The sequence below is a fragment of the Mixophyes fleayi genome, chromosome 10, assembly GCF_038048845.1.
Source record: "Mixophyes fleayi isolate aMixFle1 chromosome 10, aMixFle1.hap1, whole genome shotgun sequence".
NCBI classification, from domain to species: Eukaryota; Metazoa; Chordata; class Amphibia; order Anura; family Limnodynastidae; genus Mixophyes; species Mixophyes fleayi.
In genome coordinates this window covers 20630537-20774715 of record NC_134411.1, presented here as the reverse complement: position 1 = coordinate 20774715, position 144179 = coordinate 20630537, and the positions used below count along the sequence as shown (strand labels likewise).

The following is a 144179-nucleotide window of genomic DNA, read 5'->3' as shown; positions in this document are numbered from 1 at the left end:
AGGTGTCATCCTTGACTCAGAACCATGCTTTGTTCCCCACATCCAATCTGGATCCAAATCCTGTAACATTCATTTAAGAGATATCTTTAAAATATGCAGATATCTCACACAAGACACTTCGAAGATAGCAATCCATGCCATGCACATAGGCAAACCGAGGGGGGGTTCCCTAGTGCCTTGAAACCTCCCTCCAAGTCTAGGGCACTGTATAATTGAGGTGGCTGGACCCTGCCCCCGCATCACACAGCTCTGTTTGAAAAGGGAGAGCTGTGTGCACCTGACAGTAGTCCACGCAGCATTGCCCATGTATATTATGGGGATAGGAAGAGTTGGAGAGCAGCCAAGCACTGTCTAAACTTATAGCCACACCCCGTTGCATGCTGGTCACGCCCACTGGTGGTGTGGTGTGGAAACCCCCCTCTACAAATCTTGCATTTGCCCCTGATGCACTCATAATGTCCCATATAGATTACAGAAATGACATTCATTCCCTAACCTGAATTTTTAATCTACAATCCATTTTAAATGATAGATGACATTGAGATACATACAGGGCCGGATTTACCGCTAGGCAACCTAGGCACCTGCCTAGGGCCTAGCGGCTCTGGGGGTCACAGCTGGGGGGGACAGGAGTAATTTTAAAAAAAATGAAAAAAAAAAATTCGGCCCCTCCCCCGACTCACGGCACCCCCCCCCCCGCGACTCGTGCGGGGGGGGTGCCGCGAGACGGGGGAGGGGGGGTGCCATGAATCGGAGGAGGGGGGGTCGGGTGCCGCGAATCGGGTCCCGGCAGCCTCTTCTCCTCTCAGTGATAGAGAGAGGAGGAGAGGCTGCCGGGACCCGACGAGCGATCACGTGACTCTTTCTCTTCTTTTTTTTTTTTTTTTTTACATCTGGACTGACGGAGGAGGAGCAGCGCGCAATAGAAAGGTAAGTAAAACAAGGGACAGAAGTGGTGATGGTGAAGGGGCACAGAAGTGGTGATGGTGAAGGGGCACAGAAGTGGTGATGGTGAAGGGGCACAGAAGTGGTGATGGTGATGGGCACAGAGGTGTGGTGAAGGGGCACAGAAGTGGTGATGGTGAAGGGGCACAGAAGTGGTGATGGTGAAGGGGCACAGAGGTGGTGAAGGGTACAGAGATGGTGAAGGGCACAGAGATGGTGATTGGCACAGAAGTGGTGATGGTGATTGGCACAGAGGTGGTGATGGTGATGGGCACAGAGGTGATGGTGAAAGGGCACATGTGATATTGTAAAGGGGCAAAAGTGACAATGAAGGGGCACAGTGTGATGATAGAGGGACAAAAGTGACAAGAGCACATACTTGGATTTATGCATATTATTTTTGCAAACAACTTAAGTAAATATTTCTGCCCTGACTTCAATATTTATTATGTTGTTTTGACCCAACTACTTAAAAAAACGGGACTGCTTGGTAATTATTTAGGGGTGCCTTTTTCTGCAGCAGGGTGGCCTTGCTCTTTTCACATGTTAGGTACGCCCCCAAAGATGCAAGCCACGCCCTCACCTCCTTTGGCGGCGTGCCGCCGCTGCGCGGCGGCACATGCTTTCATATCTACTTAACTATAGGGGTATATGGTAGGCATGCGGCGGCACATGCTTTCATATCTACTTAACTATAGGGGTATATGGTAGGCATGCGGCGGCACATGCTTTCATATCTACTTAACTATAGGGATATATGGTAGGCATGCGGCGGCACATGCTTTCACTTCTACGTAACTATAGGGGTATATGGTAGGCTGCAAAAATATAGTGCTATGGATTGTTGCAGGGAGGGGCCCCAAAAACAGTATCCTGCCTAGGGCCCTATGAGGTCTAAATCCGGCTCTGGATACATATATAATACAGTTTTGCAAATATTTAGGCAGTGATTTATAATGTTTATGATTCTCTTTAGTGAAATAATTAATAAATGTTGCATATGATTTTAAGTAGTGATATTTGTTTTGATTACATGCATAACTAAATGCTTGTTCTGTGGAATTTTGATTTTTTTTTCCCCGTTATTTTTGTTTTCGTTCAGTATGGTTAGCAGCCTTTGCTGTCAAGTTGCTCCTCATATGAATTGGTTTAGATATGATCACATGATCATAACTTCTTATATGATGCAATAATGTGATTATTTACAATGCAGTGTCCTGGGATTATTTTGCCCTGTACCTGCAACAAACCTTCCTGATGTGATGCATTTGGCTATAGTTCTTTCCTTTACATTGGTACACCTCTGTTTTTTATGTATGCCAAATTACTTTTATGGTGATTTAGTGCCATCATATTATTTAAGTTTAATTTCACTTGTACATACGGCATTTGATCATTTTGTCATCACATTATCAGGGGCGAATGGAGGATTGTCGGGGGGAGAGCTGCTGCGCATGCGCAGCAGCTCAGCAGCTCCGTTTCTTCAGCGCTGTCTACACTACAGCACCGCCGCGGACGCTTCTTTGACAGCGCCGCGGCTGCTGTATAGGACAGTGCAGCTATAGCGGCCACTTAGTTAGCGCAGGGGGGGGGGGGTTTCTGGAGACTCAGAAACCCCCCCTGCGTGCGCCACTGATTATTATCTTGTGGCAAGCTGGTATCAGTCTATGATTATTATATTTTTTTAACAGCTGACAATACAACTATTCTCTGATATGTAATTGTTGTGATTAAAGGATCTTTTGTATCTACACTTGATTTTTGTACATTGAGTTTTGTTGCATGACCACCTATAGCCCTATTCATTAGTTATTGTGGGTTTTGCTTCTATTCTTGGTTAGTACTTGACGTGTAATTTTTGGAACTATCATCTATATAGTAATTGTTACCTTACATGGGTCCTTTTCCATCTAAATTATTCTTTACATTCCTGTCACTCAACTCAGATCATGCAGCATTTTTATTGGTCTGGTTATTGGAGGTCCAGTCATGTGACCTATTGTCCTTGAGATGGAATTTGGTCGCGTGAGCCAATTACAGAATAATTCCAACTTATACTGGAAATGACATATTGGCTGGAATCTCAGAAGCAATAACCCTCTCTCAAAGAGTGCAACAAACATTGTTGTACTTTCTAAACCTAGAAAAAGTCGGTATCATTAAAAAATAATTAATTATGCAATATAATTGAAAACTGTATAAATGACACAATTATCAATAGATCAGACTATACTATATTTGCTTAGAGAACAGCTGATGTTAATTTAACTTTAAAATGTTCCGTATCCTTGATCTACTTACTGAAAATCATTTAGTTTAATTTTGTTAAGGTTTTTTTTTTAATAATGTAACATATTTCAATAAAACAGTTGCGTAAATACAAAAAAAAAGAAAATCATTAAAAAATATACCAATAATAATAGTAACAATTTCTAATGTATAGCTTAATAAAGTGCTGACTTGTTTGCGATTGCCAATTCATATTTTTAACATTATAGTTACATTTTTATTCTATATCCTATTAAACACTAGCGATTCCTGTACTGAACCCCGCAACATATATTTTTCTCAACAATGAAGTGTTCCCTTATTGATGGTCCGCAGGTTAATCTAAGCAGTATATTTCAATAAACCACAAAAAGGGATCTGGAAAAGTGGAGTGGGACAAAATCCAAGCTTATTAAATGGACTTTGTGAGTCTGCATAAAACAGCAGATTTAACAGAACCATTTTGAAAAGGTGTTGAATGCTCAGTCTGTCATCATGCAAAGTATGTGACATATGGCCAATAGATTGTTGGTAAATATTTAATAAAGTGAAACATTGATCTCTGATGCTGAGCTTCTAGTATTACTCAGGAGCAAAGGTACTGGCGACAAAGCAAATACTGCTTGTTAACAATAGTGCAGTGTTACAAGCTCCTTGTGTCTGCTAAAATTAAAATTCAGACTCAAGCTGAGACAGTCACCCTGTGACTTTACCTGGAATATATTTTTTCGAGACGAACGAGACTGTGGGTTCTAAAATTGCCATTTCCTGGAGACCTCTGTAATTTCACCACTTTTACGGGATAAAAACAGGTGTTCTGAAGCTTACATATATTTCCGCTGTTAATGTGGTTATTTGTGGATCCAGTTTAGCCTTCTGATATTTTATGAAAATACAAACACAGGTCATTTATGTTGCTCAAAATAACGGCAACAAAGAATTAGAATTTTAAATATCCAGCAAAAATAATAAGTTGTGATTTGACTTTTATGCTGAAGTTCTGTACGGTCAAACATCTAATTCTGTTTGTGCAGTAGAATGTGGTGGTCTGGTGGCGCTACATTTCTCCTGTCTATTTAGTGGAATGCTGAGGGTCTTGAAGTGAATGAAGATTTGATGTCTGGTCATCACAAGGTACTTACCTTAGGGCCTCCACAAATTTTAATCTGGTCATGTGACAAGCAAATCTGTACTTCGCTTTTTCTTCAGGCATCATTTGGTCACATTGTGGAATCATCTATAGGTGCTGACAAAGAGGCTGAAACTAGAAGGATACCCATTGGAGCCTTAGATGTTCTTGATACTAGTAAAAATGCAACACGCATGCGTATTATATGCGTCTTATATGCATTTTTACTTGTACTTTAAAGATGATTGCATGTTTTCCAAAGCAGTGAAATTCAGCAAATGGAACTAGTAGAATTTGGGAAAAGGCTACCACAACCTAATGCAGTATAGTGGAACACAAATAGAGATGCCAATGGGGACGACAACACTATGAACAGTCATACTAGTGTGAGATTAATTTATTCATTAGAAGCGCAAGTAAAATGCATAATTATAATGACAGTGGGTATGTACCCTAGCACGTCTGGATTCGAGAGTAAACTTCTGTCTTAGCGAGATCAGCAGGCAGCTCTGAGTTTTACCCTCATACCAAACAAAACAATACTTTTAAAAGTATCTCACTTTTCAACTTATAGTACAACCACTTTGAGGCTACAAGCCATGTTCTATCGTGGACTAAGTAAGACAAAGAAATGTATAGCAGTTTCTTCTTGAGGGGTTTGTCCATGTAAAAAATATCATGGCTCTAATACTCTGTCTGTTGCAACCCCGTTGTCTAGTACATTGTTCATATGTTTCCTCCTCCAATGTTTTCCCAGAATAGGCAAAGTTGTTAATCTTAAGTAGCAAATATCAAGACCCACCTATATCGAATCTTGGGTCTATGAAAGGCTACAGTGATCAGGCACAGGACTCAAAATTTAGTAATAGTAAAGGGCGCTACCGTAAGTCCAAGAGATAGAGTTTTTAAGTCATGTAGATCAAGCTTAGACACACTTTGCATGATGTATACAATACAGACAGGTCAATTCAGACAATTCTGAAAGTTTGCTTAGTGTTAGAAATTCACTACCAGAGAATTAATTTGCAAATCATTTTGCGTGTAATATAAATTTAACAGAATAAATAGCACTGGGCCTGAGTCATTAAGGAAAGTAAGGCAAAAAAAGGAGTAAATGTTCTCCAGGACAAACCATGTTACACTGCAAGGGGTGCAAACTAGTTTATTATTTTGCACAAGTTAAATACTGTCTGTTTATTCATGTAGCACACAAATACTTGATAGATTTATTTATACACTGAAATTTAAAGTTGATCTAGTACATGTCCTACCCCAACTATAAATCTGTCCTCACATTTTAAATTTACCTCCCCCTCCAATGCAACATGGTTTTGCCCAGGTGCAAAGTTACTAATTTTTATGCTGTGCTCTCCTTAATGACTCGGGCCCACTGACTGCAGATTCATGTAACACTGTGCCCATATATATAACAGCACTAATCAGTGAAAATCTATTGCGGTAACACTGACATTATTTGCTATGTGGGCTAGCCCCCCCAGTAATAATGGGAAAAGCCTTTTTCCTGATAGATCTTAGTGCCTGGAAAATCAATAAATAAACTATTTTTTATAAAAATAAATGGGCAGCAAGCCCCCCTCCCCAAATTCTCAATCAAACCAAGCGCTAGAGAGCCTGACTGGTTTCTACTATAAAAGGCCACAAGCATGTGGTTATCTAGTGATAATTAGCCCCAAGCTGGTCAGCACTGCATCCATGAAGGGGAACTGAAACACCACGACCTAGGGGATACGACCCCCATGCTGGAATATGGGTGCTGGGGACACCTGAAGTCGAAAAGAAGGAATTTTAATAAAGTGTTAAAGAGTTTCAGGAAGTATTTTATTTAATTAAATTTTATTTCTGTGTGTTTATTTTATTTTTTTCGTACAAAGGGCGTTAATAATGTTTAGGTGTTGCAACTGGGACTATGGGATTTAGCTGCATCATTGACCCCTGTAGACAATAATAGTCACTATTACTAATATACTTATAGACACCTGAACTGCCAGTACTGCAAGTTGACCTATGTATAATATTTGTTTGCTTTGTCCTATTATCAATTCTGTAACTGCTTATTAATAGGCCATTTCATACATGATTTAATAAACTTGTTCACACAAATCCACAAAGAGTTTACGGACAATTATATACTTTTAAACACTGTGCACTTCGTTCAAATGCAGTCACAGCACTGTGCACTCTATTCAAATGCAGCAAAAGCACCGTGCACTCTATTCAAATGCAGCAAATCACTGTGCACTCTATTCAAATGCAGCAAAAGCACTGTGCACTCTATTCAAATGCAGCAAAACACTGTGTATTCTATACAAATGTAGCAAAAGCACTGTGCACTCTATTTAAATGCAGCAAAAGCAGTGTTCACTCCATTGAAATGCAGCAAAAGCACTGTGCACTCCATTGAAATGCAGCAAAAGCAATGTGCACTCTATTCAAATGCAACAAAAGCATTGTGCACTCTATACAAATGCAGCAAAAGCATTGTGCACTCTATACAAATGCAGCAAAAGCAATGTGCACTCTTTTTAAATGCAGCAAAAGCATTGTGCACGCTATACAAATGCAGCAAAAGCACTGTGCACTCTATACAAATGCAGCAAAAGCACTGTGCACTCTATTCAAATGTAGCTCTTGGAAGCTCATGGCTGTTTTCTTGCATGGTAATGTTAGAAAATAACCCAGTTGGGAAGGAGTAATTCTTCAAAGTCTGTAAACTAAACAGTGTTATATTGCCATTGCTACACATATTTACCTCTTAATAGCCGCGAGAAATTGTCAGCTCTATTTCACAAACAAGAAGTCATAAATCTTAGATGCTTTAAATTTGCCCTTGTCATAAGTATTGTAGACGTTTCCCGTGCAGGGCCTATTGGAGGAAATGACTGAAAAAGTAATTCATTACAGAGGTTGTATTATTGAAATTTCTGTTAGTGTCTAATAACATTCATTGACAAGCTCCAAATAGTGTAATCAGTCTCGATGTCACAACTACAGCACTGGGGACTCTCAGTTCCATTTTTTTTGGTGTGTTGTTACATATTTTAACAAAATCATTCAACATGAACCTAATCCTATGAGAAGAGAGAAAGCCAGACAACTTCTGAAATGTGTATCAGTGAATTTAATTTACAGATGGGCCTAGTGGACGTGATTTATCAATGAGAGAAGCATGCCCCAGAAAAGATTATACACCAGTGAGAATATCTCCCGAAGGGATAGATTTATTAAGTAGTGCAAAAATCTCTCTATGATTTTCTTTCTTTCTGTCTTACTAAATCATCAAATTGTCTAGTAAAAAACAGCTGCATCATTGAGAGACCCTTTAGAGTGATCGCTGCCTCATGCACTTGGGGGTATATTAACTAAACTGCAGGTTTGAAAAAAAAATGGAGATGTTGCCTATAGCAACCAATCAGATTCTGGTTATCATTTATTTAGTACATTCTACAAAATGACAGCTAGAATCTGATTGGTTGCTATAAGCAACATCTCCCCTTTGTCAAACCTGCAGTTTAGTAAATTTACCCCTTGGACACATTTACAGAAGCAGATATCAATCTAGTAGCAAAGGGAAATCAGGTAATCAAGGGAAGATGGTGGAACTGCCATTGGTGCTGCAGGTGCCGTGCACCTGGGCACATGGAGGTAATGGGGCCTTCAGCATGGCAGATGCATAGGATCAGGGGCCCTGATTCCCTCCTCCCCGTCTACCTGCACTGGGGCCCACAGCTCGCTGGCTCCGCCTCTGCATCCGACCCAACTATTGTTGTAATCGGAACAAAGTCCTTATACAAATATGGAGTTGGAGATCTGCGTTTCTTTCGGGATAATTGTGAGGTGGCTGCCAACTAAGGGACAGTGGAAAAAGTGTGGGATCCCAACTCTCCTAGTAATATATAAACAATGCTGGTCCCTAGCTGCCTGTTAGTGTGTCCCTAGTAATGATGCACTAAAAACAATGACTTAATGAAAGAATGTACTTGTATTTTCTGAATAAATGACATAAATGTATATTTCAGTGCACTGATAAATTGCAAGACCACAATAAAAACACAGTTGTATTAAAGCAAGCTGTACGTGGCAGCCTAAGATATCACAAGAGCAATAGTTCCAAAATTTGCAGACTTAACAGATACAAGTCCTGACTGAGTGGGACAGTCACATAAAACTGGGACTGCCTCACCAGACTCTGGACAGTGGGCTACCATTGCCCGTGTATTTGAGGGGATGGGAAGAGTTGGAGAGCAGTCTAGCACTGTCTGAAATGATAGCCATGGCCGTTGCATACAATCTGGCTGCATGGAATGGAACCCCCAGCCCCCCTCTACAAATCCTGCTTAAGGGGGTGGGGGGGTGTTTGTTGCCTGGAAAAATGCTTGTTTAATTAGTCCACTGTACTTTGTGTAAAAACATATCTAGCTTATCTATAGTGTTGTATACTTCATATATTGACTTGTGTGATTAGGTCATACAAAAGGTTTCCATCTGACATCTCTTCCATGTAGATCATTTATTTATAAGGATTAATAGAGCACCTTTTCGTGTATAGAGCAACAAACAAAATAGAGGGTGCTTATGTATTATTTACATTTACTGCTTGTACATTCACTTTTATCACCAGCAATTTAATATGTTATTCTGATCACATAGTAATGCATCAGTTTTAGGTGCTAGCGCACAATACCTCATGTTACTGGTATATTTTATGATAAAAGTGATGTAACAGATAACATTTGGAATGTCTGATATTACACAATCACTGGCATCATTAATGAGGATAATGATTATCAATTGGAGTGGAGGTAATTAAGCATTGTGTTGAACCTCAATAATAAAATTTATTGTGCTTTTTATTTCTTGCTTTCTAATGAACTTTAAGGGTGGTTAATGTGCATGTATTCATCATCATCAGCTATTTATATAGCACCACTAATTCCGCAGCACTGTACAGAGAACTCACACACATCAGTCCCTGCCCCATTGGAGCTTACAATCTAAATTCCCTAACATACACAGAGAGAGAGAGACAAGGGTCAATTTGATAGCAGCCAATTAACCTACTAGTACAGGCCTGTCCAACCTGCGACCCTCCACGTGTTGTGAAACTACAAGGCCCAGCATGCTTTGCCAGTAGACAACCTGTTGATAGCTGGAAGGGCATGCTGGGACTTGTAGTTTCACAACATCTGGAGGGCCGCAGGTTGGACAGGCCTGTACTAGTATGTCCTTGGAGTGTGGGAGGAAACCAGAGTACCCAGAGGAAACCCACGCAAACATGGGGAGAAAGTACAAACTCCCCACAGGTAAGGTCATGGTTGGAAATTGAACTCATGACCCCAGTGCTGTGAGGCAGAAGTGCTAACCACTAAGCCACCATGTTGTAAGAAGGGATATATATTTTATCTTTCCATTAAAATAAGGAAAACCAATATGTAGCCTTTTTGTAGAACTTACATATTCTTTTATGCAAAGTCACAAGTTTGGATAACAAAGGTCCTACCATATAGGGAATATACAGTGTAAGAAAACAAAAGTTTATCACAGCTCGAGCAGCCACCCAGTTACTCTAATAGTTTGTCATCATTTCCTGACTGATCATGTCTCGCGTACTCTGACACTCTTAATCAATCCACAATTCTTTAACAGACGGCAGACTGATCATTTTTTCCAGGATACCTCTAACTGCTCCCGTTGACTGACCCACTCATACAGAAGTTCTTTGTGGTAACCTGCTGACTCCCTGCCCTGTACCAAACACTGGACTTCTATAAAGAGACTCCAGAATCCATCTAGTCTAGTCAGTCTAGTATTTGATTTTAGAAACTCCCTTTCTCTTAGAGCTGAGCGTTCAAATGCAATAGCAGAGAATTATTCTTAGAAGGGAGCTGGCAAAGGAAGAGTTGGAGATGCTAAGGCTGAAACTAAAGTGATATAGGTAAACATACACAAAGAGCTGTGAACACAAATAAATGATGCAGGCACCTATACAGGTGTAACACCAGGGGGTAAATGTATTATGGTCCGTTTTTTTCCAATCGCCGGAAATCGGCGAGTTTACAGCTAAAATTTAAAGCGGCACTGGCTTGTAAAGGCAAACTTGCTTTTACAAGTCAGCGCCGCTTTAAATTTTAGCTGTAAACTCGCAGATTTCCGGCGAGTTGAAAAAACCGGACCATGATACATTTACCCCCAGTTGTCACAATCCAAGGATTAGCCACTGGAACCAGGTAGTTATGATATTCACTTATAGCAGCCCACTTTCCCTTAGAGGTGGACATTCTCACTGGTAGTCAGTTGCCCTCAAGCTTATTCACTGAATGTTGCTTAAACTAGAATTGTTATGGAGATGCTAATCAAAACTGTACAGAACAACATTAAAACAAAAAAGTGCAGGTACTGACAAAGGCCAGAATAAAGTCCAGCATCTAAGCAGAAGTATGGCTAGTGGCGAACCAGGAATGGACCAAATCCAAACAAAAGGTCTGGGAAGGCGACTATATAGAGATTGGTCAAGTCCAAACAAAAAGCCAGGGCAAGCAGCAATTTCAGAGAATAGTCAAGTCCTAGTGTAAGGTCAGGGCAGGAGGCAATCAGGCAATGGTCTGAACTGGAATAAGGAATTAAACAATTCCAAGAATCTGTCAACTTCAGACCCACAGTAACGGGAGTGAATAGTATGAAGGACAGCAAAAGAAACAGCTGCCAGCACTAAAAGAGTACAGGCATAGCTCCCTAGGGGCTGAGCCCTCTGCAACTGATTTACTACAGTACGGTCACATGAACAGGCTTCAAACAGCATGCTCGACTGCTGGGAAGCACCTATAGTAACCGAGCAGCGGAGATAAAACTGTACGGAGCGGTGGTGTGCTCCTGAGCTCATCACTCCTGAAAACAGGTGAGGATGGACAAGATTCAAACGTTCAGGCAGAAGCCAAGGAAGGTGGATAGCAATAGAATGGTCAGGGTCCAAGCACAGGACAGGGATGCAGTTAACAATAGAATCCTCAGGGTACAAGCAGAGGTCAGGGCCTGCAGAAGTCATGGTTCAGGCAGAGTTCAAGGCAACCAGAAAGCAAACTGGTCCATGGGAAATGAAAATACTAAGTGCACAAATGCAGTAAACTGCAACCATGATGGGCAGGTACTGTACAGTTGATAATTAATAACACAGAGAGATAATAATGACCTCACCCAGCTCTTACACTGAGCCTTGCCCTGCAAATAAACGTCAAGTTGCCTTTTGCAAGGAGACATTATTTCAATGCATAGGAAATAGACTGGTAAGCTGCCCCTAATGCAGTCTAGAAATAGATAGTATAGGAAAGGGCCCTTTTGCAGAAGTTAGTGGGCTCCTTTTGTCATTGGAGTGTGCCAGGATTTCATCCTTATGCCAACTTCATGATTGCACTTAATTTGCAGAAGTGCCTGCTGCCAGGTGGAATTGAGATGGAGGAATTATTGGGAGACCCCTAAATGATGCACCAATTTTCCCCCTCAAGGTCAAGATCAACCAACACCAACTTAATGTGAGCCGGGGGCATTATTCAATTGACGCATTATTATTCATGGATATTTTAAGGGTGGGTACCCAACTGTATATACTGGCTTGCATTTACAGTAGCATGACCCTGTGACATGTAATTGTTTTTTTCATTTAAGTTGTTCATTTATATAGTACATAGGTCCATAACTTGTGGTAAAGGTAAAGCAATTTTATAATCTTGCTATAACCTTTCCTTTGCTAGAAGGATAAGAGAAGGCTGGCACTCCAGTCCGCTATGGCAGTCCATGGTATGGGTGTCTGACAGCATAGACAATCACTTGGAGAATAGCAGGTGGTGCTGGTCTGTCTTAGGCTATGAAATAAATATTGTACAGTGACAGTTACCCTATTAAAGATGCACTGTAAGATGGGTGCTGCTATCTGATTCTCAAGGATCCAAAACTTCCGCAGATACAAGTTCACCCATATTCATTCTGGGCCTGAGTCATTAAGGAAAGTAAGGCAAAAAAGGAGTAAATGTTGTCTGGGACAAACCATGTTACAATGCAAGGGGTGCACATTAGTTTATTATTTTGCACATAAGTTAAATACTGGCTATTTTTTCATCTAGCACACAAATACTTGATAGCTTTACTTTTACACTGAAATATAAAGTAGATCTAGGACATGTCCTACCCCAACTATAAATATATCCCCACATTTTAAATTTACCTCCCCCTGGAATGCAACTTGCTTTTTCCAAAGTGCAAAGTTAGTCTTTTTTATGATTTACTCTCCTTAATGACTCAGGCCCTCTGTGTTTACAAGAGGACTACACACTGCATTATGGAGATATTTGTTCCTGACACAAAAACACAAAATACGTTGATAAAATAATATATATAAATAAGGAAATTACACTTGGAGGGTTGGAAGTATTTCACAGAATATACTGGAAACTGTTTATTGGACTGAAATGAAAATGTGATGAGATTTCTATCTCCTACTTCATTTGTTTGCATGTTTCAAGTGAAGTGAAAATTTAATCTGCTAACAATAGAACTTCCTCTGAAGTGTGTCTGGATTTCTACCAATTTTACATTGCTGGCAAACAGATCAAAAGACAGTTCATGGCAATGAACGCTCTGAGCACTTTTACATAGGGGAAGCATGTGTCTTGTTTCCAATGCCCACACAAAGAGCCACAGTTTTCTGTTATGGTCCAAAAATGTCTTATATTTCTAATGTGCAGACATAAAAACTGCAGCCATAAAGAAAAAGGAAACAGGATTCTTTAAATAGCTATCTTGATTTTATTTTTTTTACAGATATTTCAGAACTATGATCAAACAGAATTAAAATCAGTGCAGTTTGGAACATGACAAAAGTGTTAAAAGTATGTTTTATTTCTTATTAGTCATTAAACTCTACCATCAACAGTTTACTAAGTAGTGATGTCGTATTTGGTAAAGAGCTGTCACTTTTACATAATTTCCTCATTCGTTAAAAAGAGGCAATTGAAAATCTAAAAATCTCCTCTTCCCTGAGTTTGCCTGGGAAATGATTAAGGGTGTTGGGTGATTAGCATGTTAAACAGGCTACTTTGCATGCAAATCTGACCATCTAGCATGTTAAACATTTGGACATGAGGGCAAATTGCAAACTAGCCTCTACACCGGCATCACCATTGTCAACACAGTAGTTCTAGAATTTTAAGAATCGTGTTTGGTGGCGGGTTTAAACAGTCACATATTGCCGCCATTGACGGCGATTTAGCGGTCCAAACCACCGCATTTACTATAGGGCGGTTTGAGGCTGTGATTTAAAATGGATGGGGATGTGTTGCAGATTGAAAAAGCTAAACCACCGGGGGTTTTCTCCAAACAGATGGTGGTTTGGTTAAAACCGCCACCCAAAAGACAGGACAGAAGAGTTTTGATACCTGCTTCTCACTGGCTTGATAGCTCAAACTGCTGTTTGAACTATTTTGCCATTCAGAACATAAGAGAAAGCCCCACTGACTTTTAAGTTATTTGGGCAATCATTATTTATTGAATAAGGGGCAAAATTAATTTAATATTAACTTATGGGGGAAATGAATTTTTTTCATTATAGTATTATTCGGGCACTATGTAATGCTAAATTGTGCAACATAAATAATTACATCCACCATTAACAATCAGTTAATATTATTATATATTCACATTTCCCCATAATATAATCCTATAATGGAGTCATCTTAGGAAAAAAAAATTCCTCCATAAGTTAATATTCAATTAATTTTGCCCCTTAATCAATAAGTAATGATTGTATAAATAATTTAAATGTCAATGGTGCTTTCTCTTATGTTCTGAATGGCAAAATGTAAATGATAAAAAGATAAAAGATAAATGTAAAAGTAAAAGTAATGAGTAAGACAAATAAAGTCAAGGTGACTATTGGAATTTACAACATCTGATGAAATTATGAATTGTGGACTATGTAGTTTGTATGTTCTCAACTTATTTAGAACTTTTTAAAATATAAGAATTGGGTGGCAATCCTATGACAGTTGTGTGCAAAACAGTCTTTGCTGATTCTGGTGACATAACTACACAAACTGAAAACAAATTAAACAATAATTTCTCTTAAATTGTATGTAAAGTTGTAGCAAGCAGTTATAAAGAGAAAACACAACTAGATGTAGGTGCCATGTAGCAGGCACAAGAAAAGTGCCCAAATAAATTGCCTGCCCACCCAACGGCATCTGAGAAACAAGATTCCTTCCATTCCACCCCACAAAAATAATATTATACTGTGAAGAAAAGTGTAATTCATCAAAGGCTAAGTGAAACCAATAACGCAGCAATAGACACTGCCATGGCCTGCTAGTTCTCCATTATCTACAACTAAACAAACCTGTTGCCACCAGTCATCATAGCTGGAAGTATTATACAGAAGGAAATAGAACAAATAGCCTCTTTTGAATTTCTAAACTACAGGAGTGAGGATGAGAAAGAAAAGGAGAGAGAGAGAGAACAGGAGAGAGAGAGAGAAATGAGAGTGAGTGACAGAGAGACAAACAAAATAGAGAGAGAGAGAGAGAAAATGAATATGAGAGAGGGAAAGACAAAAAAGATGCAGAGAGAAAAGGCGAAACAGAAAAGGAGAGTGAGAAAAATAGACAAAGAATATATGTGTCACGGGTGCTAGGGGAGACAAAGTCACAGGAACCACAAACCCTCTCCCAACACCCCTGGTATCCTGAGGGATAGCTAGGAGGCACATCGTGTTTACCCTGATGGCAATCTAGAGCTCCCACCTTGTGTTGGTTCCCCCTTCTGGTAACTGCCACAACCACCTCGCCATGGATCTCCCATATCCGCTGGCACAGCCGCTCCACGGGCCTCCGTCCGTGAGCTGAACCCCAGCTTTTGAACCTACCTAGTGGGGCTCAGGACTTTGGGTGCCCTTCCACAGGAAAGAGGAGCCTTGTATGCTACATCTCACTAACCTAGAATTAACTAAGATCAGGGAGCAGCAATCCCTCTAGTCCCGGGCTTAGTACCCTTCTATCCTATCAGGAGTCTATCACTCCTCTAGCAACAAAGGGCTAGGTCCTCTCCTAACAACCAGGTCCTAGCAACCTCTTATCTCACTATATAGGGCCTGGTGCCCCCTATCTAACTATAAGGGGCCTGGTGCCCCCTATCTAACTATAAAGGGCCTGGTGCCCCCCTCTCTAACTATAAGGGAACTGGTGCTCTCTCTTTCTGATTATAAGGGACCTGGTGCCCCCTTTCTACTTATTAAGGGCCTGGTGCCCCCCTTCCTAACCATAAAGGGCCAGGTGCCCCTTTGTCTGTCTATAAGGGGCCTAGTGCCCCTATCCTAACTATTAGGAACCTGGTGCCCAACAAACAATAGCCCTACTGTGGCCACACTATCTGCGGCTCAGGTCTAATGCCTGTCTTGCAGCTCTGGCTAGTGCCTGGTGTAGAAGAAAGAAGAGACAGAAGTGTGGACGGGGCCTGGTAGAGGGGGTGCCCACAAGGGCCCTACCTGACTCCCGGCCTCTGTAACCATCCTCTTGACCTGCTGCTGAGATCTTCACGCAGCCGGGCTCTTCTCTGCTTGCCCCTGACGTCTTCTTAGCAGGGTAGCTCTCAGCCCTTACAAGGGCTCCCTGCCGCTGCTCGCCTTTGCCATCTCTTTCCTCTTCTTTCATCTTTGCTTGATTGCGGAGGCTGTCTATTCTGTTCGGCATCTTCTTTCTTCTTCTGGCGGAGCTTCTTTCCTGACGTCTTCTCTCTTTATCTGTCACCGCTGAACTAACATGGCCGGTGCCTTAAATAGAAGCAGATTCACAGGCGCCATGTGACGTCACCGCGACGTTGCGTGACGATGCCATGAGCCCTGATTGGCTTGCCGCGTCCAAAGCCTTAAAATTTCGTAAACGTCAATGCTTTGGTCGCAATCAGAACCAAATTTAAGGTCTGTAGTTTATTTCACCGGAGTAGATAGCTCACTGCTGTGGGTCCGTTTTGGCATAGAAAAATAATTTGACGGCAGATAAGAGTAACTTGGCCCATCTAGTCTGTACATTGTTTAACCTATGGTAACCTAAAACCCTATTTGATCCTTAGTTCTTTGTAGGGATATCCTTATTTCTTTCCAAAGCATGTTTAAATTGTTCTACTGTATTAGTCTCTACCACATCTGATGGGAGGCTATTCCACTTATCCACAACCCTTTCTGTGAAGTCGTTTTTCCTCAAATTTAATCTGAACCTACTTCCCGCCTGTGTCAGTGCATGTCCTCGTGTTCTAGTACTTATCTTCCTTTGAAGAATGTTTCCCTCCTGAACCTTGTTAAAACCCTTGATATATTTGAAAGTTTCTATCATGTCCCCCCTTTCCCTTCTCTGCTCTAAACTATACATTTTAAGATCTTTTAGTCTTTCCGGGTAAGTTTTGTGCTGTAGACCATGCACCACTTTAGTTGCCCTTCTTTGTACAGTCTTTAATGTATTTATATCCTGCTGGAGATATGGCCTCCAGAACTGAACACAGTATTCTATATGAGGCCGTACCAATGACCTATACAGTGGCATTATTACTTCTTTCTTGCTGCTACCGATTCAACCAAGCATCTGACTTGCCTTCCTCGTTGCTTTGTTAAATTGCTAAACTGAAAGTCACCTGAAATAGTGACCCCTAGATCTCTTTCCTCCTCAGTAGTTTCCATAAAAATTTACATAGTCATGACGGCTAAGGCAAAGTCTTCATTCATTAGCCACAATACTGAGACCAGCATTGAATTTGAAGGGAGAAAGTAGCCATCAAAAGACGCCCATGCCTAAGATGTAAGTAGACTAGAATGCACCATGACATCATTATCAAGCAGTGTTATTAGCAGTCAGTTCCTCTTTACCACATTTTAGTGGGAATGGGTATTTTAATTGTGGTAATATTTACAAATGAATAAGAAGTAGTGTTATTTTAAGCACATTTATCCTCTCTGTATTTTATGCAACAGAGATGAGACTTGATATAATAAACTATTTCAGTTTGCATTATCTTATATTACGCATGTGCACCAAAAATGTGTGTGCATATGTCCATATATTTTTTTTCATATCTCAATTAATTCTGTAGAGGTGAAATAGGGGTGGACAGGGGAGGTAAGCGTAGGCACAGAAGGGCATGATCACAAACATTCAGCACAACTAGATATTTATGCCTTTTAGAAGGAAACTTTATTGTGGGTGCTGGAGGGTTGTCGCATTGATGATGATGATGATGATGATGATGATGATGATGATGATGACTAGCAGCACCATCTAGTCGTTTCTGATTGGCTGGCTGCATATTGACTCCTCAAGCTGAATACTTAAATAATTACCAATGCTGCTATATTATATCCAGTAAGGGCCGTCTATTTGCATTTTCGCATTACATAATTGTCATTTCAGTTTGGACTAATGCAAGAACAAATATATCCATGTGGTTTTTAAAGAGGAAAACAGTGGATATTTGAATTTAATTTATCTGAATTCATTTTGTATCAATGTTTGTGTTTAATATAAGTTCATATTTAAAATGCAATGTTTGAATTTATGAATACTGCCCAACAATATTCTCACTTTGGTAGATGATGATTATTACTATTTTTATTATTATTATTGAACAGTATTATGTATATAACGTTATAGTCTCTCACTCGGTATGAGCTACTGCATGCGTCTTCTATCTTCACTAATATATCGGAAGCCCGCACTTCTGGTCTGTGCATTGCAGTAGCATCACGCAGATGGCTGGTCTCTGCCACCCTTCCTGTCTCACTAGACCACTGTGCATCATCATCATCATCATCAACATCACTTATTTATATAGCGCCACTAATTCCGCAGCGCTGTAGAGAACTCATTCACATCAGTCCCTGCCCCATTGGAGCTTACAGTCTAAATTCCCTATTATAGACACACACACACACAGACACAGACAGAGAGGGAGAGAGAGACTAAGGTCAATTCTGATAGCAGCCAATTAACCTATCAGTATGTTTTTGGAGTGTGGGAGGAAACCGGAGCACCCGGAGGAAACCCACGCAATCACAGAGAGAACATACAAACTCAACACCGATAAGGCCATGGTTGGGAATTGAACTCATGACCCCAGTGCTGTGAGGCAGAAGTGCTAACCACTGAGCCAATGTGCTGCCCGTACCCATACTAACAACTACTAACACCGTCAAGCCACATATCTACTTTATTATCATGGAAGTAAATATGCGAATGTGTGAAGTGAATGCTACTGTTTTTGAGTACAGTGAGAACACTACCAGTGTATCTGTAAGATTTATGTTTGTTTACCTACATCATTTATTACTATTAAATACAATTGTAACCATTAGTCCTCTCTCAGAACTTCATTTGAATAAAAAAAATGAAAATATGCAAAACCTAAATAAAAAAAAATGTGATTTATTTGTTAGTAATACCCGGTCATGCGCTCCATGATTCAAATATGTCTGCGCTTATACGTTATTAAACAGCATAAGGTGACTAATTATCTTCCAGTTTGCATACTTTATCCTAGAGGCGCTAGAGGAGCGGCTCTGTGTTCCACTAAAAACATGTGTCACTGCTGTCATCACAAGTATCATCTGCAGTTATCCGTAGCTTACCCGTGTAAAGCCATGTTTTGGCATCTATATTATGTTCCAGTGATCCTGGCAATTTGCCTCGTAATTGGGCTGGGAGCCAGTGAACACATTAACATAATGTAGGCCACATTAAATCCGAGCATATATGAGCATTCAATGTGTTTGCTCTCTATTTTATGCTTGTATCAGGGATGAAGCTGTTGATTGCAGCTTGTGCCGGTGTAACAGCGTATTGCATGTACACATACAGTATGATCCAATGGGAAAATTTCTGTATTGTCAGACATACAGTTAAGGAAACGATTCTGTCTTTAAAGGAGCAAAAAATTAATCCAATTTAACTTGTTATATTCATTTCACCCAATAGGTTAGATTATTTACATATTATTACCCTTTACGCCACCTACTCAACAAATAAATAATAAAGTAATTTCTAACCTACCTACTTGTGATCTAGAGATAGAGATTACTGTTTGCATGAATCAAGCCAGTCTGAATAAAACACTAGTCTAGGCCAGCAATAGACAACCTGATACACAGGCTTCCCTCGAATCTTTGAAAGGACAGCAAAGTTCTGTTAATCTCAGTAACAAGTTAAAACAATACATGTAACCAAAGAAAGAGACACCTATCGGTAATAACATACAGGGCCGCCTTCAGCAATCATGGGGTCCAGTACGGGCCCCCCGTGTCCCTCGGGCACCCCACCCCACGAGCAACAGCAACGCATACTTACCTGGGGCCCCGCTGGTCTCCGCTACTCTGTCTTCAGCCTGGCTGTCACCGTGACAGCCAGGCACCAGGATGCGATCGCAGGGGTGGAGGAATCATTCCCCCTGCGATCATGTGCTCTGTCTGTGACAGCCAGATCACATGAAGACAGAGTAGCGGAGACCAGCGGGGCCCCAGGTAAGTCTGTGCTGCGCTATTGTACAGGGTCCCCTGGTGAGTCCGGGCCTGGTACAACAGTGTCCCCCGTACCACCCTGATGGCGGCCCTGATAACATATCAGCAGGCATTTTAAAGAAGTGCTACAAGCTATAATAAACAAATCTGATAATAAAGCTGGAAGGAACTGGGGACCGCAACTGAAGGCTCAGAGAGCCGCATCTGGCCCTAGAGTTTAAGGTGATTCATTAGTGATCTTATCTGTTGTTTTTTGCTTATCTTAAGCAAATCCACTCTGTTCATGCCCAGAAAAGAGAGATAAGAAGAAAAATCCACTGCGTAAGTGAAGAATTTCTTAAGTTAAGATGAAAATCCATCTTAACTTCACTTTTATCTCCCTGTTTCTTCTTAAAATAAGCATCTTAACTTTTGTACAACATAAGATCACTAATGAATCAGGCCCCAAGTGTTTATGTCTTATATTTAATGTTTTATTGTGTTAAGAAGAGAATCTTTGCTATTTAGTAACAGATCTCTGATTAGTTTAAATATGAATAGTTGAGATATTTTATTTAATTACAAAAACTTTATATGCCATGGCATTACTGTAATAAATCACTTCCATATTTAAATAACGTCCTAAAGAGATGAACAAACTTTTCAAAACCATTCTGGAAAATTCAACTTATTCCATATTTGAACACGGATTCTTCACCTTTCTCTGGCGGGACTTGGCCTCATGGAATTCGCTACTCCTAATCCAACCACACCACTGAGCAGAATTAATTAATATATGGTCATCCCAGTTCTATACATAAACTACAAATGCTGCTAAATGTGTAAAGCAGAATTTACAAATACATCTGCTTAATGATAAAGCAAACAAGTGGCTAAGTGGTTAGCACTTCTGCCTCACAGCCAGGGCCATCTTTTCCATTGGGCACGATGGGCAGGTGCCCGGGGGCCCCACGGGGAAGGGGGCCCCATAGGCACGGCTCTTAATGAGAATAAATAATCCTGCAAAAGAAAAAAAACCTTCAAAGTTTACTGAGCAAGTACATCTATCTATCTCTATCTCTATATATCTATATCTATATCTGTATATATTTATATATCTATATCTATATCTATATCTAGGGGGCCCGGTGCACTGCTTTGTCCGGGGGCCTATAATGTTGTTAAGATGGCCCTGCTCACAGCACTGGGGTCATGAGTTCGATTCCCAACCATGACCTTATCTGTGTGGAGTTTGTATGTTCTCCCCCTGTTTGCGTGGGTTTCCCCCCACACTCCAAAACATACTAATAGGTTGACTGCTATCAAAATTGACCTCTCTCTGTCTGTATATGTTAGGGAATTTAGACTGTAAGCTCCAATGGTGCATGGACTGATGTGAGTGAGTTCTCTGTACAGCGCTGCGGAATTAGTGGCGCTATATAAATAACTGATGTAAAGAGAACTCACTTACATCAGTCCCTGCCCCATAGGAGCTTACAGTCTAAATTCCCTAACATACACACACACACACACACACACACACACACACAGACAGACAGAGACTAGGGTCAATTTGATAGCAGCCAATAAACCTACCAGTATGTTTTTGGAGAGTGGGAGGAAACCGGAGCACCCGGAGGAAACCCACGCAAACACAGGGAGAACATACAAACTCCACACAGATAAGGCCATGGTCGGGAATTGAACTCATGACCCCAGTACTGTAAGGCAGAAGTGCTAACAACAAAATTCTGCATTTTCAAAAAGAATGTCATCATTTTATCCGTGTAATCCTGAGCAACTTGATTTGCCTCAGTCTAGCCAGGTCCGCAAACAACAATTCACCATGTTAATTTGTATATTACCCATAAAAACGGGCAAGGTTTGGCATAAATAGACACACAGAACAGGAAGTAACTGGATTAGCACAGCTACACATTTACCCATTGTAAATATCCTCCTATGTATTTTCACATGCTGAGTTAGTAAAAATAGCCATATATTCATTTAAAGATTCCATGCACATCCTGAAATTATCCTATTCCCCTTTATCTTATGCAGGCAAAGTTTGTTTCTGGGGGGTTTTCTGCCTTTAGATACGGCACAGATCAGCTTTGCTCTGACAATCGTATGTCCAGTGTAGTTTGTGTTATATTCAAAAGCAATTAGAAGAAACAACTCTACCTGTTTGATATAAAAGCCTTCATAAAAACACATTCACACATAAAAATGTACTTGGTAAAAGCTGTAGTAGGGCTTATGTAAAACGATGAATTCAAGTAATCTGTACGTTTTGAGGCAATAAGCGCCCCCCTCTAAATGAGCCATGCTATGTTTCCTGGTATTTCCTGGTATTTTTTCCGTTTTAATCCAATTATATTTCTGTTTTATTCCGTGAGGACTTACTATGTAATTTCATTATACTTTGTACAAGCACTGTGACTATCATTTCAGATTACATATAAATTGTAATCAACTCTTTCTTTGAGCTCTAATTTAGAACCTATGCTAACAAATTAGTATTAATCTGTAGTATTGTGTTGCTGAGACCTATTGGACTTATTTTACTATACATGTGGTTTACATACGCTATATGGACAAAAGTATTTGGCCACATCTGTTCATTATTGAATTGAGGTGTTTCAATCAGACCCATTGCCAGAGGTGTATAAAATCAAGCACCTAGCCATGCAGTCTCCATTGCAAACATTTGTGATACAAAATGAGTCGTTCTGAAGAGCTCAGTGACTTCAAGCATGGTACTGTGATAGGATGACACCTTTGCAATAAGTCGGTTCGTGAAATTTCATCCCTGCTGGATATTCCACGGTCAACTGTAAGTGATATTATTAGAAAGTTGAAGCGTTTAGGAACAAGAGCAACTCAGCCACGAAGCAGAAGACTGCTTAAAATCACAAAGCAGGGTTAATAACTGCTAAGGCGCATGGTGTGTAAAAGTCACAATGCTCTGCTTATTCCATATCTGAAGAGCTCCAAAGTTCCACTGGCATTAATGGAAGCACAAATGAAGATTCATAAAATGGGTTTCCATGGCCGAGCTGCTGCATGCAAGTATCACATCACCAAGAGCAATGGCAAGCGTTGGATGGAGTGGTGTACACACTGACACTGGACTGTGGAGCAGTGGTAACGTGTTCTGTGGAGTGACAAATCACGCTTCTCTGTTTGGCAGTCAGATGGGTGAGTGGGTTTGGTGGATGCCGGGAGAACTTTACCTGTCTGACAGCATTATGCCAACTGTGAAGTTTTGTGGAGGAGGGATAATGGTATGAGGCTATTTTTCAGGATTTGGGCAAGACCCCTTATCTCCAGTGAAGGGCATTCTTAACGCTTCAGCATACCAAGTCATTTTGGACAATGCTATGCTTCCAACTTTGTGGGGAAGACCCTCTTCTATTCCAACATGACAGTGCCCCAGTGCACAATGCAAGGACTACAAGTACAAGGTTTGATGAGTTTGGTGTGGAAGAACTTGACTGGCCCGCCCAGAGCCCTGACCTCAACCCCATTAAACAGTTTTAGGGTGAACTGAAACAGAGATTGCGAGCCAGACCTTCTCATCCAACATCAGTGCCTGACCTCATAAATATTCTACAGAATGAATTGCCACAAATTCCCACAGAAACACTCCAACATCTTGTGGAAATTCTTCCAAGAAGCGTGGAAGCTGTTATCGCTGCAAAAGGGGGAAGAACTCCATAATCAAGTTATGTATTTGAATAGAATGTCATTACAGTCCCTGTTGGTGTAATGGTCAAGCGTCCATATACTTTTGTCCATATAGTGTAAGTAATTCCATTCCAACTACAGGTGACATATGCCTCCTAAGTTTTTATTAGCATGTAGCAAAATGGTGATGGCAGGAAGTTAGAAGTGTGGTGTATTGGTTTAAAGGTTATCTATAGTCACCTGGTGACCTGCGGAAAGCATCTGGCATTAGCCCTGTCACTAAGTCACTGCTGCCATATGGACTAGAATGAATCCCAGAAAAAGGAGACCGAAAGGCAAACTGGAGACATAGTTGGAGAGATAGCCAAAGAGTCTAAATCAAATTGGACACCAGGAAAGTCAGTGTTAGGAGAATTGTCTTACACAGCCAGGAATTAGTAATACAGGTCATACGAGTAGTCAGATCAAAGGTAGTTCCCATTTTTCTGGGAGTTTTTTTTATGAATTTCAGCTATATTGTGATGATAGCAACCAGAATTAGAGGAAGCTATGGGTTGTGGGTGGTAGCCATCATTGTCAGAAAATGGGTTTTGCTTCATTGACTGATGCAGAGCATTATTGTATGCAAATTCCTCTCATGTTAGCCCAGTCATTTTGTTGAAAGTTGACATATGTCCTGAGATATTGCTCCAATCACTGATTTATTCGTCTGCCTATTGAAGCATGATAGGCTGAAGATAGGCATAGGCAGGCATGCTGAGAAGTGCAAAAGGCATTTCAGAAACAGGCTTTAAACTCTCTATATCTGATAAAATGTTCTATGAGCAACCATGAGGTCAATAGATATGTTCTAGGAACAACTGAGCTGAGTGAGGTGTTCAAGGCAACTTTTTTTTAAGGGAACAAAATGTGTCATCCTAGTAAATCGTTCAACCCCAATGAATATGGTATTATACCCCTGAAAAAGTGGCAGCTCTGTGATAAAATCCATACAGAAGTTGAAGATATCGGTAATCGTTGAGGTAGGGCAAGCTGAGACAAACTGGTGGGCCATTTCAGCTACACAGGACCGCCTGTAGTAACAAGAATTCAGATCCATAGTCCTTCTCACACCTGGGTGGCCTACAGTTTTAGCTATGGTGTCATAAGGCCCTTAACTGTAAGGTTCAGGAGGTAACAAACAAGCGAAAATGCCTGGTCAGACTGGTTGAAGTTGAAGTACAGGTAGATGGATGCTGACTCTATGAACAAATTGAGTCTTTTTGGTTGCTTGGGCCTCACTACTTCAGAAGGTACACAGATCAAGAGATACACACAGAACAAGAGAAGTGGTACAGAAGTTCATACATACATATTGCTCTTCGTACTGTAATATACAATGATGTCATGTACTCACCTGTCTCCAGAGTACACTCTGCTGCCTCAGCTCAAGTCCTTTGTGCTTCTGTCAAAATACTCCACTCCAGGCACCAATACTGCCACTCACATCAATGCAAACTGCCCTCTGCAAAGGTATGCACAGTGCTGGCTGCACAGTAGTACAGGCTACCCCTAGTAACACGCATAACTTCCTGTCCTGTAATGCAAATTGTCTCCTCTCCCATAATTCAGTTAGTACCAGACTGAAGATCTTGGATCCGTTGGAGTACATGTAAATAAGAATACATACTATTCTCAGTGCATATCCAAATTTTATATCTTAAGACTTCCCTCTTTTATTCATTATGTGTACAGCCTGTGCCTGCTCTTAAATCACCAACTACTCCAATTGGCTAATGTAAACCTTTACACCACCACATACACCACCATTATGGTTAATGCTTCCTTTTGCGATGGCCGTGACAAGTTGACATACAAAGGCGTACCAAAAACCATACACTGAAAATGGAAAAGGAAAGAAACAATTTCACAAACCCCAGAAATTACATTCAGTAACATACGTTTACACAGTATATATATATATATATATATATATATATATATATATATATATATTATAGCATGTTATGATACTGTATATATTTTATCCTTTGTCTATCTAAACTTTGAAGTTCTTGCAGCTGTGACCTTGTCTTCCTGTCTTTACCAAATCCTACATGTCTTATATAATCTGCTTCTCTGCTTATAACACCTGCAGAGAAAACACAACTTCATCTTTCTTCTCCAGGCACCTGTAGTGCTCTCACAGACTCTAGGTACATCGTTATGGAAGGAGAAATCAGCAGGACCTCAATGGACTAAGGGAGCTTCATTGAATAGTCATGAGTAATTGGCCACAAGAGAGAGGAGTATATATGTTAGTGCTCTGACATGACTACCAATGCCATGAAAAGCCGGGGCAAATGGATGAATTTAATAGCGATGTGCAATTAGTGCACTGGACTCTAGTAGCTAGTCAGAGCTATGCACAACCACTCAGCTCTATTATCCAATTCGAACTCCTAGCACTATCCTAACAACTAAAAAGCACCAAGAGATCTAATTGGATAACAGTGCTGAGCTGGCAGATACATAGTGGACTCTAGTTAGCTGGGAACCATATCACCAGATGCACATCACTATTGACTCTTTAGAATGCTGGGTGATGTTTTCTAGCTCATAGAGACAGTGACACCTGTTGCATTCCTTAGAAATGAGCAATCAAAAGACATTGTACAATAAACAATTAAAACCGGGTTTAGGGGCGCTAAATATGCTTGTGGGCAATCAACAAATGACATTATGGCCCTCCCATAACATTGCTCATGCAGGATGTGTAAAGTAGTGAACAATGCCAGAAGGCTTGTGCAAGGAACACTCTGCATTTTCCCAGGAACAAAGGGAGATATACGTATAGATCTTCTGAGTGTCCTTTCAATGTTACTTTTACTGTCAACATGAATGTGCTGGGTGTGGCCAGCAAGTTGTTAAATACAGCCATGTTAAATAGTTTTCCCAAATTTAGCATGCCAATAATCAAAATATGTTTGTGATGTCAAACCAGAACACCAATCCAAAGTGTTTGCAAATGCAGACCCAATGCTTCTGTCTGGGTTACAAATAGTGTAAATTTGTTATTAAAACCTTGTTACACTTATCCTGTAAATTCAGGTGTCTGATTTCTGTAAAATTGTGACTTGAAATTAAGGAGTTCCAGTAAGTCAAAAAAACTGTGATCGTCCTGGGAAAACCATAACAGATGGCAAGAGCCCTAAGCATTCCTTAAGGTTCTGCTTTAGCGCAATGATACTGTAGTGCACTTGTATCAGGAGATGCCTTAATCTTGAGGGGGCTACATGAGTAGGTTTGTGATGTTCTCAACTGACCCAGGAATGAGCGGACTGAAAGCTCTGAGCTCAACATTCCAATTTCCAGCCTTAGATGTTCCATGCTTTACATGACCTTTGCCTGAACTCTATTTCTGCTAGTCACCAGCCCTGACTGTTGCCTGGACTCTGTTTCTACTAGTCACCAGTCCTGACCGTGGCCTGGACTTTATTTCTGCTAGTCATCAGCCCTGACCTTTGCCTGAACTCTATTTCTGCTAGTCACCAGCCTTGACCGTGGCCTGGACTCTATTTCTGCTAGTCACCAGCCCTGACCGTGGCCTGGACTCTATTTCTGCTAGTCACCAGCCCCGACCGTGGCATGGACTCTATTTCTGCTAGTCACCAGTCCTGACCGTGGCCTGGACTTTATTTCTGCTAGTCACCAGCCCTGACCGTGGGCTGGACCGTTGGACTTTTTAGGTCTTTTAATAGAGCAATGAGGAACCGTCCTTGCTCAGTGTGCACAGCTAATATCTTTCCCTTCCAACACTTGGGTCTGTCACAGAGTATCCTGATATCCTGATATATGTGCACCAGAACCTTCCTACAAATAAGCCTCTAGTACTATGTGAGCTGGCGGCAACTGAGTATTGACAAGTGTATTCAGCTCTTTGGGAATGTGAACCGCAAAAGGAGAAGACGACAATTAGCCTGGTTCTAGTGGTCCATTCTAGGATTGTTTGGTATTACAATTGCCCATGTCTTACAAAGGACCATGGAAGAGACCGAGCCTTGATGACACTTGAGAGTACTGAATGGGCGTATGCTGATTCTGTGTATGAGCACAGTGTAGTTTACAGAAGACTGAGAACAGCAAGTATTACAATATTATTCCCAAAATGAAACACTTGACTTTGACCAAAGAGTGAACAAATACATAAAAAAGGTAATTTTTTTTTTGGCAAACATATATTTATTTTGGCACTGTGTACATGCACCAAAATATGTCTCATCTACTATAGTGAGTATCTTAGCCTTGCAGCCCCTTACACCCAGAAATATGGAACGGAGGCATGCAAGCACTAGTGTTGCAAGGTTGTATGTTGGCAGCAAAAAAATGCATCAAACTTTCAATTAGGTCTTTACATTGGTGCTACTGGAACATAATAGATGCAAACTAAATACACTCTCAAGTAATTAAAGTAACAAAAAAGTGGAGGAAACCCTCCTGTGAATTGATCCAAAATTTAGGAGATTTAATGTTATACATTTTCTAAGAACCTGTGACTGAGGTTGAGGCACATAACCAAAAATGTATAAGCCACTGGTTCCTGGTTCCTTGTTAATTGATTAGTTTCACTGCAACGAATATTAGTTCAACCCACAAAGTTCACAAAATGATGCCTCCACTGTGTATTTCATAGAATGTATATGAAAATCATTCTTAAATAGCTAACTTCTAGTTTTTGCTTTTTGAGTAAAGAACACTGTTTTCAAGAACATATTTACAAAACGTGTTTATTTTTTCTGGCAGATACATTATCCAAAAGATGCCATTCTGCCCCCACACACTGCCCAAACATTTCAAAAATACATTTTCATTATGTTTTCTTGGCTGTCTCTATTAATTTGTTTCAAATAATGACATTAGTAATTCTAGAAAGTGGAATCCAAAACCTCTTAAATGTTCCATTTCCCGGCCTGCAAAAAGGGAACGACAATATTTACTTCATCGTTTTGATCTCTAAAAAGAGCGACAAAGACTTCATCCTAATAGGGTTAATAAACCCCCCGGATTATCAGGTAGGGAAGTTGCGTGCTAGTGGTTTATGCCTCATGAAAACATGGGGACCTGTTGATTAAACTAACCCTCATCCCAGAGATAAAAAATGAAATTTCACCACAATTTAATATCATTTGATCACCATGCCAGCTATGCGATACCTAGCTGTCACAGCTTACTGATCCTCCATTCTCCTCTACTGAGCATGTGCACTCGGGGGAGGGATGGGGGGGCTGCATGCACGGAGCTGGAAGTCTGGTTTGAGCTTCACTGTCATTACTGGGGGGTAAAAAAAAATAACAGTATTTTGTTATTAAAAAAGAAAACACTTTTATATGTAAAAAATAAAGTAATATATGTAATATATAAATTATATCTACAACATCCTCCCCCCTGTTATGCTGACGGTCTGTTCACAAACCTATAGAACTAGTTGGTGGAGGTCTTCACCTTTTTGCAGCCACCTTTCCCATAGAGCTTTATGCGCTCACCGGTGCTCAGATGCCCCCAGGACTTAACCCCAGACTTAGTGCAAGTTTGTAACGCAGAACCGTAGCGGCAGGCCAGAAGACAGAGTAGATGGCAGCGGATGGTCAGACGTAAATCGAGGTCAAAAGGTCACTAGCAAGTAGAATGGTCAAATAACACTCCAAAGGTCAGGGTCACAGGCAACACAGCGGGGTCCAAGGTACAGGCCAAAGGTCAGGGTCACAGGCAAGCAGGCAAGGTCCAAGGTACAGGCAGGGGTCATACACATTAGTCAATCCAGAAGGTTTTCACAAAACACAGCACAGGAGCAGGCTAGCTGACAGGGAACAGAACGCTATAAGGGGCAGGGAGGCTAAGTACTGGTACTGGCCAATCAGAGCTTGCCCTCAAAACACCCCCAGGCAGCCACCAATTAGTCCCCTGGCTGCTTATTGACCATAGGCTCTGATGCACGAACCCGGCTGTTCTATATTGCTGGGGTGCGATAGTAATTAGCTTTGGCATCCAGGTGTTGCCCTGGCAACGGTCGGCCCGAATACCGGAAGTGACATCCCAGTCGTCACTGAGACGGCCGGGACGCCAGAGGGAGCCAGAATACAGTCACGGCGGAGCCTGTGGCCACCGCGGCTCCGGATGGATGTCATTTAAAGTTGCTGCCGATTCAAATTGCTCTGTCTATATAAACACAGACCTGTGCGAGATTATAAAGCTCCTACCTGTACTCCAGCGTTCCAGAACATATTTTGGCTATTCCTGTCATTTCTGACCTGGATCATTCCTGACCTCTCTTCTGCTTATCTTTACCTTATCAACTCTTCACACCTGGCGACAGATCAGAGGGCTGCGACCTGTGAACCCACCAGCAGTGAAGCCCATACCTTCATGCAGGGTCCCTGGTGCAAACCAAGGGTTTGCCTATGTTACTGCCAGCATTAATCCAGGTTGGTGAGAGGTGAATGTCTATTTCCTCATACTTTATTGGGGCTATTTATCATTAGTCTAACACAGGAGATATAAGAAACATCTCTTGTGTTAGACAAACTACAGCAGAATATAGCTTAACTTTTCAGAGCTTGCCCTCAAAGCTAACACCATCTCAATCATTGAGTCATCGCCGGTTCAGCCTCTTATTGAATGTCCTTGAATGACTTTTCATAAATAGGTCTGCAACTTCATCTCTGATTGCTGTGTACAACAGCGATAAGGGATGATAATAAAAGGGGAAATTTTGTGGTGGGTCATAAATACACCCCTAAATCAGTTACAATTGTGACACATCCCTTGCAGGGACAAACTTCTATTAACAATTTGCATCACAAGAAGTAGGAAACACAACCATTTACTCCCTAAAGCTGTCAAGATAGTAAGGTTGTTTGCTAGCATTGTATTCCAGCTTTCACTGTTTAAATTAACTCTATTGGTTTAACAGCTAGTAGATAGATAGGTATGAGATAGATAGATAGATAGATAGATAGATAGATAGATAGATAGATAGATAGATAGATTGATAGATGATAGATAGATAGATAGAGGTGCTGGCTGGGTCTGTCCCATACTGGGCTATCTTGGGCTGGGTATCTGGATTTCCTGCATTTTTTTTCCTTTAAAATGTTTGTAATAGGCTGCTGGGCCAAGTCTTGCTCCGATAGATAGATAGATAGATAGATAGATAGATAGATAGATAGATAGATAGATAGATAGATAGATAGATAGATAGATAAAGACATGAGATAGATAGATAGATAGATAGATAGATAGATAGATAGATAGATAGATAGATAGATAGATAGATAGATAGATAAAGACATCAGATAGATAGATAGATAGATAGATAGATAGATAGATAGATAGATAGATAGATAGATAGATAAAGACATGAGATAGATAGATAGATAGATAGATAGATAGATAGATAGATAGATAGATAGATAAAGACATGAGATAGATAGATAGATAGATAGATAGATAGATAGATAGATAGATAGATAGATAGATAGATAGATAGATAGATAAAGACATGAGATAGATAGATAGATAGATAGATAGATAGATAGATAGATAGATAGATAGATAGATAGATAGATAGATAGATAGATAGATAAAGACATGAGATAGATAGATAGATAGATAGATAGATAGATAGATAGATAGATAGATAGATAGATAGATAGATAAAGAAATGAGATAGATAGATAGATAGATAGATAGATAGATAGATAGATAGATAGATAGATAGATAGATAGATAGATAGATAAAGAAATGAGATAGATAGATAGATAGATAGATACATACATACATAGATAGATAGATAGATAGATACGAGATAAGAGAAATGGAAAGATATGAGATAAGAGAGATAGATACCATAAGATAGGATATATAATAGATATGACATAGATTAGATAGGATAGATAAATATAGATGATAGATTGATAGAGATAGATTGATAGATATTGATAGATAAATAGATAAATATGATATAGGTAGATAGGATAGATAGATATGATATTGATTAGATATGATATTGATTAGATAGATAGATAGTAATTTTTATTCTTGGTATATACTTTTTAACTGTATATTCTCCAATCTCCTTTGCTGAATTCAATATCCAATATCTCCATTAGGGAGAGCAAAGCAGTTGGGGTAGGACATGTCCTACATGAACTACTAAATTTTAGGGTAAAAATAAAGCTATCAAGTATTTGTGTGTTACATGACAAAAGCCAGCATTTTCTTCATGTGCAAAATAATAAACTAATTTGCACCCCTTGCATTGTAACATGGTTTGTCCAGGATTAAATGCACTCCTTTTTTTTGCCTTTCTCTCCATAATGACTCTTAGGGGTATATTTACTAAATTGCGGGTTTGAAAAAGTGGAGATGTTGCCTATAGCAGCCAATCAGATTCTAGCTGTCATTTTGTAGAATGTACTAAATAAATGATAACTAGAATCTGACTGGTTGCTATAGGCAACATCTCCACTTTTTCAAACCCGCAGTTTAGTAAATCTAGCCCTTAGAGAGGATTTTGAAAAGTCAGCAGCCATTCAGACAAATTATTTTATTAATTTTATTTTTCAGTTACAGGTATCAGTGTAGCTTGATTAAACAGTAAAACTGCTACAACTAAAAATGATGTTTGGAAGTACAAAGTTCATAGTTATATTATACAGGGAACTTTTCTTGTACTGACTTAAGGACAAAACGACATAAAACGTAGGGTATGCACATCGCCTGCTTTATATGTTAGCTGCCAAACTGGCACAAATTGTTCTGTACTGTGTGGCAGTCACCGATATGGTATATAGCCAATATACGATTTCTCTTACTGTCCTAATTGCTTCTTTCTGCCAAACCCTTATTTTCTTCATGCATTTACACCTCTGATTAATACACTCTTTTTTTTTTCCATCTTGGATCATGTCTTTTTCGCTACCTCTCAGAATTAATTGATTTGATCTTTAGGCAGTCATACATCAACCCTTCCCAGAAGATACCCAGGTAGGACAGTGTCAGATACTCTCTTTCTAATTAACACGCAAGCAAAAAACCACTTCACTGATTTCACAGTGTGACTCAATGTAAAGAACATCAAACCCATTGATCCTTAACCCCTTCTTGGAGGTACGGCAATCTGTCTGCTGTCTGTTTTCTTCCCTCTCTTTCGGAACACAAGGCATGTTTGTTTGTCAGACTCGGAGAACATTAATATTCATTTTTGACTCAGGAAAAAAAAAAAAACATCTCTCTGGGTTGTGACTTTAAAGAACAGCTTTTTTTTACCCTGCAATGCAGCAAAATTAAATAAACTGAAAGGCTATCAATGCAAAAATGTGCTAGGCTTTGAAACCTGTCTGTGGAAATATTACCTATCCTGCGTGTTTGTTTGGAGTTGTTTTTCGGCTTGTTTAATTAATGGAGAGATGGAACTAAAAATTAATGACATGTTTGTAATTAAAAAAAAATAATGCTTTGATCCAAAACTTCGCAGTAGGGCATCTTTAATTGCACGGTGCAAATACTACCAATGTGCTGTGACTAAGACCCACTTTGATCAGCACACTAATGACATGTTGGATTGAATGGATTGGGTTACGCCACATAGGGATGTTTGCATTGTGACATTAAATAAGCCTTTCTATGTCCCAGAAACAGCCATTCTATGAGAAATAGTAAAGCACCACAGATAAATTTACTTTTCTTTTTTTTTTTTCTTATGCTGCTAAATCTGTCTTGTTCGGTAGCTCCATATGCTAGAATGCAAGTTCATGAAGTGTTAGTAAGCATTACAAGGAAGCAATCAGTCAGCCTGCTACAACACCCATTTGCAGAGAGCAGTGAAAAAACCCTTAAATAATACATACTATCAGACTTCAGTAGAGTACATTGAGACAAATGCCAGGATGCAAAAGGTGTCGCTGGGATTACCAATGACGTGCTAATGGTTGTTCAAGCAATTTCAATGCCTCGTTTTCTCTGACTCACCAGCTCCCATTGGGGGCTTGGCTAACGTCATTGAGGGACTCAGGGCTACCAGCAGATCACTAACTCTAGGCAAACCTTAGCTGCTCTTCATCTGCATCCTTCTGGTCTTCAAAAAGTACTGCGGTCATTGACAAGCAGCCTTTGAGCTTTTTATCAATAGCCTTCCTGAAATAATAAGAAATTGGCTGCCTTTTTTTTTTGTGTGTGTGCAGTTTCTGTGTAAATTAAGACTTTCTATCTTTGCAGTATTGGCTTTCAGGTTCTCCCACTCGCGGCTGTACAGACAGCTGAAGTCTAAAAAAAATAATATGTTTTTCTAGTGCAGATCTGAGATTCCTTAACTTGAAGGAGAAAAGAAATTACAACATTTTATTAAGTGAAAACATGTTTCTATTTTAAACTATTCCAAGTGGGCATATTATCGTGAGGGGGGAAAAAAAGAAATGCTAGATGTAACAATAAAGTATTTAGTAGCTGTTATCGTTACTGTTTACATTTTTGCAAGTTTAATAAGTTTTACACATCAGGAAAAAGTTAAACTGTAAATGTATTTACTTGCTATTTGCAGATGGATTATACATCATTGTAGTATACCTTTCTTATTAGAGTGCTTGTCGCGACAGGTCATGTGACAGCTACTATCCATTTTCTTAAATGGGGAAATATTGCAATTATATATCTATATAGTAATGCTAATTGGTGGACTAGGTGGCAAAATGTTTCTATAAAAATGGCTTGATTTGCATTACCCACTGCTGATTTTTAAATGCGTTTTACATGTGTTATTATTATTATTATTATTATTATTATTATCATTTATTTATGAGGCGCCACAAAGCGTCCGCAGCGCCGTACATAGAGCTTGTGATAACAGTGCAGGGTTACAATACAGGGCATACAATACATGGCATACAAGGCAGTACAGAACAAAGTGCAGTAAAAAGTAACAAAAGAAAGAAAAAGGTAAAAGTAAAAAAAGTAAAAGTGCAAAGAGTAATAAATATAGACAAAGAGCAATATATATAAACAAGTACCAATTTGGCAGAGAGAAGTGCATAGGGCAAACAGGTAAAAGTAAATTTCAATGTACAGAAAGGAAGGGAAGGAGAGAGGTGGGGGAGTGAATTAAGGGATGTGCCTGTACCCTGTGCCCTGTTGAGTCGGAAACAGATAGAGGATCAGGGCAGAGATGGAGAAGAGGAGGCACGGGAGAAGAGGAAAGGTGGGAACAGAAGTCAAGTGACAAAATAGAGAGAAGAGGTGGAGGGTTAAGGATGAAGGAAAACAAGAGGAGGAGGACACAAAAAAAGAGGGCCCTGCTCAAAGAGCTTACAATCTAAAGGTGAAGAGGGAGACTCATAGGAGACATAGAGTGGCAAGAGGGGGTAAGGGACGAGAACACTGAGGGTAGAGAGGGGGCAAGGTATAAAAAGGTTATTTAGAGGGAGAGAGAAGAGGGATGGAGGAGGGTAGGGTTAGGCGTGCAATTAGCTTTTGTGTTCATGTTAATGGGTCTGACACAAGAACCGCTGTCTAGTGTGTAAATATAAACACAAGTCCATTGGTGGTTTTCTTGAGTAGCGCTGTGGTAGCATTTTTAGAACACAAGATTTTCCCTTTCCCTGCGTTTCCGCATTCCAACGTTACAGTAAGCCTACAAACAATTGAAAAAATAGCGTTAATGCATGTAATACTCCAATAGGTATGTAGCCTTACTGTAGCTCTAAAAACAAGTTATATGTATGAGGTGCGGTGCAGTGCAGAATCCAGTCCGACGGCTCTGATTGTGGTTTAAACATAGTCAGAGTGACTGGGCAGCATCCTCTACCTGTCTTTCGGGCGATAGGCAACTGCATATGGTGTGAGGCCACAGGAGCTAAAGAGAGGTGGGAGCCTCCAATAAAAAAATATAGATAAATCCATGATGAGGTAATCCACTAGATTGTAAGCTCTCTCATAAGCGATGCCCTCCCACCCCTGAGTTTTAACGTCTGCGTTTTTGTTGTCTGCCTTGTATCTCCCCGCTTTACAAGTGTCCATTTTTCACACTGTCTGGTGCTGAGGAGCACTGTGTTTCCCATCAGCAACAATAATAATGATAATATCTAAGAGTCTTTTCACATGTGCATAAATGTATGTGTACATATATATTTTTTTAAAATTATACATTGTTAACAATATGCAAATCCTATAACAGGTAAATATTCACACGTTATGGTAAATGTGTATCTGACAATGCAATGTAACAGAAAAAAATAATAGCAGGACTTCATCGCTTGTCAATAATGTGCATATGTTATGAGCTGCCGTGGCTCACACTGCCTCTTCTGTCCCGTCTGTTGCTTAGCAGCCAGAACGCTGCCCTGCCTCTTCTGTCCCGTCTGTTGCTTAGCAGCCAGAACGCTGCCCTGCCTCTTCTGTCCCGTCTGTTGCTTAGCAGCCAGAACGCTGCCCTGCATCTTGTGTCCCGTCTGTTGCTTAGCAGCCAGAACGCTGCCCTGCCTCTTCTGTCCCGTCTGTTGCTTAGCAGCCAGAACGCTGCCCTGCATCTTCTGTCCCGTCTGTTGCTTAGCAGCCAGGACACTGACCTGCCTCTTCTGTCCCGTCTGTTGCTTAGCAGCCAGGACACTGACCTGCCTCTTCTGTCCCGTCTGCTGCTTGTTAGGTAGCCGGGAAGCACTGTTTTGTGATTGCAGTCACGCGACTGCAATCACCGATCACTGCCTCTAATGAGCATCCTGATTGGTCTAGTTTAAATGGCAGGGAGAGCTTGGCCTGCCAGTTATGTTGTCTTTGCCCTGCAATTTCGTGAAGCCGCCTCAATCCCTTGGCTTTGTTATTGGACCTTCCTTGCTCGCTACCCACCCTGATCTTATGGCTTGACCTTGATATTCCTCCTGTTCACTAACTGCCCTCGAACATTTGCTTCAGTATTGGTTATCCTGTGTATACTGCTTGGTGTAGTAGTTCTCCCAGCCTCCATAACCCATCGCTACCTGCTTGTTAATATATATACGCTCTTACTACTTTAAGGGGCATATTCAATTATCCACGTTCTTTAGAACAGCGCGGAGCGTGCATTATTACCGCTAGTACAGTAAGTTTACTGCAGTCATTTTCTCGTGGCTCACAGAGCTGCAAGCAAAAATCATCATTGAAAATACCGTACTAATGGTAATAATGTGCATCTATCACCGTTGTAATGGTAATAGTGCGCATTTCGGGTTGTTCTAAAGAACAACGCGGGGAATTGAATTCCCCCTTAAGTACAAGACCTGGGGACATCGTTGTACCTCAAGGAATATTGCTCTCTACGGGAAAGGCTTGCTATAGGTGAAGACCTCTATTTTCCATAACACAGCTTTAAACATGCACATTAACTCATGCACATATAGTACAAACATACTTATAAACCACGTGTTTGCTGCACCTATGAAAGGGCTCTAAGTGTATTTTATAACACATAGAAAAGAAAGAGTTTAAGTGTCAAACACTTTTCATACGTAAGTCTTAATGCATAAATTACATAATCTTTACTGTTTATATATGACAGATACAGGTACACTAAAAATGAATTTCAACAAATTAAATATAAGAGGATGGAATAAACATTTTAGAAGATGCCACAAGTTCTTTCTATGTTCTGCTATATTTGTTATTAAGTATCTTGAACTTGCAGAGAGGTCCTTAGATAGATATATATAATACTTATGTGAATATTTGGTCTTGTTCTTCAGTGGTTGTTGTTTTCCAGCAATGACTCCTGTGCAAAGGGAGGTTCTGACTTCTTTCCACAGTGGGAGGTCCTAAGCTGGGTTGCAGGGATTTCCCTGGGTGATCCGAGCACTCTGTTTGTTTGATGGTGCCATTACTTGCAAAGTCTGGGATCACTCAGACATCTGTATTTTTTGGTGGTGTTAAAGTGAAAATCGGATAGTTGCAGAGCACTCTACAGTAACGCTGCCTTTCTGCTTTAAGGTCTCAGTGTTGCCGGTGTTCAGTTCAAATGCCCTCAAAGGGGACTTCTTCAGGGATACGTCAAAAAGTGCTTGTATGTCAGCAAAGCAGTCGGAAAGAGGGAGGAAAGGGTTTGTTTTTATACCTGTTGCTCCTTATTGATATTCAAAGAAATGTTTTCTGATAGGTGTGCAGCACGGACCAATCTGGTGACTCCAATAATGTTTGCATATTAAAAATGTTTACAATATTGCCACATGCAGATACAATGTTTAACAGTGGTTATTCATCTGGAACAAGTTAATTTTATCATTGAAGCCATTCATTTTATACGCCATCATAACTATTTCTGGTTAGAGGGGGGAACGCCATAGACAGGTCCGCGGAACTGCTATGGGTACAAAATTTGCACCAACTTACGCAAACCTGTTTATGGCTCAGTGGGAGATGACCCACATCTGGAACAACAATCCCCATTAAAAAAACACATCTACATTTGGAAAAGATACATAGATGATGCCATCTGCATATGGAAAGGCACTAGAGAAGAACTAGAGAACCTCCTCAAGTTACATCAATGAGATTTCAATATAAAATTCACATTCAATATTAGCAATGCAATAGTCGAATTCTTGGACCTGGTCATCTATATAGAGAACAGCAATATAAAAACTAAAACATACATCAAAGAGGTCGATTGTAACAATTTCATCCCGACAACAAGCAACCACTACAGACCCTGGCTATCTAACATCCCTGCAGGTCAATTCAAGAGAATAAAAATAAATTGAACCAGCCTACAAGAATATGTGGAATGAACAAAATCATCAAACAGAGGTTCACAAAAAGAGACTATGCCTCTGAGAAAATAGAATTAGAAAATAGAAAATAGAAAAACCCTACTAGAAAACAAGGTCCAAAAAAAAAGAAAAACAGACCACACCATGAATGCATTCCTTACATTACGATCAAAAAGTCTAGAAACAATCTTGAAAATGTTCTGACTACTTCTAGTGCAAGATAAAAAAGTAAAAGACCGACCCCTTGAAAAACCAAGCATTATATATAAAAAGGCGGAGAATTCGAAAACAAAACTAGCAAAAAGCGCATTCCTATCAAAACAACACTAAGAAAGAAACCTGTTTATTAGAAGGTAAAACCTAAAAACCGGCTTCTTCAATTGCATGAAATGCATAATGTATAAAATCACAAAATAACAAAAGAAATATCCGACATTAAGAGAGAGATCACCTGCAACTCCACAGGAGTTGTTTGCTTATTGGTAAGCCCTTGTGGTATACACAAGGCCTCAAGAAAAGATCTCCAAATGAATTTTTACTCTACCATCTCTCCAATGGACTAAATCTGGATATAGAAATAGGAAGATTCCTTATATTTTAAACTTCCCACCTGCTCTCTACCATCACCACATCAGATATACATTTAGGTACCACATTACCACTGACCTTATATGACACAAATTAAGTATCTGTCATTTTCTTTCCCTTGCCTTTCTATGATTACAGTTTAATACCCACTACAGATGCACAAACCTTCACCCAACTCTTTCTACATACAGTTACACAAACTGTAAGATGAATAACCAATGTTAAACATTATGGGCCTGATTCATTAAGGAACATAAAAGCTGATGCTTGCTGTATTTTGCGTAAAAATTGCACTGTACATGTTCATAAAAATGCTATACGCTGCATGCACATCCGTTCGATTCAAGCTTTGTGCACCTCTCAAGTATGCAATTTGCACTTGCACCAGCTACAGGTCAGATATAAGTGTCGAGCGATAGTGATGACGGATGCGTATGCATGTTAGAACATGTGTTTGCAATTAAGAGCAACTGTAAAATTGCATTTTATTTATATTAGACATTATTAAGATCCTGATAAATGTATCTCAACGAGGAAAAAAACGTGAAAATATGAAAAATTGTTGTTTTTTTTTATTATTAATGTCTATATTATTAACAGGTATCAATATAATATATATATTTTTTAAATCTCTGTGTTCTGATGGGACTTTATATCTACATATGCACTGTGTTGGGCCTGTCTGCATATGGCAAGTGCTTAAGTACCGAGCACACCCGTATAAACTAGAAACGTTTCTTGAGATCCTCATAGTTAAATGTCGACAATGTCAACATTTTAACTGTGGTGACATAATGAACATAAAAGGAGAAAGGGAACAACCCTAAACCTGTATCTAGGGGAATTATTGGGTGCTTTAATGGGTGATATAAATATTAATCATCATAAAAAAGGATATTATAAATGAACCATTACAATTTTTCTATAGGCCAAGGGGTAAATTCCAAAACTTTTATTATATACAATAAGAATAATTAACGCAATGAAATGGCAAAATAGACAGAAAAATAGCTGCCCTCTTTCAGATTAGTGTGTACCAATCCAATAACAGAAAAACAAAACTTTAAAGGAAATGAACGTAATGAACATGTTGACATTCTGAATGTCAACCTTTTAACTGTGTCGAAATTCTGATTGTTTACAGTATGGTGTCACCATTCTGAATGGCAACATTGTCGGCTTTTCATACCCAACCCATTAGATATTATATTTTTCTACATTGCAAGAGGTTAACAATTAAATGATGGGTGGGAACTATTAATTTTACGAGTGGGGGCTATTTAATATAATAGTATATAGGCATCATGGGGGTAGCAGGTGATGGGACTATACATTTATAGTGCTGAAATGATGGCTGAGGACTATTAATTAAATGTGGGGTGAGTTTTTTGAGAAGGAGGGCTTTTTATTAAATGTTGATACTAATTATTGAAATGTTGGGACTGTTTGGGATAGAAATAGGTCAATTTAGTAAATGTGAAACTACTAACTTAATGTTGGGGCTTATTGGAGGGAAATAAGTTTATTATTTAATGGGGATACTATTAATTTAATGTTGATGCTGGTAGGGGGGAAATAGATCTATTTATTAAGTGTGAATTATAAAGTTGGGGCTGGTTGCAGAAAGGGAGGCCTAATTATTAAATTTGGGTGCTATTGATTTGGGGGAGAAAGGACCAGAGGGTTCACTCACTGCTAAAATTTTCATATTTCATGTACCCTCCTTTTTCCAAACAGGGCCACAACATTCCAGGATAAAGACAAGCAGCAACTGAGCTTAAGCCACAAGCAGCCACAGATAGTGAAAGCATCAAGAACAGTTATTAAAGAGCAGGACAGGTGGCAGACAGTTCTGGTGGGGCAGTCATGATTTTGGGTGGCTGTTCTGCTCAGTCAAGACTTGTCACCACTGCAAGGAGAATTGGGAAGTATGTCCTGCTTCACATTGTGGATCTAGGTTGGTTGAAAACTATACCAAATGGATTCTATAAATGTGGTAAGATCGGCTATATTACTTGTAAATTTGTAGATCATAAGAGTGAAGACATTTCCTCTTTTGTCTCTAAGGAGATGTTCTCAATTGAGAAAAGTTTGGACTGTAAACTCAACTTTGTGATACATCTTTTAAATTGTGGCTGTGAGATTCAGAATGTTGGGCGTACAACTAGATCCATATATTTATTTTTTCTTGAACATCCACGTAATATTTTACATAATGTGAAGACTCATAGTTTATTTATTCATGTGAATTCATGCCTGAATGGGGATTTGAAGAGTCTGAAAGTTAAAGCAATAGAACACATAGGTATGACACATAGGGAGGGGAGATTGGTTTAATCTTCTTTGTAAACGTGAAGCACACTGGAGTTTTAGGTTAAAGACCCTTCAACTTTTGGGTCCTATTGATATGAAAGAGTTAAATAATATTTAATATTTATATGTATAAATAAGTTGGATAGGATGTTTGCAACATCTGCGTCTGTATAGCAAGTTGATATAATCTATTAAGATCTGTTATGGAATATTTATTATATATGTTGAATGACTATTGTTGGTCTTCTGGATCAGATTTTACTAGGAACCATTAGACATTTATTTGTATAGTTATGTCTATAGACAGTGATTTTTTTGTAAAAAAAAAAAAAAAGGTGGTGGAACTCACATCTTGTTAATATTTTATGATTTTTTTTTTTATATTCATGTCTTAACATACCTTTAATGTATTATATGTATTGTATGTCCCCCTTCAGTTTTAATCCTGTGCCAGTGCCCCTAATCATTTTTTTGTGCCCCTTGAGTTTTTATGCTGTGCCAGTGCCAGTGCCCCTAATAATTTTTTGGTCCCCCTTGAGTTTTCATCCTTACCAGTGCCCCTAATCATTTTTTGGTCCCTTTGAGTTTTTATGCTGTGCCAGTGCCCCTAATCATTTTTTGGTCCCCCTTGAGTTTTTATGCTGTGCCAGTGCCAGTGTCCCTAATCATTTTTTGGTCCCCCTTGAGTTTTTATGCTGTGCCAGTGCCCCTAATCATTTTTTGGTCCCCCTTGAGTTTTTATGCTGTGCCCCAGGCCCGCCCCTCTCATGCTGGCCTTTTTCTTTTTTTTTGTCACCATTTATTTTTCTGACCACTTTCTTTTAAACGGCGCCCCATTTTTCCTCTAACTTACCTTGCTTTCTGTTGCCTCCTTTTTCCTCGTCACTTCTTTTCAGTTTTCTTTTCTGTCGCGGCGCTCCTCTCCCTCTCCTCTCCGCGCTCCTCTTCTTGTTGATTGCTCCTCACAGCTCCGTGAATGACTGTCGGGCGCGACGTGCGTGATGACGTCACGCCCAACAGCCATTGGAAATAGAGAAGGGATGAGGGCGAGGCCGCGCCGGACAGATGGTATTGTTTACTTTTTTTTTTTCATTGTGTGTGTTAAAGGGCGGCGGAGAAGCCGCCGCAAAGCCAAAAAAAAAAGGTCCCGGAACGCCGTTCCCAGCGTTCAATGGGAAAAAAAGCACTGTCTATAGATATAAATTGTATTGATTTTGTACTAATGTTAGTATTTATTTTAAATGTTTTTCAAAAAGGATATATAATATAAATTACTGTTGCTACAGATCTCGATATTAATTAATGAATTATATGAAGTCTAAATGTATTTTTAGTTTTAACTTATTAATTCACTCATTTATGTATATATTTGTTATAAATGTGTTTTATTATTACATTTGTTATTAATTTAGTATTAATGTTAATGTTATGTTTTTGTCCCACGGCTGTTCATGTTGTATAAAATTAGCAAATGATTGTTAAGATGTCAGCAAACAATTAGATTGAACGTTTCCTATGTGATAACGGGTGAATTAAATTGTTACTTAAGCTTTCCTAGGTTTGATTTGTCGATTTGGGACATGTGACCAACTGTGGAATAAATAAACGGTGCCGCTGTATAAATGATGAAACCGCCTACCAAAAGGGACGGAGAAACGCGTCAGTAACACCAACGTGCTGATGAGTATTGATCTGTCTGTTATGCTTTATTAGATCTTGCATAAAGTTCTCCTAGCTATGGTGCATTATTACTGAAATTATTCGGCCGGATTAGATGCAATTATCGGTAGAGATTGTTGCTTTACTTTTCGTTGTTACACAGAAAAATAACAGGTTGGATGACATTGGAGACAGGAAATTCGCATTACAGCTGTGCTGGGGGTCTGTTCCTTCAGTATTGGAGGCAGTCATTTCGGCTAAGTATTGCCTGGACTGTATAAATTGATTTGGGAAGCTTACATTTACCGAACCAGAAATCGTAAAGGAAAGAATTAACTTTAATGTGGTGCACTTATAAATGCATCACAATAAAGCCAATTCTTCCTTTTCAATTTCTGAGTCAGTTTAATTTGGTAGGTAACACCTCAACAATACATCAAGTTAAAAACATACAATGATAATAGTGAAAACAATAAAAGACTCTATGATTTAATATTGAGTAACAGTCTCAAAAATAACAACAAAATACAAAAACTAGTGAGACAATACTCTTTATTAAGCCTACATTTACCGTCGAGCAGGGTGCATATGCCCCCCCCCGGGCCGGTCCCATAGTGGGCTACCGTGGGCTGGGTCACCTGCATTTTCTTCCCCTTTAAAATAGGCTGCTGAGCCAAACCTTGACCTACAGGTTAAAATTGACCAACCCTCCCCTGCCATCAGGGTACTATCATTGTACCTTGGGATATTACTAACATATGGACTAACTACCCTTTAATTGGGGTTCCTGGACATTATTTCCTTTTGTGCAGATTATATGCAATGATTTCAAATTTATTTGACTCATTTTCAAATATTTGGGGTTTGATTGTGAAATTACAGTTCTTTTCAGCGTTATGAGTTATTGATGCCATAATGTTATATTATATCATGTCTATTTGTTATCTATAGTCAGTGCTCCAGTATATTTATTTATTCACTGATTCACATTGCTCTGCTCTTGAAGGGTGAGCTGCATACCCCTTACAGTGGTGCATGCAGCATTGTCGTGTATTTGATGGGGATAGGAAGGGGCTGTAGAGCTGCCTAGCACTGTATAAAATGATAGAAAATCCACTTGCGTGATGGTCATGCCCAGTTTGGTGGCATGACATTCAAACACCTCTCTACAAATCCTGTGCTTGCTCCTGAATAATAAATAAAGAATTTGTATTCATTTATTTTTTTGATTGTTCTGTTACTCCCCTCTGTGTCCATTGGTTAGTGTTGGTATTTAAGGCAGGGAGGGCCTAGCCTCCCTGCCGGTTATAGTCCAGTCCTTTCTGTGCCTAGCCTGCTACTGTGCTGTTTTTGGTGTGAACCTTGGGTTGATTATTCTGTGTATGACCTTGCCTGTCCCTGGATTGTGAACCATTGCCTGTGACCTTGACCTATTGCCTGTCTCCTGATTGTGAACCATTGCCTGGGATCCTGATCCATTGCTTGTCCCCGGATTCTGTACTGTTGCCTATGAACCTGACCGTGCTTATACCTGACGTCCCCTCTGGTGCTCCGTCCAGTCTGTAGATCGCTGACCTGCCGCTGTTCCGTGTGTCATCTCCTGTACCTGTGCGCTGCCGTGTGAGTATAAATTTATACTACTTTGAGTTTAAGACCTGGGGGCATCTGAGTACCTGTGAGCATAACCAGTCTCTACGGGAAAGGCGGCTGCTAAAGGTGAAGACCTCTTCTACCAGTTCTATAAGTTTATGCCGCACTGGTTGTCGTAACAGGTATATAATATATAAATCACAGCAGATACATCTGCAGCGTGCCTCAGTTGACTTTGTCTGTCTGTCCCTGAACTGCTAGCCTTGCTTCACATTATGGAACAGCACAGGAATGACAATATGACCTTATTGCACAAAAGAGACGATGGGGAGAATGACAGTGACTGTAGACGGGGCATGTTCCCAACAGTTCTATAAAATAATTAGAAGAGTTCGGGGTAAAATGGGTGGAGCAATAATCGGTAAATTAGCACATGGTGCCAAAGTCATCAAATACGTTCTAATATTGTGAAAATGTTACCATAGTCAAAGTGTTCGGATTAATTAAAACAGTGATAAAAAGCCAAATAAGTGTTTTATATTACTTTTTAATTAACAATTCTTAATATCTGCAAGATTTATATGAATGTCTATAATTCATGACATTATTTGATCATAACTACAGTAGTTGCATGTCGTGTTCAGTGCACTTTTTTATTGAAGGATTGCTCACTGTATTGTATTTAGAAGGCAGTTTAATCTAATTACTACAGTCAGGCACTCCAGGTATTCACAGGATTGATGGAGCCTGGAATTTGCTTGTTACGCACTTAGCGCTACTAACCCATGTCGCCCTGCAGCCAGCAATGGATCAGTAACTTAACACAGCAAAACGAAGCCAAACATGCAAGGAGCAGGCAGTTCTTTAATGAGACGTATTCTGCAGATTGCCCCGGAGCATGCTAATACCACTTGCAGTGCATTCTCTTATTCTCTATTTACTTGTTTACAACTTATTTTGTTTCTGTAGTAAAAACAGACAATGAATTATACATTTTCCTGATGTCTTTTTGTACTCTGAATATTTCTACAATTTCGCTCATACCAAGTGAATAATTTACAATGAAAATAGGTTAATTTATAACAAGTCAGATTGTACCACCACTTACAGAAGGGTCCAATTTTGTTTAAACCCCTAAGAGGGGCTAGATTTAGCTTTGATTATCAACTATTACCAATAAAGAAAAGCATACTGTAGTCTTTGATCCAACATTGACTTCAGTTAGGGAGATGAAAGGATTAAAAAGTTGATCTAATGGGATCTTCGCACTTGATGCATTGAAAATTTGCTGTTCAGTGCCAAATTGCACAAGTTTTCCAAATGAGTTCACTTCAAAACACAACTATTTCCATATTAATTTGCTTAGAGAGGACATGATTTGCACTCATGCTGGTTCATATTTTATTACATATTGCAATATGAATATACTTATATACTTACTGTAGTTAATCTTACTCTGTTTCAAGTAATCAAATAATCAGGTTGTCCCTTGTAGACTTGTTATTTATTAGACTTTAAAGATCCTTGATGACAGTGAACTGAGGTAATGCATGTAAACTAACAATGGTATCAGGGAAACTGTTCCCCAAAACCTAATCAGTCCTCAAATGGAAGAGTGAAATATTCAGTTCAATGAGAACTCAATCCTATAGGACTATCATGAAAATTTGCTGCTCTCTGCAACCCTATATAATAGATTTTGCAATCAAGAAAAGGATTTAACACATTAATATCCAGATGGCATAGCTTAGAGTAAACATTTGTGATGAGTAAGTACATTATGTAACATAGAGTGTATGAGATTTTACTACTCCCTTTGTCATAATATACATAGACAGATCACCTACAACATTAAAATCACCTGCCTAATATTGCGTACATGTCCCTTGTACCACAAAAGTAGCGCTGACCCATCAAGGCATGGACTCTACGAGACCTCTGAAGGTGTCCTGTGTCATCTGGCACCAATACGTTGGCAGCAGGTTCTGTAAGTTGCGAGGTGCGGCCTCCATGACTAGGACTTATTTTTCCAGCACATCCCACAGATGCTCGATCGGCTGGAGGAATTTAGAGGCCAGGTCAACACCTTGAACTCTTTGTCATGCTCCTCATACCATTCCTGAACAATTTTTTCAGTGTGGCCGGGCGCATTACCTTGATGGAGAAGGTCACTGTCATCAGGAGATACAGTGACTATAAAGAGGTGTACTTCGTCTGCACAATGTTTAGGTTGGTGATACGTATCAATGTAACATTCACATGAATGACAGGACCCAAGGTTTGCCATCAGAACATTGCCCAGAGCATCACACTGCCTTCGTCAGCTTGCCTTCTTCCCATAGTGCATCCTAGTGCCATATCTTTTCGAGGTAAACGCACCTGGCCGACCACATGATATAATGGAAAACCTGATTTATCAGACCAGACCACCTTCTTTCATCGCTCCATTATCCAGTTCTGGCGCTCACATACCCAGTGTAGGCGTCAGCATGGACCCTCTGACCGGTCTGCGGCTACACAGCCACTTACACAGCAAGCTGTGATGAACTGTGTGTTCTGACACTTTGCTATCTTAGCCAGCATTAACTTTTTCAGCAATATGTGCTACAGTAGCTCTACTGTGGGATTGGACCACACCGGCTAGCCTTCGCTCCTCACGCGCATCAATGAGCCTTGGACTCCCATGACCCTGTCACCTATTCACTGGTTGAAATTCCACTTTTGGTAGGTACTAACCCACTGCACACACACACATGTACATATGTTGCCCTCTTCATGTCTCTCCAATTGCCCCTTCATATCTCCCCCATTGGCCACTCATATAACTATCATCAACCGGCTCATTTCTCTACTTCTCTCAAAGCTATCCTCACAGCATCCCTCCGGGCTGTTCTGCTCTGCTCCAATACACGTTCTGCTCCTACGCTGCCCAGAGAGGAAGTATGAATGCACTGCCTGTCTGAACATCTATGATTGATGTTCTAAAACGGTGGCCCATGCACTCGGAATGCTTGACCATTAATCTAAGTTTAGTGTTGCGATCTGAAGCAGCGTTGTTCTGCTAATCATACTGATACCTGTGGGTAAATGGATCAAGCTGAGAGTTTTCCGGCAGGTTTGAAAAGTGGAGATGTTGCCTATAGCAACCAATCAGATTCTAGCTGTCATTTTGTAGAATGTACTAAATAAATGATAGCTAGAGTTTGGTTTTTCAAACTCGACGGAAAACTCTCAGCTTGATACATTTAGCCCTGGTGTCTTCTTTGAGTGTACTGCAGTCTCAGTAGCCTCCTGCATGTAAAAAAATCATATAATGTTAGTTTTCTTTATAGTAATCTACTTTAAGCAGACAATGCAGCTGGCGATAAGTAAGGGTCGTGTTATAAGGTGAGAGCGATTCATAAGGAAAAGTTCAGAGAGAAGTACATTTCCAGATTAATATTTAGAAAATATTTTTTAGAATTCTTATATATTTCTGGCAAATGGCTGGGCTAGTGGTCTTTTACAAACCCAGTGGGACTTACAACACTTGACCTCATTGATAACACACTATTGTTCTGGCAGTCTATAAATAATGAACGCCACAAGACAATTTGTTCTAAACAGAAGGGTTATCGTTGGCGCCAGAAATCTTGTGGCTTTCAGTATATCCTGAATATTACAACGTGTCCATAAAGCTTAATGTGTTTTTCAATCACCTTAGCTCTATTTATAAATGCTTTATAGCAAGGTATATGGTATAATTACACATGTTTTAGCACAATTATAAACATAAAACACTATCTCTTTTCTCAGTTCTGCTCCTGTGTTTGATGCATTTTACATTACTGTTTTGTTGCTTTTAATGGCATATATGTATGCTCGCCTGCAATCACGACCTCAGTCAATTGAAAGGGGATTCCAAGTACACATTTTAACTTATAAATAAGACATTGTGCTGTATCACGGTTACAATTCACAACAGAGGGCCTGATTCATTACGCAGTGTAAATGCCGATACATGTCGTATTTTGTGTAAAATCGTTTTGCGCATGCGCAAAACCCGACCATGTGGCAGTGAACGCAGAAACTTTCAATTAATCTTTGAATGCAAATGACCCCTTACTATAGCCTACAATTTTACGGGTGGAACGGGGAGGGTACTGGGCGTATGCACATAGTCCATATTTGCCAACTCACCCTGAATGTCAGGGAGACTTCTCCCTCACTCCCTTAGGAGTCTGGCATTCTCCCTGATGCTGAGCTAGTACAAGACGTGGTTGGCTTCGCCATCTGTGGCATGGTGACACATTTCAGAAATTGTGTCCTATGTATTGCTGCCTATGGAGGTGGCCATTTTCATGAAGACCAAGATTTAATCAAAGACTGACAGGTAAGACAACATGACTTCAGTAATGGAGTCAGAAATGTAAAAGATACTTCAGTCTCTAGAGATTCATTAGCTGTTTTTCTTTAACACATGGTTGCCTACTCTCCTGGGATGTCCAGGAGACTCCCGCATTACTGGGAGACCTCCCGGGCTCCCAGGAGAACATGGCAACCTCCCGGTTCTTTGCCCCACAATAGATAAGTGGCGGGGGACGGGGCTTAATATAGCATCATCTTAGCCCCGCTCCCTGCTGTAGTTGGCCAAAATTGTGTCAACCGTTTAGGGGTAGGCCAAAATGATGTGATGCGCCAAGCCCTGCCCCCGCACACTCACCTCCCCCGGGATCTCCCTCAAGCCAACGAGGAAAAGTTGGCAAGTATGACATAGTCAATATACAGGAAGGGCGTGCCAAGTTTAAGCGCACGCAGCAATGTCTGATTCAAGCTTCTGGCATCTTAAAGGTACATGTTTTTCTGTCATATCACTTGCACCAGTTACAGATATGGTATAAATGCTGATTACTAGTGATGACAGCTGTGTATACATGCTAGAACATGTGTTTGCAATCATCAGCAACTGTAAAATGCATTTTTTTATACAGCAGATATTCATAACATCTGATTAAATGTATTTCATAGGGGGGTGAAATAAAAACTTTTTTATTTTTTGTCATTAATGACCATATTTTTAGCAGGTGGCCTTAATTGATTTTTTTCCTGTGTATTCTTTCAGGATTTTATATTGCACATATGTGTTGGACATATCCTGCAGTGTATTGTCTGTTAGAGCAGAGCGCACCTAGACCAACAAATGCGTACTCCCAAATTACTTGTGGTTTTTTAAAAAAAAACACACAATACGCTCATTTGGTATGCATTAAAGAATTAGGCTCAGAATGTCCAATTTGTAAAACATATTTAATACAGGTTTGTTTTCCAATAAAGGACAGATATAGGCTAAATGATTTCCCAGAGTTCAGTATTCCAGACAAAACTTGCAATTGAATACCATGAAGTTCATTCATTAAAGATTTCATAAGTACAATTACTAAAAAATTGTAGTCTAAAATGTAATTTGTGTACAAAAAATTATCGAAAAAGCAACAGCATTTATCTAATTCACATTCTAAAAATGTTTTGCTGCAAAATGCTACTTTTTAAGCATCTTTTTTCGCTTGAATAAAATATTTGTGAAAACAAAAGCAAACTATTTGCACATATTGCGAACAATTTGGCGAACCAAACCTCTGTGATTGATTGGTCTCTAAGGATAGCTAAAGCTGAAAATTAAAATATTCTTATATCAATTATCAATGTTCAATACAGTGTTCTGATATTACACTGAAGCTTTGTTAAAAAAAAATAGTATATAGACACACATATTTCCTCCCCCTTCATTAAAAATTATTAGGACAAAAACCTTAATTCAATAAGCACAGCATGTCAGAATCACTTAGTGTGACATCACTATACAAGCCCCTGTTTATGAATCCACCAACCTGTACAGACTGTCGGGTCTGTGTTTAAAAGGATGAAACGCCCAATTGGTCCGTAATGACGTAACCGTTTTTAAAAGAGGGGAATCTCAGATAATTTGATGAAGAGTAGAGTCGAGCTTATTAACTCTCATGCATACAGAAAAACGAGCCTTTCTCCCAACCAGCATTCCCATTTAATAAACCAACATATTCATCTACCATCAGGCAGGTATTGAAATGCTCTACTGCCCTGTGTCAGCACCACACTCATGTATACCTGGGGTATGCAGCACGGGCAGATAAAGGGCAGCTGTTGAACCCCCGCAAGTTGCGCCCTCGGCAGTCACACCACCCGCGCTGTCCTCGTTACGGCCTTGCGGAACAGATCCAGAAATAAGGGTTGCTCAGGGCAGCCCATGGGGCTCCTTGGTAAATTCTTTGGATGTAACTGTCAACCTTTTAAAAATAATTATAGCAGCTTAGTAGCTCGTCCAGCACACCCATGAGGTGGCTGCCCAGTGACGTTTTTGTGTACATCAACGGGAGGTCAAACCGAGACTCTAACCTCCCTACAACCTGACCGGAATCAAACTGGACCACCTTGCATTGGTTTCATCCCAATCAGTGCAGGGGTGTCCGAATGTATAACCGGACAGACAAACAGAACAATGATTTTTATATATAAGATTCCTAGATCAAAATAATCATGTGACAAATATATCATATGACGTATTCAACATATGACATTTTGAATAAAGCCAAAATAACCATAATATTACACCATTTAGATCAAATATAAAGACTGAGGAGTTTTGAATCAATATCATATGGATGTAAGTGTTTTAATTTTTCAATCACCACTTGACTTTATATACTTCACACTTGCCTTATGCTGAACACCAGTATTTTCAAAATGGCAGCTGACAAACAGGAAGGGGTGTGTTGAAGACTTCCAAGAATCTAATTGGTTCTTTTATGATGTGCCCCAGAGACACTGGAAATTAGCAGAATAGAACTATAGATTAAAAAAATATCTGAAACCAATTAAGTGGAGTGTGGAAAAGAGAAAGAAATAGCAAAAATAATCAAACATAAATTAAATGGAATAAAATAATAGAGGTTAAAGCTACATTCCCCTCTGTAAAAAAAATAAAAAAAATCATTTAGTAAGAAGGCAAATTGAGTTGTTTATTTTGATTAGGGTTTTGATTCAAACTGCTATTATTAAATATACAATTTTCCAAGTGTCGCAGTTGCCATGGCAACCACAGTCACACACATGATATAGACATATGATATAGTAAGCAGAGGCACTTTGGAATGTTCATAGCATAAAACCCCACCTTCCCTTTTTCTTATGCCATTATGTGAGCATTGAGGAGCTTTCTTACTGGCTCAGGAGAGATACTCTTTTTTTTACCTGTGGCAGCCATTTAAACCTCCACAGAATAATTGTACACAGGGAACACAGCGCTATAGATAAACCTCCTGGAAAAATGACCATCCGTTTCATGACAAAAAGGTACAAAACTCAAAATCTAATTGAGATCGCACATTTAAATTGCAAATATTACTGTTTTAAAATGTTACAACTGTAGTCTCTTTAAACATAGTACCATATTTTTTCTTTAATGAATGCAGATTGACAGAGATAGCTAAGCTATTTCCAGTAAAAATACTCAGTGTTAGAGTATCAAGTTAGAAACACGATATGCCTCAGAGTAAATGATTATACATAGTGGTAACTGGAGGAGCTACCACTAATTTTCTTGCATGTGACATGTGGTTAGAAAAGCTCAACAAATTATTATTGTGACTGACAGTTTATTGAAGAAAACAAAACTAAGTCTGTTTGACATACTTAGAAAATATTGTAGTTCCCATATGGAAAATCCCTGCAGCGCTGAGCTTGGCTGTTTTTTGTTTTTGTTTGCTTGTTTCTTTTGGAAGAAATGTGTCCAAGAGAGGGTCTAGAATGTTGTGGGATTTTTGGGTTATGTTGGGGGAAATATGTTTGACTGCAAAAAAAATGACTAAAGAAATGTTCCTTTCAGGATTATTAGAAAACATAAGTCTTTCTAAATTCATCATCTATACTATATGGACAAAATTATTCGGACGCTTGACCATTACACCAAAAGGGACTGTAATGACACTGTATTCAAATACATATACTTTAATATGAAGTTGGTCCCCCTGTTGCAGCGATAACAGCTTTCCCTCTTCTTGGAAGGCTTTCCACAAGATGTTGGAGTGTTTCTGTGGAAATTTGTGCCCATTCATTCTGTAGGGCATTTATGAGGTCAGGCACTGATGTGGGACGAGAAGGCCTGGCTCACAATCTCCGTTCCAGACAGGTGGCAGAATGCAGTCAGGCAGGTAACGTTCTCCCGGCATCCACCAAACCCAGACTCGCCCATCTGACTGCCAAACAGAGAAGTGTGATTCGTCACTCCACAGAACACGTTTCCACTGCTCCACAGTCCATTGTCGGTGTGCTTTACACCACTCCATCCGACGCTTGGCACTGGTCTTGGTGATGTGAAGCTTGCAGGCAGCTGCTCGGCCATGGAAACCCATTCCATTAAGCTTCCGCCACACAGTTTTTGTGCTTAAATTAATGCCAGTGAAAGTTCGGAACTCTTCAGCTATGGAATCAGCAGAGCGTTGGCAAGTTTTACGCGCCACGCGTCTTAGCAGTCGTTGACCCCGCTCTGTGATTTTACGTGGTCTTCCGCTTCGTGGCTGAGCTGCAGTGTTTGCATGGGTTTCCTCCCACACTCCAAAAACATACAGGTAGGTTAATTGGCTGCTATCAAAATTGACACTAGTCTCTCCCTCCCTCTCTGTCTGTCTGTGTGTTAGTGTGTGTCTATATTAGGGAATTTAGACTGTGAGCTCCAATGGGGCAGGACTGATGTGAATGAGTTCTCTGTACAGCGCTGCGGAATTAGTGGCGCTATATAAATAAATTATGATGATGATGATGATGATGCTGTTGTTCCTAAACGCTTCCACTTTCTAATAATATCACTTACTATTGCTATTAATGTCTTATTGTAAAGGTGGCATCCTATCACAGTACCACGCAGGAAGTCACTGAGCTCTTCAGAACGCCCCATGTTGTATCACAAATTATTGCAAATGGAGACTGCATGGCTAGGTGCTTGATTTTATACTCCTCTGGCAATGGGTCTGATTGAAACACCTCAATTCAATAATTAACAGGTGTGGCCAAATACTTTTGTCCTTATAGTGTATATGTTCCACCGACAGATGAACCATCCGTTATTGGAATAATAAATCCATTTAGTATGAAAATTAGCATGCAGAGACCTATTAGTAAGGTGATTTTATTAGACATTTTCAGACAACTCTGTTACGCTTAGAACACTTTAAGAGATAGCCAATCTGATACACTTCAGGGGCTGCAATGATGACCTTATAAACTTCAAAAGGACATTAATCTCATTAATAAGTTAAAACAATATATTTAATTAAACAAAGAGACATCTGTAATAACCTACCAGCAGGCATTTTAAACAAGTGTTACAAGCTATAACAAATAAATCTGACAATTTAGCAGGAAGAAGCAGGGGGCCGCTTTAAAACATGAAGAATAATCTTTGGAACTTTTTCACTCTCAAACTAAACACTGACACAAAAGTTATCCATGAAAATGGACATGAATATAGCTTTGGTGCTGGACTGTGAATATTTCTTTATATTCTTCACCTGTATAGCGATGATCGTAACAGTTATTGTAACAGAACCCTGAACAGAGGAGTAGTCGGTACTTTTAATTCAAACTATATGGGGGGTATTCAATTGTTAGCGAGATGGGTGAAAATCCAGCGCTCGAAAAATATTACCGTTAATACGGTAATTACTCGCTGAATTTCAGCTCGCAGCTCCCTGAGCTGTGAGCTGAAATCCAGCGAGTAAATTACCGTATTAACGGTATTTACGCGCAGATTACCGTATTAACGGTATTTACGCGCAGATTACCGTATTAACTGTAATATTTTTTCGAGCGCAGGATTTTCACCCATCTCGCTAACAACTGAATACCCCCCTTAGACTTAAACATACTTTCTTTTTGTTTATACACTGAGGGAAGCACTGAGCGCCACCAATTCTGAAATATTTAAAGTACAAATTTAACATTTAATTCTTGGAGGCAACAATCACCCGGGTAAACCGTCACAGAGGAAAAAGTTTGAGACAGTTCTGTGACTTTGTGTTATTTTAAATAGGGATGAGCGGGCTCGGATATCTGAAATCCGAGCCCACCCGAACCTTGCCGATCCGAGCCGGATCCGAGACAGATCCGGGTATTCCCGCCAATTGCAAAACTGAAAGCGAGGCTCTGAGTCATAATCCCGTTGTCAGATCTCGCGATACTCGGATTCTATAAATTCCCCGCTGGCCGCCGCCATCTTCACTCAGGCATTGATCAGGGTAGAGGGAGGATGTGTTAGGTGGTCCTCTGCCCTGCTATATCCTGTGCTGTGCTGTGCTGTGCTCAGTCCAGTGGTGCTGTGTCCTGTGCTCTCTCCTTCTGAGTTCAGTGGTGCTGCTGGGTCCTGTGCTGTGTCCTGTGCTCTGTCCTTCTAAGGGCATTGTTATTTCCCCATTATTCCCAAGTTATAAAAATTTTTTAAAAAAGTTATAAAAATAATTATAAAAAAAAGAAATTAAAAAAAAAATATCCAAAAACAATCCTGCAGTATAAGTCCATTGGTACTGCAATATTACAAAGTTCACTGATTCTGCAGTATAAGTCCACCAGTGGTACTGCAATATTACAAAGTTCACTGATTCTGCAGTATAAGTCCAGTGGTACTGCAATATTACAAAGTTCACTGATTCTGCAGTATAAGTCCAGTGGTACTCTCCTGTGCCACATATAATTTTTAAAGGCTTTGCAGAGTGTGTGTGGCTTAGGGGTACGCTCTCTTGTGCTACATATAATGGAAAACAAAAATTTGGAGGATAAAGCTGCGAGGAAAAAGCTCAGTTTTCCTAAAAGACCCGCTGGCGGGGATGCTGATAACATCTGGTCTGGACTGAAGGACCTGCCAATCATTGCAGACATGTCTACTGTTGCTGCATTGGATGCTGTCACAATAGAAAAAATGGTGGAGGATTATTTTGCTGACACCATCCAAATAGACATGTCAGACAGTCCATATTGTTACTGGCAGGAAAAAAAAAAGGCAGTTTGGAAGCCCTGTACAAACTGGCTCTATTTTACCTGAGTTGTCCCCCCTCCAGTGTGTACTCAGAAAGAGTTTTTAGTGCAGCGGGGAACCTGGTCAGTGAGCGGCGAAGGAGGTTGCTTCCTCACAACGTTGAAAAAATTATGTTTATAAAAATGAATAATCAATTCCTCAATGAAGTACAGCACTGCCCTCCAGATAGTACAGAGGGACCTGTGGTTGTGGAGTCCAGCGGGGACGAATTGTGTGAGGAGGAGGAAGTACACACTGTAGGAGCAGAGGAATCAGAGGTTGAGGATGAGGACGACATCTTTCCTCAGTAGAGCCTGTTTAGTTTGTACAGGGAGAGATGAATTGTTTTTTTGGTGTGGGAGCCCAAACAAACCAATCATTTCAGCCACAGTTGTTTGGTAGGCCCTGTCGCTGAAATGATTGGTTTGTTAAAGTGTGCATGTCCTATTTCAACAACATAAGGGTGGGTGGGAGGGCCCAAGGACAATTCCATCTTGCAACTCTTTTTTTGGCATTATGTGACCATTCAACAGTCGTTTGCCATGTTCAAAAAGTAAAACAAAATGTCTACAAATTCAAAAAATTAAACCAAAAGTAAAATGCCCTGTCATAATTTAAAACAAGAGGTATTGACGTGCTAGAACTACTGTAGTTTATATGTTATAAACACTACACTTGGAAGTTGGAGGAGGTATTGTGGCCCCGGTACCAAATTTAGTACCGGGGCCACTCCACTATGCAGTCCAGATAGAGGTGTATCAGATATTAAACAACGTTGACTGTTGCTGCAAAATTTTTAAATAATATTGTGGGGAACACCACACTATGCAGTCCATAAACTTTTTTGGTGGAATTCAGACCCGTGGAGGGTTTTTTAATTATATTGTGGCCCCGGTAAAAAGTTGTGTACCGGGGCCACCCCACTACGCAGTCAAGAAACTTTTTATTTGGAATTCAGACCCGTGGAGGGTTTTTTAATTATATTGTAGGGACCACTCCTCTACGCAGTCCAGGTACAATTTTTGGTGGGATTCAGACCATTTGAGGGTTTTTAAATTATATTGTGGTGACCACTCCTCTACGCAGTCCAGATACAATTTTTGGTGTAATTAAGACCAGTTGATGGTTTTCTTATTATATTGTGGTGACCACTCCTCTACGCAGTCCAGGTACAATTTTTGGTGTAATTAAGACCAGTTGATGGTTTTCTTATTATATTGTGGGGACCACTCCACTACGCAGTCCAGAAAGATACCTCGTTGCAACGTTTTGGACTAATAATAATATTGTTAGGTGTTTCAGAATACACTGTAAATTAGTGGAAATGCTTGTTATTGAATGTTATTGAGGTTAATAATAGCGTAGGAGTGAAAATAAGCCCAAAAACTTGATTTTTGAACTTTTTATGCTTTTTTCAAAAAAAATCCGAATCCAAAACCTTAAATCCAAACCAAAACCTTTTGGCAGGTGTTTTGCGAGACAAATCCGAACCTAAAACCTCAAGCAAATCCGAATCCAAAACACAAAACACGAGACACCAAAAGTTGCCGGTGCACATCCCTAATTTTAAATGATAGTAATAAGCACAGACATCTGAATTTGTCACCTAGCAGATCCCCCAGAAACACTATTATCCTTTTAGTGTATTTGTACCTTTCTGGATAGCTCCACCCTTTCAAGCTCCCGTTGTGAACCTATGGATTAATTGTGCAACTTCCATTTCTGTGTTGTTGGTTGAAAGGCATGTTTGGTATCAACAGTTGATGGGGAGCGCTGTTTCTTTATTGCCAATTGGAGGTTCTTGGGCATCTCTTGGTATGTTAGCTCTCAATTTAAAAACACGTGAATATAACCCAATAGCATTAGGACCACCCTATTAGAAGAAGCATGTTGACGGGATGGGTGGTTTTCACACATTTGCAAATGTGTGTGTAGAATATCAGTTCTTTTACTGGTTCACAGCAGTGTGCTGGGGGATTTTCTTCTGTATCTAAGCATAGTTTTGTAGATTTTCAGGCACTATTCAGATGTGGTTTGGAACCGGGGTTAATAAAATATCTGAATGACTTTGCAGAGGTTCTGCACAGCCCCACCTGGCTCTATGTTGCCAACACACGTAAATTTCTACCTAGAAATGAATGCAGTTTTCAAAACTGTTCTGCGCATGATTCCGCATGTTTCCCAGATGGCACTTGGCTTATAAGTAGTTCCAGACCTACCTCAACTAAGCCACACAGCAGAATGAGCTGACTATCATCATCCTGGCTCAGTTCACAGACTACAAACTACATGAAATGTGAATATACTAATACATTGCAGAATGGGAAAGCAAAAGCGGAAATTGAAGATTGCATACCCGAGTTCTGCACCTCTGCAAAATGACATGTGCCACAGCCAAACTCGATTCAACCAAGATTTTACAGGATTTCCCTCTTTAATTAAATACAGCACTAACAAAACTGTCTATGGTTGTATGCGACCATAGCTGTCCCCACTTCCAGTGACTTTATAATGAAATCTTTCACAAAATCACATGACTAATGACATCACTAATGACATCACATGGTATATTTCAAACATTAATACAACAGTGATCACTGACTTCACTCAACGTTCCATATGTTCCCTCCAGTCTTCTTGTCATCCATCCATTGCTCTCAGTGGAATACTTCTCACAAAGGTAGTTACTAAAAGTCCAGGCAGCTTGGTGCTTGGCAAGAGCATTAATTTAGGGAAAGGTAGAGGGCAACATAGTATAGGTAAGGAAGATGGAGTACGGTAGCACTATTCCACTACAAAACAGCCATGTTGTTTGTTACATATTTATAAAGTGGAAAAATTAAATGTAAATTCTTACACAGACATATTGATCTACAAACTTGTTGCTCTTTTGCAGAGCAGTTTACCATTTGTACTAATTCATTTAAATTAAATTAGATTATTGGGTTACTAACCTCTCTATAGTCTATAGTCCTTTTTACCTTAGACCTGTGTTTATTCAAACTACTTGACAGTTCTTTACATCTTGACAACTCCTACAATTAACCTTTCATAGAAGTAACTTCATAATTCATTTTGACAAACCGCATGATCAGGAGGCTGCAAATCTTTATTGTTTGTATAGGGTGGGCAGGGTCAATTCAACAAGTATATCTAAAGTCAAGACAAAAATGTGACAATTTTTAGGTCCAGAACTTTACAGGTGACAAGAGGACATCTACTGCGACAGAAAGAATGGTCATTTCCCCCATCAAAATCATGGGGTCAAACTATAACTTCCCTACCAAGAGAGGTGGTAATATCAGATTTATTCATTGGATTTAAAAACTGTTTGAATCTCTTTATTAAGGAATGGTAGGTAGCTATAGATAATAGATGCTATTATTGCCATTATTGTGCCGATTGATCCAGGGAAACTAACATTACAGGTATCAGAATTTAGGAAGGCTAATTGTTTTAACTTCAACTAGAACAACATAATGAGAATTTGGAAAATGTTAAATTTAATGAACATTTGTCTACTACACCTCGCTAACTATGCAAATAGGTAAACTTGTAGGGCCTGTAGGGTCATTAAGGAAATTAAGGCAAAAAAAGGAGTAAATGTTCTCTGGCACAAACCATGTTACAATGCAAGGGGTGCATATTACTTTATTATTTGGCACGTTAGGAAAATACTGGCTATTTTTTCATCTAGCGCACAAATACTTGATAACTTTATTTTTACACTGAAATTTAAAGTTGATCTAGGACATGCCCTACGCCAACTATAAGTCTGTCCCCACATTTTAAATTTACTGCCCCCTCCAATGCAACATGATTTTGCCCTGGTGCAAAGTTGTCACAACTATATTGCGTACCTGCTATTGTTGGTGCCACTCAGAGGAAGGTGCGGAGTCTAACGTGCCCCTGGTATTTACTAGGAACCCCCGCAAGGCAGTATGGACTCCGCTGCAGGGACACGCAGGTCGCGGTCCTCCCACTAGTCGAATAGCAAGATACAAGAGATGTCAGACAGGCCGGGTTGGTAACGTTTCAGGTAGAAATAAGTACACAAGGATATCCAGAAGAGTGGTGAGACAAGCCGGGTCGGTATCGTTCAGGAAGCACAGTACAAGGGGAGATCCAAATAGAAGTGGTCAAACGGTCCGGGTCAGAAGGGTCACAGGCAAACGAGGAAGGTCAGGAACAATGCAGGAAAACTGGTAATACACTAGAAAACGCTGGAGGCAGGAAGACCTGATACTCTGGCACTGGTAGGAGGGCCAGGAAGCGTTTAAATATAACAGGGGGCCAATGAGAAGCAGCGCTGTCATAATAGCGCCAGATCATCGGCGCATCGCGTCCCGTTGCCTAGCAACAGGACGCACTAGCAATCCCCGGGTGGCCAGAAGCGGAAGTGACGCGTCTGTTTGCTGGGGAAGCAGAGGCGGCCGTTCCGGAGAGAGATCGCGGGGCGGCACCTGACTCCTTTTTTTATGCTTTACTCTCCTTAATAACTCGTAGCATTTTTTCCTAGCACATGATGATATACCAGGTGATTTATTGTCCAGAAGAACAGTACATTACATACACTTCAATTCATAATCCAAGTTGTATTTTTATATTTTCACTCGGTATCTCTGTATATGCACTGTACATTTATATATGCTACAATTACAGATGAATTATTTTAACTTGACCTCTACCAAGCCTATTACACATGTGAAATCTGTGTGATGTGAATTGTAATATTCATTAAAACCATATTATTTTCCTAATTTGGAGAATAATGGAGCCAAACGCCTGAATTACCCTATCTGTTTTGTTAACCATGGATCATCTTGAGTCATAAAAGATATTCCAATACCGTTGCAGACTTAAGCAGGCACCAGTCAGTATATTGACTGAAGACCCTCATACTTTATAGCAGGTATATTTATATATTGTAAAGAAATAAGCCAAATGGGATCACCAGCTACTGGGCTAGTTGAGGGACCTGGCAGCTGTCACAGAGGCAGAGACCATCAGTAAGGTTTAAGTAGTCCACAGCTAGTTCTATTATATAGTGATGGCAGTAAATAGGTGTAGATTTTGCTAGACAGGGGATAAGCAAATCAAAATCCTTGACTGTCCAGCTTTTGCTAAACAAACAAGTCTCTAACAGTGAGTGGACCTTGTGTTCAGCTCAAAAAACAGACACTTTGGCAAACAAATATCAACCTTTAACCCACAGTATTTTCACCACAATATCTCACTCAGGTCAGCATAACCTCTTATCCCCAGGCTAAGTGCCAAGTATTTATGACAGACTCAATCTTTATAAGAATCTCACAGCTTCTGCCAATTAAAACCAGCAATGGCCTACTGATTGACTATCTCAATCGACATAGTGGCTTAGTGGTTAGCACTTCTGCCGCACAGCACTGGGGTCATGAGTTCAATTCCCGAGCCTGCCCTTATCTGTATGAGTTTGTATGTTCTCCCTGTCTCTGCGTGGGTTTCCTCCGGTTGCTCTTGTTTCCTCCTACCCTCCAAAAACATACTAGTTAATTGGTTGCTCTCAAACTGGCCCTAGTCTCTTTCGCTCTCTCTCTCTCTCTCTCTCTCTCTGTGTAAGTTAGGGAATTTAGACTGTATTGAGCTCCATTGGGGCAGGGTCTGATGTGAGTTTTCTGTACAGTGCTGCAGAATTACTGGCGCAATATAAATAGCTGATGATTAAAACATAGCCACTAGCTTCAGGACTCCCTTCCCAGATGGCTGTTCTGTAACTGGCTCAGCTCCGTGAGAAATTGCTTCTGTTTTGTTTGTTTTTTAACCTTTTTGGATTACATCTATTCCCTTTAGAATATGGCAGATCTTGGATTGTAAGATTATTTTGGTGATTTTTTTTTATTTAATAAAAGCTTAAGTTAGGTGTCTGTTTGATGTTTTTTTTAAGGCAATTGTAACACTAGACCTGCACTGGCATGACACAATAATTTTTTTATTTTTTTTTACACTTATTGCGCTGGTACTCAATGGGCAGGAGTAGCAGTAGGAACCCAGGGCTATTACATACTGTCTCTCTATTAATAGTGTTAGAACAACTAAGCCTTTGCTGTTTGTTGCTAGCTTGGGTATGCCCCACGCGTTTTGGTACGCCACATGCTCTATCCCAACTTTAAATCTGTACTCATATTTTAAATTTACCTCCCCCTCCTACGCAACATGGTTTTTCCAAGATACAAAATTACTAATTTTCTTGCTTTACTTTCCTTAGCGAATAGGCCCAGAAACTTCTACAAGACATAACCAAAACATTTTATAGGTCCTTAATAACCTTTTAAACTACCTCAGCATTGTCAGCACTGGAAGATTTAAAACAAATCTTTATCAGACTTTTTATTCTAGGAAAGTCTGAGTTAAAGAATTTAAGTGACAAATAAAAGGAAAATCGTAGGATAACAGGAAGAAATAGAAGATCTAATACTTTATCAAGCAAAATATTAATAAAGAGTCTGTTGACATTATTGTATTTCAAAATGAATCTGAATTCAAAAATAAGACCAGCTACTTGATAAAGGAAATCAGAGCATCGCTAATGAAGATGGTTACACAATGCAGAAGACAGCAGTGCAATGGCGGAACAGAAAATGTTAAATTGATGTCTTGAAAAATGAATATTCAAATCTTCCTGAATTCCTGGGCCAGTCAATACCGATTTAGACTCATATTGTCACAAGAGACCTTTTGCACAAACTCCTGATTTTAATAAAGGTTTTGACAAAACTGCATGTCAGTTCTTGGCATCTAAAATATATAAATATAATTACACCTACAAGGTCACCATTGTATTCTAGGTGCAGTGTTTTTTGTTTTTTTTTATCTGTGAGTCATATCGTAGATTCTCTACATGATTCATAAAGAGAAAATATCTTTTTTTATGGGAACATGTAGTGCAATGTAAATGACTTTTACAGAACACATACTGACGCATGAGGTCTGCCACAGAGAATGGTCTCAGGAAAATTGTTTCTCTGAGCTTATTGAGCATAATAGTACAGGGTGCAATGCTGCAGATGATTGCAGAAGGGTAGAGATTATATAATAAAGTGGAAAGAAAATAGGGATTTAATTAACTACATCAATATATATCCCTATGTCAAAAGTTTGGAAAAACTAACCAAAGGGAATACGTCAACATCGTCAACATTTATTTATATAGAGCCAGCAAATTCTGTAGCGCTTTTCAATTGGGGACAAACACAGAAATAAACATACTGGATAAAACAGACAAAGGGGTGAGAAGGAATTGGTCTCTAGTATTATCTCTTATTAGTATAACATCATTTATGCAGCTATTTACAGAGATTGTTTAATCATTGACATTAGTCCCTGACCCAGTGGAGCTTACAGTCTAAGGGCCTGATTCATTAAGAATCTTAACTTAAGAAACTTCTTATTTCGGTCTCTTGGACAAAACCATGTTACAATGCAAGGGGTGCAAATTAGTATTCTGTTTTGCACCTAAGTTAAATACTGACTGTTTTTTTCATGTAGCACACAAATACTTGATAGCTTATTTGTACACTGACATTTAAAAAAACAGTCAGTATTTAACTTATGTGCAAAACAGAATACTAATTTGCACCCCTTGAATTGTAACATGGTTTTGTCCAGGAGACTGAAATAAGAAGTTTCTTGAGTTAAGATCCTTAATGAATCAGGTCCTAAATTCTCAAATTAAGGTCAGGTTTATCCTAAGCCAATTAACCTACCAGTATGTTGTTAGACTGTAGGACTGAAATATCACCAGGAAACCCAAGCCGACAATAGACAAATTACCCACAGATAGTGCCCAGGGTGGAATCAGATCCATGGCCCTGGCACTGTGAGCCAGCAATGCCAAACACCATGCAAAAGTGCCACCATATTGCCCAAGAAGAGTACACAAGTGCTATGGGCTACTGGTTAATTTGATAAGTCTACCTCATTTTAGTGTAGGTCTAACAATGTTCTAATTGAAACCTCAATATATTTTTCAGGTTTCATTTTGCACAAACATCAATTCGGTTCTAGATACTAAACCCATAAGCAGTTTTTATTGGGCTAGGTCAGAAAACTTCAAGCATTAGTTACGTTATAGTGACATAGTGGTGGGATGGATACTTATAAAACCACTACATCTAATATACTAGTGGATCAAATCTGAAATGCTATCTTGCAACTTTCAAAAATAATATAGCTGTAGGTACAGAATGTGAATAGAGAACAATTTGTATTTACTTTTTGCCACTACTTCTAAAGCTGTCGTCTTTTTTAATACTCTATAAGTGTCTCTGAATATCCTTTAATATCCTTTGTGTTGTCTGCACAGCTTGCTTGCCTTCTGCCTGCATTCATTGAGCAAAGTATCCAATCTTACGATATCGACGGACAGGCACATATTTTACCCGCTGAATTTTATTCTCCTTGACAGTGTCCATAATCTTAAAAATTGGTCACCTGTTTAAAACTGCATTCCTGCCCCCTATGCTGCCTAAGCTGCCCCTGCACTGCTTTCACCCTGAACCTGCCACCTTCACCGTCCACCAACAAATGCCCCCCCCCCTTTCCCCGGAACCTACATTCCAGAGCCGCTCATAAAACTATTGATGGAATAAAGTCTAAGTGATGATGTATGAGTGTGCACTAGTCCTTCGGTGACTATATAAGCAGTGCGCTAGTGACTGAAAGGGGTAGAGGAGGTACAGGTGAGGAATACACTTTCATTCCTTGTACTTCTTCTGTTACCATGGACAATCACCAGGACAGTCCTCCTGCCATCTCTGCAGGAGTAAGCGCACAATTATTACTGTTTAATACTGTTCCTGACCATATTAGGAGCAGAGAATTTGAGACAACAGATAGGGAAGGGAGAGGGATTGTGGGCCAGAAGGTGAGGTGAGAACTTTGCCTCTGTCACCTTTACAATTCTGACAACTGAGATGAGATTCTTGACTCATGATAGGAATAGCCCTTCCTGGCTAATACCAGTTCTCTTGCCTGGCATACTGAAGTCATTCATATCCCATTCACACTGCCTCAAAAACCCAGGTTTTTGCCAGGGCAAGCCCCAATGACCCGTGATGAGGCACAGTGTGAATGGGTCCAGGTCTAATTCCTGGGTCTGATGACCCAGGAAATAAACCCGGGGCTTTTGGAGGGTTATTGCGGGGTCTGACCTGGGTAGCCTCCAGTGTGAATGGTGAGATCCTGGTTTTTCAACCCAGGTCTCACCGACAAGTGTAAAAAAGTTTTTAAAAAATGCAATTATAATAAAAAAAAATTTTTTAAAAAAATGTCCATTAACAATTAGTATTTTCTCCACGCTGACTGTCCGGCAGGTACATGAAGAAATGACATCATTCCTAATGGCCATGCTGAAAATTATGCTTTTAAAGCGGCAACAGGCGTCGCCTGTATAATGTAATCCAGACGTAGGGTCCGTCTATTGCTGCTTTTAAAGCATAATTTTCAACCTGACCATTAGGAATGACGTAAATTCTTCATGTACCTGTCAGACAGTCAGCCTGGAGAAAATACCAATAATAAGGGACATTTTTTATTAAAATTTTTTTACTCTTTTTTTTTTGCAGATTCGGGTTTGCCCGGGTTCAGTGTGAACCCGGCCGACCCGGGAATTTGCAGGGGTGAGAGGCTCTGTCACCCGGCAATATCCCGGGTTCATATACCTGGGATATTGCCGGTCTGGCAGTGTGAAAGGAGTATTCTTTATGCTCCTATTGTTGAAGGAGAGTGTTTAAATACACATTATGTTGAGCCCATTATCACTGGTCATGTGCAATGTACTCAGGGCAGACATAAGGGAATTAAATCACACAGCATGACAGGGTGAAAGAAAGGTGATGTCAGGCTGGTCTCTGGATAGATATAGAGCATTGGCTGAACTTTTTGTTCACATAATTTTTCTTTCCTCTCAAGCCACTTTTTAGGATCTTTCATTATCACTTTATCTCTCCCTCTTTTCATCCATTTAATCCTCACCTACAGTACTGACCTGTTTCCACAATTGTCCTAACCCTTCTTCTTCCCCCAAGGTTTTCCTAACCTAACCTCTTCTACTTATGCCGAAAGCTGGTGTCATTTTTCATTGTTATAACTAATCTATGTGGAAATGTTGTCATTACTGCTACAGAACAAATATTCATATTCAGTAACTCTGACAAAGGTAAGACCATGTCACACTACTTATATATAACAGCAAATCTACAGAGAACGGAAACAATGGTTGCACGGCAACCTATATATTCTTATACCTTACAGCATAACAGAAATGATACCCAACTTAATAACAGAGTATCGTTCTCTTTTAAGAGATTTAAAAAAAAAAAATCTCTGCTGAAATGGAGTATAAAGAGTCAGGAAATTTAGATATATTGGTTAGTGAGGCATGCTGGTACTTATAGTTCCACAACTACTGGCGAGAAATAATGTGCCTACTTCTCATACAGATATATTGCTTGAAGTGCACAGTATCAGCTATTTAATAACATTTGCTGTCATTGCCTAAATTGCACCATGCATTTAAATGCTAACTGCTGATTGGTTGCTATGGTTTTAGTGCAGATTTGTAACTTTTAATAAATATTAACAAAATAATAAACCCTCAGTAACAGTACATTAGAGAAGTGGAAAACATGCAGGCATCTAGAGCATTATTGCTTGCTTAAATGCGTTTAATTGTCCACCCACATTTGCCAGCCATTTTTTTGCATATGAAAGTTTTTATTGCACTGACCGAAACGCTCTTTCCCTAAAGGCGCCTTCTCGACACCTTGGATCTCATTAAAATAATCTAGTCACACAAAACAAAGATCTTGCTTTTGCGTAAGAGCTTTTTTCTGATGGGCAGATAGGGAGTGTTGAATGCACCTAGTTGTGAGAACCAGGGGCCTGATTCATTAAGGATCTTAACTTGAGAAACTTCTTATTTAAGACTCATGAACAAAACCATGTTACAATGCAAGGGGTGCAAATTAGGATTCTGTTTTGCACATAAGTTAAATACTGACTGTTTTTTCATGTAGCACACAAATACTTGATAGCTTAGTTGTACACTGAAATTTAAAGTTGATATTTGTGTGCTACATGAATAAACAGTCAGTATTTAACTTATGTGCAAAACAGAATACTAATTTTCACCCCTTGCATTGTAACATGGTTTTGTCCAGGAGACTTAAATAAGAAGTTTCTTAACTTAAGATCCTTAATGGCCCTAGATGCTTTCAAACACTCCTGATGGAACCAGATCCTCCCGTGAGAAAATGATGAACCCCTACACTGCCAACTTGGCCAGCAAATCCATGGGTTTCCCCATAAAAATTAGCGTATCTGTACAAATCACAGGCGCAGTCGGCATAACCACAGTGGGAGGTGTATGTATTTTTGTTTTTATAAATAACCTTTAATGACTGACTGCATTAGCATGAATGTGTTTGTCATCCTATTAAAAAGGGAATACAATTACTAAGTAAAGGTCTGATTTGCTAGGCTGGTAGAACAGTCTTAATATTTGGAAACACATTCCCTATAAATCACAGTAGACCAGAACTAGTAGAATAATCGCCGACCTCTTCATAAAACAGACATCTCAACACAATGCTTCAATTTCCATGTATTTTGATCCATGTATTAAACATTGAAAAAGATTTATTTCACAATCTACCGAGCTAGGATTAGAACAGTACCCTGTGTGAATATTACTTCATTCAGTGACACGAAAATCAATCTACGGTATAAAGTCAAGAGAAACCACAGCATAATCCAACTAAATTATCTTTCCCACTTGTTAACCACTTGAATTGTGCTGCAATCCGCACTATCATCTTCAGCACACTGCTATTTGCTGTCGAGACCGTGAATCAGCCTTATAATATCTATTCTACAGCTTATTTGCTTTTGTGTATAGCGCAGCGAAGATCCTTGTGGAAGGAGAAAAAGTTTCTTAGAGGCTCGACTATGTACAAATTTCATTAACGTGTAATTTTTTTACCTTTATTCTTCTTTTCCAAACTGTAGAATCCTTGATAAGTACTTGAAGATTTTGTTGAATCTTCTGTAATGTTTGATTACATAGAATGTTAGCCACACACGTGACAATATCACAGGCAATATCCAGCAATTGGCTCGCTATTGCGCTATTATTAAAATTACCACGATGTCCGATAATGATGTTATTGAACTTTTTATAGGGTATGTTGGTCCCTGTGTGTATTCATCTACAGCTGCCCCCCTTCACTGGAACGACCTCCCTCGCTCCATCCGTCTATCACCCAATCTGTGCTCCTTCAAGCGGGCACTTAAAACTCACCTGTTCCTTAAGGCCTACCTACCATCCACCTAACCTTTCACCTCTTCTGTTTCTCACTGGCTCCTTTTTCTCTTCCCCTTGCTTCACTGGCTCCCTCTTGTGCCTGATTTTGTCTACCCTCCCTTAGGATGTAAGCTCGTATGAGCAGGGCCCCTCTCCCCTCCTGTCTCCAGACCTGTTCTTCCGCTCCGTCTTTACAGTATTTGCCTGCCTGGAGTTTCTGAAGTTCTGGTACTTTGTGTTTACTGTTCTGTATTGTTTTACCCTGTATAGTCTACTGTTTGTACCATGTACGGCGCTGCGGATACCTTGTGGCACCTAACAAATAAACGATAATAATAATAATAATAATAATCTACTGAGCGGAGCCTAGTGATGCTGGAAGTCACCTAACTGCTTGGTTCAAGCACTGAACAGCGAGATCTCATTAAATTTGGCCACCTACGACAGTGAACAACTTGGAGAGTGATCCTGATTGTTGAGCTCTCTAGATCGCCTGTGTGTGTCTAGCACTACTGAGAAATCAACTACTGTTAGACTGTAATTTCACATGTTCTAGTAGAGGGGTAATAATGTGGTTTGTAAACATACTGTTCTTCTTTATGCATCTGCTGTTTCATTTTTGAAAAAACAGCAGCTAATGGATGACTAAAAGTAAAACACATAATAGGTTTTAAGAATTTACCTTAACAACCACAAATATACACTACATGGACAAAAGTATTTGGCCACACCTGTTAATTATTGAATTGAGGTGTTTCAATAAGACCCGTTGTCAGAGGAGTATAAAATCAAGCACCTAGCCATGCAGTCTCCATTTGCAACTATTTATGATACAAATTGGGTAGTTCTGAAGAGCTCAGTGACTTCAGGGTTGGCACTGTGATAGGATGCCACCTTTGCAATAAGATGGTTTGTGAAATTTCATTCCTGCGGGATATTCCACGGTCAACTGTAAGTGATATTATTAGAAAGTGGAAGTGTTTAGGAACAACAGCAGCTCAGCCACGAAGTGGAAGGCCATGTAAAATCACAGAGCGGGGTCAACGATTGCTAAGGCGCATGGTGTGTAAACTTCCCCAACGCTCTGCTGATTCCATAGCTGAAGAGTTCCGAACTTCCACTGGCATTATTGTAAGCACAAAAACTGTGTGGCAGAAGCCTAATGGAATGGGTTTCCATGGCCGAGCAGCTGCATGCAAGCCTCACATCAGAAAGACCAATGCCAAGCGTCAGATGGAGTGGTATAAAGTACACCGACACTGGACAGTGAATATGTGAAAAAGTGTTCTGTGGAGTGATAAATCACGCTTCTCTGTTTGACAGTCAGATGGGCGCATCTGTGTTTGGCGGATCCCGGGAGAACATTACCTGCCTTACAGCATTATGCCAACTGTGAAGTTTAGTGGAGGAGGGATAATGGTATTGGGTTGTTCTTCAGGGTTTGGGCTAGGCTCTTTATCGCCAGTGAAGGACAATCTTGATGCTTCAGCATACCAAGTCATTTTGGACAATGCTATGCTTCCAACTTTGTGGAAACAGTTTGGAGAAGGCTCTTTTCTATTCCAACATGACTGTGCCCCAGTGCACAAAACAAGGACTACAAAGACATGGTTTGATGAGTTCTGTGTGGAAGAACTTGACTGGCCCACAGAGAGCCCTGACCTCAACCCCATCCAACACCTTTGCGATTAACTGGAACGGAGATTACGAGCCAGGCCTTCTCGTCCAACATCAGTGCCTGACCTCAAAAGTGCTCTACAGAAAGAATGGACACAAATTCCCACAGAAACACTCCAACATCTTGTGGAAAGCCTTCCAAGAAGAGTGGAAGCTGTTATTGCTGCAAAAGGAGGACTAACTCCATATTAAAGTGTATGTATTTGAATACAGTGTCATTACAGCCCCTGTTGGTATAATGGTCAAGCATCCGAATACTTTTGTCCATATAATGTATTTACAAATGTTCCCATAACTTCACAAATCAAGCGGAGATCAGAAATGAAGAAACCCCTTAATGATCTTACCAGCGATTCTACAAACAACTGGATTGCATCGTGCCCAAGGGGCCTCAAGAGAAGCTAAAATTGCCAAAGTAAAATGAATCCCCAGGCAGATAAATAATAACTGAACAAAGCCCCCACAGACGGCATAAAATAAATAGCAATATTTAATGTACAGGGGGTGGTTAGCAAATGCTTTCAGTACTGTCTTACAACCTTAAGTTTTGTTTCATTTTACTCAACTTATTAAAAATATTATTATATTTTATTTGTAATAGAAAAAAGACATAGTAAAGGTCACTGCCTGCTTGTCAAATATAAATAGTCTGTTTTAATAAAGAACTTGTATTATCTTATGTTAAGGGAAGCTGGCTGTGTTCAAACACTTCCTGCAATGCTCGTCTGTAATGACTAAACTCTACTGTGTCTTTGTGTGGTCTTTAGATATTCATCCAATACCATACTGCTGGCAACGTCTGACATCAAGTTGTTGTAACTTTATAATACATTCAGTTGCAGATGTTCTTGATCAGGTGATAACAAGTGTGGTTCTGCATGTAACCTAACATGTTTCCCTTATTGGAAAACATTCCTGGGGCATATATCAACCAGATCCAATAACACCAATGTTGAATTGCGAAAAAGTAATCTAAAGATTTTCTGGTCGTCTGTATAACATTAAATAATGTCGTTTACATCTTTGTTAGTGGAGCGAGACTTGAAATTCCTATTGGATTTCAAGGAAAGTAAGTACGATAGCCAAAACCCCAATTTAACATAGAAACAAGAGAATATGTGATAATTCAATACATATTTGAAGTGCTACTTTATTTATTACAGAGTATGAAAAACTATTCAATGATGACCCCTTTTCCGCACTGAGCATATTGTTCTCTACTCATCAGCTTCAATGTAGTTTTACCCTTACAACGCAAATACAGCTAAACAGCATTTTGAAATATATTATGCAAATTAACTTTTTATTAATTTATTCTATATTTTTTATCTTAATAAACTATTTATTGCATTTATAAAAATAGATAACTAAACAAACTTTTTCTACATTCTGGTTTCACCACCAGAAAACATAAGATGACGATTTCTGTGGAAGAAAAAGAAACATAAATATTTTTTAAAAGTGTTTTTATAGATTTTTAAGAGGCATTATGCTCATTAGAAAAGTAAAACAACATCAAAAGGTAGTTTTGTATTAATAAGTTATGTTGAGGGTGTGTTATCACGCTAATTGTCAATCTTTTGCACAATCATTTTAGTCACTTAACATGCCACACCCACTTGGGACACAAATCAGTTTGGAAGTATTCTGAGGTTTAATGGATAACTGTCAATGTAAGTAAAACACATTCAACAACAACAAGGGCCTGATTCATTAAGGAACTTAGGTAAGAATTTGAGTAAGTTTTCTTACTTAAGTTTTCTGGACAAAACCATGTTACAATGCAAGGGTTTTCAAATTAGAAATTATTATTTTGCACATAAGTTAAATACTGTAATATGGTTTTGTCCAGAAATCTTAAGTAAGAAAACTTACTCAAATTCTTCCCTAAGTTCCTTAATTAACCAGGCCCCAAGTCCAGATTTATGGGGCACCCAAGACAAAATTACTGAATTGCTCCTATTATTAATAATTATTATTAATTTTTATTTATAAGGCGCCACAAGGTGTCTGTAGCGCCGTACAGGGACAAACAAATTACAATACAATGGGAGACAGCACAGTACAGTAAACAGTAAGCACAGTAACTCAATAAGCTCAATGCACAGCTAGAGAGGGCGGGGAAGGGGGAGGGAAGATCCACAAATGACGGGGCCCAAGAAGGAGGGCGCAGAAGACAGGGAGACCCCCAGGGGGGGAGGAGGGAGCGAGAGTGGACGTGGGGTGGAGGACCCTCGAGGAGGAGGGCTAAATAACTGGAGAGCAGAGTTAGAAGTGGTGGAAACAGGAGGAGAGATGGCCCTGCTCAGAGGAGCGTACAATCTAAGGGGATAGCAACCTATATTCCTCTAACATGTTACTAGAAGTACTCCAACCGGCCACATATTGTTTCCAAAATTCTCTGGAACTTCTCAAATTTAAAAAAAAAAAAAATAGAGCTGAATTCAAGAAACTTGAACAGCTTTAATCATGCTCGAGCTGGTTTTAATATGTTTAAGCCTGGTTTTTAATTACAATTGCTAAACGCAGAACTTAGAACATAGTAGTGTTCGCAGTTCAGTTTTAAAAGTGTTAAAACACATTTTTATTACTTAAAAATATTATTTAAATAGTACTTAAAAATAAAAAAATGTTTTAAAAAGATTAGACAATGCCAACCATGAATGATGAACCTCGAACTACAAATAGTGAGTGTGAAGTGCGAATGGTGAGAGTGAGCTTCACATTTCGAACAACAAATTTGATTCAGGTTTCTTGGTAATTGTGCTGTGAACATGTGAACAGGTTCATGGCCATTAAACCAGTGAAATTCAGTAACATTTCAAACCAGTTCTGAATTTATGAGCATAGTTACTTATAATCATAGCGCCACTATCTACACTCTACTCCCTACAACATTCGTCACCCTCCCTCTATACCTTGGTTTATTGATTGTACCTCCCATTAGAATGCTGTTTATTTTACCTTGCCTAATTCTAACAGTTTTCCACAGCCCTTATACATGTTCCTGTCGTGCACTTTTTAACTTCTCTCCTTCAACCAAACAGACCCTCCAATTCCTGTGCGATACCAATACAGCTCTCTACAAACAGGACATTGAGGCAACACACACAAAGCATGACAGTGATGAATGGCTAAGTGTCATTATAAACCGCCTAGCAGTTTATAATGATACTTTTAATTTAACATTTAACATAGGGCAGCACGGTGGCTAAGTGGTTAGCACTTCTGCCTCACAGCACTGGGGTCATGAGTTCAATTCCCGACCATGGCCTCATCTGTGTGGAGTTTGTATGTTCTCCTTGTGTTTGCGTGGGTTTCCTCCGGGTGCTCCGGTTTCCTCCCACACTCCAAAAACATACTGGTAGGGTAATTGGCTGCTATCAAAAATTTACCCTAGTTTATCTCTCTCTCTGTCTGTGTGTGTATGTTAGGCAATTTAGACTGTAAGCCCCAATGGGGCAGGGACTGATGTGAATGAGTTCTCTGTACAGCGCTGCGGAATCAGTGGCGCTATATAAATAAATGGTGATGATGATGATGATGAACATTATTTAACTTACCAAGAGTTGCCTTACCACTATAAAATAAAGACAAAAGACACTTGTTTGGCGAATGCAAGGTCACAAATTTTATTGAAAGATTAAATTTAATTGAAATGGTGGGAATTTAGAAGCAACATCAATCATCGATCAGCCATATCCATAAATCGTAAACTTTGAACTAAATATTGGGACACTTCTAGGCGGTGGAGCCCAACTCTACCCCATTTTGGCTCATTAGCTGAGGCCCGCCTGACCAAACGGTGCCCCATAACTCCCCCAAGGGGTAGTCTAAATAATTGTCCATCCCTGTTAGAGGAGAGTGCCCTGCACGACACTTGAATGTGTCATTATGGCCGCTGACTGGACTGTTTACTGCCAATTGGACCTTTCAGGAAGAGAAAGCAGAGCAACAAGCAAGATGGGGAACTTTCTAGAACGTAAGAGAAAGCCAACTGCCACTTACCGCCCTTATAAGCCTTCCCTAAGCCCTAGAACTGATTGGCTGATAATTACTAACCTCTTAATGCTAAGCTAACTCTTGCTAAGCTCAATACTCTTTCTTTAATATAAACAACCTTGGCATTTATGCTACTTGGTGCCAATTCCTGCCCTCTGTTATCCTTCTGCATTCTATAGGTGGAGGACCCTGTGTTGATAACAAACACACTTACCAAACCATAACACCACAGCCAAGCGCATTAGTGCATCTTCCTCTCCAGTACTACCGTATTGCTTGCCTAATTTATGTTTCCCCTATTTTCTTAATCATTTTACATTTACACTACAACACACTGACCGCTGCTAAACACAATTTCTGTACTTGTTATTAGCGCTGTTTTCTATCTAGGCATAATAATACAAAGGCAAAATATAATACAATAGGAACTCAATCTGTGCATTTGTTGGAAGGGAGCGAATGCTTGCACATACTCAAAGGTTTATATTTACTAAACTGCAGATTTGAAAAAAAATGGGGATGTTGCCTATAACAACCAATCAGATTCTAGCTGTTATTTTGCAGAATGTACTAAATAAATGACAGATATAATCTGATTGGTTGCTATAGGCATCATCTCCACTTTTTTAAACCCAAAGTTTAGTAAATATACCCCAAAGTCTTCAGTCATCTATAAAGCAAGAAAGGGAGATATGTTTGAGAAAGATAGTGTCAGTGTGCTCACAAAAACCACAGTGGCAATTCAGCAAACTGACACCAAAATTCCCTCCCAGGGAAAGGGAATACCTATTTTATATGTATGTTGATAGCAATTATGAAGATTTATTAAAATAAAGTTGATGACTCACCCAATTCTACAACTTACGGACAGAAAATGATGGAAGCATACCTGAATCGCCCTGTTATATTTCTACCTGATTGTGATCTGCTGGAAAATTGTCAGAAGCAGCGTGACTGTCATCCAGAATTAACCAAATGTTCCAGTGAAACTTTTTCCTGCCCATGTTGAAGTGTATTGTCTGAAGGAGTGTTCAATGCTGCTGGCGGAATTGTAACCAAAAGTTGCAACCAGCTACCCCCCAAAAATCGAACTATTGTGAATAACCTCTAAAGTTAACACAAACACACCATATGCAAGATTCATAAGAACAATAAACACACAATGTAAAACATTTACTATACCAAACCATTACTGGAACAAAGAAATATTGAAAGTTGAAACTAGATACGACTAGATACTAAGATATTAAACTGCAGATTCAACTTTGATTTGCCATAATTGGTACATTTTTCAGCAGAACCCTCCTGAGATGCAGCAACTTAACCACATAGGATGACATTTACAATGCACAAAACTGCAGAGGACGGGGGCAAATTTGCCTTTGTTGCGCCTAGTTTTCTGCCAGAGTGCATGGGTTTGTGGAAGAAGATAGGAGCATTTGCACTGGCCAATGGGAGAAGTTGGGTGGATCGAGGGAATCCCTTACCAAATGTTGTCTGTGCCTAGTTTTGCAGACCTGTATAAAAACAAGAGATAAAGGACAGAGAACGAGGAAAACTGTGATTCAAGAAACTTGGAGCAAATCACAAATTTGTCCAAACCACCACGAAAATAATATCTTTTAAAAACATACTTCTACTCATAGTTGCCAACATTAGCAACTTGTGTCCCGGGAGGCAGGTGGGTGTGTGGGGCGGAGCTCCCAAAAAAAATATCACTCAATTAGCCCCGCCCCCAAAGCTGTCATCACTGGTTCAACCAATAAAAATAGGGGGTGGGGCCACAATGACGTGTACGCGGCGCCACTAAGCCCTGCCTCTTCCGTTTAATTTGCTGAGCTGCTGGGAATCAGGAGAATTTTACTGCTCTCCCAGGAGTCCGAGGGACAGACCCAAATTTCGTGAGTCTCCCGGACATTCCAGGAGAGTTGGCAAGTATACTTCTACTGATTCTCCATGAAAGAAAATCAAAAGGCATTGTGTTGGTAGATGGATTTGCGTACCAACCTTACCTGTGCCCAAGACAGCTGCCTCTTATACCAATACCTTAGCCCACCTTAGCATACGATCTTTCCTAGCCAGCCTAGCCTTATCCAGGGGCGCACGCAGGGGCTGTTTCTTGGTCTCCAGAAACCCCTCCCGTCCGCTAACGAAGTGCCCCTACATACGGCACTGTACTATACAGCAGCCGCGGCGCTGTCAAAGAAGCGTCCGCGGCGGTGCTGTATTGTATAGAATTGTATTGTATTGTATACAGCACCGCCGCGGATGCTTCTTTGACAGCGCCACGCCTGCTGTATAGTACAGTGCTGCCGAAACGGAGCTGCTGCGCATGCGCATCAGCTCTCTCTATAATTTATATATTATTTTATTATTTTTTGGGGTAGAGGGGGGACGGGACCCCCCTTAAAAATCCTGTGTGCGCCCCTGTTATCCTAATATTAAAATGCATTGTTAGAATAACACTACCTAAATTCATCACTATTATTTCTTATCTTCTTGGTGAATCTGAATATTTGCAAAAATTATTATTCTCTACGTGTTATACATCAATCCTATGTATCAAAATATCTATGAATTAAGAAGAAAAGTTATTGCAGCCTCTACATGTTTCTTTTTATACTAACCGATGTGCTTCATCCTAATAGCCTTTCATACCAAATATTTTTGTTGAGTATGAGGCTGTAGCCAAGGAAAGTTTCTGCTTGTAATTATATATTCTAGACGTGGGAGTAAATATCAGGCTTGTTTTATAAGGGTCCCTGTTTCTAACTGCCCACATAAAGTTAAAAAAATAAAAAAATAAAATAATCTTTTTTCTTTTTTTTCTGTGCAAGCACCGTACACAATCTTTTTTTATAGTAATCTGCTGTCAGGATTTTTCATTTTTAATTTGCAGATATTACGCTTGTGTTACATCTGAGCAACACGACTTCACGTATATCAATTAAGGCATTGTAATTGTTTCCATGGCAGCGTTTATTCAAGATGCAGATGCAGAAATGATAAGGTTTGTGATTGGCAATGAGACAAATATATGACAAGGAGAGCAATATCTAATTTAGACGTATACTTGTCTTGACAGCAAGCAACAGTATCGCTGTGTGGCTCCCAAGTACATTGCGTACTCATTTTACCACATAGATGTGCGTATCCCGAATTGATCCTTAGGAAGCAGTAGTTTTCAAAGTAGTCATAATTAGTTTATTTTGAATAGGGTCCCTGGCGCATTTGTCTGCTTGGCGAAGTTTTTGCAAGTTCATCTGAAGACAAAGGTTTTAGTGTCATTTACTGAAAAAAATACAAATAGATTGGCAACAAGGATATTTAGAAAATGACTGTGGGTCAATTCCAATCCTAAATAGATGTTTCTGTTCACCCATAATTAATTAATAATAGATGGGATAATACTGTGAACAGGAAGGAAAGATGAGGATATTAGAAGTTACAGAGGAGCTACTTGTCCTTAAAAAACAAACAGCTTCAGAATTTGTGACTTGTAGCTTTTGTTATAGAAAATAAACATTATAGTATTGTTAACAGTTAACATTCCATTATATAACTTATGTATGTATTTTCTTTAAAAAAAAAAAAAAAAAGAAAAGATATCAGTCTGCCAAATATCTGCCTTTTGTGACTCTGTGACAGGCTCTTTGGGGGAGGATTGGCTGACCACCCGGGGCCCAGAGCAATAAATGGACTGACATCTGTCATCATCATCAGCTATTTATGTAGCGCCTCTAATTCCGCAGCGCTGTATAGAGAACTCAGTCACATCAGTATTTGCCCCATTGGAACTTACAGTCCAAATTTCTTAACATACACAGACCGAGAGAGACTAAGGTCAATTTGATAGCAGCCAATTAACCTACTGGTATGTTTTTGGAGTGTGGGAGGAAACCGGAGCACCTGGAGGAAACCTGAGCAAACACAGGAAGAACATACAAACTCCACACAGATAAGGTCATGGTTGGGAATCAAACTCATGACCCTAGTGCTGTAAGGCAGAAGTGCTAACAAGTGAGCCACCGTGCTGCCCGCCACCAAGCTGTAGCTCCATTAGGGAATCTCTAGGATCCTATATTGGGTCTAGTGCTAGCTAAGGTTCCACTGAGTGATCGCACAAGTCACAATCTGCTCCCTCATTAAGCTTTAATTTAAGTAGATGCCTCAGTCTAAAACTCAGAAGTACTTTGAAAAGTAAGCAGGGTAACTGGCGTCAATCTACAGTGAAGATAAATGCGGGTGCTGGCACCATGTGACAGGTGGGAGGAGCAATCCCTCAGCGGATCTTGTGAGCTAGAGATAAAAAAAGAGAATAATTGTACACTAGTATTAAAAAGAAAGGAGACCCCCCTTGTCTGTAACTGGAGAGGATTACTTTTCTTTCTGTTTTTAACACATAGTAAACTAGATTCGTCCTTAGTTAAAGGTTTAAAGTATTCCTAGCCTGTTCCAATAAGAATATGCTTTTTTTTAATATCAGATACTTACAAATTGCATATAGACAAAACATATAGAAATTGCACATAGAATGTTGTTTGTTCTGTATTATTTGTTTTTCTTAAAACATCTTTGCTATTACGCACCAAGCTCACATACCATTGTGATTAATTTTCCAATGAACTAAATAATAATGTAATTCTCACATTACACAAATCAATTTATTTAATATTCATCTCCTTGGCTCCGCCCCCACCTGCCCTGGAATACTGGCAGGGGTATCACAGATTATGCAGCAAAAGCATCATTAGACCCTGGTACCCTGGGCCCTAACCCCATATCTCTAAAATGATGCCCTAGGTCTAGTGTGCCATTTTTAAGACTATGTTGGCTGAAGGAAGCTTGCTACCATGCGATTGCAGGTCAAAATCACATACATCCAGAAACATGTCAATCAAATCTGTAACTGTTTAACTGAACACCAGTTTGGAAATGATGCCGTTTCCTTTTACTACTTTATTATACTAAAGTCAGTTTAGCATTTTTTTGTCTTAATTATGTACAGTAAACACAGTTAGGTTTGCTGGAGGCTTGGGCTCCCTGTCTTTCACTTCGCCCTGGAGCGGGCATATAACAAAAAGCAGTACTGCCTGTAGTGTGAGAAGTCCCTCTCAAAAATAGCCAGGCATATGGAGCATGTCCGTCGTAATGAGAATGAAGCAGCCTTGGTCATGAAATTCCCCAAGCACTTGAAAAAAGGTGCATGCAACTGGCACATCTTCGGAACAAAGGTAACATTCAAACAATGCTGAGGCGATAAGGACAGGACGTGGTATTCTGATAAAATGCTAACTTCCATACAAAGAGATGGATGCCACAGGCTTCATGCACTTTGCAGCCGGCCAAGGCTTATTTGCAAGAAAATACTTGTGGTGACACATGAAGAGGTGTAAGCAGTGCTTTTTTTGCAAGAAAAAAGGTGCCGGATTTCACATCATGTAGTCAATCACCGTACACACACCCACACACGTCAGTTGTGCAACGAAACATAATGACCACCGCCCGCAGTAAGCTCTCAGCACGCTGCCACATGACCAATCACAAGCTGAGCAGTGCCATCACATCCAGCGCGGACGATGTACGCATGCATCGGACTGGACACACAAGCAGCCTGCATGCACCGTTTTAATGATTTTGCCGCCGACCTGCTACGCTCAACAGGGCGATTCAAGTCCATGTGGACCAAACATCAAATGTTCAAAAGTTACTTTTAAAACTTGGAAAATCCGTTGAAAAAAGGTGCCGGAACTCAGTTCCGGTGAGTTCTATGACAAAAAAAACACTGGGTGTAAGCAAAACCAAAGTGACAACAAACCCAAACCTGTCTCTGCGAGCCTTTGCTTAGCCTGTTCCACCTGAAATCAGTGTGGGCTTTTGAAAGCCCATGAGCGACATGACACCAGATGAAATCTTACTCACAGTTAAAAATTACAGGTGCATCATGCAGATGGGGCAGCATCTCTTCAACCAAGTAGGTTCAGATGTTGGCAGGCACGAGTACATCCATCAGAAGCTTAGAGAAATGGGCAGGCTACTATTACAGGCCAGAAGAGCTACATATTTGGAGAGGGTGGAAAACTTTACAATCCAAATTGAACTTACTGAATGTAGTAGACACGGTAAAGCTGGTAGCTGGCTATGACTAGGAAACGGGTACATTTAAGACACCCTCGCTGGCACTGAAGGTCGGGTATGGCTTGCAAAAGATATTGAGCCTTGTCGAATGCTCCAGGTGTTGTGTCACAGGTTAGCCAACACTGTCCTAGACATACCCATATGATTGTCCTGTTGACAGGGAATTAGGAAAGGTGTATCCCCATGTGTCATGTTCTAGACATGAGTCCTCACAATGCAATAAAAACAAATATGTGTGTGTGTGGTTATCAGCCTAAGCTAATTCATTGGACCTTATGTGATTCGTTATTTCAGACCAACCACTTAATGGCTAGGTCTGTATACTTTGACTATCCATGTGATCCACCCCTTAACAACCATCCACTATAGGGGCAGATGTTAGCTATTTTGAATAGCTTCTGACTACTTGATAATATCTGCCTTCAGTATAAAGTCGGCATCCTGTATCCCCACAGTGATCACGTGACCACCTAGGCACTCCTGCAGGAGAAAAATGCGGTACCAATATTGCAGAGAGGGACAGAATCTCCATTTAATAATAAAATCAACCTGTTGGACTGCAATGATGTTTTCTAACGAGGACGGGTGTATGTTACTTTCTGTGCTTTCCAAAGATCGCTGCTAGAACAGCCACAGTTCGATAAAACATAACAGGTCAGGGACAATTTCAATGCACTTCCCCACTCAGAGATGACCTACGGAATATTATAAAATATCCGCAAGAATGTACTAATGTGATAAGATATTGCACAGTCTGTCTAAAAATACCTGTGAATTAAAGAAGGACCCACTGACAGTAGGTTATTGACGTAATCTGGGGAATTCATTTTCTCATCATCCTTTTCCTTCTTATTCTACCGTTTATTGATTCAGTTCACATACTTAAAGCATATGTGAGAAGCTGCAAGACATAAGAGGTCAGGGTTATCACCAGTACAGAATTCTCCTTTGAACACAGAATACAATCTTCCTGAATAGGAGAGGAGCCCTGAAGCATTAAATGAATCAGACGTCCCTGCTGGTGACATCTTAATACTGGTTTGATTAATTTAGACAAGAGGAAAAACAATAAATAGAAGCAGTAATTTGATTTAGCATCAAGTGTATATTTTTTTTTATCTAAAGAAGATTGCAGTGATGAGATTTTATCAATCTTTCAATGACAAATTAAAGTAAGAGGATATAATGTTTCATTTTACTTTATAATTTATATAGGAAGCCGTGATCAGCTGAAGCACTTATTTAGTTATCATTTCAAAACTTGCATCTTTAAAAATAAAGGGGAAGCAATGTTTAGATATATTATGGAGATTAACTCCTGCAAGCGTATACGCATATGAATGTATTTACGTGCGTATGTGTAGTATTGTGCCCAATTGTAAAGCGCTACAGAATCTGCTGGCGCAATAGAAACAAATGATGATAATGATGAAGTGTGTGTGTATTGTATATATATATATATATATATATATATATATATATATATATATATATATATACACACACACATACACATTACACAAGTAAGATGTCCAGTACAATGTATATTTATATTTGATAACCATTTGTAGTAGTGATTTCATTTTTCTTACATGACTCATTTTGCAAGCAAAACGTCCACAATACTAAACAAAAATTCCCTAACACAGAACCAGATTGGAAAACCCAATACGGACTATCATATACTGATGAGCAGATAACAACCAAATATTCACAATCCCACATATATCATAGGGCAATCAGTCTTGTCAGCTAGATAAATAAATGATGATGATGATGATGATGATGATGATGATTAGTGCCCCAATATAGATAATCCCATTGCACCAATATATTGGATTATGTTTCAAAATCCAAGTGAAAAAAAAAAAATTGTCTCCAAACCCCCCCCCCCCCCCCTCCATTTGTTTTGGACAATAAACTTAGTAATGTCAGAAAAAGTAACTGGCATATAGGAAACATTAAATGACACACCAAAGGCAACAATATGGACATGTATGTAATGCAAAAACCAAACATTATAAATGGCCATAATGTTCATATAAAGACATCACTGTCCCATGTTTTGTGCTATTAAAAAGTAATAAAATTACTTGCCAACGCTCAGTGGATGAAACAGGCCACATGTACATAATACTATAATTACTTGCTGGTGATCAGTGGATGAAACAGGCCACATGTACATAATACTATAATTACTTGCTGGTGATCAGTGGATGAAACAGGCCACATGTACATAATAATATAATTACTTTCTGGTGATCAGTGGATGAAACAGGCCACATGCACACAGTGTTGGACTGGGACATGAAGGGCCCACCGGGGGGATGCAATGCTAGGGGCCCACCAGAGGGGTGTGGCCAGCCACCTGAGTGTGTGACTAGTTGGCCAGCCCACAGAGGACATGACTAGTGCCATATTGTAGCATGTAGCAATATCTCTTATCCTAAAGATGAGCCCCTGTCACAAAGTCACATGGAACAAGAAAGTCCCCTCTTGCAAAACTTTAATGCATTTGTAGAAGCCGTATCTCTATAGTGTGATGAAGCCAGAAGTTTTTCATCTGGCCCTCTCTCTATTTACACTTACCATCATTCATCCTGCACTGCACATGTGCGCTGGTGTGTGATGAGCCGAGACGTGATGAGATCACTAGAAGAGGACAGGAGGGGAGAATCCAAATCATTACAATCTGTGGCGGAAAAACAACAGGATGACTGGTCCCGTTGTCCATCAACCATAGTGGAGGAGCGGATCCATCTGGCCTTGGGGCCCTTCGGGGATTTCCCTGGTGGGCCAGTCCAAACCAGACTAATACATTTCTCCTACACACTGACACACACTAATTCAGGTCTCACACATACTGACACACAGCAGTGCAGGTCTCATACACACTGGCACACACTAATGCATTTCTCCTACACACTGACACACACTAATTCAGGTCTCACACACACTGACACACAGCAGTGCTGGTCTCATACACACTGGCACACACTAACGCAGGTCTCACACACACACTGTCACCATACTTGCCAACTTTTCCTCATTGGATTCAGGGAGATCCTGGGGGAGGTGGATGTGCGGGGGTGGGGCTAGACGAATCGCATCATTTTGGCACCGCCCCCTAAATGATTGTCACAATTTGGGCCAATTACAGCAGGGCGCTAAACTGATTAAACTTATTTATTGCGGGGGTGAGAACTGGGAGGTTGCCCTGCTCTCCTGGGAGCCCGGTGGCTCTCTCAGAAATTCAGGAGTCTCCCAGACATTCCGGGAGAGCAGGCAACTATGCGTTAAAGAAAAGGATCTAATGAATCTCTAGAGACTAAAGTGTCTTTGACTTTTCTGCCTCCATTACTGAAGTCATGTTGTCTACCTGTCAGTCTTTGATTAAATCTTGGTCTTCATAAAAATGGCCACCTCCATAGGCATCAATACATGGACATAGGACACAATTTCTGAACTGTGTCATCATGCCACAGATGGCGAAGCCAATCACGTCTTGTACTGGCTCAGCATCAGGGAGAATGCCAGACTCTTCAGGGAGTGAGGGAAATCATCCCTATTTCAGGGAGTCTCCCTGACATTCAGGGCCTCACATACACTGGCACACACCAATGTTGGTCACATACGCACTGGCACTCACTAAAGCAGATCTCACACACATTGACACACACTAATGCAGGTCTCATACACACTAACACACACTCTGATACACACAAACTGACTCACATTCTCTCTCTCATACACACACTGCCATAAACTTACCTGCAGTGCTTCCTCCAGCTTCCTCCATGACAATTTGAGTAGGGGGCGTGTCTGTGCTCTGATTGGCTATAACAGTCACTCAGCCAATCAGAGCACTGTTGAGAAAGGGAGGAGTTTGTGCATGAGCAGGAAGCTCCTCTGTATTACCAAAGCAACACAGGCTGCTCCTACACCTCTATGTCTGTGGGGGCCCTTGTGATCGCATTCCGGCCCTGCCCCCTAGTGAAAGGGGGCAGGGCAGTGGGCCCCACCGAGGATCGCTCCTGGACATGTCATTGCGAGGGTATGAATTGACCATAGAATTTCCTGAGGTATTACCAGTAATGGCTGCTGTGCCTTGGGATGCAGACTGCGTATGTGCAGTAATACACTCATCTGTAACGGTGTGGCACTGGCGTACGTCTGACTATATTGTGACCATATCTTTTGCTCATGTATCCTACAACTGTAATTTAATAAATCAATAACCCTGCAATATCTACACTGTACTGAAGTAACTTTACCTACTGTATACTGCTCTATATTACCTACACTGTTTGTCTGCTGTCTGCTGCTCTATATTCGTTATCCCTGCAATCTATACCATATAACCTCCAATACCCAACAATACTAAAACTGAAATAAATATATTATATTGTGCATTAATCTCACTATAATGTACAATATACTATATAATTACCTTACTATAATAAAGCAATATACTTTCTACTGCAATATACTCTACCTAAATCCACTGAACCAAACCCTGCTAAATCCTGTAGCCTAGCTATACTTTTCTATCTTACTTCCCTTTTTTCTATAATTGCCACTATCCTCCATCTTGTTCAGTCCGTGGTTCATCTTGTTTTATCTTGGCTCTGTCCTCCTCCATGTGATCTGTCGTTCATCTTGTTTTTCATTTTGAATATCTCTCACATGCACGCTCACTCTCTCACATGCATGCTTACTCTCACGTGCATGCTCACTCTCTCACATGCATGCTTACTCTCTCTCACATGCACGCTCACTCTCTCTCACATGCATGCTCACTCTCTCTCACGTGCACGTTCACTCTCACTCACCAGCATGCTCACTTTCTCATGTGCACGCTCATTATCTCTCATGCGCATGCTAACTCTTTCATGTTCTCATGTGCACGCTCACTCTCTCTTATGTGCACTCTCGCTCTCTCATGTGCATGCTCATTATCTGTCATGCGCACTCTCACTGTCATGTGCACGCTCACTCTCTCTCATGTGCACTCTCGCTCTCTCATGTGCATGCTCATTATCTGTCATGCACACTCTCACTGTCATGTGCACGCTCACTCTCTCTCATGTGCACTCTCGCTCTCTCATGTGCATGCTCATTATCTGTCATGCGCACTCTCATTGTCATGTGCACGCTCACTCTCTCATGTGCACTCTCACTCTCTCACGTGCATGCTCATTTTCTTTCAAAGAGCAAGCTCACTCTCTCATGTGCACGCTCTCTCTCATGAGCACTCTCATTCTTATGCGCACTCTCACGTGCACACTTATTATCTCTCATGCACACGCTCACTCTAACATGCACACGCTCACTCTCTCATGCGCATGCTCACTCTTTCTAATTCGCACTCTCACTCTCTCACATGCATGCTCATTATCTCTCATGTGCACACTCACTCTCTCAAGCACACTCTCACTCTCTCTCATGCGCTCTCATTGTCTCTCATGCACACACTCACTCTCTCATACGCACTCTCACTCTCTCACATGTGCACGCTCATTATCTCTCAATCACATGCTCACTCTGTCATGCGCATGCTCACTCTCTCTCATGTGCACTCTCACTCTCTCTCACGTGCACACTCACTTTCTCATGTACATGCTCACTCTCATGTGAACACTCATTATCTCTAATGTGCATGCTCACTCTCATGTGCACTCTCACTCTCTTTCAAGAGCACAAACACTCTCGTGTGCACCCACACTCTCATGCGCACTCTCATTCTCTCTCACCTGCACACTCACTCTCTCATGTGCACGCTCACTCTCACGTGAACACTCATTATCTCTCATGAGCACACTCACTCTCTCGTGTGCATGCTCAGTCTCACGTGAACACTTATTATCTCTCATGAGCACACTCACTCTCTCGTGTGCATGCTCACTCTCACGTGAACACTCATTATCTCTCATGTGCACTCTCATTCTCTCTCATGAGCACACTCACTCTCTCGTGTGCACTCTCACTCTTACATGAACACTCATTATCTTTCATGCACACGCTCACTCTCTCTCTATTAACCTATGCATATAGACAGATACCACGAGAGTACATACTGATGTTTCACATATTTTCATTTTATTTCATTTTTACACACTCACATAATCATACACACCTATAGTAAAGAATACATTGAACTTATATACATTAGAAAACATAAATAATTTACCAAGTTAGTGACTTAGTAGGATTAAATGTAATACCTGCTATATTTGGACCAGTCTATAATTATACATATGGCTTAATTATTACATATTTACAACATATTCATTGAGACAAGATTGGGAGTGGATGCTGTATAATTTCCAAGACGATGAAAGCTCAGCGAAGGTTGTAATACACACTGCATTTATTCTGACAAACTGACTTAACAAATTACAGTCATTTCAGAAAACAGTGATTTGCACAATAGGCTTTCTTTTATGTAGTGACAAGATAATATGCCATGCGCTGAGAATGCCTACAATTTACCAGTCACAATGATTTATCCCAGTACCACAGTGTCTATTATGCTGGCAGCAAGTTTGTTTTATACAAAGTAGTAATTCATTGTCTGTATCAACGTAAATTCTGACAGTCAAGGCTATCCTCATCTGGACATGACTTGTACAGATAGCTTAATTCAGCCATTCGACATTCATAGAAATATAACTGCAACAAATAGTCACTTTGCCTGACTATCTAACTGTGCTGGATTTCTGGGGGGGGGGAATTGCAAGCTTTCTGCCCTGGACTATTGGATGCATCACAACCACACAGAAAAGATGTGACACACCTTTCTGGAGCTTAATGGAGGGTTTCCTGGAGTATCCCCCTGTACCCAACATCTACATCTTTGCAGCTGACCAAAAAAAGGCTTAGTGGTTAACACTTCTGCCTCACAGCACTGGGGTCATGAGTTCAATTTCTGGCCTTATCTGTGTGGAGTTTGTATGTTCTCCCTGTGTTTGCATGGGTTTTCTCCCACATTCCAAAAACATAGTAGTAGGTTTATTGGCTGCTATTAAATTGACCTTAGACTCTCTCGGTCTGTCTGTGTGTATGTTAGAGAATTTAGACTGTTAGCTCCAAACGGGTAGGGACTGAACTGAGTTCTTGGGACAGCGCTGCGGAATTAGTGGTGCTATATAAATAGCTCATGATGATGATGATACCTTTAAAGTAAAATCCCAATAGAAAAAAGGTTCTCCATTAACAATGTAATGTGTTATATAAAAAGTGACGTTTACCATATAATATAGGATGAATCTTAATCTTATTTTTAAAATGTATGGTCTTTAAAACTTAATGTGGATAATTGTCCCAATTTCTCACATAGAGCCTCATTCATTAAGGAAAGTTAAGTAAAAAAAATTAGTAAGTAGTTTCCTGGATAAAACCATGTTACAATGCAAGGGGTGCAAATTAGTTTTCTATTTTGCACATAAGTTAAATACTGTCTGTTTTTTTATGTAGCACATGTAGCTATGGACCTGAATCATTAAGGAAAGTAAAGCAAAAAAATGAGTAACTTTGAACCTTGGCAAAACCATGTGTTGTATTGGAGGGGGAGGTAAATTTAAAATTTGATGGCAGACTTATAGTTGGGGTAAGACATGTTCTAGATCAACTTTAAATGTCAGTGTAAAAATAAAGCTATCAAGTATTTGTGTGCTACATGAGAAATCTGCTAGTATTAATCTTATGTGCAAAATAATAAACTAATTTGCACCCCTTGCATTGCAACATGGCTTTGTCCACGAGAAAATTTACATACAAAACATTGTGGGAAGCATCCTATAGGCTGCACAAGACTCCTGCGTCACATGTTGTTGGATGTTGACGTATGTATTTATTTGCTTTTTAGTTTAAAAAAACAAACATCCTCCTTGTCTCCATATACAAAAGAAAACCAAAGGGTTTGGAATAAACCAGAAGCCAAAGCTATAACATATTGTCAATTAGATAATATAACTAGCAAAGGAGCTGCTATTTCTACTTGTACATAAAAATGCAGAATTCTCAGTTTCACACATTTGCAAATGTATAGTAAGGCACCTGCCACCTCACGGCGCTTCTGGTAATAGGGTGGTCCTAACGCAAAACAATGTACTGTACTGTATCTTCTGTAATGTTTGTTTGAGTGGCATGATTGACATTTGTAGTTGATGGGGAGTGCTGGTGCTGTATTGCTGGTGGCTTTTTGGGGTACTGCTTGGTAAGTTAGCTCTCAATTTAAAAACACATATATTTATGGCCCAAAACAAGGGACTCTCACTGTTTAGACTTAGGACCACCCTATTAGCAGAAGCGCCTTGACTGGGCGGGTGGTTTACCAAACATTTGGAAATGTGTACAACTGAGAATTCTGCTCCCACCTCCTTTGCTGCTTATAGCAGTGTGCTGGGGAATTTTCCTCCACATTTTGAATATGGCTGAAATGGAAGAGCTCTGTCTTACCACCTGGTACAATGAACATATTGTGAAGTAAATCACCAGAAAGAGGTTGGCTGTTGAGATACTCCAGTCCACCAGTAATATTTAATATAAAAACAAATTTATTGAATAATATCTTTAAAACAAATATTGTTTCAAGGTCTCAAAAGTTGGCGAACAAGAAAAATATCCTCCTAAATTAATCTTATAATGCAGCCAATCACTCATCTCAAGCTTAGTGACTCGCTTGTCCCACTGATTTTGAATGAAGGATGTCTGGGGTCTCTTTCAGGCTTCTGCCCTGGGGAACTGCCCTAAACACCCTTATTATAATTTGCCAGAAAACAAAAATATCTTTTTGGGGTCCTATTGATTAGTCATCACAGAGTAAGCATGAATCTAGTTAAATATATGGCCAGTTCCATTGTATGTAGGTGACAGGTGCACTATAAAATAGCTGAGAGCATGAACTCACCTGGTCTGATTCTCTAACACAACAATCAGCATTTGAAACTCAAACCACTGATCAGCGATGTAATTCGGGCTGTGCAAGAGAGGCAGCCGCCCAAGGTGCAAAAATGAAAGGGGGCGCAGAGAATTAATATTTTGTATTCAGTTAGTTACAATTGAGGGTTTGGGGCTGTCACATTTCTTTCTTGCCCCAAGAGCTAACATTCTAGTTACGGCTCTGACACTGATTAATGCTGAAGCTCCAGTGTAATCTGTAACAATGTTTCACAGACCTTATGAAACCAGCTCCCAGTACTTGAGGATCTGCATAATGATTCAATTGCGGTATGTTTTTCGTTTGTATTTTAAAGTTGAACTTCACAAAGGACAAATGGGAAATTGCTTCGGAAATGAGAAGGACAGTGATAAAGAGCCACTGACCAAACACCCAGGTAACCATAAGAGTGACTGTGCAGCGCAAAAAGGAAAAGCCTCCTCTAGAACCAGTAGAGGAAATACTCTAAGTTATGATAAATGGTGAAGGACAGTTATGGTTGCCGGCTGCTACCATACAATGACCACCCGCATGTTCCCCACCAATTGTTACTCCGCTGCCTTCTGTATCACGTGTTCTCTACACCTCTTATATCGTCTGCTCATTTGGACATGACCATCTTTACCATCTGTCGCATGTCATTGTATGTAAATTGTGTCCTGTCATCGTTCCCTCAATGTACAGCGCTGCGTAATATGTCAGTGCTTTATACATTAAGCACAATGATAAATTCTAGGTACGTTTTAAATACAGATATGTGATTTATTATCCAGAATACTTACATTTAAGGGTTTTCAAACTAAGATGTTTTGTTTCTGTAATTTGAAGAACCAAGGCTAATATATACGAAATTACCTTTATTATTGACCCTTGGTTTTGCTGTCATTAAATTGTTTAGTGGTGTTCCGAGGAGAAATCGGACTATGGTGATTATACTGTGTTTATGGTATTGTCACCAAGCATAAGCAATTATTTCCCTTTTTATTTCTTGTTTGTTACATTTTCTGGATAATTGGGGTTTCTGGATAAAAGATCCTATATGTACAAACCATTTCACATACAGCGATATAACTAGATAAACTAATGGATTTTCTCCTGTGTAAAAAAAGAAATGGAGCTTAGTGTTTTGTATGATATGTATAACCCGGCCTCTGATAGCTAAAATCTGCACTTTAAAATATCAATATTCCTAAATTATCAGATAATCTAATATGAAAAGGAAACATTGGACATTCACAAACAGGGGCGGGCTGGCCCGGGGGCAGGGGGGCAGCGCTCGGTCAGACCGCTATTAGGGCAATATAGCAAATTTTCACCGGCGGATGCGGCCGCGTCAGCGCACAGGCGGCCGCATCACATGACAGGGGATGCGCCACGTCATCAATGATGCGGCCGCATCCCGTTTCATGCGATGCGGCCGCCTGTGTGCCCCCCGGCCATCACTCTCCCAGTCCGCGCCTGTTCACAAATATAAATTCTATAATGCATGTAATCTTCACAATATTGGAGCAATATTTTGGAAGAATAATCATTTGTCTCCTTGTTATGTATTAGCTAGTGTCAACAATTATCATATACCTTGGGCTTGCAAATATTCTCAAGCTGTATTGGCAACAACTGTATTGCCCAAGAATAATTCAATTCAATTGATAGGATTATATTCAGGCATGCCCGTAACTCCGGGTAGTAGATGACTGCAGTAACAGGCTCCACGTCAAACGGTTGCATAGTCAGAATACCAGATGATCAGATTTGTCTGATTCGACCAACCACGTGTGTCACCAAATTAAAAGTTGATCCTGGTTCTTGGGCAGAATGGCAGGATTGGCTGGTGTGCAGCCAGCATAGAACGTTACCCCTATTTCTTATAATCTCTCAAATCATTGGCATTTATATTTGTGAATGTTATAAGCTTTTTTTTTATGGGGCAACTTGAATTTTAGGTATAATGGACATTATGTGAACTCAGCAAAAGTGTAATTTCTTTATCAGCGACTACTTTTGTTTCACCTTTCAGCTTCTCCTTGTATGATAAAAAATTTCCACTGGATCAACTTGACATTTTGTCATATGTCAAACAGATGGGAATGTGTTTGTTACAAGTGTACTATTGTCTAGTTTGTATGTGTATTTTTTTCCCTAATGTGTAACATTAACTCATATATCTATTTACAGAAGAAGCAAATCAAAGAAAATTGAGAAAAAGCCGCAGACAACTGGACAAGCTGCAGATTAGTACACACTTCTCAGTCATGCCTAACGCTATGTCTAACTAACAAATGCCAACTTTTGTGCAGCTACATGAGAGCTATGTACCTGCCAACCGGACATGGAAACCCTGGGGTACTGCAGCTGCTGTGTAGATGGATGTAGATGTCTCCAGCCAGAGGCATTTTGCATAATACACTCATTTTAACAAGAGTCTCCACTTATTTGTCTACTAAGTGCTGCTAAAGCCAACCACTGGTGGGAATATGGTCAATGGAGTTCTTTGGGGGCAGGGTTTCTGGCTAAGTAGGAGGGGCTGTCTGTAAGTGGGCGTCTCCTTTAATGACCCTAGTTGAATGGCTCAATCATGTAACCTGGCTCTAGATTCTCCAACAAGATCTCAGAGCTTATTTAATAAAGTAGTGCAGGTAAAACACCTGAGCTTTACCCCATAGAGGACACTCAGATATTATCTATCATACATCTGACTACACTAAACTGATAATAGATGACCTCTGCTTCCTGTCACTTCATTGCTCTTTGCATCATGTTAGTAAATAAGCCCCACTCCCTCCCCTTACAGCTGGGTGTAAATATCTCCATCCTAGTACCGCATATTGTTGGCAGCGTTCTGCAGCCTTTACCGGCTGCTCTGTGACTTTTCACCACCATTATATTCTGCACAGTCTCTTTACTGTCTTTGTTGTACTCCAGTGATGGATTTACTCATTGGGTGAGGGAACATCATTTATCTTGGATCACATCTTTATATGTCTCACAGGTGTAACACTGTCATAAACAGCTGGTTGGATGTTGCACTATCTTGGAGCTTAGTGGTCATTGGGAATTTCATGGTGAGAATTTCCCACACTCCTCTCTTGCAGAAGGAAAACGAACACCTTCAACAACAGGTCGCCGAGCTACAGCAAAGATCTAAGAGGAACGATCTGCTTGCAGAATTCTTAATGCAAGAACTTAAAGGGCATTCTTTCCTGTCGAATTAAAACGGATACACTTTGTTAGCAAATAATCTGTCTAGAATTAGATATATAAAAGGACTTAATATTTTCTTTGGCAAATCTAAATGGTCTGCAATACTAACGCTAACGCTCCTACACAATATTTCTTAGGTGGATGGAGAGAAAAACATTTTCTGACATGCACACTACAGCTGAGGAGGAGGTCAGTGAAACTGTAAATTAACCTATTGCCTAAGATAGATAGATAGATATGGGCAGCACAGTGGCCTAGTGGTTAGCACTTCTGCCTCACAGCACTAGGGTCATGAGTTCGATTCCCGACCATGGCCTTATCTGTGTGGAGTTTGTATGTTCTCCCTGTGTTTGCGTGGGTTTTCTCCGGGTGCTCTGGTTTCCTCCCACACTCCCAAAAAAACATACTGGTAGGTTAATTGGCTGCTATTAAAAAAATGACCCTAGTCTCTGTCTGTCTCCCTCTCTGTGTGAGTGTGTGTCTGTATTAGGGAATTTAGACTGTACGTTCCAATGGGGCAGGGACTGATGTGAATGAGTTCTCTGTACAGCGCTGCGGAATTAGTGGCGCTATATAAATAAATGATGATGATGATAGATAGATAGATAAGTAGCATTACTTCCCAAATGGGTCTTTGTCTGTAATCCAGTACCTACCATTTAAGTATATTGAAAGTACATAATATACCCACCAAATTGGTTTATTTAACGTTGCCTCCCTGTGCTATATAAATGTTAGTCCCATTACTGTTAGTTACTGTAACACAGAAAGTGGCAATTTGTGACTTTCCAGCTGCAATAGAACTACATGTCCCAGGGGGCCCTACTAGTCTCTAACTCACTGGGCATTCTGGGACATATAGTTCCTCAATGACTTGAAAGCCATATGGTACCAAATCCTATTGTAAATCTTCATCAATTACTGGATTTAATATTATACTTTTTTCTTTCCCAGCTTGAAGAAATTATCAAAATTCGATTAAAAATACACAAAGAAACAGAGACATCAGAGAAGGTGAGGCTGGTTCACCGCGTAGGGAAATGTGCTGATTTCTTATCATCACTCTGATTCCTATAATACGTTATACCAAGAAGTACATTAAACTAGTAGCATTGGCTTTGCTACTCAGCTGCCATTATACCTGCGTCTGTCTGATACAAAGATTTCTGGCTGCAGTTGGTTTATGTATTAGGTACTTAGTAATTACATTTACACTCAGAAATGTGCTGCCCCCTGGTCATGGTGCAGATACGTCATCTTCTATCCGGAAACACATTTTCCAGAAAGCTCACAAAGTAATAAAGTAAATAAATGCTGCTTTTTGGTGATAATGTCATTCACACAGACATAATCCCCAAATGGGACGGTTACTAAACTTGCATGTTTGTTGGTGGTTTGGAAACAACCGCTCATCACTGGTGATTTCACCCTGCAAGCGGCGGGATTTACTAAAAAGCGGTTTGGAGGAAGAAAACACAAACTGCTGGCAATGTGCGGTGATTTAAAAACCCCTAATTTGCATCCGGTTTAGGGGAAATAGAATATGGGGATATCGTATTTCCATTTTAAAGGCAATTTATCTCCATTCTTATAGAATTCACCCCTATGTCAGCCTCCATCTCTCCTGTGTATCTGCCAATAAGATGGATGTAAAGATACCAGTGTGTACATATGTTGTGGTGTCTTTCTAATAGTTCTGTATTACCCATTGTGACCTGTAATGATTTGTATTGGGTGTAATTGGCAGTTATGTTACTAACGTCGTCCTCTGACTCCTACAGGAATTTGGAGAAGAAGAGGAAGCATGAGGATCAATCAACAATGCAAATCAATTAATAAATTAAATTAATGAGAATAGTTCTGTACAGAAAATGTTTTTTTATCATCTACATCGGTCTCTGCCCAGTGGGGAGATGGGGGGTGGATTCCAGTCTCCCACATAAACACACACTCACGTTTTAAAATTCAAAGCATTTTAGAATTTGAAAATTGGAAGAACATTGTTCTATCAAAAGTGGGTCTGTTTTTCACTAATTTTAATATCATTATTAAAAAAATAAGCTTTTTGCCAAAGATTTGTGAATCGTCCCATAAAGGGAACTGCAGGATTCTCGCGGATGTTGAGTTGATATGTGATACAGGCAGGTCCTCCGTAACTGATTCAAAATCCAACGTGAGCATTGAACAACTGCTGCGTTTCTTTCTAATTAAATCCTCAGAGTGCGACACCGCTAAACTGTTTACAGTATATTTCAGTTTCAATCAATTATTCCTATAAAATATGTGTTCAGGCATCATCAGGCTAGTGTATAATGTCTTCCTCTATGTCTATACCTGGATACTCTGCTGGATTTTATGTCAATAATGAATCACAATTGACTTGGTTTTGTCATTTATCACCTTGATTGTTTTTTTTACAACATGCCATTTGGCTCATAGAGCTATTATTTCTTTTGCCAGGAAAGCAGCAATTACTAGCTTAGCCAGATCCAAACAGTTATTTGGTGGTCAAAGCAAGTGTAATTCAAATACAGGACAGCTGACTAACATGTGAAACATTTATCTACCTCCTGGGTCTTTCTGTGCAGGATCAATAATTTGATTTTGTCACAACCAATAAACCTAAAAACAGCTTGCAGTAAAGTTTTATTATGCAGTCACCGGTGAAGAATGTAGTGAATTGTTACAGACATTAAAACAGTGATACATATTTGTTTAAGCTGGGAGTTTGGATCTACAGGTATCGTAAGGCAACGTGTGGACACCTATGCAATTAAGATGATGCTTTGCAAAAATTACTTTGTATCTCAATAAACAATCCCGGAGGTTAATTTTACCTAAATACCACTAACCTTAAAAAGTACAAGTTGGCTTATAGAAAAAGAGCTACTAATATTACAAACAAGTATCTTTATCGAATCTGAAGTTATTTGAGATATAGTTGTGATTGTTAGGGGGGAGGTATTATTCTACCCACAACATACTTCCTGTTTGAAGAAAGTGTCTCCTCAGTCTTAGATGGCTGATCACAATAGGTTGCACTTACCTCCAAGGAAATTTCAATACAATGTGAAATATATAAAGTTTGGGTAAGGTGTTGTGTCCCAATGCTCATTACTCCCATGAGCTAATCACTTTGCTGAGGTAAATACCAGAGACACGCCCCAACAGGACACGCCACTTCACCCTGAGAGAACAGGTTGTGAGGGACAAAGCTGAAGTTGTTTGGAGAACGTAGAGTCGTGAGGTATGAAACCAAAGACTATGGGATGTAGAATATAGAATCATGAGGGATGAAGGCAAACAAAACAAAACTCTTGAGATACCAGCAGAGAAACGAAATTCCAACTTTACTCGTGCAAAGATTGGTAGGAGCGAGGGCCTTATAAAGGCTGCATGCAGGTAAGGGCTCTTAGTATTAACTGACTTGACCTATCGCAAGATGCTGATAAGTGAAAAGGATGTACAGCTGTCAGTGCACTGCCACATGTCCTCTGTAGTTGGTATTGTGGTGTAACCTCACATGGGCAGCACGGTGGCTAAGTGGTTAGCACTTCTGCCTCACAGCGTTGGGGTCATGAGTTCAATTCCCAACCATGTCCTTATCTGTGTGGAGTATGTTTGCGTGGGTTTCCTCCGGGTGCTCCGGTTTCCTCCCACACTCCAAAAACATACTAGTAGGTTAATTGGCTGCTAACAAATTGACCCTAGTCTCTCTCTCTCTGTCTGTGTGTTAGGGAATCTAGACTGTAAGCTCCAATGGGGGCAGGGACTGATGTGAATGAGTTCTCTGTACAGCGCTGCGGAATCAGTGGCGCTATATAAATAAATGGTGATAATGTTGCAGTTGCCAGTGCAGGCCAGGGTTTCCTAAACCCAGTCCTTATGGCCCCCTAACAGTGCAGGTTTTCCAGGTAACAAATTAAATAATTAGACTCCATTGATTTTGGCTTTTAGCATTAAATGCTGACGTTAGGGATTGCGTGCTGGGGCTAGCCATTATAGACTTGTGACTAGGGTTATGCATTGCTGTTTCAGACTGGAGACTGGGGTTAGAGAACATTTTAATTATAACATTAAAACAATATTGTATTAATAAAAACACTTTTTAGACAATGTTAATGCTGCAAATTTGGACCGAACACAAATCATTCCTTTCAGTGGTCTATGTGGTTGGGTGAGTTACAGAAAGGGAGTGCCCACAGACTAGTGCCAAGGGCTCTACAGTAGATTTTGTTTAGGATGTGGAATTAGATACCATTACTTAACTACCTGCCCCTTTGACATGCTTTTGTATGTGTTAAAAACCCATAAGTAAACCCATCTGACATTAGGGTTCTTTCCCTAACTGGTGGGGTGTGGGCATTGGATAACCTACCCTACCAGTTCTTGAACCCTGGAAGGCTGTCCCAACATTGTTCCCCTGGTGTTCCCTAGAATCCTAAGATAAATGCCTAAGCACCATTACTTTATTGTTATGTATGGATGGAAATTATTGATGCGGATGAGGTACCTTTACATTTAAATCCCAAATCCTCAATCCCAGTTTACAATCTGGACCCCATACTCCAGTACCAAATACATAATACATATTACAGTTGGGGCCCAAAAGAACTAGAGTCTAAATTAACTTGGGCCCAAATGACTTGATGCCCAAATTAACTGGTGCCCAAATAGCCTGGAATTTAAATGAACTTTAGCCCAACTGACCCATAGGTGTGGACCTCTAATCCAGTCCCATCCCCAATTGACTGCTGTTTATTACTATTGATGATAATCACTGCCTCTTATTGGGAACTGTAATACACCGCTGAAATCTCCAAATAAAAAGTTTTCACCTTTGGATCTCATGTCTCCATGTCTAATATTGGTTAGTCACATTTACTCTCATCTATTGCTACCAATTCCCTAAACAGACTGAATTCCTGGGATGGTTCATGTCCACAGCTATGAAACCATGCTGGTGACTCCTCTCTTTGGGTATTATCTGACAACTCTACCTGAATGTGATAACCTGTTATCCACAGTCTCCCCCTGGGCCTGTTTCCCTCTGGGTCATGACAGATCCTATTTTATAAATCCCATCTCTGACCAGCAGATAAGGTTCCTACTGTCAGGCCAATGGTGTAATAGTTACAAAACATGGATTTGTAATGGTATTTTGCAGAAAAGGTGCTGAGATATTATTACTAGCATTGGATTGTGACTCTGACCTGGAACCATTGGTGTCTTAGAAATTTGAACTTTGTATATCTGACCATGGACCACAGCTGCTTGTCTGAGTGAGCCGGGGTATAGTCACTCTTTTAATGTTGGCATTGTGATTATCGACATTGTCACCAAATACACTATGGGCATTGTGAACCTGTCAGCACAATGGAACTGTCGGCATTTAGCCAGTCGACAAGTTCATGTTGGCATTTAGTCTACATTTCCAGTGCCGGAATTACATACCCCACCCAGTACATAAGGTTCCACATATTGCATATTGGTCCAGTCACATAGGAATGGGAAAATGCTAAGTGGGGCTATTTAATCCAGGTACACAGCAATTATAGTTTGGGAGGCATTAGTTTGCTTGACTATAGAAAGAAAATAATGTAAATTTTGCCTGAACTGTGCAGATGGGGGTTAATAAGGTAAGATATTTCAGCAGGTTAAGAAGAAGCTAGTTTTAGGGAACCCTGGAAGATTTGGAGACATAGACAAATCTTGTTGTACAAGGGAGGAAATGGGTGCGGCTTAAAAAAAAAATATTAGTGGGGATATCATAGATATTCTTAATAACCCTGCAAGAAACTGGGAAATCACAATAGACACAGCTGCCAAAAGTTTTAAAGGGTAATTCACAAAAGTGCACAAATTTGGTCCCCGCAGCATATATGTCATTTTGCGCCTTCTAGGTACATTTGATGTGGGATAGTCCATTTTTAAGTGCACAAATACCTATGCAATTCCAGTACACAAATGTGACAAATAGACAAATTGAAATGAATCATTGGGGTGGTCCTAAAGTGATATTAGGCAGGACCATACACAATCCCCAAAAAATGTCACAGAGACAATTTTTATAGGGATTATTCCCAAAGGTGGAAAATGGGTGTACACCAAAGCATGTACTCAGTAGACAAGTAGGTGCACTTGCGTAAAATAAAAAGTGCTGTATGTTCTGTAGTAAATGATCCATAATTTTGGTGTAGGACACTTCTCATCCTCTGACCCAAATGCTTGTTCAGTAAACTGAACAGTGTTCTCCCCAGAAAATTTTGCCAGCCGGGTAGCATTAAAAAGCAGCCGGTTGGGGGCACTTGTAATACTTTGCAATAATAATGAAAATGTTGGAGGTCGTTGCCCACACCTGCCAGGACTGGTCAGACTGGTGGTCAGTGGTGTAACACACACTGCTGGCTGTAGTGCTCACATAGTGCCTGTTATACTAGGAGAAAGAATGGTTTATTCTATTATAATAGGACTCTGTTGGACTCCAAGAGCCGGGTGGTAAGTAAAAACAACCGGGTGGAGCACCTGGGAAATAGGTGCTGTCTAGAACACTGCTGAATGCACCAGTGGGCAGTTCTACTACTGACTGATAGCCAGTCCCACTAGGTTTCATACCTAACAAATTTTAATAGAACGTCTTTTTAATGAACCATTAACTCGCATTTTCGAAAGACTAGGTAGCATTGCAAGTGAGGGTATTATACTCACCGCACGCTTCAATGTTTTCTTAAAATGCAAATATGTACTGCAGTTTTGAAGCAAGTATTTGAATTAACGACTGAAGCTATCTTCCTAGATAATAGGTGAATCGCTGTTTCTATTGCGCAATCCATTAAGAAAGAAATATCTTGCTAAATCAGCTCCTAGTCTGAATGGTTTGTACCAACAATGAACATGGCTGTGCTTTTGTTCTGATTATTATTACATTAAAATGTCTATTTTAAATTGCCAGAATTCTCCAGAGTGCTCAAACGTCAAAAGCTCACTTTTTATCAAGTCTTTTTTGTGTTTTTTTTATTTTATTTCCTTTCTCTGTTTTTTTTTAGAACATCTCCAAATAGCAGGACGAACAGCTGTAAGCTTATTCTGTTTCAACATCTTAGGCTCTTTAGATGGATTTGATCTAATTCTCTGTAGCTTTTCCTTGCGTCATTGAGGAAAATCATTCAAAAAGTTCTAAACTTAAAGTGGTTCATTGAGAAATCTTTTTTTTTTTTAGCAGTATAAAATTAGACTTATCCTGATTTACATAGTAGCTAGCCAGACAACACTCTGCTTTTCTTTTTTTTTCTTAGATCTTTATGGATCAAGGACAATGCTTTTGACTTTAACAAGGGTTGTTAACAAATCAGGCAGAAATATTTTTATAGCAAGCGAGTCATCTGTCAAATAAACTGAGTTTTCGTTCAGATAAAAATATTTCACATATTCCGCAGCATTTTCCTTTCCAGAAGGAAATGTCAGTTTATTTTCAACCATTGTCTTGCTGTATTTGTTTAAGAAAAATCATCTGATGCTGAGGATTGCATTTGCTGAGAAAACTATTATTGAACAAAGCAATGACAATCCAATTATAAGGTAATTAAACTGCAGCAACTGTAGTCACACAGCACAGAGTAATTCCCAAGGCATGGACGTGTTATAATGCTAGGAGAGCAATGGTAACAAGATGGGTACGATGATAAAATAATTGAATTTTTATGCATTCATTGTGGTAACAAGGGGATGCCATAGTTGAAAACGCTAAGCTTCTGGAGAAGGGATAGATAACTGGTTACAGGAGTGACAAGACTTGGGGCTACTATAAAATTTGTTTTAGATTATTGAATCTACTGTATACTGTGCTGGACACTATTGAAAATATTGTATTCCATGCCGGACAATTCTGAGAATATTGTATACCGTGCGGGAGACTAATGAGAATATTGTATACCGTGCTGGACACTATTGAGAATATTGTATAACGTGCGGGAGACTAATGAGAATATTGTATACCGTGCTGGACGCTATTGAGAATATTGTATAACGTGCAGGAGACTAATGAGACTACTGTATACCATGCTGGACACTATTGAGAATATTGTATAACGTGCTAGACACTATTGAGAATATTGTATACCGTGCTAGACACTATTGAGAATATTGTATAACGTGCGGGAGACTAATGAGACTATTGTATACCGTGCTGGACGCTATTGAGAATATTGTATACCGTGCTAGACACTATTGAGAATATTGTATAACGTGCGGGAGACTAATGAGAATATTGTATACCGTGTGGGAGACTAATGAGACTATTGTATACCGGGCTGGACACTATTGAGAATATTGTATAAAGTGCTGGAGACTATTGAGAATATTGTATACGTTGCTGGACGCTATTGAGAATATTGTATAACGTGCTGGACGCTATTGACTATATTGTATACCGTGCTGGACACTATTGAGAATATTGTATAAAGTGCTGGACGCTATTGACTATATTGTATACCGTGCTGGACACTATTGAGAATATTGTATAAAGTGCTGGATGCTATTGACTATATTGTATACCGTGCTGGACACTATTGAGAATATTGTATAAAGTGCTGGACGCTATTGCGAATAATGTATACTGTGCTGGACGCTATTGAGGATATTGTATACCGTGCTGGAGACTAATGAGAATATTGTATACTGTGCTGGATGCTATTAAGAATATTGTATACTGTGCTGGACACTATTGGGATAATTGTGAGCTGTGTGGCACTGTCTTCTCCAGTGTTAACCCTACTGGCTATTATATTTACTCTGGTCCTGTTTCAAGCAATTATAAAATTATAAATTAGCCTATCATGCCTATCAATGTCCATGACTGGATGGTTATCTCTTTTCCCCAGCTTGACAGTTCTGATCATGTCTGAAGAACATTGTAGAATGCCCTATTTTGCAATAAGGTCCATTAAAAATTATATATTACCCGGCAATGGTTTGTGGTATACTATGATACACACTATTAATGCTACTGTATTGTGTTATGGATAATATTGGGACAAGAGTGTGCTGGACACTCATCATCAACATTGATGATGAGTGGGCTCATCCTGCCCACCTCCTTCAGGAAGTTTGGCTAAAACCTACTTACTATATATACTTGACCTTGCAAAGACATGACATGCTCATATTCCGCAAACATGACCACAGCATTTACAAAGTACAAGAGAAGATTTGAGCTTTCTGATGTAATAAAAGCAAGAACGGGTTAAACATCAGGAAATCGTTGTGGATTGAAGGAGGCACTTAAAGTAGCAACAAACTTTAAACACCCAGTTCCTCATACTTTGATCATTTGATTTTAAACCTTCACTGCATTTTTAAAGTCTGTTTTTCATTTCTTTCAAAATCAAACAATTGATATGTACCTTAATGTAGATCTATAAATTGCAGTTGTGTACAGTTACCGTATTTTAGTTTGTTTATTTTTTTTACCAGTAAAATGATTATTTTTAAGACCTTAAAGAATTAAATTTCTTTGATGTATCAAAACCAGCAATGAAAACCAAACCAGGGTCATGAAAAAAAAAGGAAAACTCATTTTGACTGTTTATGAGTCACCTGTGATTAAGTGAATAAATAACAAGGACTCAATCCTTTAGGGTCTTTAAATATCAATATGAAGACCTTTAATTCAATCCTTCAAGGCTTATCTTAAATGCTCAACTCATTAACTGTGCAGCTGATGTATTGGCAAGTCTGCCATTATCCTACAGTAAAATATATAACTGCATTTAACACAGAGAACATGACAGATCCCGGTGTACTGTGACAAAATGGGAGAAATTTCAAGTGAACTATAAAAGAAGAATTTCCTTCCATGTACGGTAAGATTGAGTAACATAGGTAGAGTTTATAAAGGTTGAACTCGATTTGTGAGCTTGTCAGGCGATCTTGTTGCAGGTGCTCACTATGGCATGTCCTCCATACTTGGGCAGAACTTTAACCCGGGGATTCTGTTCTAAGCCTTCCACTGGATGGATTGGACGAAAACTACACAGACTGGTAACATTGGATCCCAGAAGACATACTAGGGGGTTGAGGTCCCGTATGTACCTCCCGTTGGTGTATGCTGGGCAGAACTTTGACCCGGGAAGCCTGTTCTGGGCCTTCCACTGCATGGATTTGGTTTGTTTGTCTGTCTGGTTATGCATTCGGACACCCCTGCAGCGATTGGGATGAATCTAATGTGAGGTGATCCAGTTGGATCCTGGCCATGTATTAAGGGGGTTAGGATCCTGGTCGGACCTCCTGTTGGTGTACGCTGGGCAGAACTTTGACCCAGGGAGCCTGTTCTGGGCTTCCCTCTGGATGGATTCAGATGACATTTAATGTGCAAAAAAAAACCAACACTGGGCAGTCAACTCATAGGTGTGTTGGAAGACCTACTAATCTGCTAATTATTTTTAAAATTTCGACAGCTACATCCAATTCATTGATAACTTAATAATTTGAAGATTTAAGCCTGGTTAATGCTGGGTACTTCAGCTAGTAAGTCTATATATGAATAACTACTGTCTTCCAAGACTTTGTTTATGATATATAATGAGTTACTAAGACAGACGTGGTAATTTATATGAATGACATTTTATTTTTTCCCACTTGTATTACTCAGGACAGACAACATATTTGATACACAGAAAGATATTATCTTAAGAGATAAATATCCCAAATTAGAGAAGTGCATTTTCAAAGTTGACCAAAATCTTTGTTTATACTACTTTCGGTTATGTCATTTCGAGAGAGGGGTTTCACTTTGGATCCGTTCATGGTCCAGGCTATTTTAGAATGGGCTCAACCAGCTAGTCTTAAGGTGATTTAAAAAAATTTGAGTTTCTACAATTACTTTTGTCAATGTATTTAAACTTTTACTCCATAGCTGCTCCCATCACAGTCTTTACTAGGAAAGGAGAAAGTGTTTGAAACTGGATTCTGGAAGCAGTCAAGGATTCTTAACATTAAAAGAGGCGTCTAGTTCAGCCCCAATTCTGATTCACCCAGTGCCCAGGAACACCACTGTAGAGGTAGATGCCTCAGAGGTAGTAGAAGGAACATTACTCTCACAGTCTTCAATAAAATAGATCCCTGCATCTATTTTTCACGAAAGTTCTGCCCCACTGAATCCAATTATAACATAGGAAACAGAAAACTGTTAGCCATAAAATAGTCTTTTGTGGAATAGAGCATTGGCTAGATGGGGCACTTCAACCTATTGTTGATCATAAAACCTTGAAATTAATTGGAACAAAAAAAAAAAAAAAAACCGAATCCCCATGACAGATGGACTCTTTTCTTTACTCACTTCAATCTTATCACTTATTAAAAAGGTGCAATATATTTAAAAGCCGATGCCCTTTCTTGCTTTCCACAAGAGTACTATAATTGTCATTCACCTATTCTGACAATTTACCAAAAACAAATGCTCTCTGTTATAATGCCATATTTTTTTTCATTTTTGAGCTCATTGTGCAAGATCAAAATTTTAACTCTAGTATTCATGTTATGAAAATATGTAGGTTCCCTGAATTTAATATTGACTGAGACACTAGACCTAGGTTCACAGTGAACTTCCACATTTTTTAACACATTCTGTAATAATCTATATACAAACATATCATTATCATTAGCTTGTCACCCCCAAACCAACGAGACAGCTGGAAGAACGAACCAGGTCATATAATTCTATATTAGGTTCTACACATCAACCAAATGGGTTTCACAATTCTTTGAGTTTCATCCAAAGATGATATTTTTGTTCCATCAGATGTGGCCAAAACAAAGCAAAGCAAGAAAGTTTTTACAAAAACAAACTTCTCTTAAAAGACATTTGCCAAGAAATCTTGATCCATGACTCCTGAATATCAAATTGGCAATAGAGTGTGCTTTCTACCAAGAACATTAAGCTTTAAATAAATTGGTAACCAAATTAATTGGACCCTATTCAGTGCTTGAAATCATTAATCTAATCACAGTATGATTGCAACTTCATTCTTCATTGAATGTTTTTCATGCCTTTCGTCTAAAATGAGCCAACGTTATACTTGTTTATCTAAAGACCTTTTTAAGTAAAAGGATACTTAATATTAAGTCGTCCAGGAAATTCCGGATTCTTAACGTTATTGAGAGTCCTTACAATACTTCGTCCACTGGCAGGGAAATGGTTTAGAAGTATATTACTGGATTACAGCTCAAAATCTTCACGCTAGTCCTTTGAAGAAACAGTTATTCTAACAATCTTAAAAAAAACATGTGATTTGAGTTCTGAGACCCCTTCTCAAGAGAGGAGGTATTGTGAGGTCAGCCAGTGATTGGCAGGTGCACTCATAGCTCATATCATGCTGGTAAGTATTTGATAGGGGCTATTCACTTATATAAGTTCAGAACTACACTGAGCACTACCATGACAGGTGCATTCTCAGATTCCTGGGTGCTCTGATCCTAGCTCCACTGGAGTTTATGACCTTGGCTTTACCTTGATATTGCTATTGGATTCTGACCCGGATCATTTCCTGTAATCTCTCCTGCCTGTTTGTTTGTTTCTCCTTCTGGTTCTGATTTTTGGTGACCTGGCTTGTCCTGGCATTCCTTTCAGTACTCAAGATTTGGCACTGCATAGTTTGACTGTGTACCAGTTCCAACTAGTAGACTTCTTCTCTGCTTGGCACCAGTACGTCATGCCTGGAGGGAGACGACATGTGATCCTACCAGCAATGTAGCCCAAGTACCTGGTTAAAAATAGGAGTTTGTTAGACTCTGCACCTCTAAACTCTCTGCTAAATATGGCATTTCTTAGGACTGATGTCCTGCATCCCTCAGCAATAAAAATGTTAAATTTGTACATAAGTCCTGGGGACAACTGAGCATTAGTAAGCATAATTTGTTTTAAGAAAATGGGGCTGCTACAGGCGAACAGAATACTAGCCTGGACTAGAGTATTTATCATCAGGGAATGTGCCCAGACATGACACATCTCCGTCTGTCATGGCCCTAGAAATACAACACAGATGCCCACCCCTCACATTAAAAGAACTCTACTCCTGAAATACAAGTTGACTTATATAAAAGGGCAGCTAATATTACACCATATCTCAACATAAATGGAGTCAAAGCCTGATTCATGCTGGGACGTATGTCCATTTAATGCAATTCATGTCCAAACACAAATGACATTCCCAACTGCAAAGAACTTGAATGGCAGAAGGGGGTAGGAAGGTGCGGACTGGTGTAAGCAATGTACAGTAAGGGCGTGCAGAGAGTTTCTCTTAAATACGCTTGTTTCAGCTGTGTCACGGGCACTAGGAGTCTTTACCCAGGTATCACCAGATGATGGACTTACCAGAGCAGTATAGGTGGTAATATGGTACTCTGGTAGCGGGGTGATAACGGAACAGGAGACAGCAGATGGTAAGAGAATGCTCGTGGAAAGTCTATGACTAGCAACACTGGTAATATATAGATAATTGTACACGAGGAACTGGATGGACAAGGAAACGTGGTGGTAGTCAGTGGTCTGCGGATAGCAAGTTGTACCACTGCTATAGTGAGGAGGAATGTCCAGAAGTAACGAGGAGTTGATGAGAGTCAGCGGTCTGCGTATAGCAAGTGGTACCGCTGTCTAGGTGAGGGAATAGAATCCAGGTGAAGGTATCCGGGAAGTCAGTGGTCTGCATTAGCAAGTTGTACCACTGCTATGTGAAAGGATACAGGAAACTGGTGACTCAGGAAACAGAGAACAGTGGTCTGCCTCTAGCAAGTTGTACCACTGAAATATATATGTGAGGAGGAGCACGGGGAGGTAAATGCAATGCAGAGTATACACGGGCACACTGAACTTGATCCCACGATGATATGCACAAAATAGTAATAACTGAGCAGCACTGCACAAATATACAAAGTCACAGAAACTATCCAGGCTAAAAGGTAACTCAGTCAAATGATGGCAATAGTCTCAGTGGATAGGAAACTCCAGAGGAGAACAACTCAGTCCAGCAAGATATGCAATACACCAGCACAGTCAATGAGAAGTATGCATACCGTGGTTCAGGAGAGCAGGCTGTCAGAGAGAGGTGCAGGGATACCTGAACGGCTGGAGGCCAGCAGGATACGAAGTCCCAGGAGGGTGGAAGCGGTAATAAAGTAGGTGCAGCGTACAGGTAGGTAGACCAGCAGGGATGGAAACAATACTCAGGAAGCAGTAGTATATAGAACTGGACACCTGGAGAACACTGAAGAGTAGAGATGGTCTAGCCGAGATGAAAGCAGCGGAGCGTTGATCCAATGCAGACAGGCGAGTTGACACAAGCAGAGACACTGTAGAAGCACGGAGAGCGGATCAGCTGGCTGCAGACACGAGGAGTACTGGAGGGTTGCGATGAGCAGGGCACTGCAGATACATGGAGGCAGCGGATAGGAATCAGCTGGTGCAGTCACGATGAAACACGGGAGAGTTGAGGTGAGCAGGATACTGTAGATACACGGAGGCAGCGGATAGGAATCCGCTGGTGCAGTCACAATGAAACACGGGAGAGTTGAAGTGGTCTGGAAACTGTAGATACACGGAGGCAGCGGATAGGAATCAGCTGGTGCAGTCACGATGAAACACGGGAGAGTTGAAGTGGTCTGGAAACTGTAGAAGCACGGAGGCAGCGGATAGGAATCAGCTGGTGCAGTCACGATGAACACAGGAGAGTTGAAGTGAGCAGGATACTGTAGAAGCACGGAGGCAGCGGATAGGAATCAGCTGGTGCAGTAACGATGAAACACAGGAGAGTTGAAGTGGTCTGGAAACCACAAACGAACAACAGGAATCAGCAAGAGCTGAACACACGAGGAAACACAGGAACACCTTCAGAGGCTCATGGGGAATGAGACTCCAAGATCAGGCAACGAGACAATGACCTCAGGTGCTTTAAATAGGGAGTGTTGCCTGATCAGCCAATTAACTAAAAGGAACATGTACTTAAGGTTTGAAAGGGCTGCACATGCGCAGACCCTCAGGATGGTGGACGGCCACGGTTCCTAAACACACGAGAAGTAGCACTCACAGTCCGGTGAGTGACAAGCTGTATCATTTGTACCAGGACAGGTGTAAGTGCCGACTGATAGTGATGACTGGCACGGCATAGCCTTTATTTGGAAAAGTACACGTATGCGTACCACTAGCTAGCACAGAACATGTGTATGCAACTAAGATAGACCATAAAAATGCTTTGTATGTACAGTGTGCATTAAGAACATCATGATTCATGTATTTAATGTTCAGAAAAAATTATAATATATATATATATATATTTTTACCACTCATATTTTTATAAATGATTATGCTGTTTGTAGCTGTTCATTTATTTTATAATATCATTTTTCTGTATGCTTTCTGATGTGATCTTATATTGCACATACACTCTGTCCTGTCTGTTAACATACGCCTGTAATGTTTAGACAGACATTACTTGCACCCAGATTAAAACCGAAATGCATCTTGAGATGGTCGGACCTAGCTCAAACTGAATGCAAGTTGCAATATGAGTTGAATCAGACCCTCTTATTTTTAATCTTTCGTGCTGTTGAATACAAGCTATTGTTCTCTGTTAGCATCTAAATTCTTAAAAAGGTAACTAAAAGCATTCTTTAATGGGATTAATGAGATGGTCTACTGCCCATAGGAAAATATCCCCACTCCCTATGATCACAGCTTTATGCTAAGTAACTCCAGGGGCTAGGTTTACTAAAGGGCGGTATGGCGAATCCGACGGTTTTTCGGTGATCTTTCCGGCGGATTTACTAAAGCCCAAACTGCTATTAGAATGGCCAGATTTGACATTTTTCAAAACCACCATTTTACAAACCGCTAACCAATTTTAACAATGATGAACATACAAAACACCAGATTTACTAAACTGGGGTTTGCAAAACCGGCGCAAAACTACCATTCAAATGGCCAAAATAATATAAGAGGCGGTTGTGAGTTACGAGATTGCTCAAACTACATAGTGTGTGAGCTATTTTGCCATTCAAAACATAAGAGAAAGCAAGATTGACATTTAAATTATTTGGGCAACTATTAATTATTGATTAAGGGGCAAAAATATTTAATATTAACTTATGGGGACACTATTATAGCATTATATTATGGGGAATTGTGAATATATATGTACACCCCATCTGCTGTTGTTGTTGATGCCTTCCAGCACTGAGACCCTCAGGAGAGACACCAGGAGGGTTGCTTAGCAACAAGGCTGGTATGGGTGGAGCAGAAGCCGTGTGGCAGTTGAGAGTGTGACAGTTGGCAGTTTGTGGAAGACATCTTGCAAGCCAGGACCCAGGAGTTTGGTCCCAGGTCCTTGGCTAGTGAAGGGGGTGTGCAGCTCATGGCTCGAGGACACAATTATTTATGTCAGCCCTTAGAGACATGTCCATGGGAGGATCCCCACCACCAGGGGGCACCCCACTGAAACCAACAGAGGGGAAGTGTGACAGCTGCAATGGAGCACGGCATGTTGGAAGAGGGGCAGGACCCCCACGTGAAGAGGCTTGTAAATAAAGAATATATTTTGCAATAAAGAGATGGTCTGGCACCCAAATTATTTAAACATCTGATTGCACTGCACCACCCAGTTACATGACCTGTGTCCCAACATCTTTAAAGAGACTGTGTAACAAAATAACCTGCATGAGCTGGGACCCCCTGGTAATTTACACCCATGCCCATGAACCAGTTGGGGCGAGAGAAAGAGGTGCACCGTGTAACCTGTGCACCTCACACTACACACCGGGACAGGGGGCTACATATAATAATATTAAATATTAATTATTTCCCTTAGATTGTACGCTCCTCTGAGCAGGGCCATCTCTCCTCATGTTTCCACCACTTCTAACTCTGCTCTCCAGCTACTTAGCCCTCCTCCTCGAGGGTCCTCCACCCCCCGTCCCCTCTCGCCCCCTCCTCCCCCCTCTGGCGGTCTCCCTGTCTTCCGCGCCTTCCTTCTTGGGCCCCGTCGTTTGCGGATCCTCCCTCCCCCTTCCCTGCTCTCTCTAGCTGTGCATTGAGCTTACTGTGCTTACTGTTTACTGTATTGTGCTGTCTCCCATTGTATTGTAATTCATTTGTCCCTGTACGGCGCTACGGACACCTTGTGGCGCCTTATAAATAAAAATTAATAATAATAATAACTGATTGTTAATGGTGGATAGAATTATTTATGTTGCACAATTTGGCATTACATAGTGCCAGAATAATATAATAATCAAATAATGTTGTCCCCTTAATATAATGGAGAAAAAAATCCCCCCATAAGTTAATATTAAATTTATTTTCCCCCTTAATCAATAAATAATGATTGCCCAAATATTTTAAATGTCAATGGTGCTTTCTCTTATGTTCTGAATGGCAAAATAACTCAAACAGCAGCAGTTTGAGCTATCTAGCCATTCAGAATCAAGTATTAAAACTATCCCGTCCTGTCTTTTGGATGGCGGTTTTGATAGCGGTTTTAACCAAACGTTTAGCTTTTTCAATCCGCCATACATCACCAGTCATTTTAACTTGCAGCCTCAAACCACCCTATAGTGAATGCAGTGTTTTGGACCACTAAACCGCTGGTGATATGTTAAAACCGCCACCAAACTCGATTCTTAGTAAATCTAGGCAATGGTCTGATAAACTCATAAAATTTTACATATATATTTGTGAATATTAATAGTAGCTGTTTTACATTAGTCCTTGTATTTTTTAGGCTCATTTTATCTTTATTTGTTAGACAATATCCGTTTACCCTTTAAAATACTGTGCATAAGTTACAAGGTAGGGGATTGGTTAAAGGGGATTTTTCCTTTTATCAATGATCTTGTGGTGAAGCAATAAGTAGATGAGTAAAGCTGCAGTAAAATTTTCCGGGAATTAAATTTTGCAGGAGAGGCCGCTGAAAACTTACGCAATCTATGCTTTCTGCTTTTGCATCGCCATTCCAAAGAATAGCTATTTGTAATTTCTTATTTTGTGGAATTTATAATCTATAAATAGATAAATTATATATATTTTTATTATCTATAAATCTCTGTCTGTCCACCCCTCCCCTTAGATTGTACGCTCCTCTGAGCAGGGCCATCTCTCCTCCTGTTTCCACCATTTCTAACTCTGCTCTTCAGCTACTTAGCCCTCCTCCTTGAGGGTCCTCCACCCCACGTCCACTCTCGCTCCCTCCTCCCCCCTGGGGGTCTCCCTGTCTTCCGCACCCTCCTTCTTGGGCCCCGTCGTTTGCGGATCCTCCCTCCCCCTTCCCCGCCCTCTCTAGCTGTGCATTGAGCTTACTGAGTTGCTGTGCTTACTGTTTACTGTACTGTGCTGTCTCCCATTGTATTGTAATTTGTTTGTCTCTGTACGGCGCTGCGGACGCCTTGTGGCGCCTTATAAATAAAAATTAATAATAATAATAAATAGAGCTGGGACAACAATGATCAGTTCATTCTGCTTTGAAGTCTGGTTGTAGGACTAGGCATAGGACAGCATAGCAAAGAATTGTAAAAATAATAAATATACATAGGGGGGTATTGACGGCGGGATCGCCGAAAATCCCGCACTCGAAAGATATTACCGTTAATACGGTAATATCTCGCTGAATTTCAGCTTGTGGCTCCCTGAGCTGCGAGCTGAAATCCAGCGAGTAAATTACCGTATTAACGGTATTTACGCACAGGATTACCGTATTAACGTTAATATTTTTCGGGCGCAGGATTTTCAGCGATCCCGCCGTCAATTGAATACCCCCCATAGTGTCTAAACCACCCGTCAACCACTGTGAGAATTGCTCTATCCGTTTTCATTTAGTCATTGTTCCACAAATGTTTAAGGGGTGTCTGTGGTCAGATGAATGCTCTGACAACCATCATTGAGCATTCTGTAATTTAGCAGAGCCAATTCAGAACAGCGTAGTCATAGGAGTTAAAATCCACGCAATGGCTCTTGATTTGGCGTAATAAATTACTATTACTTGTACTGGTTTTTCGTTTTTTGCCCACTAGCTAATGACTAACACACTTATTGATCACGTATTACTCTTTGTTCTGTGATATTTAATAATTATCACTGTACTCTAATTATTAATTAAGACATTTTGAACAGTCATTGATCATTGTTTCAGTATCATTTCCCGATGTATATCTTTATATCTTTTTGTTTGTTGTAATTAATAATAATAATAATAATAATAATAATATTAATGTAATAATGTATGCAGTCACAGAAATGCAGTTACTGTACTGTATTGTAAGCAGTCATAGCAGAAATCTATTTAGCCCTTATAAGTTAAATGCAGCCACACCAGCCTGTAGAATAAGCTGTCTTTAAAGTTTGTTGTGTTAAAATGAGCAACACCCTACATTGCTGGCAGCACCAAAAATCTGAAGATTGCTCTCATGTGTCCTTATTAGCACAAATTATCAGGAGGCCAAAAACATCAGCATTTGGTCAAACTATAGCATTTATTTTTTAGTGTTGCTCGGTATACACTGGAAAGAATTAAAGTTCAATTTGATGATTCAAAAGGGAGGACTAGGTGGATATGCAGAAGATGTTCCTGATTTAAGAAAATGTACACAGTTTACAGGTTTTTTGTAAACATATTGCTGAAGCAAAGTTAAGTAAACAAAATCAGTATTGTTTAAAAAAATATTTAGAAAGTTCGCGTTTCTTTAAGTGCAAACAATGATGAATAGCAAATAGCTTTTTTTTATTATACCCTTTCTAGTTATCTTTGTGGTTCTTTTTATTTGTTTTCTAGAATGTGTATAAAATAACGTGGGACACTGAATGTAAATAGATGTAGGAGCAATGAGAAGAAGGCTGTTATTTCTTTATTTGCACAAAATACGCACAGATGTCAACAATGAAAATCAGTTGTTAAAGGAATGGAAGGAAGGAATTCTTGTTTAATACAAGGAATACCATTTGCCCAAAAGATGTTAAACCTGATTGCTTTATAGTAGAAGGTATTGTTTAAAAAAATAGAAGCTGCTTCTGGGGAAGATCATTTTTGTTTTTTAAATTCTTATGTCCCCTGTATAAGAGAGAAGTTAACTTTTAAAAAGTTTGGATGATGCATTAAATACAATTAAATTAAAACGGAGCTGTTATGAGAGAGTGATTTTAATTGTACTGCTGATTATAACATGGATAGGAATCATTTGAAAACCAATGTACTCTCTTCTAAGGAGTTGGTTTACTTTTTAATTGTTAACAATGTAGTTGATGTTTGAAGATTTTTATGCAGGAATTAATAAATATACTTGTCTTCGTGAGAACCATCTATCAGTTGCATGACTAGATCATTATGTTTTTAAACATCATTTAAATAATATGCAAAATGTCAGATAAATTCCTAATAGTTTTTCTGACATTCGGATGGTGATTAGCAATTGGGTTTATCTTCGTTGGATCTTCATTAGGTAAGCAGAGGTCTTATTGGTATTTTAATTGTCATAGTTTCTAAGATATGCAAGTTATAGAAAGTTTTTCTTTCTTTTGGTCAAAGGGAAACATGAATGTGAAAGTTAAAGTCAATGGTAGAATGTGGGGAACATATGTTGGATAAATACAAGTAAACAAAAAAGGCCTGAGTCATTAAGGAGAGCAAGGAAAAAAAGGAGTAACTTTGCTCCTGGACAAACCATGTTACAATGCAAGAGGTACAAATAAGTTTATTATTTTGCACATAAAGAAAATACTGACTGTTTTTTCATGCAGCACACAAATACTTGATAGCTTTATTTTTACATTGAAATTTAAAGTTGATCTAGGATTTGTCCTACCCCTACTATAAATCTGTCCCCACATTTTAAATTTACCTCCCCCTCCAATGCTACATGGTTTTGCCCAGGTGCAAAGTTACTCTTTTTTTTTTATGCTTTGCTCTCCTTAATGACTCAGGCCCATATTGTCAACAGTATATCTGGCAGCTGTAAGTTTTAACTCTTTACCTAAGCTTTGCCACTTTGGTTATTGGTTCCATATTGACTCCTTACTTAACCTACTATATCCCACTAGGTGTATCATTGAGAAAATACGTTTTATTAAGAGATTGAATAGCTGCTACCAAATAGTTTAATATTAATGTGTGTTGACCACAGTGGATCTGTAAAAGGCGTTCAATCAAGTTTATTATGGTTACTTGCTTGGATATTTGAATGCTTTTGGATTTGTGCTTCATTTTATTTCTGCTGTTAAATTAATATACAAATGCAGCTTTTGGACTTTTAGTTTTGCAGAAGTTGTTTTCAGAGGAAAATGCTCCAGCATTTGCCCTGTAGAATAAGAGGTCTGGGTTAGGACATACAGGTTTTTGTTTATTAAATACTGAAAAATTAGATGATGATAATAATCCTTTGTCTATAAGAGAATTTTAAATTCTTCTCTTATAGAATTTTAAATTCTCTTATAGTTTGGAAGATGATAGAGCTACAGAAAAAAAAGAAAATTCCCTTGGATTTTAGTGGAACCTCTGTGTTTCAACCATTAAGAGGGTTTGTGCTGCTGAGTTATAAAAGTTATATTTTTAATATGGCAAGTTGAACTAAGGTTAAATAATTGATACTTTTTACAATATTAAATCTACATGTGATTTATCTGTAAAACAAATCAAATCACTAAGATGTTTCTCTTACAAAGTGGCTAAAAGTAGAAAGTTTTTAAAAAGTCTTTTTATTCTGGAAAAATTATATGAAATCCATTTCTTACCAGTTCTGAAATGATCTCCTGCTGTTGATTTAAGAAATTATAAGTCTGAAAATGTTCTCTCTTTCAGATCTTTGCCTCATTGTCAGTTCCACAACATTTAAAGTGGAAAGTACAGATTAAGTTTGGATAAAGTACCAGACTTGCATGTAAACCAGGGATCACAAAGCAGCCAGAAGATCTTCAAAGGAAAAACATTTATGGGATTATTGAAACAAACTATTTATTTTAGTAATTGTCTCAATCCAGAAAACAAACTGATAATTGTGCATTTTGCATACATTTGAAAGAACCAATGTATCATTTGTTTTGTTGTGCCCAAGGATAATTATTATTTTTAATGTGTTGCAAAATATATTTTATAGGTAGAGTTTAGAATTATCACATGTCTTTGTTTTTGGTACTCATTATGCTTTTAGCGATAGACATCTCATTGTTTGCTCATTTCTTACTGGAACAAGTTGGCTATCCAAAAAAATGCAGAAATGCTCAAGTAACAATTACTGGTTGAAGAGACATTTTACTTTTGATTACCGACAACAACAAACATTATATTGACGTATCAGTTTTACAAATTGATATGTTGGATAGTATTAAATATAAATGGAGACTTAGGATGATGATTTGTGACACTGAATATGAAGATTTAATCCTTCTTATGTCTCTTTTGCCTCTTCGTGGGGCTTATTCATTACATTATTATATTATGTCACTTAGACTTGGACATATGTCTGTCCTTTTTTTTTTTTAAGATACTCAGTTCCATACTGTGGGCAGCACGGTGGCTCAGTGGTTAGCACTTCTGCCTTACAGCACTGGGGTCATGAGTTCAGTTCCCGACCATGGCCTTATCTGTGAGGAGTTTGAATGTTCTCCCCGTGTTTGCGTGGGTTTCCTCCGGGTGCTCCGGTTTCCTCCCACACTCCAAAAACATACTGGTAGATTAATTGGCTGCTAACAAATTGACCCTAGTCTGTCTGTCTGTGTGTCTCTCTGTTAGGGAATTTAGACTGTGAGCTCCAATGGGGCAGGGACTGATGTGAGTGAGTCCTCTGTACAGCGCTGCGGAATTAGTGGCGCTATATAAATAAATGGTAATAATAATAATACTGCACCATATATACATTTGTGTGTATCAGTGACTCGTGTCTCATTTCAGCCAGAGACGCGGAACAGGGGTGGGCAGCAAAAGTGTATTTATGTGCATATCTTCAAGTGGATGCATCTGAAGGTGGGTCCGGCTCAAAAATATTAGCATATGAGCCAGGCATACGCCGGGGGTGCAAGTGTGTATACTTACACCGCACAATAGTGTAGAAAAGGCATAGAATGTAGCTTAGCAGTGTAACTAGCAAATGCTAAAGTCCCATTAACTTATTTGTAAACAATCTAGTGATGAAGTGTCATAGCCACAAGAGAGAACAGTGTAATCACAGTTATTAATAAATGTGAAAGTCGTGTTTTCAGATAAAATGTGATTAAATACAAGTAAAATTTAAAACAACAATCTGTTGTTTTCACTTTCAGATATCAAATTTTAATCATCTTTCTTGCAGTAGTCAAAATGGAAATAAAGTAATGTGAATAAATGGCCTCAATGCTAATGAATCAGTTGGATGGGGTCAATACGCAATCAGAAGTGGATTGATTGTGCTGCTAATCGCCATCATCATTGTCTAAGGTGCACCTCTAAAAGGTGGATGCGTCCATGTCTAATTGTGTCACCGTTATGTTTAACACGCCCTATCTGTACTCTGTCTAAGCTCGGCATTTTAATTTCTATTGCTCAGACTGGTTTGCATGTGGAGCTGATGGAGAAAATTCTTCTGTAACTGAGCATGTTTGTTACCTCCTCCTCCTCTGCCATATCAGATTGGTATCCATCTGTCCCATAGCAAACTGGTTGCTCTAAAGATAGACATACATGTTAAGATCTGGCTGTTTGACCTGCCCATTCAACAGCATCAGTGACAAATTTAACTATTCAACATTAAAGCTAAAAAGCTGAATCCAACAGCACCGCCTACCTTTTGTTGGCCTATGACCGAACAAATATAGCCGATTGTTCTCCCCAGTAACAATTGATATCTGGATGCATTTCGGTCATTCTTCTCCATTTATGTATGTCCTTGCAGCCCCACAGACACAGTGCATCCCCTCCCTCCTCTCACACACACACACATACATACACACTGTGATTTCAATGGCTGGATTGGCCATTTTAGACGGAGCTTTAAGCAAGTCAAACACATGCCAATTACTGTAGGTTAGCTGAGCCGGGAGCCGTTCTGGTATAATATTAAATTCTGTCTTTATAAAGTCTGGATCTCTTTTAATATTCTCTCACCATATGTCTAGGATTATTTACATAGAAAACTCAACTTTAATTTGTAAGAAAAACATGAACTTTACAAAAATATGAAGGGCACTGTGTTCTTGCAATTTTGTCCTTCTAAATTCTAGATCAAAGTTAGTAAAATGTCACCGGTTAAAATATCTGTTTTCATCTCATTAATTATAAACCAAAAGCATGACTAGTCATCGAGCATTAGTTGTAAACAGATTGCAGGCTGCGTTTCTTGCATATGAATTAAAAACAAAGTTACTGTGTGATGTGTGTTTTTTAATATCATATCTTGTGGTGTATTTTGAAAGCCCTGCATTCTGGTTCAAAGTATGACCCAGAGATCAGAGTATCTTACACAAGCTGCACTCTATACCAACATGAAGGGACCTGTTCATAGTTTTATAAAATATCTATAATATATTTTAAAAATATTATAAAATAGCTACAGCTTCTGGCGTTGGTGTTCCAGCATGGTTTTGTCCAGGAGACTGAAAGAAGAAGTTTCTCAAGTTAAGATCCTTAATGAATAAGGCCCCAGATTCCCTGAGAACTGTTCATGTGATGTTGTGATCCCTCTTGCTGTGCCACTGTACACTACGCTGATTGTCAGCTGTCTGAGATTCCCTGACTAGCGTATTCTGATTCATTCAAGATGGGAAATTCCATTATGGAATTTCCAAATCATATATACCGCAACTCAGATGAGTGATAAGAGGGGGGATGAATGGAAGGGGTATAAATGAAATAGCGTTTAAATTATCGGTTTCACTTTTCAAAATGAGCTATGATGAAAAACAGATTTATTTCACATTACTGTCACTAAAATTTAGTAAGCTATGTAAGAAATTTACTTTGTTAAATTCATAAACCCATGTACATAGGGCATGATTTGTATTGGAATGCATCATAATGGCATTACATCACTTTTTGTGATTCCTGAAAATTTGGGTCCCGCAGTTGCTCTTAAAAACAAACAATCTATAAATCACTGTGTCAGCATATACATAAAGGAGAATTTTGCACACAATATAGCTATATTGGGGCAAGCTCATCTGCCAGCGTCAAGGCATCTGCTGTAGGTGAGTCCCTAGTCAGTGAAACAAATATATATTCAGGGTGTCACATTTAAAACCTTCCCTGAATCTCCCAGCACCTGTCATGTTGCTCTGCACTGAGTACAGATTGGTACACACAGCTTTACAAGGGGGCTGGAAGTTCTAACCACACCCACTCAGACTGACCACACCCCTCAATGAGCTGGTCATGCCCCCTTCAGCCTTCCACTTCTTTTTTTATATCTACATATTAAGCACAAACATGTTAAGTTAATGTTTTCAGTAGTTCATGCCACCTAGGATAAAACACGTTTATGGTGGCAACTGTAAGGGTGGAGACTTACCACAGACACCAGTCAGGGGTTAGGACTAATGGTGACATTTATGAGTGTTGGGGGGTAACGCAGCACCAGTGAGGTAGATGCTTTTGTGAGGGCAAAGGTAGTACACGTGTATATACGAGTAAGGTAGCAAGAGACAGTTGCAGGTTTGACAAGAATGAAAAGAAATTCAATTGTTCTTACCATGCACACACATATTTTATCAATTTGCAAGTGGACCTTTCTAGTTAGTGTAGTGTAATAAGATGTCAGTGATCAATTAAAAAAAAATAAAAATGAAATGACTGAGGGCATTGTACTTGAGACTTATGGTCTTTAACAAAACCCCTTACTAAATAAAAATAAGATATTATAATTGTCATTTATACTAGTGATGCGGGTGACTCGGTGGTAGTCAGTATATCGATGCTGACTATGAAGCAAGAAGGCGGCTGCAGCTGATGACGTCATTGAGCACGCCGACAGGATTATTGCTGTTGTTAAAGGGGTGAGGTAAGTATGCACCCATGTACAATGTATAATCCTTTCTAAAATACATTGTACATGGGCACATACTTACCTCACCCCTTTAACAACAGCGATAATCCCGTTGGCGCGCTCAATGACGTCATCAGCTGCAGCCGCCTTCTTGCTTCATCCTCATTGGCTGCTGTCGGGGTGAAGAGGAGTCGTCATCGCTCAGGGTCAGGAACCAGCTCCCTCGGAATAGTCACTTCGGGCTGAGTCTTGTTGCTCTTCTTGACATCAATATGCCGTACCACACCCGGGTGACTTTGGATATCACAGTTTGTAGGGGGTTTAGTGCAGTGTGCAAGGACTATGTAATAGTGTGTAGAGTGGCGGAACTACCATTAGAGCAACAGGTCTGGTAAGCTAGGGCCCATGGAGATAATGGGGCCCAATACATGGGGGAACTAGCGAGCTGTGAGCCCTGGTTCCCTCCTCTCCGCTTCCCTACACCGGGGCCCACAGCTCACTAGTTCCGCCTCATAAAATATATTATCTTAAATTAAAATATTGACATTTCAATCCCAGACCAAGAGCATGTTCAAGACTATCCAATCATCTTGGCCTGTACCGTGACATTTTAATACATATATTACAAATTGTGAGCAATATGTACAGTAGTATTAAAAAAAGCCTTGTGATTCATTGAGAAACACTGAAAGTACAAAGCTTCAGTACTGCGCAATCAAATGAACACTACCACGCTGACCAAACACATTTTCCATCAAAAGCTCCTTACACATGAGAAAAATAGGAATGTGTGAAAGTAGCTCAAGGAGGCTAATCTGATCACATCACGATCAGAGGCAGGTGGACACACTTTTGGAGATGATACTTTGAAATAATTATGCTCTCACTTTTTAGATAATAAAAGTTTTAAAACTTTTGTAATTATTATATCACTTTTCAAAATGTGAGTTTGCTCACATACAATAATCCATTAATGGATTCCATAGCTGCAAACTTCAAGAAAAGTTCCCCCAAGGAATATTAATTTCCAACAATGTCAGTATTTAATTTTGACCAATTTGCACTGTACCACTTTTCTTGTTGCTATACACTGCAATCATATGTATTTGTTTAAATTATATATGTTGTTCAATTTGATATTTATTTACAATGAGATTTGATATATAAATAAAAGTATAATTAAATTGGACCATTTCAAACAAGAATTGAAGAATTACATGTATATCATAACAACTCAGATAGCAACAATTAAATATTTTAAAAAAGAAACACAATTTAATTTTTATTAGGAAGGGTGATCAGTGTCTTATCCCAGAAGAATGAAGAATGTAGTTCATGTCCAGCTATAGACTAATTAAGATTATTTGGATATTATTTTCATGCATAACATTAAAAACAATATAATACAATATAATAAATCAGGATGTATTTTGACTCAGTCGATACTTAGATTTCAAGAGTGACCATTATAAGAAATGGCTTTTAAATATGCCGTAGAGTCAGTCACGCTGTATACAACGTAATAACACTCACAATCAGGTTTTTGCAACAAAACTTAAATTTTAAGTGAAAGGATCAAAGCAAAACAAAAAAAAAAAGTGTTTAAGCACCAACTCGCAATTCATGTAAAAGGTGCAAAAACTATATTTAAAAAAGTCTCTAATCTGCCTCCTTTAAACACACAGTTCACCTCATTCCAATTAGGCTTCGTCACTGGATTCCGCAAACATCAAGGAACTATTAGTACATAGTACTGTAAATTGTGAAGTTTTATATACAAGCCAAAATTGATAAGAACATACAAGCTCCGGGCAAATTAAAGGTGAGGAACCAGAACTCCAATAATACAGCAGCCAAATTTCCACATTTACTGGTGAAATCTTCCACTATAAACTGCAGTAGTAATCATGTCATTTATTTAATTAATGGAATGATCCTGGGGATTCCAATATATAGGACACGAAACTCAAATTTTAAAGAAATAGGAACAATAAACACAGACATAGTCAGCACTGGTTACCAACTGCACAGTGTATCAAGACTTTGTAATATTATGCACAATAGTCATTTTGATTATCTTGTTGATAGTACATTAGAAAACATCTCTCGCTAAAAAAGAAAAGGGTTTTCAGAGAGTGTCTAAAGATTTGATGGCTGTTGGAAAGCCTGATTGGGTGTGGTGGAGAATTCCATAAGTGGGGAGCAGCACTGGAGAAGTCTTGAGGGCTTTGTAGGTAGGGGAAGTAATTTGAATTGGATTCTGGAGGACAAAGGGAGCCAGTGTAGGGATTTTCAAAGTGGTGAAACAGATGTGTAGTGGTAAGAGAGGAAGATCCATCTAGCAGCATTTAGGATGGATTGAAGTGGGCATACATGGGTGTTGGGAATTCTAGAAAGAAAAAGGTTGCCATAGTCGAGATGGGAGATGATGAGGGAATGGATAAGAGCTTTTGATAGCATGTTTGGTAAGAAAAGGGCATATTTTGGCAATGTTTCTAAGGTGGAGTCTACAGGACTAGGAGAGAGTCTGAATGTGAGGAATAAAACAAAGGGCATTGGCAAGTGTGACACCAAGGCAGTGAGGGAGATTTGATGGGAGAAGGTGACTCTGGGAGGAGGCAAGATAAGTTCTGTTTCAAACATGTTGAAATTTAGGTAGCATTGGAACATCCAATTTGAGATAGCTGAAAGACAGTTGGTTATATGAGATAGGGAAGAGGTCAAGGGAAGATATATAAATTTTGCTGTCACCAGCGTAGAAGTGGTATTGAAGGTCAAATAAGCTAATTATTTCCCCAAGATAAGAGGAGTAAAGTGAAAAATGTAAATAGCTAAGAACAGAACCTTATGGGACCCCAACAGGTACTGGGAGTGGAGGGAAGGATGTGCCAGAGGTATAAACACTAAAGGAGCAGTTAGATAGGTAGAAATTGAACCAGGAAACATTCTGTCATGAAGGCCAATAGAGTGAATGGTGTGTAGGAGAAGAGGATGTTCAAGCAGTAGAGAGGTCTGCCAAGCAGCACACCATTGTCAGTTAGTCAAACAGCAAGTCAATATGTCCATTAGCTCGAGTCACCAGGACCATGAAAGAGAATTCTGACAAATCCTATCAAGAGTATTACAAGGAGACATGCCGACCGAAGACCAAGTTTTGGGACCATTCCAGTTAGATGCATAGGAAACAAATCAGTGACTCCAACTCACTAAGTCTGGAACTTCTGGGCAGATAAGTGGCACCATCAACTAAAAGAGTTGAAATTGTGAAATATTAGTTATGGAGAAACTAAGTGAATATAATATTAATTGTAATTGACAGTTACATAGATAGTCATTATTAGTCAATTAGTGTACAATGTTAGTTAAAGTGGACAAAACCCACAGTAGCTCTTTGGATAAGTTAGTGGAATAAGAGTATATTTTAAGAGTATATTTTAATGCCACATTTTTAATTAGTAATTTGTGGTCATAATTTCAGTTATTAACTTACTGTCACAAATGAAACTATTCACTTGGTGTCACAATTTTTGAGCTGTAACTTATTTAGTGTTACCATTTTACCTTTAAAATACCCTTTGACCATCACCACCATTCATTTCACCAATTCATTCTTATCCTGACACCATTAATAACAGGCCTGCCCTTATAAGTGTCCCATTTATTTGGGTATGATACTGGTTAAGGTCAGCAGCATTTCATCTCCGAACAGAAGGTCTTGGCGGCATAACTAGCTGACTAGAACTTCTGTGGACATTACAAATTGACTTAGAAAATAACAAACCCTTTCACACAGTCCTCCGGTACATTGTCAGTCATCCCCTTGAACAGACTATTTGACACTTGATGAAAATCAAACTTCAAATCGCTGAATCTTAAGGTTAGAAAATGGCGCATTCCAGCAATATTTCAATGGTGGAGGTGACAGAATTGCAGGAGACTTGGGGATAGATTTACTAAACTGCGGGTTTGAAAAAGTGGAGACGTTGCCTATAGCAACCAATCAGATTCTAGCTATCATTTACTTAGTACAATCTACAAAATATCAGCTAGAATCTGATTGGTTGCTATAGGCAATATCTTCACGTTTACAAACCCGCAGTTAAGTAAATATACCCCCGATGTGAGGAGTAAAGCAGATGGCGGAGTCAAGGGTGACACTTAAGACATTGGTTCCCAAAGTGTGCGCCGCGGCTCCCAGGGGTGCCGCGGCACTGTCACAGGGGTGCCGCGACCAGCCAGAGAAAAAAAACCAAAAAAAAAAACTTACCAATCCGTGCGGTGCCGGGACCCAGCATCCTTCTCTCTCCCGCAGCGCGCCCGACATTCAGTGACACACTGCAGGAGAGAGGAGGATGCTGGGTCCCGGCGCCGCGCGGATTGGTAAGTTTTTTTTTTAGCAAGCACCCAGTTTTCTTACAGCTCTTTATATCTTGTTTTGTTAAAGCACATCATAAAAAACATATCAGAACAGGAGTTCACGGTGTCACTGTGTGATTAAATTTATGATACAGGAAGCTCAGTTTTGTGTGAAATAACTTTCTGCATTGCACAGTTGTCAGGAAGAAACTTTGTATAATAGCAAATGGGACAGAAGCATAGATTATGTGTACTTAAAGGAGAGCATTGTCTAGAATGACCCCAAATACCCATCAGTAAGCAATAAAATATCATTGTTACTTTATGGCAACTGTGAGTAAAAGAGGAAGAGATATGCTACAGCAAGTTAATAGTGCCATAGGGGTGGTGTTACCAACAGTTGTATTGTTATTATGACTATACCCTAATTATACATGGGTGCGTAAGCTAGGTTCCAACACATTGCTGCTGAGCAGGTACATCATTTTCATTTATAGCATGTTACTGAAATTGGTCATAATATATTTTTATTGCATTTTTAATAGTTCCCTAAAATAAATATTAAAGCAGCAATTCAGCATAAGATTGCTTACTTTAAGTATCAAGTTAAGTCACTTTTATGTATGTATCTTATTTTCTTTAGTTATCCTCCTACAAATCATTATCTCCTTTTCAAAAATTATCTGCTTCACTACGCAGACATAGGCAATTAAATTACTAAGTTCCAAAAACCTGCAAGATAGAGGCTTGACAGAAAACATACAGAATATATGGTACAAATATATGTTGTGATTTTGACACCCAATTAGGCAACTTCATATCCAATTGGCCACAAATCACAGCATATATGGGTTCAAAATGGCCACCACATCCAATTAATCATCATCATTATCTATTTATTTATATAGCACCACTAATTCCGCAGCGCTGCACAGAGAACTCATTCACATCAGTCCCTGCTCCATTGGACCCAGCATCCTCCTCTCTCCCGCAGCGCGACCGTCATTCAGTGACAAGCTGCGGGAGAGAGGAGGATGCTGGGTCCCGGCGCTGCACGGATTGGAAAGTTTTTCATTTTCTGGGGGTTTTTTTCTGGCTGGCCGCAACAGAGGGGGCAGAGTGAGAGAGGGCAGAGTGAGAGAGGGCAGAGTGAGAGAGGGCAGAGTCAGCAATGTGAGTGATGGCAGAGTGAGAGAGGGCAGAGTCAGCAATGTGAGTGATGGCAGAGTGAGAGAGGGCAGAGTGAGAGAGGGCAGAGTCAGCAATGTGAGTGATGGCAGAGTGAGAGAGGGCAGAGTCAGCAATGTGAGTGATGGCAGAGTGAGAGAGGGCAGAGTGAGCAATGTGAGAGAGGGCAGATTGAGAGGAGGCAGCGTGAGAGAGGGCAGAGGGGGCAGCATGACTGGATGCAGAGGGGGCAGTGTGACTGGATGCAGAGGGGGCAGAGTGTGGAGATGAAGGAGGTCACAGTGTGAGTTAGCTGTCAATTATTCTTTGACAGAAATATAATTGAAAAATATATATAAAAATATTCTTTATTTATGTATATTATTTTTGGCTACAACTAAATAAGTATTTCTGTCCTTACCTAAATACTTATTACATTTTTTTTGACCCAACTACTTCTTAAACAGGACTGCTCTGTAATTATTTTGGAGGGGTGCCTTGAAAAATTATGGAGACTCTAAGGGTGCCGCGAACTGCAAAAGTTTGGGAACCACTGACTTAAGAAGTGGACTTGGGAATCTGAGGAAATGAAGGTGTTGCTGAAGGTGAGGGAGATTTATGGGGAGGTTGTGACTCTGGGAGGAGAGAAGATAACTGGCACCATCTGTGATACCCTATGTTTCTTCTCACTTCCTCTCTCCGTCATGTTACACACTTGATAACTGAATTGTCGGTTCCAGTGAATCTTTTGAAGAACTGTAGGGGAGACAGTATGTTTTCTCCACAGGGACATGTTTCAGCATATGGAAATATTTTTTGTGAGTAACCCAGCAATCAATTTACTGACATTCTTTATATTTCCATTTTCAGAAGGGGGTGGAGCTCTTGGTTTTTTTATCCACTAGTTCAAATTAAAAATTAAGATACAATTGCCCAAAACTAACTATATGCCATGATTGCACGGCCATGTAGCACATTCAACCAGCAATGTCAAGCAATGCTTCTGATCCGTAAGCCACACCCTAGAACTGTAGTAAAAAATGGGACCGTGAAAAACACTTTGATATCATGTTGTAGAGCCCTTTCTTATGACAAATTCTGTTCCCTTTGGTGTAACTAGAAAGATGGGTCTTCACAGCAAAATTTTAAAGAGACGCTTCCCATCCCTTACTTCACCAGTCTGCTCCACTGTGCTCTGTTCTACCTTTTCTATTCAGAGAGCAGCAGTTTCTTAGGATAGGACTTTGGCAAATACTGGAGCTTTACAATATATCTAAATTTAGCAAAGTCCATAGCTCACTTATTGATCTGCATATTTGCCCTAGTTGTGAGTAACAGAGTTAGGTGCCCTAGGTTATTTCTGTAAGCAGGCACCCTTGAGAAATATAGTAACAACTCACCAGAAAGTTGGGACTAACTAAAAGTGGAAGGATTGGAAAAACTGAATAATGAAGCTGTCTAGACCTGGACTATTCCCACAGAGTTTTGAGACATGACAAATGAGAATCCATCATCATTTTGGGGGTTTTTTCAGCTCAGGCAATCATGAGTGAAAGCAAGGAAACACCAAGACACATATTTTTGTCAAGCTTTCTCTCCAGTCCATGATAGCAGAGGCAAGAGGAGGAGTGGGCTGTTAAAGAGCATGCTGGGATATTGAGCTTTCCAAAGTTTCTCTACTCACTACACCATGTGACTGTGGTTGCCATGGTAGTCACACAATGCCACATCTCCAGATGGTATTTGCTTAGCTTTTCAATGGAGTCAGGGTCCCGTCCCTATTTGCAACCTTGGCTATGCATGCTCAATAGCCACGCAGGGGTCAGATCCTTCATTTGCCATCAGCGTAAGGCTGCCAGTGAAGGCGTTTTTAGTTAGTTTGGGAGTAGGGTTTGACTTGCTTGCCAATGAACGGCAAAACATTTTGTCTTCCACCCACTAGGCACTAATGATAATTAGACCTCTTAGTTACATTAACATAGTACTAATTACAGATTTGTAAGGATGACTTAAAGGTGTGCAAACTGTCATAACAGACTTATAACTAGTATTTTCTACATTATTTATATTTAAAATTACATTTCTAATATATGACAGAATCCATGCTGTATTAACAGACATAAGGAGAAATATGTTTTTAATCTTCTGACCTAAAAACATCATTGCCTTCAAAAATCACTCCTCGATGTTTGACAGTCTTAATATTTACATAAACTTGTGTACTTTTATTCTTTTTTTCTGCCAAATTTTGAGTAATCCCTCTTTGTGGAAATTCAATGTTTATTTACATTAAATCTCCAAATTATTAGCTTCAAATAAAAAGTTTAATATTATCTCTGTTACAATTAAAATCCCTGTTACCATTATTTATCAAATCTCAATTAGTTTTTAATTCCGTGGTTTATTTAAACACATACAATATCTAGTTCATGCAAGAAATTAAAATCTTGGTATCAATCTTATTATAAACATGGAGTTGAGAAGGCCACGAAAGAGGCCGAGAAAGTATTTTAAACACGTACTCGACAGACGTTTTTAATAAGAATTTAAACCCTCTTGCGTTTTTAATAAAACAAAACTATTTTCCAGAAAGAAAGATTGAACAATTTTAATAAATTATGTTTTGTGGGCAACACTATTAAAGGAACTGATACATTTACTGATTGACGTAGGTTCAGTCACCAAGTCATATAGCACACAGTAGTTAGAATGGATGTCTCATAAATAAGAGACATACAAATTTGTATGGTGGTTTCATTTCTATGCATTCTAGAGGAGTTGTTTTATTTACAGGATCAGCGTCGGATGGGGCATGAAGGCCCCACAGGGGAAATCAAAGATAGGGGCCATAAAATAGCATTTTCCACCACTTAGGGGTGTGGTCAGCCTGTGTAGGGGGTGTGACAAGCTCATGTAGTGTGGTCAGCCTGTGTAGGGGGCATGACAAGCTCATGTAGTGTGTTCAGCCTGTGTAGGGGGGTGTGACAAGCTCATGTAGTGTGGTCAGCCTGTGTAGGGGGCATGACAAGCTCATGTAGTGTGGTCAGCCTGTATAGGGGGGTGTGACAAGCTCATGCAGTGTGGTCAGCCTGTGTAGGGGGGTGTGACAAGCTCATGCAGTGTGGTCAGCCTGTGTAGGGGGTGTGACAAGCTCATGTAGTGTGGTCAGCCTGTGTAGGGGGGTGTGACAAGCTCATGCAGTGTGGTCAGCCTGTGTAGGGGGCATGACAAGCTCATGTAGTGTGGTCAGCCTGTATAGGGGGGTGTGACAAGCTCATGCAGTGTGGTCAGCCTGTATAGGGGGGTGTGACAAGCTCATGCAGTGTGGTCAGCCTGTATAGGGGGGTGTGACAAGCTCATGTAGTGTGGTCAGCCTGTGTAGGGGGCATGACAAGCTCATGCAGTGTGGTCAGCCTGTATAGGGGGGGGGTGACAAGCTCATGTAGTGGGGTCAGCCTGTATAGGGGGGTGTGACAAGCTCATGCAGTGTGGTCTGCCTGTGTAGGGGGCATGAAAAGCTCATGTAGTGTGGTCAGCCTGTGTAGGGGGCATGACAAGCTCATGTAGTGTGGTCAGCCTGTGTAGGGGGTGTGACAAGCTCATGTAGTGTGGTCAGCCTGTATAGGGGGGTGTGACAAGCTCATGTAGTGTGGTCAGCCTGTATAGGGGGGTGTGACAAGCTCATGTAGTGTGGTCAGCCTGTGTAGGGGGCGTGACAAGCTCATGTAGTGTGGTCAGCCTGTGTAGGGGGCATGACAAGCTCATGTAGTGTGGTCAGCCTGTATAGGGGGGTGTGACAAGCTCATGCAGTGTGGTCAGCCTGTGTAGGGGGGTGTGACAAGCTCATGCAGTGTGGTCAGCCTGTGTAGGGGGTGTGACAAGCTCATGTAGTGTGGTCAGCCTGTGTAGGGGGGTGTGACAAGCTCATGCAGTGTGGTCAGCCTGTGTAGGGGGCATGACAAGCTCATGTAGTGTGGTCAGCCTGTATAGGGGGGTGTGACAAGCTCATGCAGTGTGGTCAGCCTGTATAGGGGGGTGTGACAAGCTCATGCAGTGTGGTCAGCCTGTATAGGGGGGTGTGACAAGCTCATGTAGTGTGGTCAGCCTGTGTAGGGGGCATGACAAGCTCATGCAGTGTGGTCAGCCTGTATAGGGGGGGGTGACAAGCTCATGTAGTGGGGTCAGCCTGTATAGGGGGGTGTGACAAGCTCATGCAGTGTGGTCTGCCTGTGTAGGGGGCATGAAAAGCTCATGTAGTGTGGTCAGCCTGTGTAGGGGGCATGACAAGCTCATGTAGTGTGGTCAGCCTGTGTAGGGGGTGTGACAAGCTCATGTAGTGTGGTCAGCCTGTATAGGGGGGTGTGACAAGCTCATGTAGTGTGGTCAGCCTGTATAGGGGGGTGTGACAAGCTCATGTAGTGTGGTCAGCCTGTGTAGGGGGCGTGACAAGCTCATGTAGTGTGGTCAGCCTGTGTAGGGGGCATGACAAGCTCATGTAGTGAGGTCAGTCTGTATAGGGGGGTGTGACAAGCTCATGTAGTGTGGTCAGCCTGTGTAGGGGGCGTGACAAGCTCATGTAGTGTGGTCAGCCTGTGTAGGGGGGTGTGACAAGCTCATGTAGTGTGGTCAGCCTGTGTAGGGGGCATGACAAGCTCATGTAGTGTGGTCAGCCTGTATAGGGGGGTGTGACAAGCTCATGCAGTGTGGTCAGCCTGTGTAGGGGGCATGACAAGCTCATGTAGTGTGGTCAGCCTGTGTAGGGGGCGTGACAAGCTCATGCAGTGTGGTCAGCCTGTGTAGGGGGCATGACAAGCTCATGCAGTGTGGTCAGCCTGTATAGGGGGGTGTGACAAGCTCATGCAGTGTGGTCAGCCTGTATAGGGGGGTGTGACAAGCTCATGCAGTGTGGTCAGCCTGTGTAGGGGGCATGACAAGCTCATGTAGTGTGGTCAGCCTGTATAGGGGGGTGTGACAAGCTCATGTAGTGTGGTCAGCCTGTGTAGGGGGCATGACAAGCTCATGCAGTGTGGTCAGCCTGTGTAGGGGGCGTGACAAGCTCATGTAGTGCCAGACTAGCTCTTAACAACGCCGCTTAGGGGTAGTGTTACACATACATGACAAACAGCTATAAAATGTTTAGACAATATTTTTTTCACACATTTATATAGGCTGGATATACAATATACTGTGGACGCATGTTTGCACCAATTTCGATATCCAGTACATATAAATCAGTAATAAAAAAATCTAATAAAAACAATGTCCTTGCCATTATAGTCTTTTGTCTCACATGTCCCAGCATGCCTTAACAGCCATTGACATGGCATGCTGGGATCAGTAGTTCCACCACAGCTGGCTTATATATACTGTATATAAAATTACTGTGGGGGCATTGAAGGATACAGGACTCCTGGAAGAATGATGGTGGGGGGGATATGTGATAAGAGGAGAGCATCTGTGATGTATGTTCTTTGCACTCTGCTATTGTGAGATACACTCCACCATCATTCTCCTTTTGTAATGTAACCCCCAAGATCCCCACCTCAATTCTTCTTACCTGCTACAGTGTTGACTTAAGGAGAGGTCTGGTCTCCACAGTGGTTTTCACATCTAGTAGTCAGGTTGCTTGAGTGCTCATTCTCTACTGTCAGCCTCCTGATATCATCAGCTGCCCAGTGCCACTGCTTTTGAGTACAAGTTCAACTGATTGCTTTAAAGATTATTGTCTCTCAGGTAATTACCCAATATAGTCTTCTTTTTAACAGTTCAGCAAAACACTGAGAACTACATCAAGATGACTGGTCCCTTCTCTTTTAACACGCCTACCCACTTGCGGCTGAATACTATCCAGGCAGTGGCAGATCCAGGGGGGGGGGGAGGGGGGCGATCGGGGCGATCGCCCCCCTAGCAAGGGCTTACTGCCAGCGGCTGCACACTGTGCAGGTCCGTTCAGCAGTGACAGTGTGCTGCCCGGCTGCTCTGATTGTGTTTTGAACACAATCAGAGTAGCGGGGCAGCACACTGTCACTGCCGAGCGGACCTGCACATACTGTGCAGCCGCCGGCAGCCTTAGAAATTAGAAAGGGGGCGGGGCCTAAATCACCCCCCTAAAATCGCCCGGGGTATAGCAATAGTCTGGATCCGCCCCTGTATCCAGGCACCCCAAGAACTGTAGTGCAGCTCTTTTCAACAGCTATACTGAGGTGCCCACAACACCTGACACCACCTAGATTAGGTAGGAATACTTTGACTATATTTTATACTTTATCAATACATTAAACAGTTAGTTTGAATTTAATAAAGCAAGTTACAGCACTCTTTCAATCATTCTAAAATTCCCCTTGTTGCACATGTATCACAAATTGCAAAACCCCAACTTATATGGTTTGAGAAAACATTTAAGAGTAAAAAGTCTTATTTACTGCTTGGTGCATAACTAATGGACTTTAACCCTTAGCAACTCATCAGATTATAGTTGCATTGTTGCTACCACATTTAGAAAATGTAACCTAACATCCAGTAGATTTCTAAGGCTTACAGTGTTTTTTTGAACATTGGACCATGTTATTGAATAAGCAGCAGATAATGTAGTAATCAGACATTTTTTACAGTTCTCAGGTGGAGATTGTTTTGTCCTGACTTGTAAGGTTGCATGCTCATACCCCTCTATCTTACACTTCCTCTTTCGTTACTTTTACAGGAAAATACTCTTAGGGTATTGTAGAAATAATGATGATTTACACAAGTTTGAAATGTACTGTCAGCACAGACAGAGTGGGTAATGCTGGGCCTATATACTGTATACCCTTTTGTGATGTCAAGCACTGACTCCCTGAATCAGCCCGTAGAACCAGGTTAGTTGGGGAGTTCGTCTATAGCTGCCCCATTTCCTTTAGAGATGAATGTGCTCTCTGATATTCTGTTTCCCCCAGGTCATGTGCACATCAGGGGGGCTTATTAGAGGTAGGAGATGATGCTGCATAACCTGAAGGCTGGGAAACATAGGAAAAGCAATACTAATACCAGACAACAACCAAGAATGGTCAGGATCCAGGCAGAGTCAAGGGTAGGCAGTAATCCAAAAAGTGGTCAGAATCCCATATCGGAGGTCAGGGAAGGGGGAGGTTCAAGAATGGTCAGGATCTGAGCATAGGTCAGGGAAGATCACAATAATGGTGGACACCAGGCTATTGCTACAATTCAATAATTAACTAGGGCCCTAATTTTGCTTAAAGAGTGCAAATTTGCACCTGGAGAAACCATGTTGCAATGCAAAGGGTGCAAATACATTTATTAATTTTTTTGCATGCAAAAAAAATACTAGAAATTATGAAAGAGAAGATAGTGTGAATCTTCAGATTAATAAAATGCGTACAGGTGAATAAAATCATTTGAAAATGCAGCCAAGGATAATTAAGACCAATGTGTATGTGAGAACAGAAATTGTTGACTGTGTTCTAAAACAAACAACATATAAATCACTATGTGTCAGTAAATACATAAACAGGAGAATTTTGTGCACAATATAGCTCTATGGGGATCAGCTCCCCTGCCAACGTCAAGGCATCTCCTGTAGGTGAGTCTCTAGCATGTGAAACAAATATATATTCAGGGTGTCACATTTAAAATCTTCCCTGAACCTCCATTTTCTAAAGCATGCAGCACCTCCTTCCCTGAAAATGAAGATTCAGGGAAGATTTTAAATGTGACACCCTGAATATACATTTGTTTTACACGCTAGGGACTCATCTAGATGCATTAACAGTGCACTTATTCCACTGTGGAACGATGGCTTTACATTGTGACATGACGTGATTGATTCAAACAATGCACAATGAAATGTACCCAACCTGCAAATAATGAATATTTGTTTTACTAAAACAACATGTTGGACAGAGTTACACTGAGCAGCAGATTCTCAATGCAACCCTTTCACATGGCGTTCTTAGAGAAGTACATTCTTAACACTTGGATAACCAGATCGATATTTAACTTGCCCATCCACTTAATGCTGAATTTGCTGATGCTTCTGTACATATCCATACAAAGATGCAGGTATATAATGAATTACCTACTACCCCTGCAGCTGCAAATCCAGTATAGAGCAAAGGTGATTGTTCAACATGTCACACTTGACTGCTACTGGTTAATAGTCACCCTAATAGCATCTTAAGTGAGATAAAATAGCTGGGTAATTTCATGGCACATAAAGTACTGACAGTTCATTTATTTCCAGTTAATTGAAATTACACAATTCTTTTAGTGACTGAGCCCATTACAAATAGGATACATGAAATCTGTACCATATTGTGTGTAGCTTATTTTTCAATTAGGCACTAAAGGTCATAGAATCTTGTAAACTGGCTTCATGAGTTTACATTAAAACACAACCAGCCTAACTGTATAGTTGACACAGTAATGCTGCAGAATGAAATCAGTAGTATTGAGTCTGATGTTCAGATTCTCAAACTACAAGATACAATATTTACAGGTCCAGGTGATCACACCCCAGAACGAAACAGACAGTTTAGGAACGAGAAGCAGAAAGGGCAGACTAGGAGCAGACTGCGGGTTTGAAAAAGTGGAGATGTTGCCTATAGCAACCAATCAGATTCTAGGGCCTGATTCATTATTATTCGGATCTTAACTTAAGAAACTTCTTATTTTAGTCTCCTGGACAAAACCATCTTACAATGCAAGGGGTGCAAATTAGTATTCTGTTTTGCACATGAGTTAAATACTGACTGTTTTTTCATGTAGCACACATATATCAACTTTAAATTTCAGTGTACAAATAAGCTATCAAGTATTTGTGTGCTACATGAAAAAACAGTCAGTATTTAACTTATGTGCAAAACAGAATACTAATTTGCACCCCTTGCATTGTAACATGGTTTTGTCCAGGAAACTTAAATAAGAAGTTCCTTAATTTAAGATACTTAATGAATACGGCCCCTAGTTACCATTTATTTAGTACATTGTACAAAATGACAGCTTTAGGCAACATCTCTACTTTTTCCAACTTGCAGTCAGGGGAGGGCTGGCAGATTTTAGCCCAGGGGCAAGACTCAACCTAGCAGCCAATTTTAAAGAGAAAAAATTGCTGGTGGCCCAGTGACCCAGCCCAAGATAATCCACTATGGGACCAGCCCAGCCAGCCCCTGCCCGCAGTTTAATAAATATACCCTTAAGACTATGAACAGGCACTAAAGGAAGTCTCAAGGAACAAACTAGGACAGACAGGTGATTTTAACATGCTTTCTATAGATTTGGAGGTAACTGGGAATTGCCTGCACCTGACATCATAAACAGACAAGAAAAAATAATCAAATGAATAAATAGGGACGGAAACTTGTCCAGACAGCCTAGAGACTCATGTACATGCACAGAAATACATCCTGGGTTCAGTTTAATACCAGACAGGACCTTCTAACTACATGGACATAAATAGTGCCCCACAGTGATCACCAATTGGAGAGGAAGGAGGCTACTAACGGACAGCTTCAAAAGTACAGGATATTATTAATAAAGGAGTCCTAGGGTATTTCCAAACTAAAAACCAGGATGATATATTGTTTCCCCACCTTCCAGTGGTTATTGCACAGCTGGCTATAGCAATGAAGAAGATTCTGCTTGGAATTCAGATACGTAAAAGTGGGAAGTTTAAGATGTGACAGTAGTAGAAGAAAATGTGTTTTGTTTTTTGTAAAATTGACATTCTTTCCTGTTTAATATTAACCAGTTCAAAATCAGTTACTAAGAAAGCAGAAAGTGGTTATTAATAAAACATGTCCATAACAGAGCATAGTTATTCCTATAGTGTCACAGAGTCCGCTGGTAAGAGTTATTTAGCATTCTGCATACATAATATTGAGAAGAAAGGTGAAAGTAAAATTTCAAGTTTTACACAGGAAACAAAATACAATAGCATGTTTAATTACTGCATACTTGCCTACTCTCCCGGAATTCCCAGAAGGTTCCCGAATTTTGGGGAGTCCTCACTCCGGGACGAGTAGGCAAAGCTCCCGCATTTGCCAGAATTCACGGCAGTGAATGGAGAGGGCGGGGATTAATCGTGTATTTAAGCTCCACCCCTTCACGCAATGACGTGAATGTCGGCTTTTTATAGTGTGGGCGGGGCTATGGTCACGCAACAATGTCCCCACCCCCTCCCCCTACCCCATATCACATGACTTCTCCCCCGCGGAAAAAATCTTAAAAGTTGGCATGTATGACTTAATGGGAGGAAATGATAGTTAACACATCAAGTGAACACAGAGGTGCAACAGAAAACAAGATTTTATATATATATATATATATATATATATATATATATATATATATATATATCTCCATGGACAGGATGCACCAGTACTCCCATACACCAGAATCACTGTGCAGGATCCATAAAAATAATTGTAGCTCAATACTTGTGCTGGTCTATCCTAGTCATTGAACACTGTTGATCTACATAGATTTGAATAACGTTGATTATCTTGTTACAATGGCAACAAGGATTGGGATAAAGTAGGCGGAAAGTAACCAGTCAGTTCTTAAAGTTGGAAAAATGGGCAAGCGAAAGAATCTGAGCGACTTTGACCAGGGCCAAATTTTGATGGTTAGACTGGGTCAGACTATCTCCAAAAAGGCAGGTCTTGTGAGGTGTTCTCGGGATGCATTGGTTAGTACCAACTGAAAGTGGTCCAAGGAAGTACAACCAGTGAACCAGTGACAGGGTCATGAGTGCTCAAGGCTCACTGATGCCCATGTGGAGGAAAGGCTAGCCCGCTGGTCCAATCCCACAGAAGAGATACTGTAGCACAAACTGCTTAAAAAGATAATGCTGGCTATGATAGAAAGGTGTCAGAACAGAACAATGCATTGCAGATTGCTGTGTATGGGGCTGCATAGACGCAGACTGGTCAGATGACCCATGCTGTCCCCTGTCCACATCCAAAAGTGCCTACAATGGGCAAGTGAGCGCCAGAACAGGACCAGGGAGCAATGAAAAAAGGTGGCCTAGTCTGATGAATCACGATTTCTTTTACATCATGTGAACGGCCAGGTCAGTGTGTTTTGTTTACCTGGGGAAGAGATAACACCAGGATGCACCAGGAAGAAGGCAAGCCAGCGGAGACAGTGCAATCCTCTGAGCAATGTTCTGCTGGGAAACCTTGGGTTCCTGGAATTCATGTGGATGTTACTTTGACACATACCACCTACTTAAACATTGTTGCAGACCAGGTACACCCCCTCATAAGAATGGTATTAACTGATGGCAGTGGCCTCTTTCAGAAGGATAATACTCCCTTGCCATAATGCAAAAATTGTTTAGGAATGGTTTGAGGAACATGATAAAGAGTTCAAGATATTAATTAGCCTCCAAATTCCCCAGATCTCTATCCAATCGTGCATCTCTGGGATGTGCTGGAAAAACAAATCAGAGCCATGGAGGGTTGTCGTTGCAATTTACAGGACTTAAAGGGGGGTATTCAATTGTTAGCGAGATCCCCGAAAAACGAGCGCTCGAAAAATATTACCGTTAATATGGTAATATGCGCGTAAATACCGTTAATACGGTAATCTACTCGCTGGATTTCAGCTCGCAGCTCAGGGAGCTGCGAGATGAAATTCAGCGAGTAATTACCGTATTAACGGTAATATTTTTCGAGCGCTCGTTTTTCGGCGGTCATGCCGAACAATTGAATACGTCCCAAAGGATCTGCTGCTAATGCCTTGGTGCCAGATACCACAGGACACCTTCACAGGTCTTGTGGAGTCCATGCATCGATGGGGTCAAGCTGTTAATGTTGTGGCTGATCGATATGCAAATCAAATGTAGATCAGTAGAGGGCAAGAGGTATGCCTCACCCAAAACACACCTAAAAAAGTTGATTCATTGTCATGTATATTTTGGCCTAGAAGGACAGACACCGTTATTTTACTTTCTTAAATAGTGTGTACTTTGCAATTACTTACTGTACAACTGATGCTCTTAAATAAAAACCTGAATGACAAGTACACATCAAGGAAAGTTAAATATTTATAAAATATAATCCTTTTCCTTTGGTATAAATTGATTAAATGAGTTTTAAAAACCAATTAAAATCATTATTTCAGCACATAGCACAGGCAGAAATTATGGGAGTTTTTAATGGAATTGGTGGGAATGAAATTCAATCTCTTTAAAAATGAAACAAGTTTTTTCTTTCTTTTACAAATTGACAGCTACCTGTTGCTTAGTTGTTCACATATAATATTCTGCCTTTTAATAAGAAGTAGGTCTCCTGCCCAGATGAGATATTACAGCTGATGAATTACAGCTTGCAATTTTTTTTAGTTTAGTGAGAACACTATGAAAGAAGTAATGAAAACTTGATATTTCAATGTCAATTTGCAGCACACACAGACTTCTGGGTAATAGAATGCTAAAATATGTCCAAGATGGATTATTTTCTGAACTGCAAATCTCAGGTAGTCATTTCTTAATTGTAATGTTTCTGTTGCAATGTACTCTTGCAATTTTCGAAACATGGTGATTATGATTTACTCCAAAAAACATTTCTGGATACAAAATAAAAAAAACAACATATTGGCAGATACCCTTTCCTTATGTAGAGGGTATGCAATGCCTGTTGCAGAAATTGTATGGCCATGTCATTGAGCGGGAGGGCAGTGGTTCATGCTGGTCAAGCTGTTTAGCATGTTAGCTAGGTTGATTAGCATGCTAACTGTCAGAGCATCAGAGCCACAGAGCTTTTCCCGGTCAGCGGATGAGGGTGAGTAGGGGGTTGCTACAGGAAATTCAATGCCTGCATTTAACAAAACAGGACCTTCTTCGTTCCAAGTATAGTTCACAGACAATGCATAATACCTTGTTTTGCACTGCTCCACTTGTACACATCAAGGTGCACACCTACCCTTTACTCTATAGAGACATCCAGGACTGCCTTAAGCCAATTCTTGGGCCCCCTTCCACAGCCACCCAAGGGGGCGGTGCCATACCAGGTTGGTGACTCCTCCTACTACACAGACAAGTCAAAGCCCCCAGACAGACCTAGGTGTACCTGCTCCCCCTCCCCACTCTTGATGCCTCCGCACCTTAACAGTGTGTCTAGGTGTGCAGAGAGGTTGAAAACATTTGAGGCATAAAACTCATATGCAATTAGTTGCATTTAATTAAAGACAAAGTTATATTTTGCAAATATAATGTATCACAAAGAATTCACATATTACTGTACCACTCTCCCCCTACCCAAACTTTTCTTTTCTGTGCATCCTCCCCTACCCTCCGCAATCTTAATTTTTAAAATACCTTTAATAAAAATATAATCACAGTCCAACCTCGCACCAATTTACGACTACTAATTTTATTGAATAAAAGGATTTCCTCCTTAAATGCTGCTCATTTATGGCTTAAATTAATCATGAGAGTGAAACAACATCAGGGGGTAAATGTATCAAGCTGAGAGTTTTCCGGCGGGTTTGAAAAAGTGGAGATGTTGCCTATAGCAACCAATCAGATTCTAGCTGTCATTTTGTAGAATGTACTAAATAAATGATAGCTAGAATCTGATTGATTTTTCCAACACGACGGAAAACTCTCAGCTTGATACATTTACCCCCAGGACTGCCTTTATCAGCAGTGTTACTGTTATGTGCCTCATTGTATTACTTCTGGTGCGTCTAGTTTCCCATTATATCATGAGCCCTCTAATGGGCAGGGTCCTCCTTTATTTTCATATCTGCATGTATTTTGTCTACCTTAAATGTATGCCCTGTTCTTCCTGGTGCTGTGTAGCACTGCGACACTTTACAAATCAACAAGTGTAATAATACTGATAATAATAGCATGGATCCCTTTAAAATATAGGATAAGACACGAGGACCGCCAATTCTGAACGGGCACAATATTCAGGTTCTTTTGAGGAGTACAAATGGGTGTGCAGCAAGGAATGCCTCTCAAAATGCATCATCAGTAGCTATTTACATACCGCCACTAATTCCGCAGCGCTGCACAGAGAACTCACTCACATCAGTCCCTGCACCATTGGAGCTTACAGTCTAAATTCCCTAACACACACACAGACAGACAGAGAAAGTCTAGAGCCAATTTTGATAGCAGCCAATTTTGTTGTGTTGGAGGAAAACGGAGCACCAGGAGGAAACCCACTCAAACACAGAGCGAACATACAAACTGGACACAGATAAGGCCATGGTCAGGAATCGAACTCATGACCCCAGTCCTGTGAATCAGAAGTGCTAACCACTAAGCCACCGTGCTGCCCACTGCACTCTCTCCAACCTTATTTTTCCTTTCCATATACCTCAAAATGAAATCTTGTTTGAGCACTGCCCCCTGCGCCCCCCCCCCCCCCCTTGTTCTCAGGCCACTCGACTTCTTCCCTCAGCAAACTCCTCCATCTTCGTCCACAAACCTGTATGGTTTGGAGGAAATCTGGGCACACTTGCACACTCAAGGTGCACAGTGAAACCAAAGCTAATTTTGCACTGTGCTTTGGCCATTGTGTGCAATGTAAATTGCCTACAGTGAAATAACGGTAAAACTAACCCATTAGGCTTTGTGGAACAAAAATAAACAATTCCACACTTAAAAAAACAGATAATAAAATGGAATTTGACTAATGCGGAGAATGAATTGTGAGAACTTACACCACTAATGAAAAGAAACGTAACTGATGCTAACAAGATAGAAACAGAAAAACAAAAAGTCAAAACATATATATAATATAGTTCACTTTTATTAGGCTGATAAATGACCTCCGATATATACCAGGGTCAGACAAGCATACCTACATTTACTTAAGTGCAAAGTAGCTCTGCCTATTATGTAAATATTGTATTATAATGATTCAGTTACAGAGTATATCTTTCAACACAATCCACAAAACAAGGAAATAAATGAGTCTCTAAACACCATTGGTTTCCCTTTGAAAGGTTTTTTCAAGCCCTGTAATATTCCACAGCTCATAAACTTATCCGACAGCCAAGGTAATTGCTGCCTCATCAACACAAGAGGAGGAAAGCCCTAAAGGCGATTTGGTTAGGGCTGGTTTTTTTTTCTGCAGTTATGTGCTAGAATAGCTGTACATTATCCTATCTGTTCCAGTTGTTAACTTCAATACTTGCTATATTATCGTTACCATGAAAATTAATTTGTAAGGCTCTTACTTTTCAATTTCACTTTGTGTTTAATGCACATCAATGTAAAACGTATCTACATGCTTAGCTGTAGAGAAATGACCCTCCGGAAGCTAAAAGGAGTCTGGAATCACAAGCATGGCACATTTCAGCTGCTGACATGCTGTCGTAGCTCATGGACAATTTGGCAATTAATTCACTGTTTAACAGAATTAAACCTAGGTAGTGCAATGCGTGGCGTTTAAGCTTACAAGCAGGACTCACTCCAAAATAATCTATGTGGCTTGCAGTTAAAGAGTTAATTAATATGTTTTGTGGATGGAGCACATATGCATAAAAATGCTTTTTTCTGACATACATCATCATCACCATTTATTTATATAGCGCCACTGATTCCGCAGCGCTGTACAGAACTCATTCACATCAGTCCCTGCCCCCATTGGAGCTTACAGTCTAAATTCCCTAACATACACACAGATAGAGAGACTAGGGTCAATTTTTGATAGCAGCCAATTAACCTACTAGTATGTTTTTGGATTGTGGGAGGAAACCAGAGCACCCAGAGGAAACCCATGCAAACACAGGGAGAACATACAAACTCCACACAGATAAGGCCATGGTCGGGATTTGAACTCATGACCCCAGCGCTGTGAGACAGAAGTGCTAACCACTTCGCCACCGTGCTGCCCATGTCATTGCATTCCCTGTAGCATGCCCCTACATACCCTAGTCACTTGATAGGCTGCATTTTCACAAATGTTTGTCACTCGAGAAAATGGCTGCCTCCGCTGTGGCTCAAAACCACAGCATGTCTCAAAATGATCTTGATACAAAATGGATGGCTCTCCAGTTATTGTGGGAATGTATATTGGAGCTTCTGGTTCCACGATATCTGGCAAGCCAAGGGTCGCTGATATAAAACAAATCTGTGAGGAGAAAAAAAAAGAAACATAAGCATAAAAAAGTATGAATCAAATATAATATATATAAGGAAAATAAATGGTAGAAAAAGAGCAAGCATATTCTAGGTCCTTAAAGGACCAGGGGTCCAGCTCTACAACCAAGCTTCACCCCACTTGCATTTCGTGCTTTCTTTGGACAGGAATTTTTGACTAGAAAAGGGATGGGGACTATCAGAATGTCTACTGAGGGTGTGTTTAGGTGGAATGTAGGTGTGGCATGGAAGAACAAGGAGGGGCTTATTTTGTTGTTTTGCTTCTTCCTTTGGTAAGCATTCCTTGGGTGGTAAGCATTCATATATCCTACTATGATATTGTTACAAGTATCATGAATGAAAGAGGAGCTCTCTCTTTATTTTAGCTATATCATTTTTAATATGTCAATGGCCACAGTATGTTACAGCAACAGATAGTGAGGAAAATAGAGCATACATAAAACAAGGACCTACAAAGCAGACAAAATAAATGTACAAGTGAAAACAAAGGAGGGCTCTTCTCATGAGAAAGCTCACAATATAGAGGCAAAAGACCATAGCTGAGATAAGAGTGTGGCACATAGTGGACATTGGGACAGTAGCAAAGTTGTATGAGATATGAAGGCTGGGAGAGAGTCTGAGACAGTAGGGAATTCCATAGGTGGGTAACAGCACAGACCTGTAGATGGGTGTGAGAAGTGGCTATTAGAGAGGAACTGAAGTGTATGACAGAGGCACACCAAGCTGGGCCTGAGAGAAAGTATTTTGAGATGAGGTTTGAGATGTAGGAAGGACTGGATTTGTTAAGGGCTTTGTAGGTGATGGAATCTAACTTGAACTGAATTCTGGAGGATATGGGGAGCCAGTGTAAGGATTTGCAAAGTGGTGCAAAGTGGTTGAGGGAAATTCCAGATAGGAGGAGATTGCGGTAGTCAAGGCAAGAGATGCTGAAAGAATAGAAAAGAGTTTTGGTTGCATCTTGGGTAAGAAACTGGTGTATTCTAGCACTATTTCAAAGGTGAAGGAAACCAGTGAAATGACCCTTAGGCTTTGATGTAAGTAGTTTGTTGATTATTTTTGTGAAGGGGCCCTTAGTGGAATCTCGGGGGCGTAAACCTGATTTCAGAGGGTCAAAAAGAAAGTGAATGAATAAAGAATAAGATAATTGGTTGCTCAAGCTGCGAAGCAGTTTGCAGGTGAGGAAGGGAATAAGGCAGTAGTTTGAGAGAGGGAGAGGCTACATAAAGAGATTTTTCATGACTTGGTGAGATGAGTATATGTTTAAAGGAGGAAGTATACAATACAATACATAGAAAAAGGGCTTCCCTCTGTCATGTATTTAGGCAGCCATAACATAACATCTTATGAAGACAAGTATAACCTATCCAACCAGTGGTTATGCTATTAGAAGAAACAGTTGTCCATACTGTTATAAATATTACCATATATCTCAACCAATATCTCTGGCGCCCAGAGCTGGATTAACCTAATGGTCTTTGTGAGCTGTAGCCCAGGAGCCTGGGGCAGCTGGGGGGGCCTAACAAAGATTTTAATGTAATATTGCCAGTGATCGGGTTGGGGGCAGCCCCCCATGCATTCTAGGCAGGCGCAGCTAACAGCAACTCTAATGCTGTTAGCTGCCCTGCTGCCAGTGCGGCCGTGGTGTACATTGCGCTGCTAGAGAGAAGGTCTCGTGAGACTATGACTCATAGTCACGTGAGATCTCCTCACTAAACAGCGCGCTTCCCACCGCGCTCGGCTTCTAAGGGTTATTGCATCTCACCTGATTGTTATCTCACTGGAGAAGGTTTAATTGCACTATGTTTGTGTACTGCCCTGTATGCTGTTTCTGTTTTGTCCATGCTCTATATATATATATATATATATATATATAGTGCTGTGAACCCTTTGTAGTGCCATATGAAGAAAGGTTATTAATAATGATAATAAAAATAATAATAAAAATATGCATGGCATTAATGCATATATCTATCTACATTGTAGAAATTATATTGGTTAAAAATTGCTTAGGTGGACTAGCAAATTACATGACATCTAGCTTACCCATCTAATCTACTGCTTGCGTTTTAGCTGCCAAACACAAATTATATTATTCTAAACGTATCAAGAGTCTGAATTCCAGGAAAATGTTTCAAATTACAGATTCTCAATGAGAAAAACAAGACTGAAATACATGGAAGCCCTTACTCGAAACTCATAATTACCGTTTTATTAGGGTACGGGAGTCGAACTAAGTTAACTGGCGATAATTAAAAGAGCATGGAGAGTGGTAGTTTACCCAAAGGTCACCTTCAAAATATCTGAAAAAACTTGAGCCGTCTGTCACATGAAATATTTGATCACTTCCAGTTTAACAATCTAGTTTACAAAAAAGTTCCTTACAAATTTCTTAGAAATGAGTATAAACAACTTTTCTCAACATAAATTAGTGATAAAATACTATTATAACAATAATGCTAATAACAATGCCATATACCATGCTTTGTAATTTGTCTAATTTAAAAATACTTGACACTAAGAAGGTCCAAGCAACATTTTTATACTATTCACAAAAAACTTTCAATATCCTAAACATTATGGAAATAGCAAAATTTTGCCGTTATTGCACAAACATCCCCACTCTCAGCCCAGAACTGACCACCACGAGGAATTCTATCCACTAGTTTACGGGAAGCAGTATTAAAGACAGTAATAATTTGCTTACGGTTTGGTTCCACTTTTGGTATTTAGTTTTTTCCACTTTAATTACAATGTGCAGAAAATGTCATGGACTACTTACCTGTTGTGTGTCACGGGCACTAGGAGTTTTGACCCAGAATTCACCAGATGTAACTTTTACTCACCAGAGGCGCGGAGTCTAACACAATGGCTGGTCTTCTCCAGGAACTCCCGCAAGGAAGTATGGGTTTTAGCGGCTTCCACTGTGCAGGTCGCGGCCCTCTGGGGAGTATGGTGAATATGCGGATACAGCTACACACAATAAGTACACGGATCTGCTTAAGCTGAATGGAAGAAGGAATGTCAACGATATATATATATATATATATATATATATATATATATATAGTCTCAGAGCAATAGAAACAAAGGTAACCTGGCAGTATGATGAGCAGTAATAATAGGAGGAGAGAGTTCCAAAGTGCCTAGGGCGCAGGTAACTTGAAACAGGCCGATGCTTGACAACTGAAGAAAAGTCTATACGAGCAGCCAATAATACAGTGTAGTAGAAGAGTCAGCGACTCGCAGCTATCACTACAGAGGCACAATAGAACTTAGTCCCGAAAATAGATAATATACAATGTAGATAGAGTAGGCTGCAGCTGGAAGATATTACTACTGGCGTGGAGTAGAGACTTGTCCAGGAGCAGGTAGAATACAAGATAGCATGGAGCGGTCTGCGGCTGGCAGGTATTACCACTGGCATGGAGTAGAGACTTGTCCAGGAGCAGGTAGAATACAAGGTAGCATGGAGCGGTCTGCGGCTGGCAGGTATTACCACTGGGCCGGTCTCACAGTCCCAAATGCATTTTTTTCCCTTTAAAATGTTCCTGATAGGCTGCTGAGTCGAGTCTTGCCCTCCAGGCTAAGATTTGCTAGCCAGCCCTCCTCTGAAGGTGGCCCTCCTAAAGAGCTTCTGGTGTAGTCACCACCTACATCCTACATGCAACAGTGATGTCTCTTCCTGCTGACCTACAAGCCCAGGATTTCATCATCATCATCACCATTTATTTATATAGCGTCACTGATTCCGCAGCGCTGTACAGAGAACTCATTCACATCAGTCCCTGTCCCATTGGAGCTTACAGTCTAAATTCCCTAACATACACACACAGACAGACAGAGAGAGGGAGAGAGAGACTAGGGTCAATTTTGATAGCAGCCAATTAACCTACTAGTATGTTTTTGGAGTGTGGGAGGAAACCGGAGCACCCGGAGGAAACCCACGCAAACACGGGGAGAACATACAAACTCCACACAGATAAGGCCATGGTCGGGAATTGAACTCATGACCCCAGCGCTGTGAGGCAGAAGTGCTAATCACTTAGACAACGTGATTTGAAACCTAGACTTTGTTGCAGGGATATCAGGAAGAAAATAAAATGCTGGAGAGAAGGTACTTAAAATGTTAAATTGCAAAATAAAAGCGTGTTTATTTTACCATTTTCTAACCCTCATTAACTTTACTAGTATAGCTACGTTTTTTGTTTAAATATGGACTATATGTAATCTAAAACTATACCTAGGAAAGCCAGAGGGAGCTCTCTCTCCACATTTTTCAATACACCTAAAAAAAAAAAAAGTATAGAGATGGCTTTTACCAAACTTTGTCTTTTTAAGTGACATCAAAAGCAGTGCAACTTTATTGAGACAGGCTGAAAAGCGTTATTAAATTAGATTTGCTTAGATATCACTCTTGGAATGATAGCATACATTTCAGCAAGCAACTATCAGATTCTCCAATCTGTCTGCAGCAAAGCTGTCAACACTCCTCTCCGCTCGCCACCACCTAAACCACACGCAAAATCGCTACCGTCAGACGGTGTAACATGTCCATTGGAACAGCTCAGTGAAATTAGAATCGCGTTATTTCATAGACTTGCACAAAACTGCAGAGTATTTAGATTTTAATAAGATATGTTGAGCCGTTTGCTGGAAATAAAACAGGACCGCAGAAGAAAAGAAAAATACAAAATGATGTAGAA

General features: G+C 40.0%; 3 long non-coding RNA genes across 4 annotated transcripts; 2 read left to right on the top strand and 1 right to left on the bottom strand.

Annotated features, from left to right (window-relative positions):
- Positions 1 to 74836: 74836 nt before the first annotated feature.
- On the bottom strand, positions 74837 to 82513 carry LOC142103424 (uncharacterized). Of its 2 annotated transcripts, none has more exons than XR_012679347.1 (3): positions 82307 to 82513; positions 80486 to 80618; positions 74837 to 75096 (listed from the first exon to the last, which is right to left on the bottom strand). It is a non-coding gene; the product is annotated as an uncharacterized LOC142103424 (long non-coding RNA). The 2 variants fall into 2 exon arrangements; XR_012679348.1 differs by lacking the exon at positions 74837 to 75096 and adding an exon at positions 76543 to 76842.
- Positions 82514 to 83645: 1132 nt separating this feature from the next.
- LOC142103423 (uncharacterized) lies at positions 83646 to 91131 on the top strand. The gene is made up of 3 exons (XR_012679346.1): positions 83646 to 83771; positions 88975 to 89055; positions 90834 to 91131. It is a non-coding gene; the product is annotated as an uncharacterized LOC142103423 (long non-coding RNA).
- Positions 91132 to 91150: 19 nt separating this feature from the next.
- On the top strand, positions 91151 to 94010 carry LOC142103422 (uncharacterized). Its single transcript, XR_012679345.1, has 3 exons — positions 91151 to 92048; positions 92814 to 92873; positions 93641 to 94010. It is a non-coding gene; the product is annotated as an uncharacterized LOC142103422 (long non-coding RNA).
- Positions 94011 to 144179: the final 50169 nt, after the last annotated feature.